The following is a 118,317-nucleotide window of genomic DNA, read 5'->3' on the forward strand; positions in this document are numbered from 1 at the left end:
GGACGAGCACTCCCTTTCCTTCCCAGCAGGCTGTGTCGCCTGCGACCGTAAAGCCAGAAACATCCCGGGCTTCGAACCCGGTTTCGAAATTAATTCCAGCTATTTCCGATAAACGTGGGGCGTATGCTAAGGCAGCTGAGCACGATGCCACATGGTCAAAAAGGTTTCTTACTCTACAGGAGGAAGTTGTGGCTCTTTTACGCAACCTCGAATCTTCTGTTGCTTCACAGAATAGGTCTACCAGGAATGCCGGTAGTAATGTAACCAAATAACACGTATTCCCTCTGATAATGTTTGTCTATCTACCTCATATAATATTCATTCCCAATTTCGCGGTACCACAATATAGACGTGTTCGATTCTCGATATCTAACCGTAGTTACCTTATCCATTTCTTTTCTCTCTCCCACCCGGTCTAGTAGTTTCGATATCTTTTTTTCTCCCCTCGGTGTTGACCCGGTCTGTTTGTGATTAGTAGAAAGTCGCAAAGTATCGGTCGCTTTGGCGTGAAGATTAGTCCCCTTGTGTCCTTGTGTTTTTCCTTTGTAGTCATGTTGTTTCATTCCTTAATTTCCCACTTTTTTTACACTTTTGACTTTATTTGTCCACCTCCTCCATACTTTGGTTTCTTTGTTCGGTTACGTGGCTGGGTATACTGCTCTCAGACGAAGCCCATTAAAAAATGTAGACAAGACAAGACAAGACAAGACAAGACATATTTAGCATGCAAAGAGTATACATCAAACATGAGTGTATTCGGAGACTGTCACACACGGTGCACGCTGTTTGACGTAAAGCAAATAAAACATTGTGTTGATTTTTATTGCCAACGTGATGACAATTCTGAGTTTAATTGTGTATGGGATGTTCTTCTATTTACCCTAAAGGAAAGCAAAAATAGCAAATATGTCGGAAAGGAAAAACAATGAACCACCCGTGAAAGTAAGTGTTCCTATTAAAAATTCAGGTTATGTTGAGTATTATACTCTATACTTGTCTATCCCAGTGTCCCGTTTCCTGATACGAGGTCGGGAAATCAGGTGAGATGAATTTTTTTATTCGAGTCAGAAACAAACAAAATATGTAGATAAACAAAAGACTAATAAAGTCACACTACGGTTGACCAGTGACGTGCGAACTCAACAGAGTTTGGTGTTGCAAGGGGATGATCATCTACTGTACAGTATGCAGGACACAGCATGCAACTCTGTAAATATTCCATGGTCTGCGGTTCTTCGCAGTCGGAATGAATATTGTCGACAGGGAAGTGCCATTTCTGGGGATTGCTTTTGGTTCTTCCAACTCCAGCACGAAGACGATTGAGTGATCTCACAATCCAAGTTTGTTCATGCCCGGGTGGGAGGATTTTCGAAGGGCGACGCCAGGTAGTTATCTCAAGTCGAGAAAGCCACATCTGTTTTCTTTCTGTAGTCAGTATAGTTTTCAAGACTGCAGTGGTTGTCAGGAAGCTTCTCCTGGATCTCAGTCTAGGGGTAGCAGCTACATAACCATATAGCAGGTGGGATTGCTGATGGACCTGTTTAGATCTCTCTGCATAGGCACCTACCTTACGACAAATATCTGGTGGCGCTATCCATGCAAGCTGATAGAGTTTTACAAGATGTTGTAGCCATCAGACAACCTGTAACAAGCTTGCATGTTTCATTGAGCACTTTGTCAGAATTGTTTACGTGGGTATATTTGTACCAAACTGGGCAGGCATATTCTGCAGTACTCTAACATAATGCAAGAGTTGTCATTCTTAGGGTTATTGGTTGAGAGCCCCACATGCTACGAGTGATTTTACGAGGGATGTTATTCTTAACTTCCATCTTCAGCCTGGTATTCTGGCAATGCTACTTGTAAGTCAAAGTATGATTGGGAGTGCCTCCCTAATATTTTGGGTGCGGCGTGTCTACTAAATGTAATCCTTGTCCTGAGATGTTAAGTTCGCCACATGCCTGATTGTGCTGAAGATGAAATGCACACAGTTGGATTTTTGCTGTGTTTGGATGAAGTTGTTTGTTATAGTAATAAGCATCCAATTCTCTCAATGCATCTGTAAGGTGGACTTCAATATCTTCGAAAGATTTCCTTTGACTTGCTAATGCCAACTTCTTGTGTTCATTGGACATGATTGGACATTGGTGTAGATGTTAAATAATGTTGATGACAGAACACTTCCATGTGGTAAGCCATTTCTTTCACATCTCCATCGACTATGTTGTCCCTAAAAATCCACAGAAGTTCTCCTGTTTTGAAGTAGACTTTGAATAAGTTTGGTGAAACTGTAATCCTTCGTGATCCCATGGATCTTCTGTGACACTGTGCGGTGGTTGACAGTGTCATAGGTAGCAGTCAGATCTATGATAGCTACTCCTGTGATTTTCCAGGTTTCAAAGCTATCCTCAATGAATTGTGTAAGGTTAAGAATCTGGCGTGTACAGTTTTGTTTTCTTTTTTTAGAAATTGCTTTACGTCACACCGATGCGGATAGGTCTTATGGTGACGATGGGTTAGGAAATGCCTAGGAGTTGGAAGAAAGCAGTCGTGGCCTTGATTAAGGTACAGACCCAGCATTTGCCTGGTGTGAAAATGGGAAACCACAGAAAACGATCTTCAGGGCTGCCGACAGTGGGGTTCGAACCCACTGTCTCCCGAATGCAAGCTCACAGTTGCGCATTCCTAGTCGCACAGCCAACTCGCCCGGTATGTACAGTTTTTCCCTGGTTTGAAGCCTGCTTGTTGTATTAGAACTGGTTCTACAACATGAACTGATTCAGCAACATTCGCTCAATGATTTTAAACAAGTGATACAACAAGGACATTTGGCTTGTAGTTTTTGGGTTCAGGTAACATTTTTGCAGGTTTTGGAAAATTACAAGATTTTACACACTTGTTAAAGAGTTTAAAGACCCACTTTCTGCTCTAATCTGTTGTCATCTAATCCTGCTGCCGTAGCGCTCTTTCAACTGTCATTGGCTGCCTTCAGGTCCGCCATGCAGAAATGCTGTATAAATTGACTAGACTAATTGTTCTGACCGTACAATTTTGTAGTCTGACCTACGTATATGGTGGTCAGGTTTACAGTATTGCTTCTTTTGTTCAGTATTTCATTCCTTAATTTTACAGTGTTTTGAGTAAAGGAATGCACGATCGTGTGGCCGCAGCAGTGCATCTTTGCACTTGTTGAATAGTAAAGAACAGCACTGCAACCACCAGATGAATGGAGAAACAATCGGGTGTATTCCTTGACCAACAAGTGTGTCTTAATTACTGTGTGTGCAATTACTGCTGCTTAACAAACAAACTTGATATTGTCTGTAAGAGACAAGTGCAAGTTGATTGAAGAAACTTGTGCATTCGCGTGGAGTATTATCTCTCTCTTCGTCTGTTATACACAACTTTCCCTCCCTTCACTGAAGCACAGCGCTGGGCAGCGGTTTGTGCTCTGGCACAGCAAACATGGCGAGTTCGTCAGTTTGAATCGTTCGTCGGGAATGAACAAAGTACCTCATTTTCTCAAAAAGAAAAATTTTTCTCCACCAAGCAGATTGTGCCATCATTCTTTATATAACTCAAAGAGCACCACTGATTTTTTTATTGGTATAATTTAGATATGCCCTGTATTAATACACCAATAAAATAATAATCTTAATACATAGTTATAACTACAGTGCATGGGGAGGGGGTGTGATGTACAACCACCACCACACATTTTCATTTGCTTCATGGCCCTTCCATTTTTCTCAGTGCCTTCATTTTTCAGAGGTATGGACCTCTTATGTTTTCCCTCTGATTAGTGTTAATAGAGGATGGTTGCCCAGTTGTACTTCCTTGTAACTCTTTCCCGACTGACAGTACTTTAAAGTATCAGAGTCTAATAATTAATTTTTTAATTTCGTGTGGCTATATCTAGCCGAGTGCAGCCCTTGTAAGGCAGACCCTCCGGTGAGGGTGGGCGGCATCTGCCATGTGTAGGTAAGTGCGTGTTATTGTGGTGGAGGATAGTGTTATGTGTGGTATGTGAGTTGCAGGGATGTTGGGGACAGCACAAACACCCAGCCCCCGGGCCAATGGAATTAACCAATGAAGGTTAAAATCCCCAACCCGGCCGGGAATCGAACCCGGGACCCTCTGAACTGAAGGCCAGTACGCTGAACATTCAGCCAACGAGTCGGACATCAGAGTCTAATATAACACCTCATACATAATTCAGGCTTTGAAGTCTGACGGCACTTGTGAGTACTGTTTCTCTGTAGTTTCACAGTAGCCAGAAGACAGCGTGTGCACTGTATAAGCCTAGTTTGTTATTCCATGGATGCTGGAACACACCTGTGTATCTTGATGACAGCGTTATTTGAACCAAAGACGGCAGATTCAGAGTTTGGATGCAAATTAATGTCCATATCGCCCTTGGTAGTTAAGAGTCCACCCCCGGATGGTATCCCCTGCCTGTCGTAATAGGTGACTAAAAGGGACCCCTGGGGCTCTCAACTTGGGAGTGTGGTTTGGCAACCACGGGGTCTGTGGCTGAGTACTGGCATTGCTTCCACTTACTTGTGCCAGGCTCCTCACTTTCGTCTGTCCTGTCCGACCTCCCTTGGTCAACTCTTGTTCTTTTCCAACCCTGACGGTATTGAAGCATTCGAGGCCTAGGGAGTCTTTCATTTTCACGCCCTTCGCGGCCCTTACCTTTCTTTGTCCGTTACTTCATTTTTCAAAGTGACGGATCCCTTCTTTTTTTCTTATTTTTTCTCTGTCTACCCCCTGAGGGTCGTGGACGCAGGCGAAGAATACATCCACGGTATTCCCTGCCTGTCGTAAGAGGTGACTAAAAGGGGATCAAAGGAATGATTGTATTAGAACCATGAAACTACTTGTGATTAGTACCATCACGCGGGGAACACCATGGGTCGACTTTACTTGCGAGTAGTACCACTATGTTAGGTACACAATAGGTTTTCCCCTGTGGGTGGGGGCAGTAGAATAACACCCACGGTATCCCCTCCCTGTCGTAAGAGGCAACTGAAAGGGGCTACAGGGGCTCTGAACTTTGGAGCGTGGGTTGGCGTCCACGAGGTCTTTAGCTGAGTCCTGGTATTGCTTCCACTTACTTGTGCCAGGCTCCTCACTTTCATCTATCCTATCCAGCCTCTCTTGGTCAACTCTTCTTTTCCGTCCCCGACGCTATTAGGTTTGCGAGGGTTAGGGAGGCTTTCATTTTCACGCCCTCCGTGGCCCTTGTCTTCTTTTGGCCGATACCTTCACTTTTTCAATATTTAATTTTTAACGATACCTTCACTTTTCGAAGTGTCAGATCCCTTCCATTTTTTCCCTCTGATTAGTGTTTTATAGAGGATGGTTGCCTAGTTGTACTTCCTCTTAAAACAATAATCACCGCCACACAATAGGTTTGTGATTAGTAGCAGCAGAGAGTGGTTCACTGTGGGTTTCCAGTACCTGTGATTAGTACCATTGTGAGAAACACCACGGGTCTGGGTGTTGCCTGTGATTAGTACCACTATATGAGAGACACCATGGGCCTGCGTTGCCTGTGATTAGTACCCACTATATGAGGAACACCACGGGAATACCGGTGCCCGTGATTAGAACACCTACGTGAGGAACACCATTTGTTCGCGTTGCCTATGAGTGGCGCCATTATGTGAGAAATACCATAGGTCTGTGTTACCTGTGCGACGTACAATACTTGTGAGTAGTACGAAAATGTATGGAACGCCGTGAGTTGACGCTGCTTTTGATTAGTACCACAACATGACAAATACCATGGTTCTACTTTACTACAAATATGAAGGATGAGTTCTCCACCTAATCAATATTATTTTATTTTACATAGTGTCAATATTATTTACATAAAAAGACAGTACAGGTTTCGACCTGTAAATAGGTCATCTTCAGCTGTTGGAGAACCTGCTTAATAGCGACTGTACAGAATAAATGCTACTAGAATTAAAATTACTTTACTAGCGATAAGTACCATTATGAGCGTCCGTAGACCTGGATTTTGGACCCTTTTAGACAACAAGCATCCTTGATTCAGGATTGTGCTTTATAAGGAGTCCCTTGGTCAGTAATACCATATTGTTTATGATAGTTTCTGGGTTGGATTCACTGACTGTTTTAAATTCATATCCATCCTTTCATTCTTTATCACATGTTTTAAATTCTGGTCAGTGGATGATTTTGAACTTTTAAATTGTTATTACATTTCATACCATTAGGGGCCGATGACCTAGATGTTCTTCTTCTTCTCTCGGTGCTTATCTGTTTCGGATGTTGGCGATCATGATGGCTATTTTTGTCTTGTTTGTGGCAGCGAGGAACAGTTTAGCTGATGACATATTGAATCAGCTTCTAAGATGTTAGGCCCCTTTAAACAAGCATCATCATCATCATCATCATCAGTTAAAAGAGTCCAGAGATCAGTTGTGTACAGTATTGTTGCATTTAGAATTGACAATTACCATCTCGGATACAAAATTAGACTGGTACATAGTAGTAGTAGTAGTAGTGAAAGGTCATTAGTGATACATTCTAAAATATTTCAAATTGAAATCCACCCACTCTTGCTAGAGATTTATACATGCAATTTAAGTTTTATTTACTCTAAAAATGAATTCAGTTGTAACTTCTTTCATTAGAAACATTTTTGGCAAAAATGTATCTATTTCATTCCAGAAAATGCCAGCTAAATAAAGAGTAGCTCAGGCAGTAGAGTGCTGGCCCTATGAGCCCAGTTTGACAGGTTCGATCCTGGCTCAGTCCAGTGGTATTTGAAGGAGCTCAAATATGCCAGCCTCATGTCAGTAGATGTAGTGGCACGTAAAATAACTCTTACCGGACAAAATTCTGGCACCTCGGTGTCTTTGAAATCTCTGAAAGTTGTTTTTGGGACATAATGTTAGCAACAGCGGAATCCCATTTAGTGACAGGATTACTAATAGTGGGACTGAGCTCAATAGCTGCAGTCACTTAGGTGCAACCAGTATACAGTATTCAGGAGATAGTGGTTTTGAACCCCACTGTTGGCAGCCCTGAAGATGTTTTCTTGTGGTTTCCCGTTTTTTGCACCAGGCAAAAGCTGGGGTTGTACCTTAATTAAAGCCACGGACACTTCCTTTCAACTCCTAGGCCTTTCGTATCCCATCGTCACCATAAGACCTGTCTGTGTCGGAGCGGTGTAAAAAAAAAAAAAACCAATAGTGGAGGTCTTAATTTTCCACTTCATAGCCATTTCAAGGAATTGAACAAACTGGTGAACAGAAAACAGAAACATATTGTTTTATAAATGTGTTGTTAGATACTTACCTATAGGCCTGATAGTACTTACCATGATTAATTTGCTCATTCAAGGCCTTTCTTTTTTTTTACTCTCTGGCTTCAAAGACTGTTTTATTGCTTGTTTTTCAATTTGCTTTACGTCGCACCAACACAGATTCTAGTAGGTCTTATTGTGACAATGGTATTGGAAAGGGCTACGAATGGGAAGGAAGGTACAGCCCCAGCATTTGCATATTGTAGTAAGGATACAGAACATAGATCTGTTCAGTATATTTGGTCCAGTGTCATATGGTCACTTCAGAGTTTGTTTATTTTGTCTCTTCTGACGTATAATCCAATAACTTGCAAACATCCCCAGCAATTTCCAACTAACTATACAATTAATTTCTTTAAATGAGTAAGCTTTATTATTTTGGAGTTATGATAGAGAATACAACACCAAGTGAGTTGGCTGTACATTTAAGGGCATGCAGATGTGAGCTTGCATTTGGGAGATAATGGGTTCGAACCCCACTGTCGGCAGCCCTGAAGATGGTTTTCTGTTGTTTCCCATTTTCACACCAGGCAAATGCTGGGGGCTGTACCTTAATTAAGGCCATGGCTGTTTCCTTCCCACTCCTAGCCCTTTCCAATCCCATCGTTGCCATAAGACCTATCTGTGTCAGTGCGATGTAAAGCAACTTGTAAAAAAAAAAGAAGAGAGCATACAGCATGTCACTTTTTACAGATCTGGGAATTAGTGTTCACTCTGAATCAGAATCATAATTTTCCATATCACCTTCCATGTTGTATAATTTAAGCTTATGGTGTGCAAGTACTGGTCAGTGTTATTGTCTTTGAATTCTTGATCCTTCTATTCTTTGTGTATAGGTAGAGGAGCTAGGTAGGGAATGTTTGATGAATTTCCAACTTCTTTGAAATCATTTAAGAAAAGGCTAGGAAAACAACAGATAGGAAATCTGCCAACTGCCCTAAATGCAGATCAGTAGTGATCCATCCATCCATCCATCCATCCATCCATCCATCCATCCATCCATCCATCCATCCATCCATCCATCCATCCATCCATCCATCCATCCATCCATCCATCCATCCATCCATCCATCCATCCATCCATCCATCCATCCATCCATCCATCCATCCATCCATCCATCCATCCATCCATCCATCCATCCATCCATCCATCCATCCATCCATCCATCCATCCATCCATCCATCCATCCATCCATCCATCCATCCATCCATCCATCCATCCATCCATCCATCCATCCATCCATCCATCCATCCATCCATCCATCCATCCATCCATCCATCCATCCATCCATCCATCCATCCATCCATCCATCCATCCATCCATCCATCCATCCATCCATCCATCCATCCATCCATCCATCCATCCATCCATCCATCCATCCATCCATCCATCCATCCATCCATCCATCCATCCATCCATCCATCCATCCATCCATCCATCCATCCATCCATCCATCCATCCATCCATCCATCCATCCATCCATCCATCCATCCATCCATCCATCCATCCATCCATCCATCCATCCATCCATCCATCCATCCATCCATCCATCCATCCATCCATCCATCCATCCATCCATCCATCCATCCATCCATCCATCCATCCATCCATCCATCCATCCATCCATCCATCCATCCATCCATCCATCCATCCATCCATCCATCCATCCATCCATCCATCCATCCATCCATCCATCCATCCATCCATCCATCCATCCATCCATCCATCCATCCATCCATCCATCCATCCATCCATCCATCCATCCATCCATCCATCCATCCATCCATCCATCCATCCATCCATCCATCCATCCATCCATCCATCCATCCATCCATCCATCCATCCATCCATCCATCCATCCATCCATCCATCCATCCATCCATCCATCCATCCATCCATCCATCCATCCATCCATCCATCCATCCATCCATCCATCCATCCATCCATCCATCCATCCATCCATCCATCCACCCACCCACCCACCCACCCACCCACCCACCCACCCACCCACCTCTGAGGATGTTCTTGTAGAACGAAACATGTCATCTTTTACAGGTATGTTTATAGTGTTATAATTTACATTGTATTTGCTGTGTGTGTTTGACAGACTGAAAAGCTTTTGTTACATTTTACATTCCATGGTACTCTGTCATACGCCTTCTCTAGATCTATGAAACATAAGCATCACTGTCTATTCCTCTCAAAGCAGTTAACCTAAAAATCTGGTCCTAACAGCTCCTTTCTGCTGCTGCTTGTAGCCACTTCATGCACCTACTTCATCCTCATCTGCTCCTTCACATGATGAATACACTGAGGTGATTTCTTGTCTTGACTCCTATCACTAAATCTATCCACATCATTCATTCATGTACGTGCCTAACAGAGCTGTGCTGTTCGTTACTACAATTACCAACATACCATGGGGTAGCTCACACTGACTAAGACCCCCACATGATTATATCAATGACTTGTTCTTTAAGTCATCAGTCCATTGATCAGTTTGATGCAGCTCTCCATGCCACCATATCCTGTGCTAACCTTTTCATTTCTACTGCTGAATCTTACATCTGCTCTAATCACCTTATCATATTCATACCTTGATCTATCCCTATTGTTCTTAACGTCTACACTTCTCTCATAAACCAATTGAACAAGTCCTGGGTGTCTTAAGATGCGTCCTGTCATTCCATCTCTTCTCGTCAAATTAAGACAAATCGGTCTCTCACCAATTCAATTCAGTATCTCTTCATTCGTGATTCGATCTACCAACCTAACTTTCAGCATTATTCCGTAACACCACATTTCAAAAGCTTCTATTCTCTTTCTTTATGAGCTAGTTATCGTCCAAGTTTTACTTCCATACAATGCCACGCTCCACACAAAAGTCTTTGAATTCCAGTGTCAATGTTCGAAGTGAGCAAATTTCTTTTCTTAAGAAAGGCCTTCCTTGCTTGTGCTAGTCTGCATTTTATGTCCTCCTTACTTCTGCCATCATTAGTTATTTTACTACCCAAGTAACAATATTCATCTACTTCCTTTAAGACTTCATTTCCTAATCTAATATTACCTGCATCACCTGACTTTGTTCGACTGCACTCCATTACTTTTTTTTTGGACTTATTTATTTTCATCTTGTACTTCTTATCCATCCATACCATTCAGCAATTTCTCTAGATCTTTTTCAGTCTCAGATAAAATAACAATATCATAGACAAATCTCAAGGTTTTGATTTCCTCTCCTTGGATTGTGATTCCCTTTACCGATGACTTACATTTGTTATTGTGGGTATCGTGGTTGTCCTGTGAAATATGAGTGACACTGTGCATTGGGGATAACAGGATATTTTGTAAGACAAGTTGACAAGTTATCCTTATTTCTACTGATTTTGATGGGGAAAAGAAAAAAGAACACTGTGTGACTTGAAAGAATCTGATGATGTTCTTTCAAGAACAAAAAAATGTCATTCTGTTATTAATGTTTTCTTTCTTTAGGTATTTTTTGGGATATATTAAACTTGCATTAGTTGCAATAAACTGGAAAACTTAAAGGTTACATATTAATTAAGTCAAAACTGAAATGAAAATGGCTTCCACTTTAACAAACAAAACAAACAAAGAAAAAAAGCATCTCTAGGCATCAACCATACATAAAGCCAACCTGTTTCTGGAAACAACTGGTCCATGTTCCATGATCACTGCACCATTTACATCACGCTATTCTTGGTGGTAATCAGAGGTTTGAAGATTGCCACATAGCTGCAGATGTTCGGTTTCTGCAGCTCAGACTGTAATTGCAGAAACACCACTGAGGATTGGATTTTGTCCACTATTACTCTTCACAGATGATGTCTTGCTGCAAACTGTGTATGGCATCGACTCCCTGCACAATGTTGCTCTCAATATACCTAGCACACTGACAATTTCCAATACACTTGCTCCGATTAACACGCTTCAACAATCTGCCCTCTCCAATTTTGCCTGTGTCTGGTCGATTGAATGTATGAGTATGTACTACAGTACCTAGTGTAATGCAGACTTCACTGCAATACCAAACAACAGTCACAGCTCACAAATGATCAGTGTTACCATCTTGGAACATAGGTGTTTCGATTATTAGTTTGATAGGCATATGCTGCTGTTTATGGTGATCTGTCTGTCAGATGGGGATGATTAGTCTTGAGCAGACACCTTAGTGGTATTCAACAGGAGTAGGCTTTGTGCCAGCACCGGGTTTTACCCTCTCCCTTCGTACTATCATATATCACATCATTCATTTCATCTCACTAACTTCTCTGATGAGGTTGACATCAGATAGGGCATCCGGTTGAAAAACTCTCTATGAAAATTCATCTCCATTAATACCCGACCATGTAAAGAAACAAGACAAGGGTTGAACACACCCATGATCAATAGTCATTCCAAATTCATTTCCCCAAAGCAATTTCAGATAGGAACAAAAACAAATAAACTGTAAATACAATTCAACAAAAACCAGGGAATCACTGAAACATAATGAGTGGAAAGTTACTGGCAACACCAAATGGCTGGCGTGATGCAGTCCACCCTGGGCAGCTGATAGGAGAGAAAATACAATAGATGGTGTGCATTAAGATAAGTTCAGACATTGAACACACAGTTGTCACAAAAAAAAAAAAAAAAAAAAAAAAAAACTCTGGTTATTAATATTCTTTCATTATAAAAACACCTGTGTGATTTGATAGAATATGATGAGATGACTGTCTTTCAAGAGTAAAACGTGTCATAATTTTGCATTAGTTTTGGCAAACTGGAGAACTTAAAGATTATATACACAGTTCAAAAAAAATTAGTGGAACATGTTTTTGAATGTATGCCATGCTCCACAAAACAATACCTCACACCCAGGTATATTACCAACTAAACCGTTATTCTTTACTGTTGAAGTATACAAAAGAACATCGATGGATTCACATTCATTTTCAGAACACAAACGGAAATGTCCAAATAGGGGTGAAAACAAAGTGATAACAGTCCTCCAGAATAGATTTTTATCACACTTGGAGAGCTTCAGTATGGTGTATGTCCTCCACAAGCATTTATCACAACTTGGCACCTACGTGGCATGCTCTGAATAAGTCAATGGAGGTCACGTTGCAGTATCAGGTCCCATTCTTCAACGAGAGCCTGTTTGAGGTATTGGAGAGTGTGGTGGAACAGGACGCGCACGAACGCTTCTGTCAAGCCTATCCCGCTCATGCTCGATGGGATTAAGGTCGGGACTCACTGCTGGACATTCCATGTCCAGTTCTCGCAAGACAGCTCTGGTGATGCGCGCTACATGAGCCCTGGCATTGTCGTGCTTGAGTACGAATTCAGGGCCAATACCGTATGCAGCAACCAACACATGCTGTAGCAGTATCTACTCAATGTACCCCGCAGCGGTAAGATTACCACAGACGACGACAAGATTCGTACAGCCATCAATATTGATGCCACCCCTTATCATCACAGAACCTTGTTCAAATCATTCGCCTTCGTGGTCAACATTTGGCATGTACTGCTCACCACGGCGTCTCCATACACATTGACGTCGCATCACGCTGTGCCAGGGGAAATCTGGACTCGTCTGTGAACAACACAAGTCTCCATTGGCGACGTTGCCAGTTGACGTGGGTACGGGCAAACAGAAGGTGAGCTGCGCGATGTTGCTGCGTTAAACGGGGCACTCGAACAGGATGTATGGGTCGTAAGGACACTTCTCTTAACCTGTTCCTTACTGTCTGGTCAGACATCATGACTCCAGTGACCCTCCTGAGGTCTTGTTGGAGTTCTCTGGCAGTTGCTGAACGACGGCGCAATGCACAGATGGTCAGATATCGGTCATCCTGTGGGGTTGTCATGTGTCCACGACCTTCTCCAACCCTCCTTGTGAACTGGCCTGTCTTGTAGTGATTCCACAAGTAGTGAATAACTGACGGAGATACATTGAGATCCACAGCAACACAATGAAAAGTCCATCCTTCCTGGATCAAAGTGACGGCTCTTGCGACTTGAACCTCGTTAAGATGTCTCATGGGATGTGCTGGTTTATGTACAACGTGCTCAAATGACCACAGTAGTCTGTGTGCCTCATAACGAAACACGGACGCACCGCTATTCACTTTTCACTGTCACCTGACAGTTTAATGCATGGCTACGCCTTCAGATGGAGTATAACTTTGATTTGTCATACCCTGAGTAGCTAAGGTCTCAAGGTATGCTGTATGACCATTGGAACCCCATCTACTAAATTAACGCTCACATGCCAGACGTTACGAAACATATTCCCCTAATTTTTTAAAATTATGTATTAAAAAAGAAGGATATGCATGGAACACCTTACTTCCTATCATTGGACTTAGAGGAGGCACTGTGATGTTTTGGGCTGTGATTTCATGGTATTTTGTTGATCCTATTCTCACTCTCAGTGGTTGAATTACGGCCAAGGATTATGTGGACATTTTAGGTAGCCAAGTGCATTTTTTGATGCAGATGTAAATGATTATGTGGATGAAATTCAACACCTTCCTGGCCTGCATAATCACTCAACTTGAACATTATGAAGCATCTGCACTCTGTTGTAGAGCAGAAAATTGGGTGGAGAATTCCTCCCCCATTATCACTGATGGATATGAGTGCTGTACTACATGACAAATGGTCCAGAATTCTTCTGGAAGCAATTCACAAGTTGTATGCATGCATCCACCCATCCTGTGACCAATTGCAGCTGTCTGGTCGGCTAAAGATGGCCAGTGCCATATTATTCATGTTTATTGAAGCATTTCCATTATTTGTGTAACCCTCTGTGGAGTTCCATTGTTTAAATAACATGAAATATTCTCCTTGATGTTAATGGTGTGTGTTGATAGATTAAGATGTAATTTCTTACCTTTTATTTCTTTAATTGCAGCGCTATCGAAGAAATGAATCATCTAACTCAGAATCAGAAGAAGAGTATGTACCTTATGTTCCTGTCAAAGAGCGCAAGAAGTATCAGTTGATGAAACTAGGTCGTTTAAGTCAGGTGAGTTTCTTTATTGTATGTGTATTATATGCTAATCTCCTAGTGCCAGGAGCTTTCGTATAACAGATGGTCTTATTATAATACATCAGTATGATCATGTGCTATGGTAATTTTAAACATACCCAGCTCGGTAGCTGAAGTTGCTTAAGTGTGGCTAGTATCCAGTATTCGGGAGATAGTGGATTCGAACCTCCACTGTTGGCAGCCCTGAAGATGGCTTCCCATTTTAACACCAGGCAAATGCTGGGGCTGTACCTTAATTAATGCCATAGCTGCTTCCTTCCCACTCCTAGGCCTTTCCTGCCCTATCATCACCATAAGACCTATCTGTGACGGTGCGAAGTAAAGCAACTTCGAGAGAGAGAGAGCAGATAATTGATGACAGTTGGATTATCAAATACTGCTTTATCTCCTGATGTTAATAGTACTTTTACTTTCTTGCAGTACTTCAGTCTGTCAGGTACCCCTGGTTTTTCTATAAAGTGTTTCTATCAGCCCTGTTCATTATTTCAGTACTGATCAGAACTTCAGAACTGTAAACTTATGTTCTCCCTACGACCATTACACCAAGACCCCAGAGAAAAGGTACTGATTCACCTCGTGAGTAAACTATGAATGGCCACAAATAACCAGAAGACGATTACAAGTTCCAGAAGCACATAAATTTCCTCCTCTTTCACTGCCCACTTCACCTAGATTTAGAACCTTGACTAGTTTCCCACTGCATATCTGTTCACCTCAGCTACGATTACATCAATAACCTCATTGTAAAAAAAAAAAAAAAAAAAAAAAAAAACAGAGCTCGATAGCTGCAGTCGCTTAAGTGCGGCCAGTATCTAGTATTCAGGAGATGGTGGGTTCGAACCCCACTGTCGGCAGCCCTGAACATGATTTTCTGTGGTTTCCCATTTTCATACCAGGGGCTGTACCTTAATTAAGGCCACGGACGTTTCCTTCCCACTCCTAGCTCTTTCCTATCCCATCCTCGCCATAAGACCTATCTGTGTCAGTGCGACGTAAAGCAACTTGCATTGTCAAAAAAAATAATTGAAAGGCATCTAACATATCAAAATCATATTTTAACTCTGGTTGACCTGTGAAAGGTATTTTGTGCAGAGTATTCAGACTGTTTATTTCTTGCCACACCCACCCTAAGCTTGATGCAGGTTGGTGAACTTAGGCTCCTTTCACACGACACGGTTTCGACTGTACGGCAAAAAAAACGTCCAGCTCTTTGCCGTGGAGATGTTGCTTTCACACTACAACGGTTTTCTTGCCGTACGTTTTTTCTGCCGTGGGAAGCTCAGTGCATGTCTTGATGCTAGTCATACAAGAGTCATATTAACAATAGGATGATTTCTTAATATTAGTAGTTTGTGGCTGAACTGTGAAATTGTATCATAAGTATATATTTGTGAATCTGTATTATGTAATAATATACACTATATATATATAATATACTGAAAATACACTTAAGTTACCAAACACATTTTTTTCTTTGTCTTAAATTAGATCAAAATTTGGTTTCATTTCTAAGTGAACTTCACGCCAGGCATTTCGTGGTCGCAGTCGGATCTTTATAAATGCAGCACTGTCGATTAGGAGGACGAAGGGGTGCGGTCGCCCCCGTCCCACTTTGTGGAGAAAACATTACATTATTATTCCATTTTAGGTGGCTGAAACTAGGACTTATTTTAATTATTTAAAAAAGCAATTTGTATAAGCCCTGTTGTCTTATCAGATAAATCTTTTATTTTCTTTAATTATCAATACAATTATTAGCGGGAATACGCACAAAATGTAATTTGTCGCGGCTAACCGATTTGTATAAGCGCCATACCAAGTAGTGGAGACTTTGCATGTCCTGTGAGGAAGAGTGGCATGGGTATATTTTATTGCCAAGGTCATGGACATTGAGGTATGATTCACTCGCCGCGCGCATTTGTCTATGTGGCAATCTCTTTAGTATGGTGTTTACTTTGGTGTATATACCTACTCCCACCCCCCACGCTATACACCACAAACCCGGGTACGTTTTGTTGTTTGTACATTTCGCCCCCCTCCCCCAACACACACGTCCAATACCCAATTGCACTACTGTATAAATGTCTAGAGTTATGTCCCAGTATGGACCAGAGTAATAAGAATTTCAGAATCTACGTCAGCCATTTCACAAAAACCAACGATAAATCCTACAAAGCAATGCACTGAACATTTTAACAAAAAAGTAAAACAATAATGTTATTGGCTTTACGTCCCACTAACTACTTTTACGGTTTTCGGAGACGCCGAGGTGCTGGAATTTAGTCCCGCAGGAGTTCTTTTACGTGCCAGTAAATCTACCGACACGAGGCTGCCGTATTTGAGCACCTTCAAATACCAGCGGACTGAGCCAGGATTGAACCTGCCAAGTTGGGGTCAGAAGGCCAGCGCCTCAACCGTCTGAGCCACTCAGCCCGGCAAACAATAAAACACTACGACACTAATGCGTATATAAGTTGTGTCTAGATACTCTCGCGTTATCTCCTCTACAGCTGCTCGAGAGCTGCCGTACAATTAAAAAACCGTACAGTGTGAAAGCACGCATTTAGCTGTGTGCTCCACTGAGTCAACGGCAGCCGTCTATTCCAGTTGCAAGACACGGCTGCTACGCGGCACGACAACGGCACGGCTTTGCAAGTGTCGTGTAATGTGAAAGGTGTAATGCTCTTCTTCACGCCACTAAAGGAATGTCGCCGTACAGTTTTTTTGCTGTACGGTTGAAACCGTGTAGTGTGAAAGGAGCCTTACAGGTACTAAATTACCATCACCCAAGATAAGAAGCTTATCTTTGTTTACATCTCCTACAGTATTGGGAGGGCTTACTGTGCTGTTTCTTTTATATATAAGAGAGTGTACTCTGAGCGTTTTTTAAGTCCCATTCATTCATGCTTGAAACCGTGTGGAAAAAGCTGGTTAACTTATTATTTTATTGCTAAAGGTGGATTCTTTGAATGCTCTTGCAGCTCATTGTTGGGACATGCTTAGATGTTACTTGTCCATGAACTAGATAATTCGGCAGCTTGTAATATGATTCCTGTCTGTGGATTTCTGTCTTAACTTCCCGCTTTCTTCGGTGTGGGTCTGTGCCAGTGTTCTCCGTCCTTGATCTGATTCTTAGATTATCATGTCGATATGGACATGAAGTGGATAGTTCGTCTGGTCAGCCTACTTTATTTACCAAAAATCATTAACTTGCATTCATCCACATTACATAATAGTACATTATAACATGAAGAAGGCTAATAACTTTCTCTCCCCTCTCCAATGTTGAAAGGAGGTTCCACGGCGCCCCACTCACTCCGCCCCTATTTCCCTCTCTCCTCTCCATGGTACAGTATACCAGATTATAACATCCAATAAAAAGGATCCACTACGTTCCACACGCTCCTCCCCTGCTTCCCCTCTCCGCGAGCAGTGTGCTATGCCCAGAGCTTTTCATTTGATTCTCCAAGACCATGGTCCTGAAATAGTGTTTGATGATAACAGACTTAGCATCGGCAGTCTAGATAAGTACGGTACATATATTATTCGTTATAGTAATACTTGTAAATTTATTATTTGTCATTGCATGAAGATTTATGAAAAGATAATCTTACAAAAAATCAAGAACAAGATAGATTCACAATTAAGGGAAGAACAACAAGGATTTAGACCTGGAAGATCAACTATTGATGCCATATTTACAGCGAGACAAATAGTAGAAAAGAAGTGGGAATTTGGGAAAGACATCGCAGTTGCATTCATAGATATACAAAAGGCTTATGACACGGTTAGCAGAGAAGAGATATGGGAAGGACTGAATAGAATGGAATTGTCCAGAGAAATGCAATTCAGAATTAGGAACATGTATAACAAATGTCTGAACTGTGTTATAATAGATGGCAAAAAAATCAGAATGGTTTAGAACAGACAGAGGAGTTCGACAAGGAAGTGTACTTTCACCATTGCTCTTTAATATAGTGATGGACAACATTATGATGAAAGTTCGCCAAGGGTCAACAGCAAATGATATGAAAGTCATAACATATGCAGATGATGTAATGGTATGGGAAGAAAATGAACAATAATTGGAAGAACAACTAAATACCTGGCAGAGGGCAATTGAAGAAACAGGCATGGAAATATGTTTAACAAAAAGTGAGATAATGAAAATCAGTAGAGAAAACAAAAAAATGATGTTAGATGTAATGGAAAAATTCTTTAAGAAGTAGGTGCTTTTAATTACCTAGGAAATAAGTAAACTGGGAAAGGAAACATCAAGGAAGAAATTTCGGAGAGGATAGAAAATTGCTCAAAATTTTATTACTGTGTGTATCAGACATAAGTAGAAATTGGAAAGTACCTACCAAAGCAAAAATCATGATATATAAATTGTATTGACGTATGGCTTGGAAGCAGCAACACTTCCTGGACCAACAAAGAGTCGTCTTCAGGCAACAGAAATGAAGTTCCTCCTTTCTTGTCTACATAAAACAAAAATGGATAAAATAAGGAATGTGGATATCCGACAACAGCTTGGATTGGAAAGAAGCTTGCTGGAGACTCTAGAAGTGAAGAGATTGCAATGGTATGGTCACATGAAAAGAATGAACTGTCACAGGATTCCTCGAACATACTTTGACCACAATGTTCCTGAGAAGAGACCAAGAGGAATACCTGGTGACGTTTGGGAAAAACAGATAATGATGGACCTTGAAATTAGAGATGTGAACTGGCGTCGCATATATGAACAGCATCTGTGGATGGATAGAACATACTGGAGGAGGCTTGTACACAACTGCACCCGGCTTGCTGGAGCGAAGAAATGACAATGATGGTTATTTGCCAATATTGACCTATGGATCAGAATGTTGGACTTGGACAAAAAAAGATTTGAGTAGATTACAAGCGACAGAGATGCGCTTTCTGCAAGGGATCGTGGGTAAAACAAGGAGGGAGAAAATAAGAAATGAAACCATCCGAAACACGCTACAGATCAACCCTCTAAAAGAAAATAGGGAGAGAAGTAGGCTGAAATGGTTCGGCCATGTCAAAAGAATGGGACAAGAAAGATTACCAAGAAGAGCTCTGGAATGGATAGAATCTGGAAGAAGACCAACTGGAAGACCACGAACAAGGTGGAGGATGATGTAAATCGGTGAAGACTACAGTGGCAGACAATGATGAATGATAGAATGTGGGGGGGAAAAAAAGAAGATTGGAAGAAGCTTTGTGATCAACCTGCATAAGCAGAAACGTATCAGAAAGAAGAAGAAGACTTGTTCATATTTCCACTAAATTATCTATCATTGACAAGTTTACGCAATGTTAACAATAGTATACATATATATGCATGTTTTAAGTGATTTGATAGAATCTGAGGATGTTCTTGTAGAACAAAACATGTCATTATTGTGTAATAGTGTGTATTTTTTACAGGCATGTTTATAGTGTTATAATTTATATTGAAATTGTTGTGTGTTTGACAGACTGGAAAGTTTTTATGTTACATCATATTAAATGGTATTGAATAGGTGGACCTTCAGTTTAATTCTGTATTAATGTGAATATTTGTCAGTACGGATCATGATGAAGTTTATATCGTATGGTATTACTACCATTTTGTATATTAGTGATGTTTATTTTTCCAGAGTACGGATATATTAATATCATATTTTATTTGTTTCTTTTTATTTTACAGCTGAAAGATGAATTTGGCCAGCGAGGTAAATCGTCAAGTGAGAATGAACGAGACAATGACGATGACGAAGATGGTCAAGTTTGGGGTCGGAAGTCGAACATCAGTTTACTGGATCAGCATACAGAGCTCAAGAAAATGGCAGAAGGTTAGTGACTTAGTCACAAGGTTCATATGTATACAGTACATGTGGTGTCTGTATCTCAGCCTATATTCTTGTTTCCAACCTTTCTCTATCAGGTCCCTCCGTCTCAGCTTTGGTCTTCCTTGCTTTCTTCTACAATTTACTACCTCTCATCCTTGCATGTGACCATACCATCGTAGTTGCCTTTCCTGAATTTTCTTCGCTATCCATCTCACTTTTACAGTTCCTCTAATGTGATTATTTATTATTTTATCCTCTCTGATGAATCCTGACATCCAGTGTAACATCTGCATTTCTGCCCTTCTAACTTCCTTTCTCGGGCCTTAGTAACGGACCATGTAGTGTCCGTATCTGGCAAACTCGTATCTTTGTCAATTGTAATCCATTCTGATTTAAGTGACTGTGAGCACTGACCAGAGCATCAATTCTGGTGACATGACCTCATGCAGGGAAACTGATGACGAGTCAAACCAAATCAAAGGACTTTTGCATCTACCAGCAGAGACTATATGTTAGCCCATTTAGAAGGACGACTCAGAAACTTTATGTTTGTTAAATTTAATTTATGAAGAAGGTAGCCATGATTTCTAGTGTCGACGCAGTTAAATGTAACTTAAAAGCATTTGTAAGTAACATTTGTTAAATTTCAGTCATCACGCTCAATGTACACAAATAACAATGAAGTACTGTGGAATCTGTATGTGTAAACAAAATTCATGATTGGAATAATTTCTTGATTTTATGTGAAAATAATTCTCAGTGGACAACTGTCGGGCGTTCAAGTACTTATCCATCCATGTCGTATGTCTATACCTACCTAACAGCTGTTTCTTTGGCTATATCTCATGAAGTAATAATAATAATAATAATAATAATAATACATACATACATACATACATACATACAAATTGTGTAGATAATTGGAGTTCCCTTCAGTTTATGTGAAAGATTTTCACCATCTTTTTTCTTCTCGTGCAGTTAGTATCATGGTATTGGTCGCATAGTTCTCTGACGCAGTTTCCATCCTGGTCATGGGAGGACTTGGACTTGAATATTTAATTGTGTTTCCCATGCATAGCCACCAAGATCACAGAGTTGGAGCTTTTAATTTGTACCAGATCATGATCGGTTCATCGTGGCCTCTGTTGAGTAGAACTCTAGCCTGATCTCTTCTCTCTTCCTTTTCCTTTCTCCAGCTGGGTGTGGAGGGGAGAGTAATAATAATAATAATAATAATAATAATCGTATCGCCTCAACTACCGTGTGCAAGCATTTAAATTCGACGCCATCTGGCTACTTGCTTGTCAGTTTCAATGTTCCGCTTTATTCTAGGCTTACTAGATAGCAGAGTAAACCGAATCTCTCTTGGGCGTCTCTGGTTGAGTTTTTATTCATTTTGTTGAGTAAACACCAAATGTGTTACCAGAGATCTTTTACATGCCGACATCGCCGTAATCTCAGTTCTTCTTGCTTCTGAATTTGGCCAACTGTGGACCGCGTGAAACTTAATGCTTTGTGGCCAGTCTTCTTCTTTTCTCTTCCCAGAACTTCTTCATTCGTTCACTCCTTATTTTTCTCTGCTCCTCAGATATTACAAATTTGGGTCTGTTCTTCCGCTGCTCTTCATGAAATTTGTGGTTATCTACTCGAGTTCTGAACTTCTTTCTGTTGAGGATCAATTCTGGTGTTATTTTAATTTCTTCTGCATCCTTCTTAACCTCCTCCACCCATTTCGTTGTTCTCCTCAATCCAATTATATATTTAAATATCCTTTTAGTCAGGCGGTTGTCATTCATTCTGATGAGTTGTCCGTAAAATTTCAGTCTTCGTTTTTGCATTGTGTCCGTGATCTTTTCTGAATACTTGTAGAGATCCTCATTTCTCCTTTTCCTCCATGTACCATCCGTCGTTTTCTGAGGTCCAAGAATTTTTCTCAGAATTTTTCTTTCCTTCTCGATTTCTTTCAATTTTCCTTTTTTATTTAAGGTCATTTTGAACCGTACAGCCCCTCTGATTTTACAACAACGTTCAATATGGAACAAATTGAAGTTTTTCATTTTCAGTGCCGACATCGTATGACATGGAGTGTCGAATGGACTTTTCCCCATCCTTAAAAAATCCGACTACCTCTGCTGGGTTTGAACCCACTGTCTTTGTATCCGGAGGTTGACACTCTACCACTGATTCACAGATGGTAGAGTGAGTTCCATTCTCACATCTTCTAGCAAGAAGGATTCTTCAGTGAATGAGTGTATTTGGACATTCAGAGAGCAGTCTGGGCATTCTCTAAGTAGATCAGGTCTTTGTCCCAGGTTAGGTTTAATCCATAGATAAGTGTAAGAAGAGAGCTATTGCTGACTTATGGGAGTGTTCTCTGATATCCTCAGTGGTTTTCCTGGCTGCTACAGGTCTTTGTTTTGTGCTGCAGAGTCGAACCGAAGTACTTGAAGCTATTTATAGTGGGTAGGGGCTCTTCGTTCAGGAAAGCTCTGTCCTCTGGGGATATCCTTCCTCTTTTCCTGAATGTCAGGTGTTTTTAAGAACTCCAGGTATAATCTCTGTCCCCTAAGAACACTAGACTCTCAGTAATCTGCCCTGTAGTCATGGTGTTAAATAAGCAGAGATGTGCCGTTACGAATCACTATCAGCAGCTATTAACAATGTGTCAGCGAGTTTATTTCAAATTGTGGCTTCAGTGCAGTGCAGTTTTCCATACACCATACTAGTTGCTGATTTACCCCTCAAGAACTTTACAAAAGCCATTTGTAAGACAGTGAACTGTTTGCAGCAAGTGAAGGTTGAGTATTGAACCAGAGGAAACAACACCTTCAACAGCTGACTGTAAACGGGGAATGTCGCTCAGCAAATGAAATAGATGCAGAGAAGTTTAAAAGGAAGTTCGAGAAAATACCAGAGGAACAAGATTTAACTCCTGCTTCTGTAGTTTTTTTATAAAGGTACAGTCAAAGGTTTCCACCTCTACAATACCAATTTTTGTTTGTTAAATTAGCAATTAACAAATGTCAGGACATGTTTTGTCCTTCTTGGTGGACATCATCAGCCGAAATACTTGTAAGATAAGTAAAATAGACAAAGACAAATACACATTAAAATACAATTTAGGTTATCGAATACGTCAAGTTAAAATTTTAACAGAAAAAATGCTCCAGCATTTTAAGAACATTCTTCAAATTTTATTATGTATTTTAACTGATTACATTGCAGCATTACCACACCCGGGAAACTGGAGATGGTTTAGGATGATGATGATGATGATGACAGCACAACATACACAGAATACATACAATATAATGAAAAGTCTCTCTCAATAGCAACCAAATTGAAATACTACAAAACAGTCACCCAGCCACAAATTACATACGCATGTGAAATATTATTCAAAACAACAAACACAGTTGCGATAGAGTACTCAAGTTAGAAAGGAGAATAGTGAGAACCTGTTTAAACAAAAATTATCAAGTAAACGGAGTCTGGAGACTAGCTTCCAATAAAAGAGTTTGTAAGAAATAGAACCTGTGACGAGCACAAGGAAAAAGAAACAAATATCATTCTTAGGGCATCTATTGCGGGTCACCAGAAAATAGAATCAGTAGAAAAATAATAGAAAAATTATTTAAGAGTAAGAATTTTTCTTTTTTAATTTTTTTTACCGACACAGACAGGTCTTATGGCGAAAGAATAATATTAGATGGATCACAGAACTTAAAGAGAGTTACATATTACAATAGAAGATTCAAAATACAAAACAAATCCACTCAAGATACTGAAAGATAAACGCACTAGACAACAGGTGAAAATCAACAAGCAGAGAATAGGAGGAGTGATTCCAGAAGCAGAAAGAAAATTACGTTCAGAAAGGATGAAACAGTATTGAGCTGACAAAAAAAAAAAGAAGAAGAAGAACCTCCAGAAACCTCACTAAAGTAGTCTTATGTTGGCTAAAAGGTTAAAATAAATAACAATAAAGTTGGAACCTTTGACTGTACTTTTAAAAAAAGTATACTAACGACAATACGGGCTTTACAATGAAATTCATTCTATGCAACTCCTGCTTCTGTGTACAGTGTAAGAAAATACCATATTTACTCGTGTATTAGACCCCCCCCCCCCCCTTACTTTTCGAGATGAAGGGGGGAAAAAAAATCTCGCCTATAAGACCCCCCAACGTAATTCGTCAGAGAACGATGACAATTCCGCTTCGAAGCGGGTACAAGTCTTATTACAAGTAACAACTCTCATTATTGTGGAAAGTATTGAATAGGTGGTTTTTTATTAAATTATCCTTGATATCTATGCCTACAAGTCTTATTGCAGCTCTGATGACATCACACAAATTTGTGAATAGTTTCGTCCGTACAACCTACGCAATGAAAAACGTGTCTAATCCATGCGGTACATCTGCGTTTTGTAGTTAAGAAATGTCCGCCTCTGTAGCATAGGTCTACTGCAGCTCTGATGACGGCGCAGAAATAGATGAATAGGCCTAGCTTCGTGTCCAACCCGCGCATTGCAAGCATGCATCAGTCATGCTATATGTCTGTGTTTTGTAGTTAAAATTGTCCGCCAGCGTAATGGTTAGCACAATTAGTTGCTGTTTTCGGGGGTCTGACTTTGATTCCCGGTACCGTACTGCCAGAGATTTTCGAATGGCAGGAAGGTTGATATGCGGTAAAAGTGGTACATGTAACTCCCCTCCACTGGGGGTGTGTCTAAAAAGAGCTGTACTACCTCAGGATGAGGAAACGAGTTTACTTTAGTTGAGAAATATTCGCGGTTGTTGCTTTTTATACAGCAGGCGACATCGTTAACAAAGTGGTTGTTTAATATCTCGTAACTCGAGCCATTATAGGTATATATTTGGAGAGAAGTAAGTTTAAAACGTGATTAAAGCTATCCAATTAAAACGATTGTTTTACTCGCCAACGTACCTAACAAATAATAATAATAATAATAATAATTTTATGTCCCCACGTACTTTAAACGATTTTTCGGAGACACCAAACAAAACATACTAGGGTGTGCGTTAATAAAAAAGGAGACAACGAACGTACAAAATTAAACATTATGATAATAAAATACATTACTGCCACACCTGTAGATATCCATAAATGCTGTATATTTTCCTGTTATTTTTATCTTTTCCGTTGGCACTATCAGGGCAATAATATACCTAACCTAAACAATGTGGTCTGTCTTATCTCATGGACAGCTGTTTACGCAAATCCTGGTGTGATAAATGTAGAGAACAAGCATGAAATATACTTAAAAATAAGGGTCTGTGTTTCAACAGCCGCAGTTATCAAAATAATGTTTCCAATTACTATGTATTACATTCAGAAGTACAACTCGTAACACACGCTAGTTATCAGCTGATGGTTTGGTATGCCTTCTACAGCTCGGATTCGTTTGGAAGGAGTGGCTTCTGCTACATATACGCCAACTGGGAATATCAGAGACCATCTGGGAATAGATTTACACTGTTTAGACTCTATTGTGGGGAACAAAATTACGTTTAAAAGGTTCAAAAATACGGGACCTCGTATGCTCTTGATTACAATGCATGGCTCAAAGAGAATGAAGCATGGCTGACGCAACTGACGAGAGATAGCAGTGAAGATGACGTCACTTAGAATGCCGACACGCCGGTAGCAAGGCAGGGAATTTGGTGGCGCAAGGCGATAATTTAGATGGAAGCAGTGATCAGGTTTACTGTGTAGTAGGCCTACTGCTGAACTGACAGAGACAAATGACTGGCCATTAAGTTCTTTTGTATCATTATTTAATTATATGATAACACGATACCCTTATCCCTTCCTTCTACGGGATCGAGTATGAAGTGAGACGAATCTTCGTAGCAAGTTTTTACGGCTGTATGCCCTTCCTGACGTCAACCTCACCAGAGGAATTAATGAGATGTAACGAATGATGTGATATGAGTAACTAAAACAGACTTTTATATGTACTGTAGGCCTAAAAGTCATGTTCACCATTTTTTATTTTTTTTACGTTTAGAAATACTGCCTTCCGACGAAAATAGCCAGTATAACTTAAATACATTCTAAGTCTGTTAAATAATAGTATAGAATGTTTACACGTACAATTTATAGCTCGTTATAACCTAGAAATCGTGTGTTCGCTGCACAAAATGTTGAGGTTATCGCATATTGGACTTCCTTTATTATTTTTGGCTGTAAAAGTGGGGGAAAAAGGGGTCTAATACGTGAGTAAATACGGTAATGTAGATTTTAACAGACAGACAGACCAAAAAAAAAAAGTACATAAAAGTGGTGAAGAAGAGGACATAGCCCAAGCAGAGAACACTGAGATTTCTCACCCTGCTGGTGCCGAAGCTACAGATATCTTCCTGGAGTGTACTGCGTGTAACAGTAAGGCACGGCCAAACTTTTTTTTTCTATTTGTTTTATGTCGCACCGACACAGATAGATCTTATGGCGACGAAAGGATAGGAAAGGCCTAGGAGTTGGAAGGAACGGCCGTGGCCTTAATTAAGGTACAGCCCCAACATTTGCCTGGTGTGAAAATGGGAAACTATGGAAACCATTTTCAGGGCTGCCAACAGTGGAATTCGAACCCACTATCTCCCGGATGCAAGCTCACAGCCACGCGCCCCTAACCGCACGGCCAACTCACCCGGTGTCAAACTTTCAGGACACATTCTTCGCACATAGAAGAAGAAAATATCTTACTTGGAAATGGATCCAGAAATGCTTGATTTCCACGTTAGAACTCATTTTCTACAACTCTTCATACAACACAAATGAGCATAATGTATTAGCATACCACACAAAACCTTTCATACATAGAAACATGCATCAGCCCACATCCAGGTATATGTCAGTGAATCCAGGATTCAATGGAATCGGGGGATGTTGATGCTTGTAAATCAGTTGTGTACCAAGTGTGTCGCCATCCAGCGGCAACCAAATCTTCGGGATATGTTTTTTAGTGAGTGATACTGCATGTAGGAAACTCGAGGACTACTGTATGTCTAACCCTTCATCCTGTTTCCCGATACGGGGTCGAGGATGAGGTGTGATGAAATTATATGGCATGTTTCTTATGGCCGGATGTCCTTCCTGACACCAACCTCAGTTGAGCAAGTAATGAAGACGAAATGAATGATGGTGAATGAAGTTGGGTAAAGAATCAGCTTTGGGCTATAGATAGGAACTGTCCCGACATTTGCCTGTAAGTGAAAATGGGAAACCTCAGAAAACCATTCTCAGGACAGTCGACGGTGGTCGGACACACTTGTCTCCATACCCACAGCGCGTTAACGTGCATGGCCTCTGTGCTCAGTTTCAGGACTACTATTTTCTGTTAAATTTTTCTTTAATGCATGAATGCTACATTGTAAGATTGGATTTGATAAAGTACTCTAGGTATTTGTCTAGCCAGATAAGTCTGCTATGGTAGTGAAATAGACCATACTGCTAGCTTCCCCACGCTGAGCTTTGGGCGGCAGTAAATAACCTAACCACCTCTAAGGATAATGGCCATGGCTGAAAGAGTCCATATAGAAGGGAAGTGGACCCTCGGTGGGGGAAATGCCACTGAAACCCCATATCGGCAGTAGCGCCTGTACTCCAGAGGGGCAGCTACAAGCTGATGTAACCACAAAGACGCACACAGAATGCTGTCAATTGTGTACACTATTTTATTTATAAGTTATTTACACATATTCCACAGTCGCACACTAATGAACTGCCATCTTGAACCAAAACACTACTATGAAGAATAAGAATAAGACTGGAGACTGCAACACTTGCATGTCAACGAACTACCAACGTAATAAATTCACATACTTGATTAATGACTTGCACTCATAAATCTCACTAAAACAACTCCACTCAACTCTACTCTCAGACTGCCTCTTTATATACGTTGCCTGGCCAGGCTTCTAGAAGAATATAACACAACATGTTTTCTCGTAATTTCAAGAGTCTCCAATAGCCTATTTACAACGTAAGCAATTTTCTACACAATTCTAGTCGCACATTGCATTGTTCTGGACTTATTACAGTATGTTGCATAACGTTGCATTGGATTATATATCATATATACAGGTAATAATAAATTATATACTATTAATTAAGTGTACATTAAATAATCGTATATTAATATACATACAGCAGATGTTTCATTACATAACCTCACAAATAATACAACCATGATTTATACCGAATAAAGTTCGTACACAACTATGTAAATAATAGTAATAATAATATTAATAGATGTAAATAACTTCATAGCCATACCTGACAAGTCTTAATAATAATAGTAATGATAATTTGAGCTTGATATTTGCATTATTTACCCATGGGTTAAAGAATATTGTTTCCAAGTTATATAAGTCTATTACACTTGCATCAAAGCAGCCTACAAATTTCCACTGGCGGTAGTTCTAAAATGCCTTCAGGAGTGACCCATTGTAATAAATGCCTATATGATGGCAAGTGTATTGAAGCCTTACAAACTGCTAGGGTATTCCCCACAACCGATGCACAGTTCTTGTGATGCTGGGAGAACTGTCAGCAAGCAAATGCATCAAGATAGGGATCATCGATGTAGTGACATTAACAGGAAAAGTTGAAGAAATAGTAGATTTTATGGTGGACAAAGATATTGCTTTGCTGGGAATCAGTGAGACCAAAGGGAAAGGAAAGGGTGTGATGAAACTGAAGAAACGGTTTTCTTTATACTGTAGTGAATGAAGAGAATTCAGAAATGATGTAAGCCTCATTAGAAAAGACCTAAAGGAGTATGTAGATTTGGTGATAAAAGTCAGATTGAAACTTGATGCAAGATGCAGGGCTGGGCGTGGAGATCAGTAAAAGGTTTCAACAAGGAAATTCATTTTATCAGAGTGTGAGAAAACCTGTTGTGGAGGAAAGAAGTACCAATGAAGTGTAAAGACATGCTGTTTTACTGCCCAGTACTGACATATACAGTGGAAACCTGGACACTGATGAAAAGACAAGAGAATAACATCCAGGCCAGTGAAGTTCAATTTTTAAGAGGTATGATAGGAAAGACAAGGAAGGGCAGAGTAAGAAATGAGGACGTTAGGGAGGAAATCGAAGTTGAAAAGCTTTACGCCAGAATGGAGAAAGAGATAAACTTAGATGGTTTGGACATGTTAAGAGGATGTAGGAGAAAAGAATACCAAAGCAGATGATGGGGATGAAGTTTGAGGGAAAGAGACCAAGAGGGAGACCCAGGACAAGGTGGAATGATTCAATAAAGAGGAGTGCAAGAAGAAGTTACTTGGACTGGGACAAAATGATGCAAGATGAATATTATGGAAGGAAAGAGGAAGGTGAAGAAGCACCATAAATGCCTTGACCTGTCAGAAGGTAGATAAGGGAAAAGAAAAAGGATGAGGATGATATAACCTCCCCTATATTTTGAAAATTACAACAACAAAAGACGGTTGTTATAGGCAAGTTAATGTGGTACGTGTTGCTATTCATGTTCTATAAATGCCTTGTGAGTTCCTTTCCATTAAATATTGATGATTTGTTTTGCAGCCAAGAAAGAGAGTGCGATGGAGAGGCAGCTGAAGGAGGAAGAAAAGATCCTGGAGAGTGTGGCAGAGAAGAAGGCTCTGATGGGTGTGGCTGAGTTGGCGAAAGGCATCCAGTACGAGGATCCTATCAAGACAAGGCAAGTACAGTCTATTGCACAGTTCTCGTGCTTTACTTGAAATCAGTCTCTTACACAAGGTCTGCTGAAAAAAAAAGTTTGAGATGTTTAAATCCCTGTTGTTTTCAAATAGATTGGGTCTCTCCTCATTGTTTCTTCCTCCTCTATAACCATTTCCTTTTAGCCACCAACTTCCCAGCTTCATCAGGAGGGCGGGTGGGCATGCAGGCTTCAAAACAACACTCGTTGAGGGACTATCTCGACAGATCTTCAGTCTTGATGAGGGAGGTGTTGGATAAGAAGAAAGCTGGATAAACACAACAAAAGGGAAATGAGACCTATCTGTGTCGGTGCGACGTAAAGCCCCTAGCAAAAAAAAAAAGGGAAATGACAAAAAGATAAAGATGAATATGGGTGGTAAAAGACTAGGAAAGACCAGGCGAGTTGTCTGTGCGGTTAACGGCGCACAGCTGTAAGTTTGCATCCCGGAGATAGTGGTTTGAACCCCTCTGTTGGCAGCCCTGAAGATGGTTTTCCGTGGTTTCCGATTTTCACACCAGGCAAATGCTGAGCTGTACCTTAACTAATGCCACGGCCGCTTCCTTCCCACTTGTAGCCCTTTTCTATCCCATCGTAACCATAAGACCTATCTGTGTTGGTGCGACATAAAGCAACTTTAAAAAAAAGAAAATATACTAGGTAGGAAAGACGAACACAAAAGGAGAAAAGGATCCCAATGGGTGAATATAAATAGTGGAAAGGAACAAACAAGTCATATTATGTTGTATATGAAGATTTGGAGATTGATTTGTTGTTATTTTGTGTTTTTTATATTGGTTCAGGTCTCCTCTTTCTATTGCTCCTTCTTCCCTCACTGACATGTCATTGTCTGTTCCTATTCTTGTTTCCTTTCTCTCTGTATACAATTTGATTTGCCACTTGTTTGTTCCCTTCCATCACTTAAAATATTGAGCAAGTTTCTTTATCTTGCGTTTCCAGCTGGAAGCCACCTCATTACATTCTCACCATGTCAGAGAACAGACACGAACGTGTGCGCAGAAAGCTACGTATACTTGTGGAAGGAGAGGACGTCCCGCCACCAATTAAGAGCTTCAAACAAATGAAGTTTCCTCGAGGCATCCTCTTGGGCCTGGAGAAGAAGTCGATAGTGAAACCTACTCCCATACAGGTCCAAGGTATTCCCACTGTGTAGGTACTTCACTGTTCTTACAACTGAGTCCTTCTTGTAAACTATGTTATATTGTTGATCTTTTGTGTCTGTTTGCAGCTTGTCTGGCCGTGACATGATCGGTATTGCATTCACCGGCAGTGGCAAGACTTTGGTGTTTGTTCTTCCTCTGATAATGTTCTGTCTGGAACAGGAGACACGCCTGCCATTTATCAAGAATGAAGGACCTTATGGTGAGTTTAGCGTAATGACAGAATCAGGAAGGAACTATGAAAGGGAATCCTTAAAATATATGTATTAAAAAATAAATATTAATCTGCCTGAAATAAAGGTGACTACAAGGTTTCAGAATACTGCAATAAATTTATGGAGCATTGAGTACATTAACATGAGAATGAGCATAAATGGTGCCTCATGATTATGATGGAGCCCTTCATTGTTGTCTGCGTCATGCAGAAATTGACTAATAACTGCAGTAAGTTAGCTCGGTTGATCTATGGGGCCAAAAACCTGTACTAATTATCCGGTTGTCAAAAACTGAACATAAAGTGTCTACAGAATTAAGGGTATTGTGGGCTGTGGCACCATCCTGTTGAAAAATATCCAATCTTCCTGTGCTAGTTTATTAAAAAATGGATGCAAAATTGTTCTCGCATACACATCTGAGTTCATGCAGTCATTGAAAAATAAGGCCCAATTATCTGCCACGCGCTTACCGCACACCATACCGCTATTTTAATGGGATGCATTCTGTACAATATACAGGTTATCAGAATTCCACAATTGTACATTTTGAGAATGTACATGTCCAGAAAGATGGGACCATGACTTGTCGGACGTGAACATTGGCTGTGGATCCAAATTTCCATTGTAAACACTTTCACGAAACCACTTACAGAACCTTATTCTTGCAACAAAATCTGATTGGTGAAGTTCCTGTAGAAATCTTACTTCTTGGTCAAAATTTCAGCAGTGTGATTGCGTTGTGGGACATGTTCGTGTCCTGCGCTAGATGATTAAGCGATTTTCTGGACTTGTTTCTAAACTGCACCCGAATATCCTTCGTTTCCTCTGTACATCACAAACTGAACCTGTTGTATGCCACTTTTTCATCAACTTCAAAATGTAAGATTTTGTAGGAATGCTAGAGTCAGAATTTTTACAAGCAAATCTCCTAATTTTATAGCTTTTTTTGCATAACATTCCACCCAATAAATTTGCTGTTCAACCAAATACTTCATTTTTCATCAAATACTTAATACACAAACAATATACACAATGTCGGACACATATTCCGGAACAATTCTCACAAACAGTTCTGGGATGTTTTGTCACCTTGCTTCCCACGCTGCAGTTAAGAGAGACTGAAGTTGGTCAGCGGCAGAATGATACAAAGTTTCCTCATAAAATGAGAGCACTGAATTAAAATACATTGGTTGTATCAATTATATTTCTTGTTGTCAGCTTGTACTGGCTTTGTCGCATCGATTATTACCCACTTTTTGTTTTTTTTTCAATCAATCAATCAATCAATACTGATCTGCATTTAGGGCAGTCGCCCAGGTGGCAGATTCCCTATCTGTTGCTTTCCTAGCCTTTTCCGAAATGATTTCAAAGAAATTGGAAATTTATTGAACATCTCCCTTGGTAAGTTATTCCAATCCCTAAATCCCCTTCCTATAAATGAATATTTGCCCCAGTTTGTCCTCTTGAATTCCAACTTTATCTTCATATTGTGATCTTTCCTACTTTTATAGACGCCATTCAAACTTATTCATCTACTAATGTCATTCCATGCCATCTCTCCGCTGACAGCTCGGAACATACCACTTAAGAAGTAAGTATAAATAACCACCTAATCGATACTTTATTAATGCCTCAGGCAAAATTGAATAAAATTAAAACTTACAGGACATGTTTATACTTACTTCTTGATTAAACATCGATACGGTCATGAAATGGACAACTTGTAATACATACCAATTAGTCGAGCAGCTCTTCTTCTTTCTCTCAGTTCTTCCCAACCCAAACATTGCAACATTTTTGTAACGCTACTCTTTTGTCGGAAATCACCCAGAACAAATCGAGCTGCTTTTCTTTGGATTTTTTCCAGTTCTTGAATCAGGTAATCCTGGTGAGGGTCCCATACACTGGAACCATACTCTAGTTGGGGTCTTACCAGAGACTTATATGCACTCTCCTTTGCATCCTTACTACAACCCCTAAACACCCTCATAACCATGTGCAGAGATCGGTACCCTTTATTTACAATCCCATTTATGTGATTACCCCAGTGAAGATCTTTCCTTATATTAACACCTAGATACTTACAATGATCCCCAAAAAGAACTTTCACCCCATCAACGCAGTAATTAAAACTGAGAGGACTTTTCCTATTTGTGAAACTCACAACCTGACTTTTAGCCCCGTTTATCAACATACCATTGCCTGCTGTCCATCTCACAATATTTTCGAGGTCACATTGCAGTTGCTCACAATCTTGTAACTTATTTATCACTCTATAGAGAATAACATCATCCGCAAAAAGCCTTACCTCCGATTCCACTCCTTTACTCATATCATTTATATATATAAGAAAACATAAAGGTCCGATAACACTGCCCTGAGGAACTCCCCTCTCAACTATTACAGGGTCAGACAAAGCTTCACCTACTCTAACTCTCTGAGATCTATTTTCTAGAAATATAGCAACCCATTCAGTCACTCTTTTGTCTAGTCCAATTGCACTCATTTTTGACAGTAGTCTCCCATGATCCACCCTATCAAATGCTTTAGACATGTCAATCGCGATACAGTCCATTTGACCTCCAGAATCCAAGATATCTGCTATATCTTGCTGGAATCCTACAAGTTGAGCTTCAGTGGAATAACCTTTCCTAAAACCGAATTGCCTTCTATCGAACCAGTTATTAATTTCACAAACATGTCTAATATAATCAGAAAGAATGCCTTCCCAAAGCTTACATACAGTGCATGTCAAACTTACTGGCCTGTAATTTTCAGCTTTATGTCTATCACCCTTTCCTTTATACACAGGAACTACTATAGCAACTCTCCATTCATCTGGTATAGCTCCTTCGGTCAAACAATAATCAAATAAGTACTTCAGATATGGTACTATATCCCAACCCATTGTCTTTAGTATAACCCCAGAAATCTGATCAATTCCAGCCGCTTTTCTAGTTTTCAACTTTTGTATCTTATTGTAAATGTCATTGTTATCATATGTAAATTTTATTACTTCTTTGGCCTTAGTCTCTTCCTCTATCTCGACATTATCCTTGTAACCAACAATCTTTACATACTGCTGACTGAATACTTCTGCCTTTCGAAGATCCTCACATACACACTCCCCTTGTTCATTAATTATTCCTGGAATGTCCTTCTTGGAACCTGTTTCTGCCTTAAAATACCTATACATACCCTTCCATTTTTCACTAAAATTTGTATGATTGCCAATTATGCTTGCCATCATGTTATCCTTAGCTGCCTTCTTTGCTAGATTCAATTTTCTAATAAGTTCCTTCAATTTCTCCTTACTTCCACAGCCATTTCTAACTCTATTTCTTTCCAGTCTGCACCTCCTTCTTAGTCTCTTTATTTCTCTATTATAATAAGGTGGGTCTTTACCATTCCTTACCACCCTTAAAGGTACAAACCTGTTTTCGCATTCCTCAACAATTTCTTTAAACCCATCCCAGAGTCTGTTTACATTTTTATTTACCGTTTTCCACCGATCATAGTTACTTTTTAGAAACTGCCTCACACCTGCTTTATCAGCCATATGGTACTGCCTAACAGTCCTACTTTTAAGACCTTCCTTTCTATCACATTTATTTTTAACTACCACAAAAACAGCTTCATGATCACTAATACCATCTATTACTTCAGTTTCCCTATAGAGCTCATCTGGTTTTATCAGCACCACATCCAAAATATTTTTCCCTCTGGTTGGTTCCATCACTTTCTGAATCAGCTGTCCTTCCCATATTAACTTATTTGCCATTTGTTGGTCATGCTTCGTGTCGTTCGCATTTCCTTCCCAATTGACATCTGGCAAATTCAGATCTCCCGCTACAATCACATTTCTTTCCATGTCATTTCCCACATAGCTGACTATCCTATCAAATAATTCCGAATCTGCATCAGTGCTACCCTTTCCCGATCTGTACACTCCAAATATATCAAGTTGCCTATTATCTTTAGAAATGAGCCTTACACCTAGAATTTCATGTGTCTCATCTTTAACTTTTTCGTAGCTTACAAATTCTTCTTTCACCAGAATGAAAACTCCCCCTCCCACCTTTCCTATCCTATCTCTACGATACACACTCCAGTGCCGTGAGAAAATTTCTGCATCCATTATATCATTTCTCAGCCATGATTCAACTCCTATTACAATATCTGGTAAATATATATCTATTAAATTACTTAATTCTATTCTTTTCTTTACAATACTTCTACAGTTCAACACTAACAATTTTATGTCATCCCTACTTGATTTCCAGTTCCCTGTTCCCTTATCACCGCTCCCTAGGCCATCCCGTTTCCCTGAATGTACCTCCCTATTACCCTTCCAAACAAATTTCCTAACTTATACGTACCACTGCGGTTTAAATGAAGGCCATCCGAGCGCAGATCCCTATCTCCTACCCACCCATTAGGATCTAGAAATTTCACTCCCAGTTTCCCACATACCCACTCCATAGTCTCATTTAAATCCCCAATCACCCTCCAGTCAGTATCCCTCCTACACAGTATTCCACTGATAACAATCTCCGCTTTCTTAAACTTCACCCGTGCTGCATTTACTAGATCCCACACATCTCCAACTATGTTGGTACTTATATCAGCTTGCCTTACGTTGTTGGTACCAACGTGAAAACACTACCACCTTCTCCTTCCCCTCCTCCCTCTCTTCTACTTTCCTCAACATCTGCCTCAATCTAATTCCTGGATAACATTCTACCCTGGTTCCCTTTCCTCCACACACTTTCCCCACGTGTCTAACGATGGAATCCCCCATGACCAGAGCCTCAAACCTACCCACCTCATTTCATCCCCTCCCCTCCTGGTCAGCCCTATCTTTCCTGATAGCTGCAGAAGCTACTTCCTCCTCCCCTTTCTCCTTCCCATGACCCTGTTCCACCTGTCTTTTCCTATCCTCTACTCTACATTTCCCTTTCCTATCTTTTCCCTTCCTCCTACTTCCATGCATCTCAGCAACAGTTCCCTGTCCCTCATCTTCCCTCTGTTGTTCTACCTGGAGTGACTCGTACCAATTTCGCACAGACACCTGTCCTGAATTCTGATCCTGAATAGAGCCCTTGGCCTGCAATCTCCTTCCCCTTAGAACATTAGACCACCTGTCTTGTACAACTCCTCCCTTTCCTTCCCCTCCCTCTTGTACACCTACTGTAACCTGTTCATTGTTTGAGGGAGTCCTATCTTCCTTCCTGTCTTCTGTGAGAATCCTAATTATCTCCCTCAAACTTTCCAACTCCTCCCTCATACCCCTCAATGCCTCACCACACCCACAATAAGTACACTCGCGCTCCTTAGCCATTCTTTACGGGGGTAAAATTTTAAATTAAAAAATATAATAACTTATGTCAACTTATGTCAAATGTGATGATGTCTTTTCAACTAGTGCTGCCAGTAATGGAGATATTATGAACATCTTCATGGACAACCATGCCAGAATCTGTCAGGCTCTTGGCAGGGATGAAACAAATGCTGTGATATCTGGTATTAGATAGAGGTTCATTGTGTGTACTCTGACCTAAAACGTGAGAGAGAGTTTCAATCTCGTGACAGCGTCAACAATGGTTACTGTCATAGGTCCTGCCTGAAATAACTTGAACTGCTGCTATGTTGCCTTCATACCATAAGCTGCTTAAGAATCATTGTGGTTTAATGACACTTAATAACTCGGGTATATTCCTTTAAAAAAAAAAGAAAAACCACCTTGCCTTTCTGAGGTAGATGGCACCATTTATCATATCCTGCATCTCTCACAGCATTGAATACTTAGCATCAACTAAATGTATTTCTGTATGGTAAAAGATTTTCGTTATATTTAAAATTTGATTCCTGGAGGCAGTTGATATTTTCCATATGAAGTCTTCTTGTGTTGTTGATGTAAGATTTATGGGCTGTGTGTAAATAGTTAAGTGATTTAGGTATAGACACAAATAATGTTATCAGTATTTAATATGCTTGCTCATATCTGTATCTTATGTTTTCTTTCCCCTTTTGTTTTTTTTTAATATAACTGCCAGGTTCTTCACTTTGCCAAAACTAATTTTGAATAAATAAATTTATAAACTACCTGCAAATGAAACAACTTAATTAAAATAGAATGACAAGTTTCGTTCTTGAAATAACATCATCAGATTCTATAAACTCTCACTCAAAATATTTAGAAATGTATAAACATTTATGTTTAAATTCTGTTTGAATCCTTAAAGACTTGAAATTTGGATCTTACCTTAATGAAGTCCTCGCTGCTCTCCACTCTAGCATATTACATTTCTAAATATCTTGACTGTGATTTTATAAAATCTGATGATGTTATTTCAAGAACGAAACATATCTTTCTACTGTTGTTTCTTTTTCAGGTGTGAGGGGAGATCAAATATAAACAGGATTTTATTTTTATTTTTAAAGTCATTTGTTGAAAAACACAAGGCAATTACAATTTATTTTTCCACATAGTTTCCTGCTTTGAAAATGCATTTGTCCCAGTGTATGGGCAGTTTTTTGATGCCCTCATCGTAAAAAGAACAAGGTCGTGTCACCAGCCAGTTGTGCACAAAGTCTTCCACGCTCTTGTCATCTTCAAATCGTTGCCCTCCTAGAGCTTCTTTAAGCACTCCGAACAAATGGAAATTGCAGGGCGATAAGTCCGGGCTGTGAGGAGGATGGTCAAGTGTAGTCCAGTGCATTTCCTGTAACTTGGAGACAGAGCTGCAGTATGGGGCCGTGCTTTGTCGAATCGGTTGGTCTCGTCTTTTGCGGCGATATGCAACCCTCGCCTTGTTCAACAGCTCGCAGTAGTAAGCGGCATTGATTGTGCGTCGCTCATCCAAAAAATCAGTCAGCAAAATGCCCCGCCGATCAAAAAAAAAAAAATGGTTGCAAGAACCTTTCCAGCTGACAGTCGAGACTTGCCTTTCACTGGTGCTGCCTCCCCTTTCTTCCGTCAGTCTTTACACACACATGTCCTTGAAAATGTTTGATCACCAAACTGTGCAGTCGATCTCTGGCAAATTTCCGCCGCTGTAACTCCTTTACGAGCAAGAAATTTTATAATTATGCGTTGCGCAGTGGAGGGGTGCACCTGTTCCTCTGACATCGTGAGCGTTACTGACGAAACGGCGGGAAATATCTAACAGCACGCTCACTCCACTCCTAACGGTTTCGCCTAAGCATAGCAGAAGCACGGAGCCAGTCCTACCAACTGTTGATGTTCAGGAACAAAAATCCCATTTATATTTGATCGACCTTCGTATAATACTGTTACCTTGTGTTTTCTATTTCAGGTAGTTTATAATTGTCCTGCTCCATGGCTAAATGGTTAGCATGCTGGCCTTTGGTCACAGGAGTCCTGGTTTCGATTCCCGGGGACTGAGTGTATGAGTCGTCTTCATCATCATTACATTCTCATCACGACGTGCAGCTCACGTACGGGGGTCAAATCAAAAGACCTGCACCAGGCCTCTCCAGAGGCCACACACCATTAATTAAATAAGTTTATAAATGTATTCAAAATTAGTTTCAGCAGACTGAAGAGCCTAACAGTTGTAAATTAACTGAGTCGAATCTGAAAAGAGATGGCTTCAGATATCACAGAATTTCTTCTTATCCTACACTCCCTGCGTCAAGACAAAAGAAGTGAATGAGATAGACTAGGAACACAGGACAAATATGTAAGGAGAATGGGAATGCAGCGGATTAATATAGGGAACAAACAAGTGCAAATCAAGCTATTTATACAAAAATATTGTCTTTGTCCTTTTCTTTTTCAATTTCTTCCTCTTCTAGGACTTCCTTGTCATTGTTGAGATGTGGAGATTGTCCTTTTATGTATTCAGTAGAGGGTGGTTGCCCAGCTGTACATTCTCTTAAAACCACCTCCACCACTTTTGTGTATCCATATTTGCCCTGTCTGCTCTCTCTGTTGCTCCCCCTTTGCATACTGACCTGCCTTTACGTTCATTCTATTTTGTGTTCCTTTCCTTGTTTCTCCTATCTATCTATCGATCATTGTGTTTGCCCTGTTATGTGTTTCTTCCAGTGTTCCTGCCTTTCTACTTATGGCTTTACTTACTACCAGCTTAACACAGTAATACAACACAGTCGTACAGAAATTTATGCTTTATTGCTTTTCTTGAAACATCAACATTGTACCCTTACACGTACGTATGAGAGTGCCTCTGTCATTTGAGAAGCTTGTTGAAACTGCTAGGAAAGAGATTTTGTCATAGTTCTGTTACCTTCTACCAATGTGCGAGGCAGGGATTGCTTCTCTGGTAGGCTTGCGTCCTTGAAGTAACAATCACTCATTGCATGTGAAGGAAGTTTCATCAGCTGTGTTTCTTACTGTTCCCAGGGCTGATCATATGTCCTTCCCGTGAGCTGGCCAAGCAGACTCACGACATCATCTTGCATTACTGTGGCTGTTTGCAACAACAAGGTGCTCCCGAGATCCGGTGCTGTCTGGCTATTGGTGGCATACCAGTGTCCGAGTCTGTGGAGGTCATAAACAGGTAACTTCACTGACAACACTCCCAGGGAATTCCCTCCCTCATTAGATACACGTTCATTAGTTGTGGAGAAGATGAAAGCTCTTCCACTTCCTCGCTTATTTAAAAAATAAATATAACATAAAAGAATAGTCTGTATAGTTTGTGAGATGAAAATGCACAAAGCACACTGACCTTCATGGACGTGTTCCATTGTTATGCGTGGAATTTCCATGCCCCAAGCACAGACATTGTGATTATTGACCCCTGGTCTAGAGAGCTGACAGGATTTGTTGCGCTGACCATACATCACCTCATAATCTGCAGGCCTTTAAACTGAGGATCAGTTGCCTGATATGCCAAGGCCCTTCAGTGCTCTAACGCCATGCGACTTCCTTTTTTTCCTTTTTTTTTTTTCTCCCCAACTATTGACCGCACCGGAAACATGGAACGTTGTCTGTTACTGAACACAAGTTCATCAGCAAACCCATCTTCCTCCATTTTTACTAGCAATTTAACATAGATCTTTATCTTGGGAATTATGTCCTGCATGAATCCAGGTGCTTTGGTTTTAAGATAATTTGTTTGCATAGTGTACATCAGACAACGATTTGAAACATTTGCAGTTCTTGGGTAGTGTGTTATTTCAGGGGGCTCATGGTGAACGATTGTCACACACATTTCACAACTTGTCTGGTCCTCTTGTGTCACACAGTCAGTCTGTACCTCGTATTGTTTTATCCATTGGTGGATCTTTATGGTACTTGAACCATTATGATAGGTTCTCTTGTGGCAAATCCACAAAACCTTACTGACTTGTGGAAAGTTGCAAAGTACGTCATGCTACCGTACCTAATACAGAATATCCGACTGATTGCATAACACTGCTGCCACTTGGTAAATAACCTTTTGGAACTACGGGTCCGCTGTCTGAGCAGTGTTGTGTTGTGTTATGTTGTGTTGTGTCTGACCTTGTAGGTGTGTGCAAGAGTTGTTCATGAGTGTTGTAAAATGGTGCCAAATATCAACTGTTATTGACTCTTAAATTCATGACACTGATCATTTTCTTGAACATCTTACCACTCTTCCCAAACTCCTCCCTGCAAACTGCCTTCTGGTTTCTATTGATGTCACTTCACTTTACACACATCCCTCACACAGACAGACTTAAGGCTGTTGAGTCCTGCTCCAACACATGGCAACCCGGTGCCCTGCCTCGCACGTCCTTCATCTACCTCACACAATACATTCTGATTCATAGTTTTTCCATGTTGAAAGGACAATTATCCCACCAGATTTGTGGCACCGCTGGGCACCAGAATGGTTCCATCTTATGCCAACCTCTTCATGGGAAAGCTCAAGAGAAATTTCCTCGCAACTCAACCTCTCCAGTCTGGTGGAGGTAAATTGATGATATCTTTCTCTGTGGCACCAGGAAGCGAGCCTACTTGATTATTCCTGCACCACCTCAACTCAAATTACATTGTCCATTACACTGGGCAGATCTCCCCCACATCTGTCATTTTCCTTGACATTGACTTCCACCTGCAGGATGGCAGAATCAACATCTCCATACACATCAAACCCACCAATCATCAGCGTATCTCCATTATAGCAGTTTTCACCCATATCGCACTAAACTATCTCTACCATTCAGCCTGGCCATCCAGGGCAAATACATTTGTTCTAAGCTCTACAGCCCATGCCTCCTACAACAACAACCTGAGGAAGGCATTTACTGCTAGGGGTTACTGCACCCAATTGGTAGACCCCAGACCCCCAAAGCAACCTAACCCTGTACCCTTCATAACCACGTATCATCCTGGTCTACACATTTTAAAACCAGCTTTGTAAAGACTTCTTATTAGAACCGTTACTGTTTCAGTCTTCTAGGAGTATGAGTAACACTGTGATGTTAGGTTAGTAAAACATAGCACCAAACAATTCAGTGTTATAGTGGGAAGTTTTTTTTTTTTGGTACTAATTTAAATACATATTCACATTTTTTTAACAAGCATATTTGTTTGCACATCTGAAGTGCTTTTTAGTGCATATTATTCTGAGGACTATCATGAGTATTCAGAAATGGTCAGTACTTCATATGTAGCCACTATCTTTGCTGCACAGAGCTGTAACATTGTAATTTAATTTCAGAGGTGTGCATATTATGGTTGCTACGCCAGGAAGACTGATGGACATGCTGGACAAGAAGATGGTCCGCTTAGATGTTTGCAGGTACGGTGTTATTGATTGATTGATTGATTGATTGATTGATTGATTGATTGATTGATTGATTGATTGATTGATTGATTGATTGATTGGTTGGTTGGTTGGTCGATTGAATGAATGATTGATCAATCTATCCATTGATTGATTGATTCATTCATTCATTCTTCCTGAAATTTAGTCTAATGGATATCAGTTCATGTTCAGTCTGAAAGTAGAATAAAGTGCTGTGCTATTTGACAGATAAGTGCCTCAGCTATCTTTGCCAGGTGTTGAAGGCATGTATACTGTACTTAATATTAAGGTGTTACATATTGTTTGTGACTGGCAGCTCATGAGACACTGCAGATAAAGAATGACTGCTTTATAGCTTCTGCTGAGTACCATAGTACCGTGGCTTGACTTGTGATAAATGTTGCCCACATTATTATTGTTGTTGTTGTTGTTGTTGTTGAACCGTGAGTTAGGCCTTTCCAACTATTTAAATCATCCCCCAGCTCTACTGTAGTGTAGCCTACTTCAGATATCATGAACTTTATGATGGAAGAAGTTTAAACTCTAAGAAACAGATGTCAGTACTGGTGATTCACGAGCGCAGCCTAGTATTCAAAGACTTCATCTATCATGAAGAAACTCTTTATTGTAATGTTTGATCATGTAATTGGTATTCTTTCATTTGTGTGTTGCCGTCCCTGCGAGTAAAGTGGTCCTCCAATCATATTGCTTCTCTCCTGAATCCTTTCATCAAATCAAGTCTTCTCTTTCTCTTCCTTCTGGTAAGTTCAGCTCGTTAACTATTTAAGGATGGATTTTTTTGCTGTATTCTTGGTCTTGTCTGACGGCAGTGAAGCTTGTATTTTGCGACTGAGAGAAGGGTCCCTGTGAAAGAGAAGTGATGGTGGTGGGGGTCTGGCTGGCATGAGAAATGAAATTATAAGGTAGGATACCAACTATGTGACCTGCGTGTGTACTTCGGAAAGATTTCTATGATCCTTTTTAGAATGTAATTTTCTGTTACTGTTCACTTTTAAATGTTAAATGTAGGGTTTTCTCCGGTAAACTTTAAATTCATTTAGTCTTCCATTCTTCATCTTCGGACTTCGAAATTTGCCGTGATGGGATGCTGTAAAATATAAGAAGCACGAGTGATGTACCCTCGTTAAACTTCCTCTCAATTTAAATTTGATGAATAAGTTTTTCTAACCGTTTTTGCAGATGATGTTATTCTGTATAGAGTATAATAAATAAGTTACAAGATTGTGAGCAACTGCAACGTGACCTCGATAATGTTGTGAGATGGACGGCAGGCAACGGTATGTTGATAAACGGGGTTAAAAGTCAGGTTGTGAGTTTCAGAAATAGGAAAAATCCCCTCAGTTTTAATTACTGCATTGATGGGGTGAAAGTTCCTTTTGGGGATCATTGTAAGTATCTAGGTGTTAATATAAGGAAAGATCTTCATTGGGGTAATCACATAAATGAGATTGTAAATAAAGGGTACAGATCTCTGCACATGGTTATGAGGGTGTTTAGGGGTTGTAGTAAGGATGTAAAGGAGAGGGCATATAAGTCTCTGTTAAGACCCCAACTAGAGTATGTGTTGGAATGTTGTGGTTTTCTCATAAAAATAAAATGTCATGTGTATATAGTTTTAAGGAAAACAATATTGACGTTATGTGTTGGTAACTCATATGATTTTAGTCGAATGGTTTATCTTCGTTTGCTTTTTTTCTTTTCTTAGTGTGTGTGATGCTTAGTTGTAGTCAACAGCTCGTAATAAATGGATGTGTGTTATGAAGCTGGTGTTTCTATGGTATAATTTGATTACCTAAATCGGTGTAACGAGCAGAAATGAAGATATATCAACAGGTTATGGGCCCAGAGCTCTAGAGCGCCAAAACGCCGCAGTAAATTTCAGACAATATAAGTTTAAACGGAGTAACCAGAATTAACAGACGAAGCAAGTTGTGGCATTATTGACGGGAAAAATGGCGACCTCGTGGACCGGTGAAGAAACACTGAATAGGAATGTGGCCAAGCTTACAGTGGAGGACTATTTTCCGTGGGCATTAAAGGTGAAGCAAGAGCTGTTGTTGAAAGATGTATGGGAATCAGTAATAGGGTATGAGGATACGCCAGATTGTCAACTGCCTCAGACAGAAACGAGACGACGAGCGTGAAACAATGTGATCGGGTTAGCGGTTATTTTCAAATATGTGGGAGAAGATTTTGAAAGTGACATTGCAGATATTAAATCAGCGAAAAAGGCATGGGAAAAACTGGATGAGTTATGTAATGACGGAGCGCTAGTGAACGGTGCTATGACCCTGAAACAGTTAACTCATTTTATGAAGCCCAAGGACATGAGTGTTCAAGAATACTTCGCAGAAATAAATCAACTGTGGAGGAGAACGAGCAAAGCTGGATACGAGTTCACAGACCAACAAGTTGCAGGAATGATCATCATCGGAAATCTTACAGAGGAATATGCAGTTTGTATCCCTTACAGAGGAATATGCAGTTTGTATCCTTTCCTTGGAAGCTGATTTGGCGAAACTGACCATCTTGAAATTGAAGACGAGATTACTCACTGAGGAAAGGAAAAGGAAACTTCAGCAAAATGGAGGAAAGGCTTACGACACTGGAAAACGTGAGGAGGATGAAGCTCAAGCCATGGTTGTTCATCAGAAGCGAGATATCAAGAAAGAAGACGTGGGACGAGGAAAACAGTACAGTTGCTACAATCGCGGTAAACAGGGACATGTATCTAAATATTGTCGCAGTACCCAAAAGTGCTCCAATTGTGATAAGTCGGGACATTATTCAAAAGTATGTCCAACAATGAAGAGTGGCAAATCATCGCAGGAGAGTAGATCAGTGAATGCGAGTGGAAAAGTGGTAAGCTCAGAAATTATACATGTAGTAGATAAAGCAATGTGCATGGTAGTTTCTGTAGCAACTGAGAAAATTGAGGATTGGCTGCTCGATTCAGGTGCGTCCTATCATATGTGTCCAACAAAGGAGATATCTATAGACATGTTAACAAATGTAACCAGGAATGTAGAAATAGGAGATATAGAGGTATAGGTAAGGTCAAAGTAAAAATGTCAACAGGCTGGACAATTACATTCACGGATGTGTTGTATGTACCAAACTTACGTGAAAATTTAATATCAGTTGGTAAGTTAACCAGCAAAGGTTTCAAAGTAGGATTTGCAGGTGAGAAAGCAGTGGTTGTAGATAAAAATGGAGATGAAATATTGTTTGTTGCAAACAGGAGGAATGATGTGTATGTAGTACAAATAGAGGGGAGAAATGATGTAGCTGTGAGTGACTGTGATCAAATAATAGATCAAGAATGTAGCATTTAAAAGTGTTGGGCAGGTTAGGTTGTGGCATGAGAGATATGGACATGTTCATTCTGAAACTTTGTTTAAATTGCCTATGTTAGAATTGAAAAGGAGTAATGATATTAATACTTGTTCTGTATGCATTCTGGCGAAACTAAGTAACAAGGGAATACCTAAGTCTTGTGAGCATAAGGCAGAAAAAACCCTTGATGTTGTGCACACGGATGTAATTGGAAAAATTCACTTGGGAAATCTCATTATGTTGTAACAATGGTTGATGAATACTCCAGATTTAATATGGCTGTATGTGTGAAAAATAAGGATGAAGTGTTGGAGGTGTTTAACAGGTATCAGGCAAAAGCAGAGAAGTTATTTGAGGAAGAAATAGGTAGATTGAAAGTATTTGGATGTAAGGCTGAGATGGAAGTTAAACATATGAGTGTAATGGAACCTAGAACAGTTCAGGGGGCTATGTCAAGCCAAGATTCTGATAACTGGATGGAAGCCATGAAAGTGGAGATCAATGAGATGAGAAAGAAGGATGTTTGGGTAATTGTAAAAAGACCAGAAAATATCAAGGTAATTAGAACTAAATGGGTGTTTTCATTGAAATATGACAGTGAGGGTAACATTCAGAAATATAAGGCCAGGTTGGTTGCTCAAGGTTTTAAGAGACAGATGAACCTTCATTTTGATGAAACAATTAGTCCTTTTATAAAGAGGGAAACAATGAGACTGTTAATAGGTATTGCAGTACGTAAAGGTTGGACTGTAGAAACTCTAGATTTAACTAGTGCTTACTTAAACAGTGAAATCATTTGTACTGTATACATGGCACAACCAGAATTATTCGTAGAAAAGGATGTCAAAAATTATGTAAATTGAAGAAAAGCATCTATGGACTACCTAAATTGAGTAAAGACTGGAATGCTTGTGTTGATGCTGTAATTAGAAGACTATATTTTAAGAAATGTGTCAAAGAACCATGTGTGTATGTAAAGGAGTGTTGTATTATTAGCTTGTATGTCAACGACATACTTGTAATAGGTGACAAAGAGGTTGTTAAGTTGGTTAAAATAAGGTTGGCAGATGAGTTAGAGATTAAAGATCTAGGGAAAGCAACAAACTTACTGTCAATAAAAATAGTACAGACAAAAGAAGGGGTTATGTTGAGTCAAAGTTTATACATTGACAAGTTACTTGCTGATTTTTTCATGAGTGACTGTAAACCAAGTAAGACTATTTTACCAGCGGGTATTCAGCAGCTGAAAATCATGAGCAGGAATTTGATTGTACCATTTATCGCAGTGCAGTAGGAAGATTACTATATTTGTCAAATAATACTAGACCTGACATTGCATTTGCGGTAAGTAAAGTTAGTCAAAATTGTCAAAAACCTAAGATTAAACATTGGAAAGAAGTGAAGCATATCATGAGAGATCTGTGTGGTACTAAGAAATTTAAAGTTGTGTTTCAAAAATTGTGAGGAGTCAGTACAAGTGTTCTGTGATGCAGATTGGGGAGGAGATACTGAATCTAGAAGATCAGTGAGTGGGTATGTAACCACAGTGGCAGGGGGAGCAGTATCATGGTATAGTAAGAAACAGAGTTGTATTGCTAGATCTACCATGGATGCTGAATACATGGCAATGGCAGAGCTAGGGCTGGAAAGGTTTATGGATATACCTTGTAAAGTTTTTGCTGACAAAATGCAGCAGCAATTAAATTGAGTAAAAACTATAATGTGAGTGAAAGGTCAAAACATATTAACATCATGTACCATGTATGTAGAGAGCTAGTAGAAAAGGGGTTCATTGAGTTTGTATATGTAGCATCAGAGAGAAATGCTGCAGACTTGTTCACAAAGAATTTATCTGGCAACAAGCTTAAGAGTTTGTATAAACTTATAGGTTTGCAATGAGAGGATAATTGATTGAAGTGTAGTATTTTATTTTTTGACAAAAGGGGAAAGTTTTGGAATGTTGTGGTTTTCTCATAAAATGTCGTGTATCTAGTTTTAAGGAAAACAACATTGAGGTTATGTGTTGGTAACTCATATGACTTTAGTCGAGTGGTTTATCTTTGTTTGCTTTTGTTCTTGCTTGGTGTGTGTGATGCTTAGTTGTAGTCAACATCTCGTAATAAATGGATGTGTGTCATGAAGCTGGTGTTTCGATGGTATAATTCGATTACCTAAACCGGTGTAACGAGCAGAAATGAAGATTTATCAACAGTATGGTTCCATTGTATGGGACTCTCACCAGGATTACCTGATTCAAGAACTGGAAAAAATCCAAAGAAAAGCAGCTCGATTTGTTCTGGGTGATTTCTGACAAAAGAGTAGTGTTACAAAAATGTTGCAATGTTTGGGCTGGGAAGAAGTGGGAGAAAGAAGACGAGCTGCTCGACTAAGTGATATGTTCCGAGCTGTCAGCGGAGAGATGGCGTGGAATGACATTAGTAGTCGAATCAGTTTGAGTGGCGTCTTTAAAAGTAGGAAAGATCACAATATGAAGGTAAAATTGGAATTCAAGAGGACAAATTGGGGCAAATATTCATTTATAGGAAGGGGTGTTAGGGATTGGAATAACTTACCAAGGGAGATGTTCAATAAATTTCCAATTTCTTTGAAATCATTTAAGAAAAGGTTAAGGAAAACAACAGATAGGGAATCTGCCACCTGGGCAACTGCCCTAAATGCAGATTATTGATTGTATTGTATTGTATTGTATTCTTTTTGGCTTTTAACTTTTTCCCATAACTTAGTCACTGTCTAGGATGGATTAGCCTCTGCTTTGTTGGGCCTTATGCCCAAATAGGTAAAATAATTATCTCAGGAGTGTTGTTTTTGCCTCCGTTCATTTCGGTTTTTGGCCCCTTTTATAAATGTACCTTTCTTGTTCTTTTCTTCTCCACTTTTGTGGCCATGTAGCTTGTGCCTTCTGCTCCTGTTATTCATGGATCAGTAGATCCTATTTTTGTGGTGTATTCCTCTGCCGGTAAGTAGCAAGTGTACTACTATTTTTCTAGCAACTGATAATTGCTCTTTCAAATGTAATCTGCTGTAATGTTGGCTACTGAATGCATGATTTGAAGCAATGTATTGATTCATTCAAGTATCCGAGTGAATTGATTCATAGGAACGGCGAGCTCACGGCACACGATTCAGCTTACTCCCAGCGGACAGTGCTGAGTGGCGCACTCACTGGACGTTGACGGGGAGCCGAGCTTCCGCTGCAGCGAGACAGTGAATCATAGCACATCAAAAGAATCGTGAATGAGCATGGCTTAGTGAGACACAAGATACACACGGCTCTTTATCGGCATACTGGACTTAGCTAACTTAGCCTAACTTAGCACACGAGGGCGAAACGCAGGCAACCAAGAATGAGTTAGCTCGAAAATTTATAATGTCCAATAACGGACCATTACATTGGTATTATAAATTTACTCATTCAGGACAAATATTTTAGGTTCCCTATGGGAATCAACATCTACATCATTTGATGGCCAGGCAGGCATCTATTTTTGGAAGTGAGACATGGCTCTCTCAGTGCATTGGCACTGCTGGTGGCTTCAAATAGCCTATGCAGTGGCCTCCATGGTATGCACTAGCCTTGCGTCTTGGATGGTGTGCTAAGTCCCAACTGACGAGCCTAACTTAGCACACGAGGGCGAAACGCAGGCAACCAAGAATGAGTTAGCTGGAAAATTTATAATGTCCAATAACGGACCATTACATTGGTATTATACTGGACACTGGCGGAGAGCCGAGCTTCCGCTGCAGCGAGACATACAGTAAGCCATGGCACACCGAAAGAATCGTATGCAGTCGCGGATCAGTGAGACACACACACGGTTCATTATCGGTACACTGGGCATTAGAAGTAATAAATCTCATTGTAGACCGTATTGGACATCAGATATGAACATTAAAACAAGAATAATAGTTAACACCACCTTTCCAATACTTATCTTTCCTTTAATTTAGGAAATAAACATTACAACAGGCGTTGTAAGATGGGACATGCTTCGCTTAACAGTCGTAAGCATCATCAGCCGAAAATAAATCTTAGCCTAAAGTTAGGTCAGGGCCCTGAACCTAGTGTCCTTAACATATATGGCAGCCTAAGAATCAACATTTATATTTAGAAAATGAAAATAGGCTTAAAACTAGTGTGAAAAAACATAGAATGTTACAACATGGCTAAGAGAAAAACACAATCGAGTTGAGACAGAGGATAAGAACAGAAAGTACAATACAGAGCTGGTAGTGAAATAATTAAAATCATTAGGATATCATTGTTACCAGTCAGTCAATCAGAATGTTCAAACATAAAAACAAGAGTGAAAATATATGAGAGTGTTCATCATGGCTGAGTTAGAAAAAACACGTAATCGTGTTGCCAGAGGTTAAAAACATAATTATGAGTTTGATTATTACACTGCCAGCTCTGTGTTGTACCTTATGTAAGGAAAGATAAGTATTGGAAAGGTGGTGTTAACTATTATTCTAGTTTTAATGTTCATAAACTGGACATTGGCGGGGAGCCGAACTTCCTCTGAAGCAATACACACAGACACATTGTACACTGAAAGAATCATATGCTATAATGGACTCTCGAGCTCAGCTCATTTGAAAATAATACCCACTTGCATTCACTGTCCTCTTCGTACAGGGAGGTTTAAATAATAGATGGATTTATTTGCAGTGTTAACCCCTCAGCGCCGACCTCTATACGTGGTATAGACCCTCTTTTCTTCCGTAGCTGCCGACCTCTATACGTGGTATAGACCCATACATGGTTTCACATTTACGGCTATAGCGCGAAGAGTTTTGGAGTTACTGATATGCAAATTGTTTTGTTTCCAAGAAGACAGTTTCGGGTTTATCAGTGTTGTAAATAAGAATTGAAAAATCGTTATAATGTAGTTGTTTTTGCAAGGATAATTATTTGTCAAATAAGTCTGAGCACTAATCTCTTGCTTTTTTAAAAGTCTGTTTGCTTCATTCTTCCCACAGAATAAAATAAAGAAATGATGATCTGAGAAGTTTGTCTTTTCGTGTGATGTTCTTTGCTCTATTTGTACATTGGGAGTGCGATTTATTTATTATATTTGTCTTTATTTCTCAGCTTGTAATATTTTCGTAACTCTCCACGAGCGCTCTGTGTAGGCATCAGTTAGTGCTGCTTTCTGTCATACGATACGAGAACCAGTTGTTCATGGTATATATCTCGTTTGAAAGACGTTGTCTCGAACTTTTATCTGAAATATGTATCGAGTTGGTTTGTTTCGTCATAAATGTTATTCCCCTCATTCAGTTTCGTCCTGTTGCTTTCGGTCTTGCTGCAGCTTCACCAGTCCGTGTGACGCGCCGCGCTCAGCCGTGGTATGACTGACAGTAACGTGCTTGAAATATTGTATAATTCAGATGAAAGTTTAATCGGAATTAGTAGTGACAGTATAAGCAGCAGTGATAATGAAATAGATGATGTAGCAGTGGTAAATGATGAGAGTGACGATGAGGAGGAAACAGTACTTGAAAATTTCGTGTAAGAGATTATAGATAATTATACAGGTCAAAGAGAAGTTTTCAACTGTGAATTCTGATTGCTAAATTCTCTAATAATACTCACACAGGCCACAGAGACAAATATTGAGCAATTACCTTATCGGGTTCAGCTGGTGAAAGGTTTGTTTACAAAATACGCTCCGGAGGGAGGGGAACGAAATATTCAAGGCCGGCGCGCATCAGATAATACAGTTCCAAGGTTGCAGGAAAGACATTTTATCAGGAAATTAGCACCCAAGAGTTGGAAATCCAAACCTCAGAGACATTGTATCCTGTGTTCAAAACACGGCGGAAAGAAGACGTCAGTGTACTGCTGCCAGGAGTGTGACTTGAGTCCCTGTCTCAAAGAGTGCTTCGAACTCTATCACACGGAACTAAATTACTAAGGAAATGTGAAAGAATTATGTAATTATCTGCATGTACATAGTTCTGTCATAAGGAATTCCAAATTTCGTGAAAATCGGGCTACTCTTATACTTGTAGTAACGCTTTAAGTGAATCGATGTATTTCAGTCGCGCGTAGTTGAAATCTCATCCGGCCGCGGGGTAGGAAGCTATTTAAATGGCTGCGACGCTGAGGGGTTAAAAAGGTAGTCAAAACATAATTCTGAAGTGGCTAGTAAGTAGGTAGACTATTCAGTTATACTATTTAATAGTATTATAACTTAGTTGACATTTGACAGTTAATTGTACTCAACTCTCAGTAGCGTAGCCAGGATTTCAGTTTGGGGGGGGCCATTCATCCAGAATTTTATTTTGATAGGTGTCCAAACTTCCAGAATTTAAGTGGTGCAGAATACCTAAAAAAAAAAGGAAATGAGTGTCCTTGGATCCAAGTAAGATTGGTGGATTTGTGCGGATTCCGGAAGCTAATAGTAATCTTCTTCTTCTTCCTCCTCCCCCTCCTCCGCTTTTCCCACATCTGTGGGGTCGCGGGTGCGAACTGTGTCGCACACGTGGATTTGACCCTGTTTTACGGCCGGATGTCCTTCCCGACACCAACCCTATATGGAGGGATGTAATCACTGTTGTGCCTTTCTTTTGTGGTTGGTAGTGTAGTATGTTGTCTGAATATGAAGAGGAAAGTGTTGGGACAAACACCCAGTCCCAGAGCCGGAAGAATTAATCAGACGCGATTAAAATCGCGGACCTGGCCGGGAATCGAACCCGGGACCCTCTGAACCGAAGGCCTCGACACTGATCATTCAGCCAATGAGTCGGACTCCGGAAGCTAATATTAATATGCATTATACATAAAATGCTTAACAAAAGTACATTCGTTAAAACTCCTGGGGTGTCTGGACTCCTTGGACGAATTCCGCGCCCCCTCCCCCCCGGCTACCTCTGTTACTCTGTTACTCCCATCCCAACATAACTGCAGCATTTCATATATTCTGAGCACAAGTGAAATGAATGCAAGAATAAACAGTTTGAGTAAAGATGCAATATTCTGGTTTAGAATAAATACGGTAATGTTAATATAATAATGGTCATGTGATAAGCAATAAAGAAGTGACATTTTATACAAATAATGCGGCAAAGAAACACACGCGCGCATGCGACGCGCATGTCGAATACAAGTTTCTCGCCCTTCTTGTCCATGGCTAGATGATGAAGCCAAGGGAATGACCGCCCACCGTGACTCGTTATTTCAACATTATAAACAAACCCTAGATGACACAGACTTTTAATCTTACCGCATCTTAAGAAATCGCACAAAGCAGTTAATCAGAAATAAAAAGTGTATATATTTCCGGAATTTAGCCAACAACTAACCCCAATTAACTTCACCGACTCACCGTCCTCCCCTCCAGCCAATCCACCATTCACATTTCACAGTGACACAGAAAATCAGGTTAAAAAGGCTTTGTACTCAATTAAATCAAAGGCTACAGGTGTAGATCATATTCCTATTAGGTACTTTTATACACAACATTAAGGCCCGGTTTCATCAACACATGTTAGTGCTTAACAAGGTGTTAAATCATTTTAACATACGATTTAAGAAAATTTGTGTTTCATCAACAAATGTTAACATTAACAAATGTTAAACTGCGTATTAAAGTTAACCACAGCTATTTCCAATGTTAAATGGCTAACATTAGCATTTAGCAACCTGTTCCAAAATGGCTGCTGTGAATCTCGCTTTCGAGGCGGAATTGCTCTATTTAGATCTTTTACAAAACAATCCTGATCGAAGGAGAGTTCAGCAACGTAATGACTTTGAAAATTTGACGGATCCGAAATTTCTTCATAGATACAGGTTATCGAAAACAGTCGTTGCTAAGGTTGTTGACGAAATTCAAGTGAGGTTAGAATATCGTACGAAGAGAAACCTCTTTCTCCAATGTTGCAGGTACTGATAATATTACGAGTTTTTGCTACTGGTTATTTTCACATAATGGCCGGAGACAATGCTGGAGTTTCTAAAGCCACTGTTAATAGAGTTGTTTGTCGAGTGTCTGCAGCAATAGCATCCATGAGAAGGAGGTATATAACATTCCCTTCAGTAGAAGAGCGTCAGCAAATTATCCGCGACTTCTATGAAATGTCGTTTTCTTGGTGTTTGTTCTACGTGCAATAGATTGCACACATGTAAGAATCCAATCACCTGGAGGCAATTGGGCCGAAATATATCGTAATCAAAAGGGATATTTCTCTGTTAATGTTCAGGTGATTAGCGAGCCTAACCTCCAAATCAGGGATATACTTGCTAGGTGGTCTGGTTCTGCACACGACAATACAATATTTAATAACTCCCATATCGGAGCACAGTTTGAAGTGGGCCAATTGACGAAGTGATTTTGTTAGGTGACAGCGGATACCCGCTAAAAAAAGTATCTGTTTACCCCATTGAAACCCTCGCGGACTTTTCCCACGCCTCGTCCTTTTCTTTTATCGTCAAGCCATCTGTGCGCTTGCACTCAATAACTTATATATATTTACTAATTCAATTAACAACTCTTTTTCGAAGGAGGAAAAATTAGAACTACGATTCCGTTTCACTTTACGCGCCATACTTTACAGCTGTGCTCAAACAAAAGCGAATCGGAGCGTGTTGTAAAACAGCATGTTCGTACCACTGCCTCCTTGATTCGCACCAGTTCGCAATATTGGGAGAGTTAACAGTCGATTAGTTAACATTTCACACGAAAAGTTTGATGAAACGCAAGAAACCTAACAAGATGTTAAATTTCTAACTCCGTATTAACTAACTACTTGTTAGTATATATTTAACATGTGTTGATGAAACCGGGCCTATGGGTGCTGTCCTGCCTATACTAACGCACATACTGAACTACTGTTTACTAAAGGAACCTCCCCTACTGTCTGGAAAACAACCAATATTGTACTGGTACCTAAGAGTTTAGACCCACAATCACCCTCTATCGTCCTAGGTCCATACTCCCTGCGCTTTCTAAATCCTTTGAACGTTTAGTATACGAGCAAGTTCTGGAATACCTAAATAAAAATGCTCTTTTGGACACTTTGCAATCTGGACTTGAGAAGGGTCACAGTACCGCGACAGCACGACCGCACTGAAGACAATAGAAACGCTATGGACAAGCGACTGTTCACTATACTTATCCTTCTTGACTTCAGTAGCGCCTTTGACACTATAGTAATTGCGACTATGATAAAGAAAATGGAACTGCTAAATTTCGACCTGGCTGCTCTTAAGTTTTTTAGTTCTTACTTGAGTAACCATCAACAGCGTGTAACAGTAAACGACAAGGCCTCTAAATGGAAAATGAAAATGTTGCCCCACAGGGCAGTATTCCAGGGCCCCTAATTTTCTGTATTTATATCAATGACATACCATCTGTGACAGGAAATAACACACACCACCTCTATGCTGACGATCTTCAAACATATCGACAGTGCAAGACAAAATATTAACAAAGACCTCCAACGACTCAGTGTATATGCACAACGAAACTCTCTTATACTAAACTGCACAAAATCTCAGGCAATCATAATTGGATCACGAAAATTACTGAACTGCTCAAACAATGTCCCAATCACTACTATCCTACTGAATGGTAACATTATTCCCTACAGTAAAACGGTTACAAATCTCAGCATAATGACGAATGAAACAGTTGATTGGTCTGATCACACGAAAGAAATGCGTAAAAAGATTTTTGGAGTTCTTCACCCTCTTAAACGGCAGAGGGATGCATTTCCATTTGAGCTAAAGGCCAAACTAATACAGACACTCATTCTCCCTATTCTTGATTATTGTGACGTTGTTTTAGTTGACATGGCGGGAGAAGAAACACTTAACCCTTTCCGGCCCTTAGCGCCCGAAAGCGCCCAAGTGTTCATTTAGCCTTCTGGTCCTTAGCGCCCGAAAGCGCCCGGCTGCATTATCTGCGTTCGTCTGCGATCTGTGCGATAGTTTTTTATTTTTCTCATCAGTGAAGTGTTTATAAGGCATTTATGAACACGCAGTGCAATCTACAAGTCTTAGGAAATAAAGGAAGAGAGATAATCTGTCTTGACGTTGCCTAGGCAACGGTCTTGAACTTCCGCGAGCGCGGGTCAGCTGTTTCGTTCGTAAATATAGCGGGATTGAATATCACGTATATTGAAACTGAGCTGAATATGGGCGAAAAAAGTGACACAGAATCCTTGAGTAGGGGTGCAGGTGAATTTTTAATGAGTGAATAATATATCAACGAAGATAATTTTAGTGATAACAGTGATATGAATGAAAACGAATATCGATAAATCGAACCTGATGGCGATGCCACTCAATTCAGGCAAATACAGATTCAGGTAACACAAATATTTATTACGTTTCGTTACTCCGAATGATTAAATGGATGATGTTGAACCTGCGCATAATTCGGAAAGAGTATTAGGGGAAAGAGATTGCTTTTTACGTATGTTAGGAGGAGAAAAATTATTCAGTGACATAGCCTATTGCGCATATAACAATGCAGCCTTCAAACAGTCGCATTCCGATAAGATAAAAACAGAATGGGAAAACACTTGCCCAGATGAAATAAAATCTTATATACATGGGCATCATTCCACTTCAAAATTACGTGATTATTGGTTTTGAGGGATTCAGACAACATGGGAATGTGACAAATGCAGACTGTCTCTGTGTCGAGTATCATGAGGAGGGGGGTGTGTGTGTGAAAAACACATTATGACTCAATAAACAGAGAAATGGATGTGATGGTATATTTTCTAATGTTATTGAAAATTTGAATTCATTGTGATCAATAGTTTTTACTGTATTTAACCTTTTCTGAAACAATACGGTCTGTTTTAGTTTTTGCTAAATAATAGGTTGAAACCTGGGGATAAGCGGAGTGAAAATGCGGGCGGGAAAGGGTTAAACTTCAACGAGCACTGAATTCCTGCCTGCGATTTATTTACAATATCGGTACGATGTTCATATCACCCCATACTATCAGGCTATCTCATGGCTGATGTCTGATAAACGTCGGCAGCTACACACTTCAATGATGGTGATTTCTTTCTAAAATAATCTTTTTATCATCAATCCACAACTTAAATACACGTTCTAGATTCATTCTTTCCATTCAACTGCACCGCACAAATAAAATTAATAGATCATTTGTGGCGACTGTCACCCGATTATGGAATACCCTGCCAGCTCAGGTCAGAGAAACTAGCTTTTTTAAAATCACGATTTAATGTTACCTGCCGAGACTACCTGCTGAGGACAGCTGACTGAATGGTTGAAGTATGAATGTGTGCGTGTCTGAGGATTAGTCGTTTTTAAGAGAAAATTAAGTAGTTTTAATATTAATTTAGTTAGTAATTTATTTAAATTCATTTTCAAATCTATTAATTTATGTATTTTAACTATTTTAAGTATCTCAGTATTTTATTTAAGATTCTGATTAGTATGTGGTTAAGTGTATGAGGGGGCCTGGAACCCTAACTTCGCCACTGTACAGAAGGCACTAATAAATAAATAAACAAATAAATAAACACAAATATAGAATGTAAAGTGTATGGGTATGGACATTTTGTTAGATGGTAAAGAAAAATACACGTCACAATATAAGCTAGGTAGGGTTTACCTTGTCCTATTAGTTTTCCTCCCGGTTAGGGCCACGCAGCTGTGAGCTTGCATCCGGAAGATAGTGGATTCGAACCTCACTGTCGGCAGCACTGAAAATGGTTTCCTGTGTTTACCCATTTTCACACCAAGCTGTACCTTAATTATTAAGGCTACGGCCGCTTCATTCCCACTCCTAGCCCTTTCCTATTTCACCGTCACCATAAGACCTATCTGGGTCGGTGTGACGTGAAGCAAATTGTCAATTACTTTCCCTCGCAAGCTTGGGATACAGAATATGGTACCACAGTATAAAGTTACAGTTTTGTGGCGCTAATATTCGTATGTATAATTTTTATTAACGTGCCAGAAATCAACGACACGGAGCTGTTTCCATTTCAACACCGTTTTAAGGGCCATCGACCCAAGATGGGATTTGAACCTGCGAACTCAGACTCAGAAGGATAGCGACTAAACCAACTGAGCCACTTGAAAAGGAGGCGTTTGTGATTATTGTTATAAATAAATGCAGTTAGTACTTCTACAAAAGTTTTATGAGGAGAATTTATTAAGGCGTACGTTTTCCAACTGTCCTAAATGCACGAGACTGGACGGAAGAACTAGCTGGAAGCTAAAGAGCCTTGCAAGTGTGTCGCTTCCTTCTCTGTTCACTTTTCCAAACCAAACTCCATGGCGTAACAGCCCCGAAGGGCTAATGCGTACCAAGCGACCGCTGTTCAGCCCGGAGGCCTGCAGATTACAAAGTGTCGTGTGGTCAGCACGACGAATCCTCCCCGCCAATATTCTTGGCTTTCTAGACCGCACCCGCCATCTCACCGTCACATAGCTCCTCAATTATAAACACGTGGGCTGAGTGTATCTCGAACCAGCCCTCAGATCCAGGTAAAAATCCCTGACCTGGCCAGGAATTGAACCCGGGGCCTCCGGGGCCAAACACCAAAGTGACCTTGAGTGTGCCGCGCTGGTCACCGGGAGCTGGCGGCTTTCTACTACAGATCTGTTCGTCTGCGAATTCAAGCCTTTTTGATCTTCGCATGTTGATTGGTAGTGTTGTGACTTTGTGCAGGACAGAATGTGGTGTCGTGTCTTTGTGCCTAACAGAATGTGAAACTGACCTCCAACATTCATAAACATTTTACATGTTTTTTATGGCTGATGATGACCTAGACTAAGGTCGAAACCGGTCCCATTTAAATAGAAATGTGATTGCTACGTTTCTTTCTTTTGAGTATTGAATAGGTTGAACCTCCTTTCCAGTTATTTAATTTTTAACATCAATAATTTCAATACGGAACAATGAAATTTTTATCTTTAAATCGTAGATCTTTGTCGCTATGTTAATTTAACATTTCGGTGTAAATTTTTAAGTTGTTCGTACCGTACGTAAAACAACGGCTGATCCTCGCTCTAGTTTCAGGAAACATTTTTGGGGGGGGGCCGGCCCCCCTGCCCCCCCCCCCCCCCCCTTGGCTACGCCAGTGTCGACTCTAGCCTGCCCTATGTCTATGAGTCATGCTCATGACCACTCAAAAGTACCTGTTTTATATTGGGAAGAACGGCTCGGTATTCTCTCAGTTCATATGTCACATCGTTGCACAAGACTTCAATCATATGTGGACAGTAAGTGAGCCGACTGATGCAATAACTTAACCAACAGTATGTTGAATCAGAAAACCAGCGGGCTACTGTACATCTCGGGTAGCCTATACAAAATATGACGATTTAAAAAAATCCTCACCTGATAGAAAAATACATATTTTCAAAAATGACTGAGCAAGTTGGACGTGCGGTTAGTATCGCGTAGCTGTGCGCTTGCATTCGGGGGATGATGGGTTCGAATCCCACCGTCGGCAGCCATTAAGATGGTTTTCCGTAGTTTACCCATTTTCACACCAGGAAATGCTGAGACTGTACCTTAATTAAGGCCATGGCTGCTACCTTCCTAATCCTAGACCTTGTTAATCACTACTATCCTACTGAATGGTAACATTATTCCCTACAGTAAAATGGTTACAAATCTCGGCATAATGACGAATGAAACAGTTGATTGGTCTGATCACACGAAAGAAATGCGTAAAAAGATTTTTGGAGTTCTTTACCCTCTTAAACGGCAGAGGGTTGCATTTCCATTTGAGTTAAAGGCTCACCTTGTTAATGAGCCGATGAACTCAAATTAGTAGTTTAAGATTCTCAGTATTTTTAAATTTTCTGAGCTTTGGGTTCTATTTGTTGCTGCCTGAGGTTTTGCTCTTTTCTGGTTGTTTTTTAAATTGTCAATTGCTGGGAGTGCAAACTGACAGTTACGCGACCCAAACCGTGCAGCCACTTACTATCATCATCATCATCATCATTAGAGAAACACTCTTATGTTGTGCAGTTCAGCAACGTGTACATACACTGCTAACCACAACAAGCAGCATAAAACTGTTTCTTCTCCCCTTCAAATGTCAGTTTTCAAAATTGAGCCAGCCTTGCTCATCTTCTCAATTTTTGATCCCTTTTATCTGGGTAACCTCCTCTGGAGTTTCTTTTCTTCTTTGTGATGTAGTATTAGAAATAAACTTTCAAATTATTACAGTGGGCCGTGTTCAGTACATATCAAAGAGATGTTAAGTACAGAACAAAAGTGGCCAATCGGACAACAGTGAGATCCAAACCCACGAAATGATTTCTGTTGCTCCCCTCCTTCCTTCTCTCTGCTTTTGATATTGCCATTGACTTGCTTTTCTCCTCATTCTTATTCCCTTTTCCTTAGTCGTCGTATATATTGCATCCCGCTGTTCGTCCTTTACTCTCACTTTTTAAATCACTCACAATGCCTTTCATTCTTGTTCCTCCTTACGCTGCCCCTCTGATATCCATTGCTGATATAAACAGTCAAGTTGATGTCACTTTGTCTTAGTTTAGTTTCATCCTGTTATTTATTTATTTATTTATCTATCTGTCTATTGCATGATTTTAGTAGCAGGAGTGTCAGAGGACTTGTTCTGTTTGACGTCCATGGGCGACCTGCAAGTTTGGATGTGGGCTAGCCTTGCAGAGTTCAATGTCTCTCTCTCAGACGTCATTCTGGAAGAGGTAGAACACTTCTTATACCTTGGAAGCATCTTGTCTAAACGAGGCACTTCAGAAGAGGATGTGCAAAACAGACTCTGTGCTGTTCATTTGGCAATGACCGAGCTCGATAGCTGCAGTCGCTTAATTGCAGCCAGTATCCAGTATTCGGGAGATAGTGGGTTTGAACCCCACTGTCGGCAGCCCTGAAGATGGTTTTCCGTGGTTTCCCATTTTCACATCAGGCAAATGCTGGGGCTGTACCTTAATTAAAGCCATGGCCATTTCCTTCCCACTCCTAGTCTTTTCCTATCTCTTTGTCACAATAAGACCTCTCTGTGGGGGTGCGACATAAAACAAATTGTAAAAAGACATACATACATTATCATTATAGACTGTTATGCCTTTCAGCGTTCAGTCTGCAAGCCTCTGAGAATTTACTAAACGTCGCCACAATCCTCGATTTGCAACTAGTGTTGTGGCCTCATTTAGTTCTATACATCTTATCTTTAAATAGTTAGAAACCGAGTCTAACCATCGTCGTCTTGGTCTCACTCTACTTCTCTTACCCTCCATAGCAGAGTCCATTATTCTCCTAGGTAACCTATCCTCCTCCATTCGCCTCACATGACCCCACCACCGAAGCCGGTTTAAGCGTACAGCTTCATCCATAGAGTTCATTCCTAAATTAGCCTTTATCTCCTCATTCCGAGTACCCTCCTGCCATTGTTCCCACATGTTTGTACCAGCAATCATTCTTGCTACTTTCATGTCTGTTACTTCTAACTTATTGCTCCCATAAAGCAAAGTTGGTCTGAAAACAGACCGATGTAAAGATAGTTTCGTCTGGGAGCTGACTTCCTTCTTCCAGAATACTGCTGATCGCAACTGCGAGCTCACTGCGTTAGCTTTACTACACCTTGATTCAATCTCACTTGCTATATTACCATCCTGGGAGAACACACAACCTAAATACTTGAAATTTTCTACCTCTTCTAGCTTTGTATCACCAATCTGACATTCAGTTCTGTTGAATTTCTTACCTACTGACATCAATTTAGTCTTCGAGAGGCTAATTTTCATACCATACTCATTGCACCTATTTTCAAGTTCCAAGATATTAGACTGCAGGCTTTCGGCACAATCTGCCATTAAGACCAAGTCGTCAGCATAGGCCAAACTGCTTACTACATTTCCACCTAAGTGAATCCCTCCCTGCCATTTTATACCTTTCAGCAGATGATCTATGTAAACTACGAACAGCAAAGGTGAAAGATTACAGCCTTGTCTAACCCCTGTAAGTACCCTGAACCAAGAACTCATTCTACCATCAATTCTCACTGAAGCCCAATTGTCAACATAAATGACTGATTGATTTTAATAATCTACCTTTAATTCCATAGTCCCCCAGTATAGTGAACATCTTTTCCCTCGGTACCCTGTCATATGCTTTCTCTAGATCTACGAAACATAAACACAACTGCCTATTCTTCTCGTAGCATTTTTCAATTACCTGGCGCATACTGAAAACCTGATCCTGATAGCCTCTCTGTGGTCTGAAACCACACTGGTTTTCATCCAACTTCCTCTCAACGACTGATCGCACCCTCCCTTCCAAGATGCCAGTGAATACTTTGCCTGGTATACTAATCAATGAGATACCTCGATAGTTGTTGCAATCCTTCCTGTTTCCTTGCTTAGATAGGTGCAATTACTGCTCTTGTCCAATCTGAAGGTACCTTACCAACACTCCACACTAATTTCACTACTCTATGAAGCCATTTAATCCCTGCCTTCCCACTATAATTCACCATTTCAGGTCTAATTTCATCTGTTTCTGCTGCCTTATGACAATGGAGTTTTTTTACCACCTCTCCACTTCCTCAAGCGTAATTTCACCAACATCATTTTCCTCCTCCCCATGAGTTTGGCTGTTTGCAACACCACCAGGATGATTTCCTTTTATATTGAGAAGAAAAAAAAAAAGCCTAACCTTTATGGGTGATGTAAAACCTGGACTCTGTACCACTGTGACATCAAGAAACTTGAAATGGTTTCATCATCAGAAACTTGTGTGCATGAACAATGTAGAAGCCTCTACCATTGGCTTCAGTGGAGTGGGCATGTGTGCTGTATGAGTGACACCAGGCTTCTTCGTCAATTCTTGTATGATGATCTCTTCTTAGGCACAAGACCCTGCCATAGCCCTTTGAAGCGTTATAATGACCATTGTAAACAAACCATGAAGGTGAAAAAAAGCAACCGCCAAACCTAGGACACACTTGCCAAGGATCGCTCCCTTTAACCCCCCAACCACCTCTTCTGCCGTTGAACTGTTCGAGCAAGAGCATCGCAGGCATAAAGAGGTTAAACAACAGTTACACATACTCCACAGTTGCAGCCTCGTACTCTTCCATCCATCGAGTGTAGTGGTTTGTTCAGTCATCAAAAGTACAAGCACAAACAGTATTCAGTGCTTGTGGATTGTAAGCAGGAGGATTTGTATGTTTGGAAATAAGCAGCAGCCAACAAGTGATTAGAAATATTGAATACCACCACTTTTATACCTTGCTAGCCAATATTCTGATGGTGACATTCTTTTCCTCCCAAAAGACTCAAACCGAATAACCACTGTGTCACACCTTGTAGACTTGACGCCATAACGATCTTTTCTTTTTTTTCAATTGCACTGACACAGATAGTTCTTATGGTAAGGATGGGATAGGAAAGGCCTGGGAGTGGGAAGGAAGTGGCTGTGACCTCAATTAAGGTACAGCCCCAGCATTTGCCTGGTGTGAAAATGGGAAACCAACCACGGAAATCCATCTTCAGGGCTGCTGACATTGTGGTTCAAACCCACTGTCTCCCGGATGCAAGCTCACAGCTGCAACCCCCTAACCGTACGACCAACTCGCCCAGTCTTGACGATCGTAGCTCGCAGGCTGGCTCGTTTCATCCTGTGTTCCCACAGTTGTTGGTTCGGTTATTTTAGATATTCTCAAAATATTTTCTCTGGGGACACTATCATAGGCCAGGCACCATTATCAGATCCTTCACATACACATGTACTAGAAAGGTAGTGTCGTCCAAGATATAAGGAGTAATCAAAAAGTTTCCGTTCGATGGCTGTACAATCCTGAATTGGGATGCCAATCAGGCAAAATCGCCATGAGCGTTGAGGCACTCATCCCACCGATGCACCAGGTTGAAGATCCCTGTGTGGTAAAACACCGTTACCTGCTGCACATCCTCCTCCGACAGAAAGCATTGACCCTTCAAGGCCTCTTTGAGGGGACTGAAGGCGTGATAATCGCATGGGGAGGGATCGGGACCGTGGGGCCGCCCTAATCGCCTCATCCACCGCCTACTTGTTGTTGTCCGTAATGGATGAGGCTGGTCTCGCAGATCGACAGGCGTCTTGTATCAAAACGTGACCTGCACAGATCTTGGTGCACCATTCCACAACGATGGTTTTCGACAGAGATGCTGCCCCATACACAGTCTTCATTCTCCGAAGGATGTCCACCCGTGTTTGTCCTTTGGCAGCCAAGAACAGAATAACAGCATGTTGTTCCTGTTTGGACGCATTTGGTAATACTGTTGCCAAGTTCACGTGGCCACATTTAATGCGTGCATCACGGCACGACACGATTGCCACATTAATCCCTTTGCCTACATGTCGGCGCTTATACACCCGCATCGGAGTCGCGCTATGTTGCATGTCCGCTGCAGCAACGCCCTCAAACGGAAACTTTTTGATCACGCCTTAAATAAGGCCGTGTTTGTATTTTACGAGTGTCCTGCAGGCTTTGTCAATACTGGATCATTTGTTCAGTTAACAGTACAATTTGATAATTAGCTTTTATTGTATCATTTTGAATTTAATTTTTATAGAAATATTATAATGCAGGAATTAGTTGACTGTATTTTGCTAGTATCATGTATCAACCAATCACCACTGATCTCCATTTAGCACTGTCACCCAGGTGGCAGATTCCCTATCAGTTATTTACCTAGTCTTTTCTTATCATGCATAGACAGACAGACAGAAGGAGGAACAAGAAAAGGACCACAAAATGTTTCTTCCCTTTCCCAGTACTTATCCTGCACCTCCCGCGTCAAGACTGAAGATCTGTGAAGATCGCCCCTCAAAGAGTGTTGAAGTCCGCCCTCCTGATGAAGCTGGGAAGTAGAAACGAGCTTGTCAGGGGCTGAGAAGAGATGCATGATTGATGAGAAGAGAGCATATCAATTTGATGACATCATTGTAAGAAAATATAGAGATAATCTCCTTTTTCTGTTGCTCCTCCATCACACATTGACCTTTTTATGTGTTTGTCCTATTTTGTATTCCTTTTCTTGTTCCTCCTGTCCATCTGTCTTATATATGACTTGAATCAACACTTGTTTGTTCCTTTCTAATACTAGTCTTTTCTTAAATGATTTCAAGGGAGCTGGAAATTGATGGAAATTGGTCAAGTATTCCCTAATCTCTCTTCCTATTCTTCTTCTTCGTTTTGCCTCATGACTGAGGCGTCGTGACTATCACAATATTCAGCCCTCTAGCCGATGAACCATACTCCGCCATTCTTCCCTATCTAAAGCTTTCAATGTGGTTACTCTGAGAGAACACTGTAGGGGGCCGTTCACCATGTCAATCCATCGCGTTGGTATTCGTCCTCGTTGTCTGGTTCCCTGGACTTTGCCCTCAACAATCAGCTTTTGTAGACTACCATCTCGGCGCATTATATGTCCAAAGTAGCGTACAATTCGTTGAGAGACCTTACACGATAGACGACCTTTTATCTGAAGTTGGTTCAGGATTGATGTGTTCGTGCGATGAGCTGTCCAAGGAATCCTTAACATTTTCCTCCAGCACCGCATTTCAAAGCTTTCTATCCGTTCACGATCACGTTTGAGGATGGTCCACGTCTCTGCGCCATACAAGAAGACTGAGAAGACTAGAGATTCAACGAGCTTCTTTTTTGTCTTAATGCTGATGTTGTTATCTTTCCAGATCTTCCGCAGACGGATCATTGCTACCTTTGCTATTTCAATTCTGCGCTTTATTTCATCCTTGGAACCACCAGAATTGGATAGTAAGGAGCCTAGGTATACATACTGATGTACAACTTCACACCCTCCAATCTGTTTGATATGTGGACTGTTGTTGTTCTTACGATCAACAATCATGACTTTGGTTTTCTGTCGATTTAGGCGTAATCCAATTTCTAGGCTTGCTTCCTCTACTCTCTTGATCAGCTCTGTCAACTCTTCTTCAGATGATGCTATCAAGGTGGTGTCATCAGCAAATCTCAAATTGTTGATCTTGCATCCCCCAATGGAAAACCCTTTGTCCCAGCCTTCTAATGCAGTTCTCATTGCATATTCACCATAGATATTGAAAAGTAACGGTGACAGGATACATCCCTGGCGAACTCCAGCCCTTGTACGAAACTGCTGAGACTGTTTGTTTTGAATCTTCACAGTGGCTGTATTTTCCTTATACAAGGACTTGAGGGGATCAATAAAATGGAGTGGCAAACCCATGTCATCCAAAATTTTCCAAAGATGGTTCCATTTGACAGTATCAAAGGCCTTTTGGTAGTCAATAAAGCACAGATATACTGGAACATTGAATTCTCTAGCCTTTTCTATGATTTGTCTTAGGCTTAAGATCTGTTCTCGAGTACCTTTTCCTTTCATAAATCCAGTCTGGACTTCAGGAATTTGATACTCTAGAAATGCCCGGAGTCGCTTGTGCAGGATATGAAGCATAACTTTACTGGCATGTGAAATCAAAGCAATTAAGCGATAATTTTCACATTTTTTCCTCGATCCTTTCTTGTGGATTGGGACAAAGATTGACTGTACCCATTCCTCGGGCCATCTTCTAGAATTCCATATTGCTTGGCAGATTTTCAACAGCATTTCAATTCCAGCACCGTCTGTAGCTTTCAAGACTTCTGCACTTATTCCATCAGGTCCACACGCTTTTCCAGTTCTCAGCATTTTCAAAGCCATTTCTACTTCATCTCGGAGGATGTCAGGTTCAGGATCTGACTGCTTGTCTATCTTCACTTGGTCTTGTGCATTACATTGTTCACTGTATAGATCCTGGCAGTATAATCTCCATGTTTCCAGAACATTCTCTATATCCACAACATCATCCCCCTTTGAGTTCTGTATATTCCAGGAATATGGCTTGAATTCTCGAGTGATTATTCTAATTTTGTCAAAAAGATCCTTGCTGTGGTTTTGATTTGCATGGTCTTCAATCTCAAAACAAATGTTACTAAGGAAATTATTCTTATCTCTTCTACAAGAAGACTGAATCCTTCTATCAAGATCAGACATTAGCTCTCTTTTTTCTTTAGTGTTAATGCCAGATTTTTTAAGGCACCTTCTTTCTTCTACAAGCTGAAGGCTCAAGTCAGAGATCCACTGTTGCCTTCTAGTATTTGGTACTCGAGATTCATTCAAAGAGGACTCTATCCAGTTTTTTGTCACATTCCACAGCCCTTCTGCAGTTGTTATTGGATCCTGTAATATGGAGGCTCTTCGCGCCAATGATTCCTTCAAAGATGACATATTAACTACTTGTGGTATCCTGTATGATCTTTTAACTGGTGTTTGAAGTTTTATTCTTATTTCTGTTCTAAGAAGCTGATGATCACTGCCACATACTGCACCTGGACAAGTTTTGGTGTCCATTACAGAAGACCTCCATCTTGAACTGATCAAGATGTAGTCAATCTGATTTTTATATTGACCATCAGGCGATGTCCATGTGTACATGTGCCGTATGTGATGCTTGAAGACTGTATTAGTTATAGTGAACCTGTTTTGAATTGCAAACTCAAGAAGCCTGTTCCCCCGTTCATTTCTTTCTCCAATTCCGTATCTTCCTATCAATTCTCTTCCTATAAATGAATATTTTCTCAGTTTTGTCGTCATGAATTCCAACTTCATCTTCGTGGTATGATCTTTCTCTTTTAAAAACTCAATTCAAGCTTATTCGTCTCCCAATTTCATACCACACCATCTCTCTTCCAACAGCTCAAAATATACTGCTTAGTGAAGCAGCTCATCTCCTTGTCTGGCCCTATGACGTAGGGGACAACGCGTCTGCCTGCTACCCGGCGGCCCCGGGTTCAATTCCTGGCCGGGTCAGGGGTTTTTAATTGTAAATGATTAATATCCCTGGCTTGGGGACTGGGTGTTTGTGTCGTCGTTAATGTTCCTCTCCTCACATTCAACACTTTACACTTCCGTCATTTACATAATACACGCAGGTTTCTCACGTATGGTGCAAGTAGGGGCAAAAGATCTTCATAGGTCGATGCCCCAAACAAATATCATTATTTAAAAAAAAAAAAAAAAGGCTCATCTCCTTACTCCCAGGAATTCCCTTTCACCTTTCTGAACTGTAAATTGGAAGTAACCTGATATTCATAAACCAGCCACTTGTGCTAGCCCACTTTATATCCCTTATTTCCACTAATTTCAGCATTCCTCTCTAAATTTCAGGTATTTATGCATGGATGAAGCTGACAGGATGATCGACATGGGATTTGAGGAAGATGTCCGAACAATATTCTCTTTCTTTAAGGTAATTATCATATTACTATTTTTTTTTTATTTTTTATTTTTTTTATTTTTTGTCCAGCTCCATGGCTAAATGGTTGGCGTGCTGTCCTTTGGTCCAGAGGGTCTCGGGTTCGATTCCCATCTGGGTCGTGGATTTTAACCTTAATTGGTTAATTCCAATGGGTCAGGGGCTGGGTGTGTGTGGCGTATTCAGCATTAGAAATCATCCTAGGTAGGGCCCTCAGCTTCACAGACATGCAGGTCGCCTAATAGGCCGTCTACGAGAAAAAACCCACACCAGGCCTCTCCGGAGGCCATACACCATTATTATACTTTTTAAAATGTAATGTGAGTTTACTATTAGGTGCTAAAGGAAACAATTTTTGTGGCCTGTAGGCTACAAAAGTAAAGGAACAAGTAACAAATACAGTCACAGGAAGATCAATAGGAATACATGAAAAACACAATGGCAGATCAGTTTCAAGGGAGAGAGTAATAAAAGGAACATAACAAGCATGAAAACAAAATAAGGGCAAAGACACTCTCCACATATTCATACACTGCAACACAACCCTTAGTCTGAGCCCAAGTCTTCTTGAGTACATTAAAAGTGCCAGTGATAGGGCAGAAGTCTAATTACTCCTTTCACATGACTTCTTGAAATTTCGTGCTCAACAAACACCGGTTATTGGAGTTTATTTTCCTTCACAAGCTCCAGAAGTTGACCTTTCTTCATATCACGGCTAGAGAGACAAAAACTAGAAATAAATACAGTAGAACCTCGATAATTCAAAATCGGTTAATTCAAAATGTTGCCTAATTCAAAGAAGCTCTCATTTCCGGAAACATGAGGTATGATTTTGAAGGTTATTTAAATTGTTTAATTTGAAATATGGATAATTCGTAATTTGAAGAACAATGTCGGTCCCATTGCCGAAATTCAGGCTTATAATTCAAAACTGCCTTTAAATTTAAAAAAATAGTATTTTATAGAGTAATTTAAATTCAAAATTTATCTGCGTCATGAAAGAACGTGTCTTCTGGAACGTGCAGGGTTAGCTTTCCGCACTTTCACTCACTTCAATGTGTCTACAGTGTGCTTCATATGTGCTAGGTTCGAGTGAAATTATAATTCTTTTGTATTCAGTGTTTTGAGGAATGCCACAATATTATGTAACAGGCAGTGTATGGAAAAACATAATCCGTGAACACTGGCGATGACGAAAGTTGACGAGAAAGTGTGGCTCATATAATCAATTCGTTCGCACCAAACAATATTGTCAGTGCCAATGAAACTTTTTTTTTTTTTTTTTTTTTTTTTATGCCGAGTCCAAACGGACTTACGGTGTTAAAGGAGAGAAATGCCAGCTGTGAAATCGTAAAGGGTAGGAGTCACTACTGTGTTACAATGCACACGGAAGCGAGAGACTTCCTTCCCTCGTCATATGAAAGTTTCATAAGCCAAGATGTTTTAAGGGCGTCGGGCACTTTCCATGCAAGTACAAGGCATCTAAAATGCAAACGGTACAGTAATCCAACAGATAAAGCATTTGCACGGGAGAGTTAACAAAATTTGTCCCCATCATTGAATTGTGTTTTTTTTCTTTCGTTGCGTGAGGTTATTTGCCAGTGTTTCATCCAAGTGCATTATTGAATAATGTAAATGCACCTTGTTGGATACATTTCGGAAATAGTGTTTTCCATGGCATTTGAAAGGTTTAAACTGAGAACCAAGGTGATTGCAATCACTAATGGGTCTTAGAATTTGTTGTGACGCGACAACAATTGGACAGACGGAAGTGAGAGACTTTCTCCCTTCGTCATTGGAAAGTTCCATAAGCCAAGATGTTTTAAGGGCATTGGGTACTTTCCGTGCAAGTACAAGGCATCTGAAATGCATACAGTACAGTAATCCAATGAATAAAGCACTTACACAGGGGAGCCAGTATAGATTTTTTTCCTGTCATTGAATCATTTTTTCTTTTTTTAAAATTTAATTGCATAAGGTCATGTTTGCCAGTGAGTTTTCCAAGTGCATTATTTGAATACTGTAAATGCACCTTGTTGGAGAGATACATTTTGGAAATCTTTGTTTTTTCCCCCTCCATGGCATCTGAAAGGTTTAAACTGTGAATCAAGGTTAATACTTTGTGACGCTGCAAGGGTTGGAATTTTTTAATTACGATTTGGCGGTTAATTCAAAATCACGTAATTCAAAGTCCGATTTTTGCGTCCCAACGACTTCAAATTAATGAGGTTTTACTGTACCAGTATTTGCAAATTAAAATTGCTGAAGTAAATATAAAAGATCACAAACCATACTGAATACCAAACACTATGAATGATTGCTTAACCAAATGGTGATTTTAAACAAGAATGGTGGCATTTGGTTTCGAGATTGTGCTGTATTGATATAAACTACAGCTGGTGATTGGTGGGTGTCTCTCTTTCTGAATTATAATCATTATAAAATATCAAAGCCATTTTGACAGCGCTGATATAATTATTTTATTATTATTATTGATATATACAGTCGTATCAGCACACACGTTTTTAAAACATAACCGGTTTTCGGACACTAAGGTCCATCATCAGTGTTAATATTTAAATTTAATTTCACATAAGTGTGTCGTCAAAATGAGTTAAAAATGAGTTTAAATTTGTAGCCCTGTTGACATCAACTGTAAAATGAGAAAAAAGAAACCAAGTGTTAAAATTATGAAATCAATACATGTAAACTTACAATGTTGTTGTAAAAATTATGGACATACCATGTTAAGGCTGGCTTTCCTTCGTGCTCAGGCTGTTGGTCGAGTACTAACAAGCGTTCAGCTTTAACTACGGAACCGCACTGCAAGCACATGATGTTACGTCACCTCAAGGTTACGTAGTGAGCACCTGATGTTTACGTCAACTCAAGATTGTAAACAAGATGTTGCTTGCGGCTGTTTCATTTAAAATTTTATCTGGTTCCCTAGTCTGTGCTAAAAATATCTCAATGTTTTCACGTGTATTTAATTCAAATCCATAATTACCTTTAAAAATTAACTTCATGTCCTTTTCGATCCCTAAAAAGCTATGGTTATTGTTATAAATGTGTTCCGCAACACATTTATAACAATAACCATAGCTTTTTAGGGATCGAAAAGGACATGAAGTTAATTTTTAAAGGTAATTATGGATTTGAATTAAATACACGTGAAAACATTGAGATATTTTTAGCACAGACTAGGGAACCAGATAAAATTTTAAATGAAACAGCCGCAAGCAACATCTTGTTTACAATCTTGAGTTGACGTAAACATCAGGTGCTCACTACGTAACCTTGAGGTGACGTAACATCATGTGCTTGCAGTGCGGTTCCGTAGTTAAAGCTGAACGCTTGTTAGTACTCGACCAACAGCCTGAGCACGAAGGAAAGCCAGCCTTAACATGGTATGTCCATAATTTTTACAACAACATTGTAAGTTTACATGTATTGATTTCATAATTTTAACACTTGGTTTCTTTTTTCTCATTTTACAGTTGATGTCAACAGGGCTACAAATTTAAACTCATTTTTAACTCATTTTGACGACACACTTATGTGAAATTAAATTTAAATATTAACACTGATGATGGACCTTAGTGTCCGAAAACCGGTTATGTTTTAAAAACGTGTGTGCTGATACGACTGTATATATCAATAATAATAATATTAAAAAAAAAAAAAAAAAAAAAAAAAATCTCTCTTTCTGTTCACAACCACTAGACAGCTCCAAAACATGTTTAGATGTTGTAATGTCTACAGCATAATAATAAGCCTCTAATTAAATTCTCCCTAATCACTTCGTGAAGTGGCATGTATCAAGTTGTTGAAGCTCTCAGAATCCACAGAAATCTGTTTCGTCAGAAAAGGTGTTTTTCATTTTTTTTTTTTTTTTTTTTTTTTCCCCCAGATCAAAGTCAACTTCCAGCTGATTATTACTTTATGTATTCCACACCATTCTATCTGGTCGGACAAAGGGATTGTCCTGTCCGGCTCCATGGCTAAATGGTTAGCATGCTGGCCTTTGGTCATAGGGGTCTCGGGTTCGATTCCTGGCAGGTTCGGGAATTTTAACCATCAGTGGTTAATTTCACTGGCATGGGGGCTGGGTGTATGTTGTCTTCATCATCATTTCATCCTCATCATGATGCACAGGTCGCCTACGGCTATCAAATCAGAAAACCTGCACCTGGCAAGCCGAACATGTCCCCGGACATTCCCGGCACTAAAAGCCATACGCCATTTCATTTCAAAGGATTGATGTTCTTTTCCTCTTTCCCTTGGACGTTGCACCTTTGAGCTGGACATAGTCTGATGATTCTCATCGTCGTCATCATGAATTCCTTCCAGCAAACTGCGTAGGATGTTTAAGAATGATGTGCTTCCATTTATTATGGTCCTGATATGCTTCTTTTATCTCTTAGGGCATCCCATGTTTCTCCTCTCTTCTCTAGGTCTTCTCTTATCTGATCTTACCACCTTTCTCTAGGGTGTCTAATTGGTCTTCATCATGGAATGATCTTTTCAAGATACTTCCTTGGTGTTTGAGTCTCCTGCATCTGCTTAATGTGTCCTAGCCACTTCAGCTTTGCAACACTCAGCCCGTCTTCCATGGTCAGGTTGACCTGCAGATCTCTTTGTATCTGATCATTCCTAATTCTGTCCTTCCTTGTTTTCTGTACAGCTGATCTGAGGAACTTCATTTCAACAGCTTGCAGTTGACTTACTTCTTTTTTATTTGTGACGCAACTCTCCAGACTGTATGTTATGATGGGCAGGAGATAAGTCTTAAACAGGGTCTGTTTAGCCCTCGCATGTCCCATACTATGTTCCGTACTTGATGGAAGAAGTTGGATCCTTTTTGCACCCTGTTCAACACTTCGTTCTTGGTACTTCTGTCATTTGATATTGTACTCCCCAGATATTTAAAGGTATTCACACATTCAATCTTCTCTCCCTCGAGGCTGAGGTTACAAGGTATATTTGTCCTGCTAACTTTCATTGCCACTTTTGTTTTTTCCCCCCCTATGTGTTTTACGTTGCACCGACACAGATAGGTCTTATGGTGACGATGGGACAGGAAAGGCCTAGGAATGGGAAGGAAGCAGCCATGGCCTTAATTAAGGTACAACCCCAGCATTTGCCTGGTGTGAAAATGGGAAACCATCTTCAGCCCTGCCGACAGAGGGGTTCGAACCCACTATCTCTCGGATGCGAGCTCACAGCTGCACGCTCTTAACCGCACGGCCAACTCGCCCGGTGCCACTGTTTTGCTCTTGCTCACAGTTAACTTATATTCTTTAAACTTGGTGTTCCAAAGACCCAGTCTCCTCTGAACATCTCTCTCAGTATCTCCCCAGATGGCAATATCATCAGCAAAAACACATGCATTAATATCTTCCTTATCTATTTCCTTGAGTTCCTTTATAGTAGTATCCATGAGTTAAATGAAGAGCAATGGGGAAAGAGAACTCCCTTCTTGAACACCTCTTCTTGTTTTAAACCACTGAGATCTTCCATCTCCTACTTGCACACTACTTTCACAACCATCATACAACTAGTGCTTCTGGGATGTTATATTTTTCCTCTCTCCTTCCTGTCAAATGCTTTTTCCAAATCCAAAACCATTATTATCAAGTCCTTCCCTTTTTTCTCAAAATTTTTCCATTAGCTGCTTGAGTGAAAAATCTAGATATGTGGTTCCTCTATTCTTCTAAATCTGTGTTGTTCCTCTTCAAACTGATCCTCCATTATTTCTCTCAGTCTCTGTTCTGTAATCTTCTCCATTATCTAAAGGCAAAGGGACAAAAGGGTGATGCCTCTATAATTGGTGCACTTCCTTCTACTTCCTTTTATTAAACAGTGGTAATATAATTCCTTTTTACAGTCATCTGGCAACTTGTTCTCTTTCCATATAACTCCCAGCGTTCGATGTAGCCACTGTATTCCAGGGATTCCAGCGGCTTTAATCATGTGCTGTTAATTTATCTGCTCCCGCTGACTTTCGACTTCTCATTTTCTTCAGGGCAATTTTTGTCTCTTTCCAAGTAATTGGAGGTTGTTCCTTTTGTAATTATTAGTGACTTTGGTAACTTGTTCTTGTTCACACTCCCCATTCAATAATTTTACAAAATAACTCTTCCTCTCTTCTCTGATTCCTGCCATGTCTCTGATAATGATCCCGTCCTCTGTTTCAATAGTGTTCTAGATGTTTTACTTTTCATTAACCCATATGACATAACATTTTCTGATTTCCTTTACTACCTTCCTCAATTCTTTGGGTAAACAGTTCCCAGCTCTTCTCCTTTTCTTATTTCATTACTATTTTTACCTGGAGTTTCTTATTCCTGTTCCAGTCTTCCTATTTTTTCATCATCTTTCGTACAATTCCCTGAGCCTGATTATGTTTCTCAACATCTTTGTTTTTCTTTGCTTTGTTTCTTTAATTGTATGCTTTACTCTATCATTCCACCAACTTGTTTCTTTCTCCTTGACTTTACTATTCATTTTACCACATACCTCTATAGCACTGTTAACTATTGTTGTTCTAAATGGTTTCCACTCTTCATCAACACTACCTGTCTCATATTTTGGCAATTTAGTTGCTATCAGATTTTGAAAATATCTATTGATTTCTTCATTTTTTGGTTTCCATTCTTTAATCTTTGGCAGTCTCCTTACTGCAGGCGTCGCTTCAGCTGTGCAATTTCGATCCACTACTAGAAGTCTGTGGTCGCAGTCCAAGCTTTCATTTGGGATAATTTTCGTATCCCTCAGTTTTTCTCCAATTAATTTATCAGTTAGCACATAATCAATAACTGTCCATGATTTCCCATCCCAGCCATATTTGGTAATCTTATGGCTATCCCGTTTTTTGAAGAATGTATTCTTTATTAAAAAATTGTTTCTTACACACACATTTAGAATATGTTCGCCCTCTACATTTCTTGTTCCATATCCAAAATGGCCCATCACAAACTCTTATCCAGATCCTCATTCAGATCCCCAATTATCATAACACTGTCTTCTGCTATTTGATCTTCCAAATCACTGAGGAACTCTGTTTTCTCATCATCACTGCATTCTTGCTGAGGGGCATACACTTGGACTATTGTAAAACTATTCTTCCCTAAGTTTACTCTGGCTTTCATTATTCTGTCATTTACAAAGGTAACATCTGTGACATTTGTGATGTTGTTGTGGAGTACCAAACCAACTCCATTGCGTGCTTCCTTTCTATTACCATGCCAGTACAGTGTGTAACCTCCTCTTAATAATTTTGAATTTGTCCCTTTCCATTTTGTCTCACTCAATCCCAGTATATGAATCTTCCTTCTCTCCATCATATCTGCAGACTTCACTCTTGCCTGTCAGAGTTATGATGTTTAGAGTTCCTATTCTCAGTTTATGTTTGTATTTTAGTCCAGTCCGAGTATTTTGTCGTTCATCGATATTACTTCCTGTATTCCTAGGATTATCTTCAAACCCTGGAGAGTTGTCATTTGTTCCAAGGGTACCTGGAGTTTGGCCTAAATTTTATTTATTCTTCCATCCGAGGCTCATTCTTAGATTGAAAGCAACACATAATAACACACGACCTGCTAAGCCTAACGCATCGAAGGATTATCTTTCAGTGTTTACTCCCTTAGCCTTTGAGGATCCCTCCTCTTCCCACAAGGCAGCGGGTTCCTTCTGTACTATCCGCAGACAGATGGGTTGCCTCCTCCATCAGTTCAGCTGTACTGAAAACTTTCATTTTATGTCTTTACTGCCGTTAAGGTCTTCACGCGTATCCCTATGCATGGGGTCCATGTTATACCCCATGGGACTGGGTCCTCATCAGAACTTGGCCGCTACCGTAGCTTCGACTACAGTACCGTTGCCCACCCCGTGGCATGGACGTGCCTGACAGGATTTATCCATGTAGACACAGATCACCTGTGACGTCTCATGGACTGGGTTAAGAAGACTTTGATGCCAGCTCCAAGGTTGATGATTCTACAGCTTTTAAAAACTCCACTAGGTTGTCTTGACATCTGCAAAACTTGCAATTAACTTGGATTATATTTATTTATATCATGTCAGAAGCAGAGTTACATATAAAGATGTACAAAAAATGTCGATAGAAAATAAATAAAAATAAATTGTGCATAATGGTTCTTACTGTGGTGCACCAGAAATTAGCAACGTCGAGTGCATTCCTTGCTGCCCAGCTCTTTATAATGGCAGGACAAAGATGACAGTCTAGCAGATGGCTGTAGTCTGCACTTCACCACAATCACACAAAACAGAATCCACCGAATATCCCCACTTGTGCAGATTGGTCTTGCACATAGTAACACCCAAGCGCAACATATTTAGAGATCCCCAAGTCGTCTGGACTCCATATGTAGAGCTGGTAATTCTTCACAAGGAGTTTTCCATCGTCCAAGATGCTCAACCCTAGGTCGCCATAAAGTGAGTCTTGCACGCTTTTTTTTTTTTGCTAGTGGCTTTATGTCGCACCGACACAGATAGGTCTTATAGCGACGATGGGACAGGAAAGGGCTAGAACTGGAAAAGAAGCGGCCGTGCCCTTAATTGAATCGATTATTTCAAAAACCAGTCAAACGCCAAGTCTGTCATTTTTGGGTAAGTGAAAAAAACTGTCTAGCATCAGATAAAATGTTATGGTAGGGGTTTTAATATTTTAGCTTGAAAGTATTATATCTTTTAATACTTTCTATCTAAGGAAAAATATTCTATGCTTATTAACTTTGCAGTTAAAATTGAAATAATTGATAAATAGATTCAACCTATTCAATACAAAAGAATAAGAAATGTAGTAAATTACATTCCCATTGAATAATAAGTAGAAATGGTTCCGATTTCGATCCTAGTCCAGGTCATCGTCAGCCGATTAAAATATGAAAAACAATGCCTAGGAAAAGGAAAAGCTATAACACTCGTAGTAAGAAGTCGACAGTCGTCAATAACTTTTAGCTCATAACGTAACAAGTTACCCTCACCATCGTCAAATGATTCAACTGTCACACTGCCTTTTCGACTAGAATGTCAATAAGCCCATATTCTTAACAACGTTTTAGCATTGCATCAAATTGAGATGGTCCATAGAGGTCCAATTTAAACATCGTTCATCAACCTTCAACTACAACTTCGTATTTTTTCATCAAAGTGAACCACAACTTCACCATATGCCATTGACTTTCGACTTTTATCTCATGTAAATAAATAATTACAGGTCATTTGACCATTCTTCAACATTATTTTATTCAACATTATTTTTTGAATAAATACAATTTTGATCGTCATTTTTGTCATTGTCTAATTGTAACCGCTGGTCGGCCAACATAATTTTATAGCAATCTTATCACTAGTTTATAACAGACTGTTGCTTTGTTCATTTTAATTATAATAGTAGCCCTCTAATGTCAATATTGCAAATACTTTCACCAGTTGTAAACTCTTCACTCATTGCAATATCTTTAAAACGAACATTGTACAAGTCTTTTACCATATGTTAATTTTAGTTCAAGTCTCTCCAAGGTTTTTATAAATTAGTTTTATTTTATTTATATGTAAATCAGGTGCCTGATTTTATTTCAAGGTTAAGGCAATGGCTGATGATGCCTATATACAAGGCGAAACATGTACCATTTTAGTTAACATGTCACTGTAAATCAACAAAGACAAGACTTACTGTATTGATTAGGTGGTCAAATTAATAAATTAACTTATTGTTATTATTCCAATCACATACCACCCAGTCGAGCAGCTCGTCTTCTTTTTCCCAATTCTTCCCAGCCCAAACTTTGCAACATTTTTGTAAATCTATTCTTTTGTCGGAAATCACCCAGAACAAATCGAGCTGCTTTTCTTTGGATTTTTTTCCAGTTCTTGAATCAGGTAATCCTGGTAAGGGTCCCATACACTGGAACCATACTCTAGTTGGGGTCTTACCAGAGACTTATATGCCCTCTACTTAACATCCTTACTACAACCCCTAAACACCCTCATAACCATGTGCAGAGATCTGTACCCTTTATTTACAATCCCATTTATGTGATTTCCCCAATGAAGATCTTTCCTTATATTAACACCTAGATACTTACAATGATCCCCAAAAGGAACTTCACCCCATCAACGCATTAATTAAAACTGAGAGGACTTTTCCTATTTGTGAAACTCACAACCTGACTTTTAACCCCGTTTATCAACATACCGTTGCCTGCTGTCCATCTCACAACATTATCGAGGTCACGTTGCAGTTGCTCACAATCTTGTAACTTGTTTATTACTCTGTACAGAATAACATCATCCGCAAAAAGCCTTACCTCTGATTCCACTTCTTTACTCATGAGATATAGTAATGTATAACCACAAATTTCCAACGAGAAAAGTGAATATTGCAGTGTTTTGGTGACTTGGTGACGAAACATGCAAGTGCATGCAAAAGAACACCAAGAATGTTTCAAACTACAAACTGGAGCAAATGAGGAATCCAATAAACCCAAAACAGCATCCACTGATTGAGTATATTGGTTTAGAGAATGTCGCAAAGCTGGAGACGGGGCAGTGGTGAGTATGCAGGGAAACAGATCGAGTGAAGCTGTAGGACACACTCTTGCCACACCCCTGTATTCACCAAAGCATTGATATTATATGACAGATAAATGAAATACTTACATATAAACCCTTTTATTTCTTTCATGTAACTAATAGTCTGACATTTCCATGTGTCTGACACTACTCACTTGTCAGAGATAAATTTCCATTTTTCTGTTGTGTACATTAGCAGCTCCTTGTGCTTCCCAGAGATATTACACATTTGTCTTAACATACTCTAAATAAAAATCTGAATCTTCAAATGACAAATTAGAATTGTTTTATATCATTTGTTTACAGGGTCAGCGACAGACTTTGTTATTCTCTGCCACCATGCCCAAGAAGATCCAGAACTTTGCTCGTTCTGCTCTGGTGAAGCCTGTCACTATCAACGTAGGGAGGGCTGGAGCTGCTTCAATGAACGTTATTCAGGTACTAACAGCTCAATATAATTATTACATTAATGTAGTAATGGTCCACCTTTCAATACTATAATATGTAATATTCTAAATTACATTAATTAGGGACTAGTTTTGGCTGGGGCTGGCCATCTTCAGCCTTAATGTAAAACCTAATAACTAAACAAATGTACATGCACACAATTGACATAAAACAAATGAAAACAAATATATACAAAGTGACATTAAAAACTGGGATGGAATTATGAATAAATTTGAAAATGAACTAGGTTCTAACATCTTGAGTATGTTCATCATTGAGAATAATTTCAAGTATTAATTTATATACACAGAACTATTAGTTCTAATACTGCTGATCATTAATATTTCAATAGTAAATGGGAACTGGTAAATTTGATCCTGTAGTTTGTCATCAAATCTATTTGTGTGGTGTTAGCTATATGTAATCCATTGGACACCGCTGTAAATAACCACTAGCTGACGGGGAACTGTTAGATGTTGTTTCATCCTCAATCAAAGTAATAAATGAGATGCTCTCATGGTGCTTGTTAAATCTTGCTGAAATGTTGTTGGACATTGTCAGGACAGCACATGAAGATGTGGTTAACACAGATACATTGTGTCTGGTATAAAATTTTTGCAATTCATTGCGGTGCCCATGAAGTTAACCTGATAAATTAGATAAAATTAAATTAATGAATTGAATGAGAGAATGTGTTAGATGGCATAGGTTATATGAGACTTACCTCTCAATACAGCATGAGGTGTGTGGTCTGTTGTTGTGTGTGCTTCAGACTAACTGTTGTGAGATTCAATGAAAAGGAAGGAGAGGGGAGGGGAAGGTCCTGAAGGAGAGGGGTTTGGGGAAGGGGATGGGGGGAGGGGGGATTAAGGTGGGGCTGAAGAATGTGGGAAAGGGATGGCTGTTGAGGAAAGGTGCTGTGAATATTATGAAAAACTGAATTATGACTTGTTGGTTTGACATTGCTGAAAATAGAAATTAGAAGGTCAAAAAGGATATTTGGTTTTCCTGAAATTTCATTAAGATTATGATTTGGGTTGAAATATTGATCTAAATGTATAAAGCAGCTTTCGGTAATGTTAAGGAGGGGTCCTTTATTGATGATTTTGAGAATTTCCATATCTTGTTTTATGTCTGTGAATTTGTGCTTATAGTCATGCATATGCTGTCCTACAGTTGAAAATTTATTGTATTTCAGGGCTTTGACATGTTCTGAGTACCTTATCTTAAAATTTCTCCCGGTCTGTCCGACGTAAGAAGAATTACAACTGTTGCAAGTGATCCTGTATACTCCTGATTTTGAATAACTATTGAACTTGTTTATGGATATGGCATTATGTAAGATTTGTGCATTCCTATTGTTGTTTTGAAAGCTACTTTTACATCGTGCTTTTTAAAGATGTTGGTGACTTGGTAGATTTGTTCGTTGAAGGTAAAGATAGAAAGAGAGGAGTTGTTTTTCTTATCTTTTTTCAAGGTGGTAGAAGGGCGGTATTTATATTTATTGATTATTTTTTCTATAAAGAAACTGCTGTATCCATTGAATTTAGCTATATGACGAATAGTGTTCAATTCATTTTTCGGGTCTCTTTTAGACATTGGAACATTGAAGGCTCGGTATACCATGCTGTTGTATGCTGCTCGTTTGTGAATTTGGGGGTGTGAAGAATCTTGACGGATTGTGGGGACTGTTTGGGTGGGTTTTCTGAAAATCTTATATCTTAAGTAACTTGGGTGTCTGGTAATAGTTAGGTCTAGAAAATTTATTTTCTGTTCAATTTCGGATTCAAGTGTGAATTTTATATGTGGGTCAATGTTATTTAGATTAATGAGAGTGGTAGCTGCGTTTGTAATGCTTTCATCCATAATTACTATGGTGTCATCTACAAATCTTGCCCAGAAAAGGATGTTGTTAAAGTTATTATTATTATCAATTTAGGTGTGTTCTAAAAAATCCAGGTAGATCTCAGCTAAGATACCCGAGGCCGGTGATCCCATAGCCAATCCTTCTTGTTGATAAATAACATTATCAAAAGTGAAGTAGTTGTTGCTAATAACTAACTTAAGCATAGACATGAAATCCTGTATTTCTAGTATACTTAAGCCGCTGTATTTGCTTAAATTGTTTTGAATGATGGGGTATATTTTGGAGGTTTGTATGCTAGGATACATGTTTACAATATCGAATGAGTGGAGAGAATGATTGGATTGAATGTTAAATTTTTTCAATTTATCGATCAGTTCTTTAGTGTTTTTGACGGATTTGTTCGATAAGAAATGATAGTTTCTTCTTAAAAATCTTTGAATGAATTGCGATGCCTTGTATAAGGGACTTGGTCTATAGTTAATGATCGGGCGAATGGGGACGCCGGTTTTGTGTATTTTGAGGAGGGTTTTGGCGGTGGGTAAACCTGGGTTCATATTAATTAATTTAGTTTTTTCTTGATCTGTTAAAAGATATGAAGTATTCTTGAGGGTCTGCTTAAGTTGATGTTGGATTCTTGCAGTAGGGTCTTTCATTATTGTAGAGAATGAGCTATCTTTAAAAAATTCATTTGTTTTGCTTACATATTCGTTCTTGTCCATTATGGCGGTAGTGTTGCCTTTATCTGCTTTCGTAATTATGAGATTATTATCTTATTTTCTTTTTTAGAACACGTATTTGCTTTTGTGCGATGATAGAATCTTTGTAGCTATTGTTGCCATGAGTAAGGGGTGAATTATGGGAGTTACTGTTATCTGGGTTGAGAACTTCGTCTTGTTTATCTGCTGGTAATTTACTAATGGCTAATTCTGCTTCTACTGTTGTAGTGATGGCTGTGTTCAGAGTGTTAAAATTAGGCCAATTGTGTTTAGGGCCCTTGGCTAAAATGGAATTTTTGTCTTCAGTCAGTGGTACTTTGGACAAATTTATGATCGGAGGGTGAAATTGGTTGGGCATGTTAGGCCTGGTGTTTTTGTTGGTTTCTTTAGCATGGTTAGTCTGAAGCACACTCAAAAATAGACCACACACCTCATGCTGTATTGAGAGGTAAGTCTCATATAACCTATGCCATCTAACACATTCTCTCATTCAATTCATTAATTTAATTTTATCTAATTTATCAGGTTAACTTCATGGGCACCGCAATAAATTGCAAAAATTTTATACCAGACACAATGTATCTGTGTTAACCACATCTTCATGTGCTGTCCTGACAATGTCCAACAACATTTCAGCAAGATTTAACAAGCACCATGAGAGCATCTCATTTATTACTTTGATTGAGGATGAAACAACATCTAACAGTTCCCCGTCAGCTATCGGTTATTTACAGCGGTGTCCAATGGATTACATATAGCTAACACCACACAAATAGATTTGATGACAAACTACAGGATCAACATTTACCAGTTCCCATTTACTATTGAAATATTAATGATCAGCAGTATTAGAACTAACAGTTCTGTGTATATAAATTAATACTTGAAATTATTCTCAATGATGAACATACTCAAGATGTTAGAACCTAGTTCATTTTCAAATTTATTCATAATTCCATCCCAGTTTTTAATGTCACTTTGTATATATTTGTTTTCATTTGTTTTATGTCAATTGTGTGCATGTACATTTGTTTAGTTATTAGGTGTTTTACATTAAGGCTGAAGATGGCCAGCCCCGGCCAAAACTAGTCCCTAATTAATGTAATTTAGAATATTACATATTATAGTATTGAAAGGTGGACCATTACTACATTAATTTAATAATTATATTGTACTTACAATTCAATACGGATCAGAACCATGAAGTTTATAACCTATGATTACTAACAGCTCTTTCGGCTGATATTGTAGCTAAGAGCTCGGTTAATGTTCTCCAATCATTGCCACAGATTTCTCTTTTGAACTCCATGTCCAGAGAGGATTTGCTTGTGACATGAGGGAAGGGCAGAAGGCATTCAGTTTTGACTGCAGTGGAGTTTTGTAACTCTGCACAGATTGAACCAAGCTAAGCTCCCTTAACCTTGCAATGTGGACATGGACAGAGCCGACAGGTATTCAGCAGATTGATTCTCGAGATTGATTGGGAAGAAAAATTACATTGTTTTTTCAGTGTTTGTCTAACGAGGAAGATGTTGAAATGCATTATTTTTGGAACTTAATTTCTATGTTGGCTACCATGTTACAATAACTTTATATTGGCCACCCCATACATAGTGGTACATAGTGTGTTTTGAACATCGAGATGTCAATGATTTCAAACGAACTCAGATAGAATATCATGTGTGCATTGTATCAGGATGTAAATTTGATTGCATCCTGGATTATAATCAACTTACAATAGTTATGCAAGTACTTCATACCATAGATAACTGCTGGATTTATTTTTCTTCGTTAATATCAGACATAAAGCACCACAGACTGGAAACGATTTGGTGACGCACTTAACCCAATTTCAGGCCTGTCCATCGTGCATAACTCATCAATTTTTAAGTTCTTGCTGCGTCCCCTTTTTATTACTGTATTCTTCCCATGATTGTAGACACTGCCTGTAAATTGTTTCCAATTGTCTGATGGAATTTGCTGCAATCGTATATCCTTTCTGCTGATATCAGGTGATTGACAATAGTTTTGTTGCTTCAGTTTATCATTTCGTATTTACAAGAAAGTAATCAAAATAACGAATAGGTGTGTTCTAAACATTCAGGAAGAGTGGGCCGGTCTATTTAGGTATGCAAATTTTAAGACTAATGAACCCTGGACTTTTTTATTATTACGTAAGCATTGTTACGTAAGTCTCTGTACCGTATACCCAATTTTTGCAGCTTCCTTTTTATTATTGTATTCTAGAATGGAAAATTGGGAATTATTATCTTTCTTACAATTTCTGCTCTATTCGTCTTGAGGATCGGAGGTATTTGTGTTCAACCCGCAAATACAACACTAACTGACATATTTTCATTATTTTTTTGCCACGCAGAAATTCGTTTAATTGAAAGTTTTGTAATTTGAAGTCCGATTTTTTTTGTCCTGATCACTTTGAATTATCAAGGTTTTACTGTAGTAATAGACCCTTGTTTAGCACTGGTACATTTAGATGGTGTAACAGCTGCTGTGACCATTTTCTTGTTGTTGTAGACAGTCTGTGTTGAACTACCAAAGCTATATCAGAAACAAAGAAAATCACCCAGCAGTGGATTGTATGTTTAGTTGATGAATTAAGTGGTGAAACTTTTGTGTGTAGAATAGAGGCCCAACGTGCCATTTGGAACGCTACAATACTGGAATACGGCTTTTGTCATCTTGCTTCAGATTTTTCCGTGGTGTATGTTTTAGCTCTTATAGTGATTTTTCAACTGATGAAGGATGAATATGAATTGTTTGGTTTTGCCTATGTTCTTTTCTCCACAACATCCTAAGTATTAGCATCTCACAGTCCTTACTTGTTGACATATTTGCTTCAACTAGAGTACACGCCATGGGTGTGGCTGTCATCCACCTCACTAGTTGCTGCCATGTGCAACTGTGGAGACCAGTGGCAGCGCACATGTTGGTCACTAAAAGTGGCCCTGTGTAAACCAGCTCTCAACTTCTTGTCTCTGAGCGTGAACAAGGTTTGCACAACCATCGCTCAGCCTGCGAATGAGATACAAGTGAAGAGAATAACAGCAACAGGAATCAGATATTTCATGTCAACAAATTTCTTCATTATTGGGGGGGGGGACACATTCTGTGCTATAATGTATGGTTTTCCCTTTCTCGCTACAAAAGTTGCTCTTCTCTAGGTTTAATTTCCCGGCTACACCTGTACATTGTCTGAGAGCCTTTTTTCTCCTGCAGGAAGTGGAATATGTTAAGCAAGAAGCAAAGATAGTCTATCTTCTGGAGTGTCTTCAGAAGACTCCTCCTCCAGTGTTGATCTTTGCTGAGAAGAAGCAGGATGTTGACGCCATACACGAGTATCTCTTATTGAAGGGTGTTGAAGCAGTCGCTATCCATGGAGGGAAAGGTAAGCTCTATATTGTCTCATATGTTTATTTCTACATTCATAAGTAAGGTTGTACACAATGATATAATTCATTGTGAATATTAAAGAAACTGAAACATTTTATTTGGTCACCTCCATAGTCATGTATCTTACCCTAGATGACACCCAAAACTGCAAGAGCATTCCTTTGTGTTACAAGGTTTCTATTTACACACAGATGATCAGATAGCTAGTTTCTGTCACATTTCTTGAAATAGTAAAGGTTGAATCTTACTGCAATGTTCATGTTTTGTGAACAACATTCTGCAGTTTTCAGTAGATCTGTAATATTTAATATTAAGAACTTCATATTTGGTCCGTATTGAAAGGAGACTAACATACAATAAAGGAGAGTACAAATGATCCTCCTTGTATCAATACAAAATGTGTTGATACTACAAGATCACAATATTTTTATTAGGGACCGGTTTCAATCTCTGTGGACACCATCATCAGCCACAATAGGTCAGATGAACAAAGATATATATATTATAATACAAGATATAGACCATTAGTAACAAAATGACATTAATTGGATGAAATATACAACGTGATGGTGCTTAAAAGTCATTCTTACAAAGTTTACAAGTTAGGGACTTGATGGTCGAATAATAAAATAGAAGTGAAAAAATTATTAACAAATGGTTTAAGAAGTCTTTTGTCACTGTGTAATGCCTAAAAGTCTTGAGCATGGCGTGAATAAACACTGGATGAATGTTAAATATTGACATCTAAAAGCTGACGTAAAACATTGTTCCTCTGTTGATAATGTGTAACTTGGTAGTGGCCTGTGTGATCAGTTTTCATAAGGTAAACAATAAATTATAAAGTAATTAAGCAAGTGGATTGTTTTAACAGCATTGACAGAAGTATTGTTGTGAAAAGCAGAAAGTACTCGGGACCTGAAGTGTGAGAAAGAAAAATTTTGAATTAAAATAAGTTGATGGAAAAGAGGGCATTAAATTAAAAATTATTAAAGTAAGGGACTCACCTTGATGGGCCTGTTTGTACGGAGAACAATAAAATAAGATTCAGTACATCCCTACTCTCACAAGTGTGCTACTTACAATAGCTTAGTTGATCACGCGTTCAAAGTCCCAATGTCGAAAGCAGAATTGAATAATGAACTCGATATCATACATGCAATAGCTAGGTTTAACAGTTATAACAAAATTTTTATCAAACGTATTATCAGTAAATTCAGGCATCGCTCTAATTTAATAAAAGATAAACCCAAACTTAAATTATTTTTGACTTTCACTTTTAATCACAACATTTACAGTGTCACCAGCATATTCAAGAAACATAACGTTAATATTGCCTTCCGCACCAGCAATAGTAACTTGCATGTTCTTCACAATTCCAACTTAATTAACAAATCTAACCCTTTCACGAAGTCAGGTCTTTACAGGTTTAGGTGCAACAACTGTCGCAGCTCTTATATCGGGCAATCTGGTAGGAACTTTAAGATTAGATATGCAGAACATCTAAATGCAATCAAATACAACAGATTTTCCGCAGTAGGTCAGCACATTAATGATTATAAACACAAATTTAACGGAATAGACCAGGACTTAACAATATTAGATACGTTGAGCAAAGGCCCCTTGGTAGACACCACGGATGTCTGCTATATACATTTGGATCAATATTACAACACGATTCTGAACCTAAATGACATTTCCGAAAAGCCCAGAATTTTATTTGATGTCCTCATTTTGGTCTTTAATAGTGTCAAACTTCCCAAAAACAGTTTGTTCTTTCAGGTTTTTGTGTAACAAATTATCGCGCAATCTTTCCCTACCACGCCCGTCTGACTCCGCCCCTTCCATCGCCCCTCTTCCCGTCCATCCTGACCCACCCCTCTCGCTCCCTTAACACTGTGCTATACTCCCAGTAAGCTCCAGCCTTCAGTTCCTTTCCTTTCTCCATACACATACTGTAGGCCCACCAAGGTGAGTCCCTTACTTTGATACCGTATTTACACAAATAATACCCGCACATTTTTTTTTTTTTTCATAAATTGAGGCAAGAAATTGGGGTGCAGGTTTTATTTGCACCAGAAAGATAAAACTTAGCAATTCTAAGCTATTTATGTTATCATAAATTATTCTGTAGTGCTTCAGACATAGATTGAGCATATTTTTTGTCTCATTATGGGTAAATAAATAGGATTTATGTAAAGGTGAATCACAGGAACATGTTCTTCATCTTGCCATGATTATTCATCTCCAGAATTCTTTTGTTATTTTATTTTATTTCGTTTTATTGTGTTACTGAGTTCCAGAAATTCCATGAAAAGTAAAATGTAATGTGACAAATAAATGAGTTCAGATTACCTTTCCAATATATAATTGCGGATGTATTATTCGTTTGGCTTTCACTTTGTACACCCCTTTTTCTACCTGAAATTATGGTTACAGCTGTATTCAGTGTACGGTAAATTATTTATACTTCTGTTTGGTATTGGGAAGTATAGTTCCCACATTTGTGTCACTTAGGCATACTGACAGCCATTGGGATATATAGTTCCCACATTTTTTTCTTTTTCAGAGTTCCAGTGTTTGAATTTTTTTTTTTAAATAGCCTCTCATTCCTTGACATTCCATCACTACAAAAACATGTTTACTTCCCAAAAATTCATTTCTTAAATGATTTGGCCAGGAAAGAGTTATTAATAATAATAATAATAATAATAATAATAATAATAATAATAATAATAATAATAATAATAATTTATTCATATTTCTCTAAATTTAACATGTTTTAATGAATGTAGTATTTCTGACGTGTTTTGATGACTAGTAATTTCCTTGTTTGGTCCTAAACAGGGAGAAAGAAATAGGTAGAGAAGATTTGTGCAAGCCTCCCTGCAGTTGTTGATTATATTCCATTCTCTGTGTTTGTAGATCAAGAAGAACGGTCTCGTTCAGTGGAAGCCTTCCGTAAGAATCAGAAAGATGTGTTAGTGGCAACAGATGTGGCATCCAAAGGACTTGACTTTGCTGACGTGCAGCACGTCATAAACTATGACATGCCGGATGACGTGGAGAATTATGGTAAGTGAATTGCTCTTATCATCTGCCTGCTCACGTGATGCTGATTACCTCTTTCCATGTCATGATTGAGTCAAGGTTTGTGCACAACAGATGGAATGTACTGCCTCTGCCAGGTAACTTGAACCATATGGACCTAAGTTTGTGACAGTACTGGCATTCTTCCTCTCCTTGCTCATTAACTTGCCTGTCTTTCGTAACTGCTTAGGCAAGCGTGTAGTTATTTACTGACCTTCAGAGAGAGTGGACCCCCTGAGAATGCCTGGTGTAGTTTCCAGTGAAAAGTTGGGAGGTACTAACACAGTTTGATGCTCTCCTTTCTTCCCAGTTTCTTACAACCCTGGAAAATAATTTATTCTGTATCATGGTTTAAATAGCTAAGACGACGGAAAAGGGAAGGATGGCAAAGCGGATGAGGGAGGCTAAGATTGCAGGAAGGAGGAGAAGAGGTAGCCCCAGACTTAGGTGGTTGGACTCCAACAAGAATGGTGTAATAAGAAGGAACACAGTTGAGGAACAGGAGTGGTGATTGTATAGAGGAAGATGATAAGGTGTCATTGACATCATGACCTGTCTGGATGATGATGATGATGATGATGATGATGAGGATGATGATAATTCATTGTCTGTCTTTGTTTTTTGAATTATAGACCTCATAATTGTCTCTCTTCATCATCATCTTCATCTTTATCTGCAGTTTCCAGCTCTTGGCTGGGTCTGCTTTGTCTCTCTTCAAAAGGGTGTAAAATTTCAATACTATAGCTCAAGATTGGTATGAAATACCCATTGAACATCACCAACTTTGTTTTCTTAAGAATCTTGTCATCTTGAGGAAGGTTCCTCACTTGGCGGTAGAAGTGAAAACTATTTTGTAACCAGTTACCAGCAGGTGATCTGTTAGTTTGATGCTTGATAATTCTCCACCGTTACACTTGTCTTAGTCTCCACACATCTGGAGGTTAATAATAATAATTCTGGATAGATCTGTCCTCAAAGCTGCACATCCTGCAAGACTCTTTGTCCTGTCCTTCATTTCATCTGTTGATATGTTCTTTCTCCCATAATGTATGTCAGAATCCTGTATCCTCTTCCTGTCAGTTTTTCCTGCCATCACTCTTCTTTGCAAAGTCTTCGCAAGCCACAATAATTTATTCTTTATTGTCCCCATGAGGAGGAAAATTCTTATCATGGGAATGAGTGAAACCAAATGGAAGGCAACAGGAATAAGGCACCTCCGTCGAGACTATAAACTATACCGGTCTGGAAATAACTTGGAGTCAAGAAATGGAGTGGGCTTTATACTTCATAAAGATAATGATGTTTGTAGTCAGATTGAATTTGTCAGTGATAGAGTAATTAAAGTGTCAGTAAATTGGAATGGAGACAAATATCATATAATCCAGATCTATGCTCCTCAATCAGGATGTTCAAATGAAAAAAAAGAAGCCTTCCTTTCTAACTTGGAAGAACATATGGAGTTTGAAAATTTGGTAGTAATGGTAGATTTTAATGCTCAGGTTGGATCAGACAGACTGGGCTATGAATCCTCCCTGGGTCCTCATGGAACTGGGTCATTCCTTCCACCAAGTTTGCTGCACTCAAGGACTCCTTACTGAGCCCACCATTCAGTACTGCACTGTTATCCTTACAAGGTACCACCACCCAGGTTCACTGGACCAAGGTTTTTTAAAGAGCTGTTACTCCTCCATCCCTCCTTGCCTCGTCATGTATACAATTAATACATTCTGTATCTGTATGTGTGTATTTAACAAAATAATTTGCTAATGTAATTGTTCATATTTGCAGTCCATCGCATTGGACGAACGGGTAGATCCGGGAAGACTGGCATTGCAACGACTTTCATCAACAAGGCTAATGATGAGTCTGTTCTCCTTGATCTGAAACATCTTCTGATGGAGGCTAAACAGAAAGTACCGCCTTTCCTGGCTGCTCTTCAATCCGAGAATGAGAAATACTTGAATCTTGGTGGTAAGTTATCACTAGGGCAGTTGTTTGAAAATGCATAATTTGACGGTTATTGGCATTATTGCATATTCCAAACATAATAGCATATTTCGGCTACTGTTTTAAACTCTGAGTAATGGCACTTACCTCTTACAACTTACAATTGAAGCATACATGTATTGGAAGGGGTGGGAATTTCCTGCATTCCTTTCACTACTTCAGAGCTATTGTGAGGAGGAAGTTATGGATCACATGAACTCATTCCAAAAGCAATTTCTTCATATACTTATGCTACAGGTGAAAATGGAGAGAAAGTAAATACAAGTTAGAAAAAGTGTTAAATTCAAACCCAGGACTAAAGAAGATCTGTGATATTAAAATATCTCTGCCTGGTGAATGTTCCAGTCTTTTAGCTTACATGACTTAAAAGTGCATATTACTTTCATTTTTTTGTGTATATTTCCTGCATTTTTATTGCATAATTGCATATTTAGAGCATAAAGATCTGGACCCTAGTTATTGCTCATTCATGTAAATTTTTAAAAAGTAGGAAAAAAACACTAGAAACCTGCACAAGTAAATACAGTACAGATAATAATACTTATTCCATGATTACAACAATTGTTCATTAGCAGTTAATTAAAGGTAGTTAATGTCTGTTCAGACAGATCCAGTATAAATGCGAATTGATCTGTTCTAAGTAGAATGCTTTTGCGTAAGAGTTAACATTTGTAGAAATCAGATATATGAACGTAGTCATCTACTTTCACGAAAGGAAGTATCAACAAGATATTTTTGCACTTTGGTGTCGATATTGTGAAGTATCAGAACAGATTGTTTTGGAATACACAATTAGATTTAAAAGTTATAATCACTGAGAAATTATTGAATTGGCTGGAATATTGTTTGGAAAATTATTTTGTTAGAAGGAATTACAAATTTGATTTGAAAAATCTGAAATCTGATGAAATACAGGTAAAAAATATTACGGCCATACTTCTTAACTCCCGTGAACTTGTTTTCCCCGAAAGAATGTGCTGGCTCTACAAGCAGTCAAAAATGTGAGGCAGTAGCCCAAACAGTGACTCACAAGTTATATCATTTTGGTCCTACAATGCAACGGTGCTAAATTTACTATTACATACTCGCATCATGGAGTTAGTTATCCAACAGTTATCAATTGATTCCATTATTTCTTACTCAAGTAGGTCTCTTAACAAACATGTAGAAGCTGAGGCACTCTCTACTGGTGATGAATGAGGGGAAGTTCTGTCTATTATTTAAATCTTGGCTCTAGTGCTGCATCATACGTTGTGAATTTCTCTTACAATTAGATTTACGTGTCCAAATGCTCAACTAAGAATATATTTACATTAAAATGAAATGCTCCTCTTACAGACGAACGTGGCTGCAGCTACTGTGGAGGACTGGGACACAGAATCACAGACTGTCCGAAGCTGGAAGCTATCCAGAACAAACAGGCCTCAAACATCGGTAGAAGAGACTACCTTGCAAGCAATGCTGCTGACTACTAATGTGTGTATATATCTACAAAAAATGTACATATATGTATCTTTTTTATGGAGAATTAATTAAAATTGTATCAAAATTGTTAAAATGACTTTTTTAACTAATCATTTCAGCCATTTAAGACCATGGTTAACACTTATTGGCCTTTCTGGATTTCCAGAACCCCATCTAGGTGAAAAATTTACCGATGGAGATCTTTTGGTAAATTTCCTACTTCTCTGAAACCATTTAAGAAAATACTACATAGAAACAGTTTTATTTATAATAATATAAACAAATAAAGTGAGATGCATTAAAACACAGTGTACCGATCAGGTATAATGAACAATACCATAGTTTTTATGTTAAATTTAACTGAGGTAACAACATTTTTGTTGCACAAAATATTTCATTTCTCATAAATGTGGTGATCAATAATCTTGACTGAGTCCACTCTTTCAGGAGAATTTTTTTGAAAAACTTGAAGATAATATCTGAAACTGAACCCCTCGATCCAAAAAAGCGGCCATATACTTTGAACTTCCGGTATGTGTATTGTTGGGAAAATTTCAATCAATCAATACTGATCTGCATTTAGGGCAGTCGCCCAGGTAGCAGATTCCGTATCTGTTGCTTTCCTAGCCTTTTCCTAAATGATTTCAAAGAAATTGGAAATTTATTGAACATCTCCCTTGGTAAGTTATTCCAATCCCTAACTCCCCTTCCTATAAATGAATATTTGCCCCAGTTTGCCCTCTTGAATTCCAACTTTATCTTCATATTGTGATCTTTCCTACTTTTATAAACGCCATTTAAACTTATTCGTCTACTAATGTCATTCCACGCCATCTCTCCGCTGACAGCTCGGAACATACCACTTAATTTAAGATTATTAAAATTTTATTAGTCAACCTATTCAATTCATTTGTATTGAATAGGTTGACTAATAAAATTTTAATAATCTTAAATTGATGTACATTTTCAATACAGACCAAATATGAAGTTTGTAACATGTAACATACCACTTAGTCGAGCAGCTCTTCTTCTTTCTCTCAGTTCTTCCCAACCCAAACATTGCAACATTTTTGTAACGCTACTCTTTTGTCGGAAATCACTCAGAACAAATCGAGCTGCTTTTCTTTGGATTTTTTCCAGTTCTTGAATCAGGTAATCCTGGTGAGGGTCCCATACACTGGAACCATACTCTAGTTGGGGTCTTACCAGAGACTTATATGCACTCTCCTTTACATCCTTACTACAACCCCTAAACACCCTCATAACCATGTGCAGAGATCGGTACCCTTTATTTACAATCCCATTTATGTGATTACCCCAATGAAGATCTTTCCTTAATTAACACCTAGAAACTTACAATGATCCCCAAAAGGAACTTTCACCCCATCAACGCAGTAATTAAAACTGAGAGAACTTTTCCTATTTGTGAAACTCACAACCTGACTTTTAACCCCATTTATCAACATACCATTGCCTGCTGTCCATCTCACAACATTTTCGAGGTCACATTGCAGTTGCTCACAATCTTGTAACTTATTTATCACTCTATAGAGAATAACATCATCCGCAAAAAGCCTTACCTCCGATTCCACACCTTTACTCATATCATTTATATATGTAAGAAAACATAAAGGTCCGATAACACTGCCCTGAGGAACTCCCCTCTCAACTATTACAGGGTCAGACAAAGCTTCACCTACTCTAACTCTCTGAGATCTATTTTCTATAAATATAGCAATCCATTCAGTCACTCTTTTGTCTAGTCCAATTGCACTCATTTTTGCCAGTAGTCGCCCATGATCTACCCTATCAAATGCTTTAGACAGATCAATCGCGATACAGTCCATTTGACCTCCAGAATCCAAGATATCTGCTATATCTTGCTGGAATCCTACAAGTTGAGCTTCAGTGGAATAACCTTTCCTAAAACCGAATTGCCTTCTATCAAACCAGTTATTAATTTCACAAACATGTCTAATATAATCAGAAAGAATGCCTTCCCAAAGCTTACATACAATGCATGTCAAACTTACTGGCCTGTAATTTTCAGCTTTATGTCGTATCACCCTTTCCTTTATACACAGGGGCTACTATAGCAACTCTCCATTCATCTGGTATAGCTCCTCCGACCAAACAATAATCAAATAAGTACTTCAGATATGGTACTATATCCCAACACATTGTCTTTAGTATATCCCCAGAAATCTGATCAATTCCAGCCGCTTTTCTAGTTTTCAACTTTTGTATCTTATTGTAAATGTCATTGTTATCATATGTAAATTTTATTACTTCTTTGGCCTTAGTCTCCTCCTCTATCTCGACATTATCCTTGTAACCAACAATCTTTACATACTGCTGACTGAATACTTCTGCCTTTTGAAGATCTTCACATACACACTCCCCTTGTTCATTAATTATTCCTGGAAAGTCCTTCTTGGAACCTGTTTCTGCCCTAAAATACATATACATACCCTTCCATTTTTCACTAAAATTTGTATGACTGCCAATTATGCTTGCCATCGTTATCCTTAGCTGACTTCTTTGCTAGATTCAATTTTCTAGTAAGTTCCTTCAATTTCTCCTTACTTCTACAGCCATTTCTAACTCTATTTCTTTCCAGTCTGCACCTCCTTCTTAGTCTCTTTATTTCTCTATTATAATAAGGTGGGTTTTTACCATTCCTTATCACCCTTAAAGGTACAAACCTTTTTTTTCGCATTCCTCAACGATTTCTTTAAACCCATCCCAGAGTCTGTTTACATTTTTATTTACCGTTTTCCACCGATAGTAGTTACTTTTTAGAAGCTGCCTCATGCCTGCTTTATCAGCCATATGGTACTGCCTAACAGTCCTACTTTCAAGACCTTCCTTTCTATCACATTTATTTTTAACTACCACAAAAACAGCTTCATGATCACTAATACCATCTATTACTCAGTTTCCCTATAGAGCTCATCTGGTTTTATCAGCACCACATCCAGAATATTTTTCCCTCTGGTTGGTTCCATCACTTTCTGAATCACCTGTCCTTCCCATATTAACTTATTTGCCATTTGTTTGTCATGCTTCCTGTCGTTCGCATTTCCTTCCCAATTGACATCTGGCAAATTCAGATCTCCCGCTACAATCACATTTCTTTCCACGTCGTTTCCCACATAGCTGACTATCCTATCAAATAATTCCGAATCCGCGTCAGTGCTACCCTTTCCCGATCTGTACACTCCAAATATATCAAGTTGCCTATTATCTTTAGAAATGAGCCTTACACCTAGAATTTCATGTGTCTCATCTTTAACTTTTTCGTAGCTTACAAATTTTCTTTCACAAGAATGAACACTCCCCCTCCCACCATTCCTATCCTATCTCTACGATGCACACTCCAGTGCTGTGAGAAAATTTCTGCATCCATTATATCATTTCTCAGCCATGATTCAACTCCTATTACAATATCTGGTAAATATATATCTATTAAATTACTTAATTCTATTCCTTTCCTTACAATACTTCTACAGTTCAACACTAACAATTTTATGTCATCCCTACTTGATTTCCAGTTCCCTGTTCCCTTATCACCGCTCCCTAGGCCATCCCGTTTCCCTGAATGTACCTCCCTATTACCCTTCCAAACAAATTTCCTAACTTATACGTACCACTGCGGTTTAAATGAAGGCCATCCGAGCGCAGATCCCTTTCTCCTACCCACCCATTAGGATCTAGACATTTCACTCCCAGTTTCCCACATACCCACTCCATAGTCTCATTTAAATCCCCAATCACCCTCCAATCAGTATCCCTCCTACACAGTATTCCACTAATAACAATCTCCGCTTTCTTAAACTTCACCCGTGCTGCATTTACCAGATCCCACACATCTCCAACTATGTTGGTACTTATATCAGCTTGCCTTACGTTGTTGGTACCAACGTGAAACACTACCACCTTCTCCTTCCCCTCCTCCCTCTCTTCTACTTTCCTCAACATCTGCCTCAACCTAATTCCTGGATAACATTCTACCCTGGTTCCCTTTCCTCCACACACTTTCCCCACGTGTCTAACGATGGAATCCCCCATGACCAGAGCCTCAACCCTACCCGCCTCATTTGATCCCCTCCCCTCCCGGTCAGCCCTATCTTTCCTGATAGCTGCAGAAGCTACTTCCTCCTCCCTTTTCTCCTTCCCATGACCCTGTTCCACCTGTCTTTTCCTATCCTCTATTCTACATTTCCCTTTCCTACCTTTTCCCTTCCTCCTACTTCCATGCATCTCAGCAACAGTTCCGTGTCCCTCATCTTCCCTCTGTTGTTCTACCTGGAGTGTTGTAGAATTTTTCGCACTCTCCATAAACGTCTTGCTTTTCCCATTGAACTGAGGTAGACTGGTCTGTATCATTTTTCAAAATGGATGGGTGGGGAATCATACCTGTTAAATGCCATGATGCCACTGAACTGGCAGGATCCATCATTACCAACAGAAACACCTCTTCATAGCAGCCAAAACCTTGCGTGGCTAGCGGGTCTTTTAGCCTTAAGCTGATGGAGTCATTAGTTTATCAGTGTGTGGGCAGCTGCTGGTTGCATGAGAAGGGGTTTCTGTCTCTGCCACATCTGCGGCAGAGGGCCAGCTTGCTGCTAACACCGGCTGCTCCACAAAGATACACACAATTCGTGTTTAGTTTTATCGCTGCTATCCACTCTGAAAAAGAGAGTCCATCTTCCAGTGAAATAATGCTGTTTGCTTTTTGGGAATACTGTGCCTGGAACTTTGCAACATCTGTTCCCTGCCACTTCTGACAACCCCACTCTTGAAAGGTAAACAACATGGGGAATGTGCCACCTGGACAACAGCACTAAATCCAGATCAATGATGACTGATCGATTGGTTGGTTGATTGATTGATTGATTGATTGATTGATTGATTGATTGATTGATTGATTGATTGATTGATTGATTGATGAACGTGGTTTTTCAGTCTTTAGACCACTTTTCACTTGTTTTTCTCACTCTTTCCGGAAGATCCTTTATCCAATGTACCCAGGTCCATTTCTTGAACTAGTACCTCAGAGACATCAGCCAGATCCCTCACTGCAGTTGCCCATGGAATGGTACATTTCCAAGTTAAGAGGAGATCAAGAATTTTGTGTTTCTGTTCTTCTTCTTCTTCTTCTTATTCTTCTTCTTCTTCTTCTTCTTCTTCTTCTTCTTCTTCATAGGGCTGGCCTCAGGAAAGGTCATATCCAGCCATAAAACAGCCAAATGAGTGTGTGTGAAACAGACTGAATCTGCAACCCTATCAGGGTATGGGACAAGCGAAAGTACAGTAGAATCATAATTTAGATTCAAAATTGATTTAGGAAAGTTTCTTATGAGGTGAAGTTTATAGAATGTTTTAACACAAAGAATGAAGTTGAGCATTACCTCTCCTATTCATCGTGGTAACCGATCATGTATTGCATAATGGATTGCAGCATTAAAATCTATTGAGGAAACCATCCATGAACCAAACACGCTGGTATACTTTTATACTGGTGTAATACGGGTAGATATTAACAACTGCACTCAAATCTCATTAGTGCATTCCTCATTTGCATGTTTTTTCACTTAACACATCGTAAATTCGAAGTCCTGTTTCCCCATCACATTAAATCTATACCTTACTTAACACATCATACATTTTTGTTATTAACACTTGTTACGATCACATTTTTCCTAGCTCTGAAAATGTTCTTTGTCATCCCTTGTGAAAGGAATGTAATTTCCAACACAGACAAGAGTCTTCACCACAGGAGGCTGGTCGGGGAAAGTTGTGTGATAAAGAGAAAAGGCCTTGAATTTCTGAACTTCATAGGGCAAGTTGCACTTTTGGGAGCAAACCGTTAGCCTGAGGAATGTTCAGTTTTGCTTACCAATTAGCAGCGAGATTGCTGAATAACCCAGTGACCCTGTTTGTGCTTGTATTTTGCATTCCTTTCAGAAGTTAGAAGCTGATTGTCTTGTATTCTTTCTGAGGTATTTTTTTTTTACTTTCATCATAAATTAGTTTTAATGGGCTGAAGAACCGAACGGTTATAGATTAACAAAGTTGAAGGTGATGGTGGTGGTGATTATTGTTTTAAGAAGGAGTACGACTCGGCAACCATCCTCTATTAACACTGGGCCGATGAGCTAGATGTTAGGCCCCTTTAAACAACAAGCATCTATTAACAGTAATCAGAGCCAAAAATGGAAAGGATCCAACACTTCAAAAAATGAAGGTGTTGGCCAAAGAAAGACATGGGCCACGATGGTATTAGAGCATTCGAGGCCTAGGGAGTTTTTCATTTTCACACCCTTTGTGACGAAAATACAGTAACAATTTATATGAAATGTACCTTTTATGCCTACTTGCTCACATTTAAATGCTATAAGGTGTAGAATAATCACGTGTATTCACTGAATAGTGCAAGATACATGCAAGATTTGCAGTCATTCCTCCTTTCCCCACGCTATTTCTTTGGTTTGTTCAGTATAGGAATTAAAAAATTTAGTAGGCGACTCACAGATTACTCTTGAGAGAGTGAACAAATGTTTCTCAAAAACTGTGTCTTAGATATGAGATTCTGCTACATGCAGACTGCTCTCTACTACAAACCCTCATTTCTGTTATGCACAGGAGATTCTGCTACAGTTGGTAATGCTGGACATCACCTGACCTAAAAATATCAACATCGGGAGGCAAGACTACTGAGCATACTGCAAGGAGAAGACTGAATAAATTAGGATTAATATCCCACAGACCAGAAAGAGGTCCCCAAGCTACTACTGATGCATTAAGCAACCTAGCTGGTGTTTGTAAGGCAGTGTATGGATTAAATTTTGAAGGAATGGACATGAGTTCTGTTCATGGATGAATCAAGATTTGCTTTGTGAGGATCAGATGGACATGCCAGAATCTGACGAAGAGGAGGAAAGCACTATGCACCTGGCACAATTAATCTTGTGGAGGTTCATTCACGATGTTGGGAGGCATCACTACTACAACCTGATCAGAGCTAGTCATTTTTGGCAGAAACGATGTACCAGCTGACAGTTACATCAGACGTGTGGTTCCTACTGTTTATGGACTTGGAGAAGGTAACCTTCTCATGCATGATAACACACTGCCAGAATGGTCGAGGAGTATCTTGAAACTGTCAAGAGTACAAAACTGTCTTGACCTGCTCGAAGCCCAGACCTCAACACAAATGAGCTTATCAGGGATGTGCTCGGAAACCTACAGGAACTTCAAGTTCCGTCCTGGAGAAGTTTCATGTATTTCCACAGCTTCCTAACAATATCAACAGGGACAATGGCTATCAATTAAGTAATATGTGGTTGCCAGCCATTAAGGATTTACATAGGTAGTTTCCCTTCTCTGTCCTTTCTCTATTGTTATTTCGTTTCATTGTTTTCCAAATTTGTACGTTCATCACCAGACGGTTCATTCCAAGCTATGTGTTGTGTGTGTGTACACCAGTTATGTTCCCCTCCCAAGTTTTGTGAAACCTCCGTACAAATACCAGTATGTGAAATAAGTGAATGTTAAATGGTGATGACTCGGAACTAGATTTAAATAACCAAGACATTGACATGGAACTCAGTGAATTGTACGACAACAATGAAGCAGCAGACAACGAAGAAGATGACATAGCAGGAAACACCAGCTAACACCCGCCATGACACCGCAGACAAGATATTCAAAGCCTTCGAGGTAAGAGTTGTAATAAATACAAAGTTTTAATGTTCCACCTTCGAACATTAAAACTTTGTATTTATTTCAAGTATAGTCTTAACTCAATACGGAACCTAACCATGAAGTTTATTACTTTGAATAAGAGTTTTAAATACAATACGGGTTTGTAAAATTAGGGTGCATAGAATACGAGTTTTCTCATAAAGTTAATTTTAAATATTTTCAGATATTACGATTTGTCGTAAGATGTGATGAAGCAAAGCTTTCTGACGTCCTGCTAAAGAAACTGTGGCATGCCATAGTGGCTAGCAAACTATAGGAAAAGGAAAATATCCAAACGAAAATGGCACACTTTTTCAGAAGAAAATAGTAGGGCCTAATGTATATTTACAGTACATGCACTATCGAACATTGTTTTGCTTTGTACATAGTTGAGTAGTTCAGGTTTCTAGTATTAAAATACTTTATCAATAGTGTACTACAGTATGTAGCCTATTGACTAAATTTACTCTCTTCTAAACCTTAAAAAAAGAAAACGATTCTTAACCTCTTTCAATTATTATCCTAAATTTTGATTATCCGAAAACCACTTTGCCCCCTTTGTTTCGGTTAACAGAGATTGTACTGTATATATTTGTGTATTTAATTGTATTGATAAGGCAGATCTATTCATAGCCCTGTTTCGCAGGATTCCATTAAGTGTCTTGAGAGGCTCAACAGCTTCCTGACAGGACACATTTCATGAGATTCTTGACAAGAAAAAGCACGCTTTCGATGTGATGTACACTGAAAGTGGTAATACACGCTAATTCTCGGTCAGCCAGACAAGTCAGGAGGCAGTTTCGTCTTCCATTCACAGCGAACAGCAGATTTATGTGGAAGCAGGAGGTAGGAACTCTGATTTACCCTTGTCAACCCACAAGGATAGCAGAATCTGTCTTTGCGTTTGAGCCCGAGCCATCGATTTATGGTGGATTGGAAAGATCTGTGCCTTATGCTCGTAAATTATTGAATGTAATACTGTAAATACGCACAGTACTATTCACAATTGCAATGACATTCTTGGAGCCTCCATGGCTCAGGCGGCAGCGCGCCGGCCTCTGACCGCTGGGTACCATGGTTCAAATCCCGGTCACTCCATATAAGATTTGTTCTGGAGAAAGTGGAGACGGGATAGGTTTTTCTTCGGGTACTCCGGTTTTCCCTGTCATATTTCATTCCAGCAACACTCTCCAATATCATTTCATTTCATCTGTCATTCATTAATCATTGCTCCAGAGGAGTGCGGCAGGCTTCGGCAGCCGGCACAATTCCTATCCTCGCTGCTAGATGGGGGCTTCATTTATTCCATTCCTGACCCGGTTGAATGACTGGAAACAGGCTGTGGATTTTCATTTTCAGTGACATTCTTGAGACTTGGCTGCTAGGACTCTCGAGCAAAATGAATTTCCATTCCTATCTTTATGGCTAGATGAGGATGCTAAATGGATGGATAAGAAAGGGGTATACATTTCAAGTAGATGCATTTAATGCTTTCTGCTAGTTGCTTAACGTCGCACCGACACAGACAGGTCTTATGGCGACGATGGGATAGGAAAGGCCTAGGAATGGGAAGGAAGCAGCCGTGGCCTTAATTAAGGTACAGCCCCAGCATTTGCCTGGTGTGAAAATGGTAAACCACGGAAAACCATTTTCAGGGCTGCCAACAGTGGGGTTCGAACCCACTATCTCCCGGATGCGAGCTCACAGCTGCGCGCCCGTAACCGCACGGCAACTCGCCCAGTCATTTAATACTTAGAAGCTGCTATGATAATAATGATCTTGTAGTATTTATTTACCACATTTACTCATGCATTAGATCCCCTCACCTATTAGACCCCACTGTCTTTTTAAGACAAAGAAAATTAAAGCTTGCATACTGGGTGTATCGAAACTCAACTGCAATGGACTCCTCATATAGAGTGAAGACAATATGGGTCTGGAAATCTATAACTGCAGAGTCATCCGACCTTTGCTCAGCCACCATGCTCTCTTGATCTAAACCACTGGACTTTTACTGTTTGGGACACACTAAGTTTGTCATGTATTCAACTGCTGTTGTTGATGAATAAATTCTCCATGTGTGAACTGTGGCAGTCTGCTAGGCAGTGCGCACTACACCAGGCATTTTTCATTGTGTCCAGCACTCAATGCAAAGACGAGCGGAGACCTGCATTCAGTTATGGGCAAGTTACTTTGAACATTTCATCTCATATGTGAACAGAGAGCGTCCACTTGGCATTACAGACATATTCAGTGCAACGATGTTGGGATTGTCGGATTTCCGGACCTATGTTGTCGTACCCTTTCTTTTCTTCTTTATATATGAGGAATCCATTCCCAAAGTTTAGCCACCGAGTTTTTATGACACACTGTATAGATCCCACAAATATAATTTATTAACGAAGAACCATGATTCCGCTTTGTAATGGAGGCTTTCACACTGCTATGGTAACAAAATTATGTTTCACATAGTAAATCGATCGACAACAGTGCCATAACTTCCTTTCCATAATGATGTGTGTTTTGTGCAATAGCCTGCTGCTAAGTCATCATCATTATCATCATTTTTCCAGCTCCAGTTTCCTAGGTGTGGTGTACAAGTGCTTTCCATCTCTTCTTGTCGGCATACAACTGCTGTTCCAGGACATCTTCCCATTTGGGACCTCTTCTCCACATCTGATTTCACTGTCTATCCAGAGTTTCCTTGGCCTTGCCCCTGGTCTTTTACCTTGGAGAGTAAGTTTGAAGTATTTTCTGGCAGGTTTCCGCTCTTTCATTCTCATATTGTGCCCATACCACTGAAATTTAAGCTTCTTTATTACACTGGTAATGGGGACCTCATTGGCAGCTAACTTCCTGTTTACTTCATTCCTGAGTTTGTCTTTTGTTTGATGAAAAATGAAAATCCACAGCCTGTTTCCAGTCATTCAACCGGGTCAGGAATGGAATGAATGAAGCCCCCATCTAGAGGCGAGGATAGGAATTGTGCCAGCTGCCGAAGCCTGTCGCACTCCTCTGGGTTGATGTTTAATGAATGACAGATGACATGAAATTATATTGGAGAGTGTAGCTGGAATGAAATATGACAGGGAAAACTGAAGTACCCAGAGAAAAACCTGTCCCGCCTCTGCTTTGTCCAGCACAAATCTCACATGGAGTGACTGGGATTTGAACCACGGAACCCAGCAGTGAGAGGCCGGTGCCACAGAGGCTCATTTTGTTTGATCCATAGTTCTAATGAATCTCATTTTTCTTGCGTGAATTCTGTTGTAGTCATTGTTTAGTAGAGTACTTGTCTCTAAACCATGTGTGAGAATCGGTACAAAGTAGGTGTGGTACAGTGTTGTTTTTACTTTTTGTGATATTTTGCAGTCCCTGAGTAGATTTCTGACTTGATTGTAAAAGTTTGATGCTTTCTGTGTCCTGCTTGACAGTGTTGTCTGTGGAAATTGTGCTTCCGAGGTACTTGAAGTGATGATGAAGATGATGAAACTTGTTGTTTAAAGGAGCCTAACATCTAAGGTCATCAGCCCCAGTCCAGCTCCATGGCTAAATGGTTAGCGTGCTGGCCTTTGATCACAGGAGTTCCGGGTTCGAATCTTGGCAGGGTCGGGAATTTCTCTGGCATGGAGGCTGGGTATATATGTCGTCTCCATCATCATTTCATCCTCAGCACGACGCGCAAGTCACCTACGGGTGTCAAATCAAAAGACCAGTATCTGGCGAGCCGAACTTGTCTTCGGACACTCCCGATACTAAAAGCCATACGCCATTTCATTTTTTTTCAGCCCCACCTGACGTGAGAAACCGATTCTAATTTGGCTTGTTCCATAAAGAGGTTTAAGTTTGTTTCTTCCCTGTTGATGGTCATTTCTACCATCTTTGTTTTACCTATCTTCATCTAAGTAAGGTTTTAAATCATGAAATTAACACAAACAAGAAATGTAGTTTCATCACAGCTTTCAAATTAAAAGCTGTCTTTACATTAAAGCACGCCACTCAATTGTTTTTTTAACCTCACAGCACAATATGATGCCATGGCTGCAAATGGAGTATGCTTATGCGCAAGGGAAGCCGGGCTAATAAAAACCACAGTTTTTCATAGACGAGTTCAATTTAAAAGTACCGGGCTGAGTGACTCGATGCCAGCTCCGCGGTGTAGTCGTAGTGTGCCTGTCTCTTACCCGAAGGCCCGGGTTCGATTCCTGGCCAGGCCAGGGATTTTTACCTGGATCTGAGGGCTGGTTCGAGGTCCACTCAGCCTATGTGATTACAATTGAGGGGCTATCTGACGGTGAGATGGTGCCCCGGTCTTGAGAGCCAAGAATAACGGCCGAGAGGATTTGTTGTGCTGACCACGTGACATCTCGTAATCTACAGGCCTTCGGGCAGAGCAGCGGTCGCTTGGTAGGCCAAGGCCCTTCCAGGGCTCTTGTGCCATGGGATTTGTTTGAGTGACTCAGGCATTTGAGGCACTGGCCTTCTGACCCAAACTTGACAGGTTTGATCCTAGCTCAGTCCGGTGGTATTTGAAGGTGCTCAAATACGTCGGCCTCTTGTCGGTAGATTTACAGGCACGTAAAAGAACTCCTGCAGGACTAAATTCCGGTACCTCAGTGTCTCCGAAAACTGTACAAATAGGTAGTGGGACGTAAAGCAAATAACATTATTATTATTAATTTTAAAAGTAGGAGAGTTTGTCTTCTGAACTGAATGATGAAAGGGAAAACTGAAAATGAAAACCTACAACCTGTTTTCCAGTCATTGACCGGGTCAGGGATGGAATGAATGAAGCAGATATAGGCTATTAGTACGATGGGGTCGCCACTCCCAAAGTGATTTATTAATGACTGACAGATGCTATGAAATGAGAATGGAGAGTGTTGCTGGAATAAAAGATGACAGGGAAAACCGGAGTACCCGGAGAAAAACCTGTCCCGCCTCCGCTTTGTCCAGCACAAATCTCACATGGAGTGACCGGGATTTGAACCACGGTATCCAGCGGTGAGAGGCCGACATGCTGCTGCCTGAGCCACGGAGGCTACGAAAGGGAAAACTATGCAAGTAAAATAAAAATTTCCAAAATCATTTGCTAGAAAGCTAGGGGGAAAATATAAGAGTGGGAGAAATACATTAGTAAAAACAGTAATTACGTCCTAATTTATGCGTTGTCACAATGACAAAGCATACCATACAAAAAAATGATAAAGGAGGGAATAACAAAGTGAGCTTTAGATAGTCTGCTAATATGAAGTATACATTTTTTTTGCTACTTGTTTAACGTGCTAATCCATCAAAGGTTTTTGGTGACAGAAGGATGGGAAAGGGCTAGGATTGGGAAGGTAGCGGGCATGGCCTTAATTAAAGTTCAGCCCCAGCATTTGTCTGGTGAGAAAATATGAAACCACGGAAAACCATCTTCAGGGCTGCACAATCCTAACTGCATGGCCAACTCACTTGGAGCGAACTATACAAATGATTTCTCGAGATCTGAAGAGAGCCCTTCAACACCAGTAGACTTAGGTCGTAAACAACTGCTTTACTCGCATTGAAGTAGGTACAAAAGTCATAGAAGAATGTGGGAAGTGCTCCCCTACACCACACCAGAAGACCTATAACTTCTTTAAGGATGTTCATACCGAGCTTGTAGGTTGCATGTGACTGTGAGCTTGCATTTGGGAGATAGTGGGTTCGATCCCCACCACTGGCAGCTTAAAGGATGGTTTTCAGTGGCTCCCCATTTTCACATACAGCAAATGTAGGGGGTGAACCTTAAGGCCACGGCTGGTTCCTTCCCTGTCTTTGCTCATCATCGTAAGATCTGTCTGAGTTGGTGCAATGTTAAAGAAATATATATATTTAAAAGAAGTTTTATTTTTTGAAATAATTATCTGTAGGCTAATAAATCATCCATTATCCTTGGTCAGCTAGCAATATCTAAACTTTATTAGTTTCAAATCGAACTGTAGGATTCAATGAGCTAGAATATAATACATAGAGTGGCTATCATGCTCCCATCTTTGAAGAAAGTTGAACTGGCGACCGCCATGTCTTAAGTGTATCTCATTAGGCAGAGCACTGAGTAAGCAAGTACGGAACAGAACAGAAAAATGAGACATTTTCATACAGATCTTATTCATTAGGTATAACAGTCAAGAGTTTATTTGAGTCAATGATGAAAATATTGGATGGAAAGCACAACTATTTGATGCATATAAGTTTTCTTTGCTGGGCTGAGCGGCTCAGACGATTGAGGTGCTGGCCTCCTGAACCCAGCTTAGCAGGTTTGATCCTGGCTCAGTCCGGTGGTATTTGAAGGTGCTCAAATACATCAGCCTTCTGTCAGTAGATTTACTGACATATAAAAGATCTCCTGCAGGACTAAATTCTGGCACCTCAGCGTCTCCAAAACCGTAAAAGCAGTTGGTGGGACGTAAAGCCAATAACATTATTATTAAGTTTTCCTTAACCCCCTCCCTAATATATCGTACTAAGTCATAGCGAAAAAATATTTGCATTCCGTCATACATCGTACTAGGTCATACCTGAGTTTTAGGAGTGTATACCTCTGTATGTAGAAAAGATTGCTACATATCTTAATGTTTAGTGATCTTTAAACATTAGTTTAAAAGCCTTTGGAAATATGTAACGCACATATCGTGGCAAGGTCACATTCGATGCAAACAGAAATGGTGACATGGTGAGAAGTGGGCTGTGTTACGGATGAGGAAATATCGTAGTTGCTGGACGAATGAGTTGATTTAGCAGGTTATGACAGTGATAGCGACAGCAGCGGTGGTAGTGATTTTGAAATAGAAATCAAAGAATTTGAAGATGAGGAATGTGAAATTTGGGAAAATGATAGTCCTTTGAACTAATTAGACCTACACCTGTACAATGGTCTAATAATTTGGATTTTATCACACCCAATGACCTTCACTGAAGATCAAGGTGCTTTTTACAACTTACCAGTAGGATTAAGTGAATTGAACTATTTTTCATTGTATTTTTGAGAGGACTTCTTAATACTTTTGACAGACAAAACAAACTAGTATGTGAATATGAAGCAACAAAACAAAGGGGATCAAAAGTGGGAACCTATAAGTGAAGAAGAAATTAAGGCATACTTGGGTATTCTTATATACAGGGTGAAGCGTAATTCGCGCACTCGGGCGTCGCAGCGCGACTCCTCACATGCCAGCAATAAAAAAATGTCTCTTACAAAATTTCGTCTTGCGAGTATATCCGGTAGAAAACGGACGTTAAAGAGTAGCAATCTGGCAACACTGTAACCATATGTAGGGTAACTACCACTGTCAGCACGTCCCCGTCGTGCTGTACAGTTGGTGCAGTGGGTAGAGTTTTTGGTTGGCATGCAGGAGGTCGATGGTTCGATCCTGGGTTGAGGCGCATCTTTTATTTGCTAATTTCCATCTGACATTACCTACTGTGATACAGTAAGACACCGTTTCTAAGGTCACATGTAACCTACATTTACAACATAATATTAATAATAATAATAATAATAATAATAATAATAATAATAATAATAATAATAATAATAATAATAATAATAATACATTGAGATACTACTAAACAGCATGCGGTTACCAGACGCAACACGCAATGTTGAAAGGCAGAATTATTGGGACCATGGTGATAACACATACAAATTGTAACCCAGTTTGGGCATTATTCGCAGAGCACGTTGCTAGGCCTACGGTAACGTAAGGCCCTAACGAAATGTAATGGACCTGAACGAGGCAAGAATAATAGTTGGTACTAATCTATGGGACCATTGGAGGAGGGTACAAAGAAAACAGGTTTCACATCTAGTAGATGAAGTGGTGCGAATAAATTCACGCCCACGACGTGGAAAGGGCGCCTTTCAAAGCTGACCAATGAAAACGATTGTTCGTCCATTTCTAGGATCGTAGTATGTAAGTGCAAATGGTTTCTAGAGGACCCACTGCAATCGCTGTTGACGATTAAGATGCCAGATACCATACCACCTGGACTACATTTACGAAATAAAAAACATACGCCTCAACCCAGGATCGACCACTCGACCTCCTGCATGCTAACCCAAAACTCTATCCATTGCACCAACTGTACAATACAAGTTATGCCTGCTGACAGAGGTAGTTACCCTACATGTGGTTACAGTGTTGCCAGATTGCTAATCTTCAACGTCGTTTTTCTGCCGGATATACTCGCAAGATGAAATTTTGTAAGAGACATTTTTTTATTGCTGGCATGTGAGGAGTCGCGCTGCGACGCCCGAGTGCGCGAATTACACTTCACCCTGTATGTATATGTATATTTGTTCTACCAGAAATTAATGACTACTTCTTCAGTGATATATCATCTTGCCTTTTGATATCAAATTGCATGACTGTTGGTAGATTTCAGAAACTAAACCAGTATTTTCATGTAAGCGACCCTGATAAATGTGTGACCGATAAAAGTGATCCCACAAAGTTGGGCCTGTTCTAAAAGTAATAAATATTGAGGTTTATAAACCTGGCCGTGATTTAGCCCTTGATGAAGGTATGGTTGCTTTCAAGGTTGGGCATGGGTTGCGGTAGTACAAGATCAAAGCCAACCAAATGGGGCTTCAAAGTTTTGATTATTGCAACCTCTAAGGGTTATGTGTTAGATGGAAAGGTTTATTTAGGAAAGAGAGAGCGGACAGATTTGAATATTTACTCATGGGTGAAAGTACTGTTATGAGTGTGTGAAAAATTTTCAGGTAAAAACCACCACATATATTTTGATAACCTATTTTTCTCAGTTACTCTGATGAAGTTGCTGTACAAAGGAAATATATAGTATATACATGAGGAACTACCAGTCAACAGGAAAGACCAGACTTCCTAGTTCAAAAACCCCTAGAAACCGAAGCTGAAGCAAGGTGAATGCAAGAAATTGATAAAGTCTATGCAGTAGCTTGGCATGATAAGAAACCAGTCACATTACTGTCAACTAATGCTGATCCTCAAACTGATGGCACAGTAAGGGTGGAGATAAAGAGTACATTTCATCACCAGTAGCTGTCACTAACTACACAAAATACATGGGAGGGGTTGATTTGGCAGACCAATTTCATGCCTGTTAAAATGTGGGTAGGGCATCAAAGAAATGGTGGAAATTTCTTGAAAATGCTATCTTGAACATCACCATAATTAACAGTTTTTCTAATTGTTGAAACAAATCAATCCCAAACATCCAAGCATGGTTACACCCAGCTGCAGTTTCATAAGAACTTGAGTAAGCAGTTGATAGGGACTTTTTCTTCCAGGAAGCACGTTGGCTGCTCCAAATTACCCCAGTCTGGACCAGTTTGTGGTTAAAATTGTCAGAAGGGTGAAATCGTGCCTTTTCTGTTTTAAAAATAAAACCAGTACCAAGTCAGGAAGACAAGTCTAAATGTCAATTGAATGTAAACCGTGTGTGATTCCCTTGTGTACGGCATTTTCTTTTCAACCTACCATAAAATGTATGGTGTAGAAATACATCAAGTTTTAGCAGTCTAAAATGACTAAAAGAACAGTGACAATTTCCTTTCACTAACTGGCGCAAAACCTCGTGAAAAAAAAAAAAAAAAAAAAAAAAATACTAAAAAAAATCTACGCCACTGAAAGAACATTTGTGCAATATAACTTGAATAGTTATGTAAATAGTGTGTAATTTGTATTATAATGAAAATAATCTTTTCCTAACTAAATATGCCCTTAGAAACAAAAACAAAATTGTTATATTCTATTGATCATAAATTTTCTAAATAATTTTAATCTTTCAGAATTAATCTTCCCAATTTTGGTTAGTGAAAATGTAATTTTTCTTTGCCACAATATCACACACATCCCTTGTAAAAATTACAGGTATATTGGAGTTGGAGTTTTCTATTTACGACTGTTCAAACATTGGCACTGCAGATCTGGAGTTGTAAAGAGAAAAAAGATGTCTGTAAAGTTGCGTTTGAGTACGCTCAAAGATCCGCGGGAGAGGGTTAAGTAATGATCCCCTACAGAATCGCAATGTACTGTAACTTAAAATAAAAGAAACAAAATACGTAACAGTTTGTTTTTTCTTCAAGCAATATATTGTTGAAAATTATTAAATCAATTATTGTTTAATCACAAAGATTTGGAGATACCCACATATCTCCCATATTTATCAACAAGATTACAGATTAGGATGTGGATCTAAACAGCCAAGAAAATTAAATACACTAATGATCATATATTTCAAAGACAACCTTTCTATGTAAATATTTTTGTAACATGCACTATGTCTTCTGGTATGGGCTAGAGTAATTTTGTTACTTTCATTGATCTGTCTCTGTCGTATACTTGGCTTTGACAATGTGAAAGTGACTGAGCGTATGAGTGATGCTAGTAATGCCATTCCTTCTGCAGCCAGTCCCTGCTATGAATGGTGTGAAAATGTTGCTCATAGGGTCGGTTGGTGCATGCATTTCAGTGGGCTTGGCAGACTGATATGTAATTGCAACTTCTGGCTCAGTGAGGAAAGCAACGGGAAACTACGTCACTCCTCATTTCCCTAGTACGCCTCTTCAGTGTTGCCTAGGCCATCTATGACAGCTGATGGCGGAGCTGTTGAGGATCCAACCAGCCTTAGGGCTGAAGACTGAACATACAAACATACAGACCAGAAATAAACTTTACAATAAACAAACTGAATTTTATATTCATCTGTTAATAGTCACATTTCTCAATTTGAAACAGCTCTCTCATTCGCATAAATCAATACATATTTTCTAGCTCTGCTTCATTGTCCCATTAAAATAAAACGGCAAAACAGCCCCTAAGACCACTGCTCAACCTGAAGGCCTGCAGATTCTGAAGTGTGGTGTGGTCAGCACGATGAAACCTCTTGGCTTTCTAGACCAGGGCCGCCATCTCACCGTCAGATAGTTCCTTAATTGTAATAGTGTAGGCTGAATGGATTTCAAACCAGCCCTCAGATTGAGGTAAACATCCCTGACCTGGCCGGGAATCAAACCCGGGGCCTCTGGGTAAGAGGTAGGCATGTTATCCCTACACCGTAAGGCCGGCTCAGTGTCCCATGAAGAGTATAAATTTTGTGTACATCTGCCTCATGGTTTTTCTTTCCAGTTCTTGTCTAATAGCTCTGTGTGTGTGTGTGGGCAGTCTAATTTAAAATACATAGTGCTTTCAGAGAAGTTTTGTCATGCTGGCGTAATGGGATGCCTCACTGATCTCGGTAGCAGTAAATAAATGATCGTTACTCTAAAACAACTGCCCTGCAACTGACGAGAGAATTTCAGTCTCCAACTTTAACACAGTCATCTTTGCGTCAGTGACTTTTTCCTGAATACTTTTTCAGCCATGTGCCAGTTTCAGAACATCATGAGCTGGATTGAGAGACTATACTTTTATTTCAGTTTTAATTCAGTTGTTGGATAAGTGAAGGGAGTAATGTGGATACACTTTGGGCTAAATTCAAAGGAATCGTGTGGGAAGGAGAGAAGAGATTTGTACCTGTTAAGAAGGGTAAAATGACCTCAGACCCTGTTTATTATACAAGAGAAATAAGAAAATTAAAAAGAAAATGTAGAATAGTAAACAGGAAAATCAAAGAGGATAGGGAGAGTAGAGAAACTAGAAAACAGCTACTGAGGGAACTGAATAGAGTGAAAAAGGAAGCAAAAGGGAATTATATGAATGGAATTCTTCAAGAGCGTAATGACCACAAAGGGAAATGGAAAAAGCTGTATTCATATATCAGGAATCAAAAAGGAAAAGGAATCCAAATTCCTACAATGGTGGGAGAAGAGGGTGAACACTATTTAACAGATACTGAGAAAGCAAACCTCTTTAGTAGGGAATTTAGAGATTCAGTAGATGATTGTCAGGAGTTGGAAACCGAAACAGAAGTTACAGAGGGACAGACACAGAGGGAAACAAGAAGCTTCTCGTTCACAAATGAAGATATTTTCAGAGAAATCCAACTGCTTCAGCAAGGAAAAGCAGCAGGAAGTGATCAAATTACTGGGGAGGTATTAAAGACAATGGGGTGGTACATAGTGCCTTATTTAAGATTTCTCTTTGACTATGTCATAAATAATAATGTAATAACAAAGGAATGGAAGGAATCTATAATAATACCAATTTATAAAGGAAAGGGTGATAAAAGGAAACCAGAGAACTACAGACCAATCAGCCTGACCAGTATAGTTCGTAAAATACTGGAGAGTTTAATATCAAAGTACATCAGAGGCATATGTGATGATAAAAATTGGTTCATGAGGAGCCAGTATGGATTTAGAAAGAAATTTTCTTGTGAGGCACAACTGGTGGGATTTCAGCAGGACATATCAGATCAATTGGATTCAGGAGGCCAGTTAGATTGCATAGCCATAGATCTTTTTAAAGCCTTTGATAGAGTGGAACATGGAATATTATTAAAGAAATTGGAGGGAATAGGATTGGACGTAAGGGTTACACGTTGGGTAAAAACATTTCTAAATTCAAGGGTTCAGAAAGTCAAAGTAGGAATGAACGTATCGCAGGAAGAGAAAGTTTGGAAGGGAATTGCACAGGGTAGTATAATCGGTCCATTACTTTTCTTAATATACGTAAATGATTTAGGGAACAATATAACATCAAAAATAAGATTGTATGCAGATGATATAATTGTTTATAGGGAAATAAATACCATTGAGGATTGTTCAGAATTACAAAGGGACCTTGAGAGTATCCAACAATGGGTTGAAGAGAATAACATGAAGGTTAATGGAGGCAAATCAACTGTTACAATATTTACAAACAGGAGTTTTAAAACTGAATTTGAATATACTTTGGATGGGGTAGTTATCCCAAAAGATGGCAAGTGCAAATACTTAGGTGTAAGATTTGAAAGTAATTTGCACTGGAAGGGTCATGTGGATGACATTGTTGGGAAGCATACAGATCATTACATGTCATAATGAGGCTACTTAAAGGATGCAACAAAGAATTAAAAGAGAAAAGTTACTTAAGTATGGTTCGTCCATTATTGGAATATGCAAACAGTGTTTGGGATCCTCACCAAGAATACCTAATAAAAGAAATAGATAGTGTGCAGAGGAAAGCAGCAAGATTTGTAACTGGGGATTTCAGGAGAAAGAGTAGGGTATCAGAAATGTTAAAGAAACTAGGGTGGGAAACTTTAAGTAAGAGAAGGGAGAAAACTAGACTTATAGGTTTATATAGAGCCTATACAGGAGAAGCAGCATGGGGAGATATCCGTGAGAGGCTTCAGTTGGAAAATAATTATATCGGCAGGACTGACCACATATATAAAATTGGAAGGAATTTTAGCAGAAGCGATTGGGGTAAATTTTCATTCATTGGGAAGGGTGTGAAGGAGTGGAACAGTTTACCAGGGGTAGTGTTTGATCCTTTTCCAAAATCTGTACAGATATTCAAAAGGAGAATAAACAGCAACAGAGAAAATAAATGAAATGTTAGAGGGCATTCGACCAGTGCAGGTTAATGTAAATAAAGAATGTGTGTGAATAAATTAATTCCATCCCCTGGTCTACGGAGTTTGGACAGCCAAAGTAGGGGACTGCCTGTAGGGGTGAAGTACAGTGGGGACTTCGAGGGCCCTGGGACCGCTACGGTAGCTGTGAAGGCCCTTCAGGAACTCTGAAAAGTGGTGGTAAAAGGGGCTCTGGTTAAGACGCAGCAGGTCGTAATGCTACTTAGGTTCCAGAATGGGTAAAGAAAAGAAAAAGTAAATAAATGCAATGTAAATTTTAATCTTATACCAGTTGTACAGTATCATTTGAAGTAATTCCACATACTGTATATCAGATGACTATATTTGTAAGTAGTACAGGAGATATTATAAGTAGAATTTTGTAAACAATGTAAATTTATTAAGGATGAGCTGTGTGTTTAATAGAAAAAATTGTTAACGTAAATTATATAATATTGTATTATAGGAAAATTTTATTCTCTTGTTAATTTAATATTTAGTGCTTGACAATAATGTATTTTAGAGTACCATTTGCCACCAAGGTAAACACCTCATTTGCAAATAAAGAGATTTTGATTTGATTTGATTTGATGTCCTTCTAGTCAATAAGTCCTTTCTTCTCTTCAGAAAGCTGAGTAAACATAACCTTCAGACAGTTGTAGCATTTCATTTTCTTTCCCACCTCACAGATGACATTTCCTGCTATGTACTCAACATTTTCAGAGTACTTCACGAGTGACTTGTAATATAGATGTTGATTCCCATAGGGAATCTGAAATATTTGTTCCGAATGAGTAAATTTATAATACCAATATAAATGGTCCGTTATTGGACATGGGAATCAACATCTATATCTATATCTATATCATCTGATGGCCAAGCAGGCATCAATTTTTGATAATGAAACAAAGTCTCTTATAGTGCATTGGCACTGCTGGTGGCTACAATTAGCCTATGCAGTGGCCTCCATGGTATGCACTAGCTGGCGTCTTGGTAGGTGTGCTAGGTACCAACTGATGAGCCCAGCCTAGCACACGAGGGCGAAACGCTGGCAACCAGGAATGAGTTAGCTGGAAAATTTATAATGTCCAATAACGGACCATTTATATTGGTATTATAAATTTACTCATTTGGAACAAATATTTCAGATTCCCTATGGGAATCAACATCTATATCATCTGATGGCCAAGCAGGCATCAATTTTTGATAATGAAACAAAGTCTCTCATAGTGCATTGGCACTGCTGGTGGCTACAATTAGCCTATGCAGTGGCCTCCATGGTATGCACTAGCTGGCGTCTTGGTAGGTGTGCTAGGTACCAACTGATGAGCCCAGCCTAGCACACGAGGGCGAAACGCTGGCAACCAGGAATGAGTTAGCTGGAAAATGTATAATGTCCAATAACGGACCATTTATATTAGTATTATAAATTTACTCATTCGGAACAAATATTTCAGATTCCCTATGGGAATCAACATCTATATCATCTGATGGCCAAGCAGGCATCAATTTTTGATAATGAAACAAAGTCTCTCATAGTGCATTGGCACTGCTGGTGGCTACAATTAGCCTATGCAGTGGCCTCCATGGTATGCACTAGCTGGCGTCTTGGTAGGTGTGCTAGGTACCAACTGATGAGCCCAGCCTAGCACACGAGGGCGAAACGCTGGCAACCAGGAATGAGTTAGCTGGAAAATGTATAATGTCCAATAACGGACCATTTATATTGGTATTATGACTTGTAATATGTAGCACAGTGATAATGATCAGTAGAGGTGTTGTCTTCAGAAGGAACCATAGTACAAAGATAGGAGAGGATCATCACTTCCTGATGGTTTACAATTTGCAGTGGTCAATGAGTCAATCTGTCCCAGTAAACACTTTCTGTATGCTGATCTAAATTGCTCTGCATTGGGATTATTTTTGTTTCCTCCACTAGTACGTATGAATGAGAAGAGTAATTCTAAATTGTTGGTACTGCCTTGGGCAGTAAAGGTCTCCTATCATTAACTAAACACTCGACCACATAGAGAAATGGGACAAGGGTTGGACACACACATACTGTAGTGCTTTTCAGAATGTTCTGAACAGACAGTACTTTGCTGCTTGGGATAGGCCTACCATTCGTATCTCTCTTCATGTTATTTACCCACCGCCTAGTCAGCTATTTGTCTTTTAGTGAACCTGTGATGAGAATTTGTGCTTTACAGTGGCGAAAATTAAGATCTATTAATATACATAGCCTTCTTATAATAGAAAAGAAATGAACTTACCTGAAATAAGATACACTGTTTGTTTTGCTTGAACCAGAATGTAGGCATATTTGATGCTCGATGATGATGCTTGTTATTTAAAGGGGCCTAACATCGAGGTCATCGGCACCTAATGGTACGAAATGAAATGGCAACAAAAGGTTCAAAATCATCCACTGACCAAAATAAGAAAATGTTATGAAGAATGGACATGAACCCAGAAACAAAAAACAAACAAAAAAAACAGTGGATCCAACTCAAAAAAGATCATAAATAACTTAATAGTATTACTGACCAAGGGACCACTTATAAAGCATAATCCTGAATCTAGGGTGCTTGATGTCTAAAGAGGTCCAAAATCCAGGTCTAAGGCCCCTCAGAATGGTACATGTCGCAAGTAAAGTAGAACCATGGTATTTGTCATGTTGGGGTACTAATCAAAAGTAGCGAAAACTCACGGTGTTCCACACAAGATGGCACTACTCACAAGTATTGTACTTTATACAGGTAATGCAGACCTAGGGTGTTTCCCACACAATGGCATCACACATAGCCAACGCAAACTGATGAGGTTCCTCACCTAGGTGTACTAGTCACGGGTGCCGGTATTCCCATGGTGTTCCCCGCGTGATGGTACGAATCAAAAGTAGTTTCATGGTTCTGATTCAATCATCCCTTGGTTGCCCCTTTTAGTCGCCTCTCACGACAGGCAGGGGATACCGTGGGTGCATTATTCGGCTGCATCCCCCACCCTCAGGGGGTGTAGGCATATTTATGCATCAATAAATGAAGCTGTACTATAAATAATTTCAATAGATTTACTGGCACGTAAAAGAACTCCTGCGGGACTAAATTCCGGCACCTTGGCGCCTAAGAAAACCATAAAAGCAGTTAGAGGGACATAATGACAATAACATTATTATTATAAATAATTTCTATCAACTAAAATTAAAATTCAGGAAACTCAATCGTCAAAAATTACCAGTGTTTCGCCCAGAGTGCGGCATGGGCTCATCAGTTGGATACCGCACCTTTTCCAAGACACTGGCCGGCTAGCACGCCGGTAGCGACACCACTGCAAGCCATACATATGATAAGCACAATGCAGTGCCGACGTACTAGGGGAGAATTGCATCTCCACTTGCTATATTGCCCTCCCGGGTTAGCAGGACCAAAATATGGCTTCCGATTGAGATAGCTAGCCGGCCAGTGTCTTGGAAAAGGTGCGGTATCCAACTGATGAGCCCATGCCGCACTCTGGGCGAAACACTGGTAATTTTTGACGATTGAGTTTCCTGAATTTTAATTTTAGCTATCTTAATTGGAAGCCATATTTCTATCAACGATGAACTTAACACACATGCAAGATTACTCAGACTGAGACAGCTCCAGACAGCTGTTGTTAGCTAGTACATTTATATCATGGTGGTTGTAGTGTTGTTTGCCTCTGTCCGGAGCGCTAATTGAGCTGCTATAGCCACTCTATGTATTATATTCTAGCTTGTTGGTAGGATTAATCTGATAGTTTTTTTATCGACTGCTAGGACATCAACTCTGCAAGTACTATCGTTGACTACAACACAGTAGACTTTCTCATATACCTTGATGATTTCAATGACAAGGGCTGACACTATCTTGCTCCTGATCAGTTACAGTAGAACCTCGATTATACGTTCCCGGAAACTACATTTTCCCATATTATTCGTTCAAATTATGTGCTCCGTGAGCATCCTAATTAAATCATGTTGTAAAAATCGTGCATTATCCGTTCCTCGAAGAAACGATTTCCCGGATCAACCGTCCAGAAATTTCAGTCCCATCAACGCTGAATCCTTGATCAAGCGTTTTTCAAGAAACTATATCTCATGAAAGGACGGCTACAGCGTACTTACAGATCTTGGTGTTAACGTTCCGTCAATGCGATAATTTGAGGAAGTACTGTACCGTACTGGAAAAGCAATCGGCGGTGAACTTGCATAAGGGACGACCTTCGGGTGGTATTGTCTAGAGAATTTTCGGAAATTATAAAGCAGAGTGTGTCTACAACAATTGAAAGGAGACAGAGCACGTTTTGACAGCTCTACTTGAAAACGGAATGAGTTTTGTCAAATGTTCGTACTTGCGAAACGTCTACGTTATGTCCACGGTTACTCCCCCCACCGAGTGAATCGCCGAACAGGTTTTCGGCACTTCCCTCAGGGCACTGTATAGCCACTGGGCTTTCAGGCAGGAATCTAAACAGCTCCCTCTTCAGTAACACAAATTTAGTATTTTAATATTATCGTATACAATTATGTTATTGAGACTAGAACAGATGTTGCACCTTAAATACATAAAGCCTTGAGAGGTTTTGGGATTGCCTATTACTGTTTTGGTTCTAATACAAGACTGGGAATTTCACGTTGTGTTAAATTGTTATAAAATCGGTCGTTTTATTTGCGCATGTTGCATTCAGAAACTTTGTATCATTTCGCAGTCATACTGATTTGTACAGCAAGCGCACTCTCCAGCTGAGCTCAAGGTCACGAATAACCGTAATTTCGGAAGTGTTAATGATATATTTTTCTCTTTCCAATTTGATTGTGATCAGTGACGAGTAGAACTGAATATAATGCATTCGAGAACTTGAGGATCGATACTTGCATTGGAAACCATATTCTCGAGTTCAACATAACCTTTAAAAGTTGATGTAGGCCTAATTTACACGGTACAAGGTTTCCATAAACTGAGTACGAACAGTATACCAGTGACCAAATTACAATGGAAGATTGAAAAGGGATTTCGCCATCATGTTGGGTGCTTTTGTATCTAATGTGCTTTATTTTATTAGATTAGAGAATTACAAACTACTTGTGGTTGATTGTTGTTTGGCTTGGCATTACGGGCATTATATTTTTCGAAGAGTTTGGCTGATAAAAATTGCTGAACTGAAAGAAGTTTTCAGAGGAAACTGACGAAGTTTTCCCGGTAAAACCGAATGTAAAGTTTCAAGATTTTTAAGTCGCGTACCGGTGATTAATGCTTGAAACCGACCCCGCGGTCTAACTTGCCTGCCTCTCACCTGGAGGGCCTGGGTTCGATTCCCGGCCAGGTGAGGCATTTTTACCTGGATATGAGGGCTGGTTCCAGGTTCACTCAATCTGCGATTATGTTTAATTGAGGAGCTATTTAATGGTGAGATGGGGACCCCGGTCTAGAGAGCCAGGAATAACGGCCGAGAGAATACGTCACACTGGCCATGTGTCGCCTTTTAATCTGCAGGCCTTCGGACCGAGCAGCGGTCGCTTGGTAGGCGGAAGGTCCATTGGGGCTATAGTTTGGTTTAGTTTAAGGGTGTTTGTAAGATTATAAGTATACATATTTTATTTTTGTGATGATCAGCCAAATTGTTGCTGGTTCATTCATTCCTGGATTTTCCGTTTTCCCG

The 118,317-nt window shown here is 39.5% G+C and overlaps 1 protein-coding gene across 1 annotated transcript; it reads left to right on the forward strand.

The window, feature by feature from the left end:
* Positions 1–769: 769 nt before the first annotated feature.
* Positions 770–91,469, forward strand: abs (ATP-dependent RNA helicase abstrakt). The gene is made up of 14 exons (XM_067138733.2): positions 770–942; positions 14,268–14,381; positions 20,104–20,248; positions 29,818–29,953; positions 30,932–31,141; positions 31,221–31,354; positions 39,757–39,913; positions 42,044–42,124; positions 67,692–67,773; positions 78,685–78,816; positions 84,646–84,814; positions 87,742–87,891; positions 89,695–89,877; positions 91,252–91,469. Exons 1-14 carry the CDS (start codon positions 907–909, stop codon positions 91,386–91,388), a joined length of 1,866 nt encoding a protein of 621 aa, XP_066994834.2. The 5' UTR covers positions 770–906; the 3' UTR covers positions 91,389–91,469.
* Positions 91,470–118,317: the final 26,848 nt, after the last annotated feature.

Source organism: Anabrus simplex, chromosome 1, assembly GCF_040414725.1.
Source record: "Anabrus simplex isolate iqAnaSimp1 chromosome 1, ASM4041472v1, whole genome shotgun sequence".
Taxonomy (NCBI): Eukaryota; Metazoa; Arthropoda; class Insecta; order Orthoptera; family Tettigoniidae; genus Anabrus; species Anabrus simplex.

Bases quoted from the DNA above. Each gene is read 5' to 3' on its own strand.
- abs (XM_067138733.2), top strand. From the start codon at position 907: ATGTCGGAAAGGAAAAACAATGAACCACCCGTGAAA. The intron at 14,382-20,103 runs GTGAGTTTCTTT...TTTATTTTACAG, and splicing joins AACTAGGTCGTTTAAGTCAG to CTGAAAGATGAATTTGGCCA. The intron at 39,914-42,043 runs GTAACTTCACTG...ATTTAATTTCAG, and splicing joins TCTGTGGAGGTCATAAACAG to AGGTGTGCATATTATGGTTG.